Raw genomic sequence first — 139859 nt, 5'->3', positions numbered from 1 at the left:
ATTTAGAAAGAATCCCATCCCATCAATAAATGATGCGATCATCGTATCTAACCCAACCTTTCAAAAAATAATCCTTATTTTGTATGCTTATCATGTCGAAGGAGTACTTCTTCTATTCTAAAGTCCGTCGCGTAACAAAACAAGCCATTCTGTATATTTTCAATACCTACCTGATCTTGGAAAATTCATGGTTATCATGCCAATACGCGCGTCTAGAAACTCGGAAGAAATATCTGTGTAGTTTCTTGTTGTCATGTTGTATTCTTGTAGCCTCCTTTCTATCGTTCTTTTACTTACAGAAAACATTTTACTCATGTCCTGAACAGTAAAGTTGTTGTCTACGAAGTAAATGAAAATAACTGACTATGGAGAGAAGACTGAACGGAAAGTAAAATATTAGGTTTACAAAAACACCAAATTTTGTTCATTATTAATACTAAATTGTTATATGGGAATTGGATAATATATTGGCTAGAAAATTCTAAGAAATAATTCAAAGTACTGTACTGTAAGGTAATATTTTCGAGAGAAAAAAGACTCTACATGCTTATTATTGCAAGAGCCTCATAATAATTTTTAAAAAAATAATACAGTAGGCCTACCTATCATGCAACCTACCTACCTTTTGTCATGCAATATATTAATATTTAAATTACAAAATTTGTTTCACATAAAAGTAAAGGTCGTTAGGCCTACTTTAAATTTGTATTAAACACACTATGTTCGTGCTACTATCTTACAAAGATGATAAACAACCATGATCAGCCGAGCGTAAAAAACAAAAAATAATTGTTTTTAAGGCTCGGCTGGTTACGACTGTTTGCCACTCTCTTCAAGAAGAAGATGGCTTCCGTAACACGAATTTAATTTAATGAATGAATTACTTACTTCGATGGTAGCCACTTTACCAAAGACAAGAAATAATTAAAGTAGATAATGATACATAGGCCTAGGCCCAAAACCTAGGAGGCCTAAAAATAATACGCACCCACAAAGAACTGCAGCTGACTACGCCCGATCACAAATCTTGCCCGTCCTGGTCTGCCAGTGTGAATCATGGCAGAGTTCGTAGTGGGATGTTCGTCTCCTACCTGGCCTGGGCCAATGACTTCTTCTATCGCTCTTTTACTCGCTACAAGATTATCGATTACCTCTAACCGGATATTTTCATGCCCGATTATCGTTTCGATAATAACCTCCAGTCGCATTGGGAGTGGCATTAATAGATTTCTATCAATGTTACCATTCACATACTGTTCAAGTGTTTGACAGATTTCTTGCAAAGCAATAGCAATAGGAACATACGCCATGTTAAAGACTTTTGGGAATATGAGAGGGGACTATACATTTTATTCTAGCTGGAATATTTTTAATGAGTACAATTTCAGGGCATAACATGTCCATTGTTCCTAAAATGTTCTCATCTTACGGTTGTGGTTGTGGTTGATTTAATATTACACACTACGGAAAAAAAAACCTTTTTTGAGAGAGTGTAATTTCCGGACATGTAGAGGTACCATATTTAAAAATGTGTACTGTTCACATTCAGTACCGAACACCTCCCCCCCCCCCCCCACCCCAATATAAAATCGGCGCCAACAGTTACAATTAAACAATAAAACAAAAACTACCGTTTTAAAACTTGTCGAGTGGAATAAATACACTTTACATGCGTAAATGCGAATGATGTACAAAACTGATGTATGGAAAGTATGAAAATTAAAAAATAGTATATCAACTGATATATACGTAAGCGGAGCCAAAAGCTAACGTTTGAAAAGTTGTCGAATGAAATGTTATCACATTAAATCACGAACAAGCGAACGGTGTGTAATACTGGCCAATCGAAAGTAGGTGATTGAAATGCAACCACTTTAACTCAAGAAAATACGTTCGGTGCGAAAAATCGCCGTTTGGAAAGTCGATGCTTCAAATATCATGGTTTGAAATCACGAACAAGCGAACGGTGTGTAATACTGGCCAATCAAAAGTAAGTGATTGAAATGCAACCACTTTAACTCAAGAAAATACGTTCGGTGCGAAAAATCGCTGTTTGGAAAGTCGATGCTTCAAATATCATGGTTTGAACTCACGAACGGGCGTATCGTGTGCAAAACAGTTGTTTCAACTGTTGAACAGACGAACGGTGTATAAAACAGGCAATGTATTAGAATTAGAATTCGATGAACTATAATTAAGATGCTTTGTTTGAAATGTTCATGAACTACATGAAATGTTGATAAATGAGTTGACTAATATATACTTGTATTAACGTTAGATTAATTCAATTATTGCTGCCTGGGCTCAACATTCTTTAGATGGTTTGTGTTATGGGTAGTTTGTTCGGCGTATTGTCGTTTGGGCTAGTGATAGATGGTCACACATTATATTGGATGGTGTAGATACTAGGTGAATGGTTTAAGTTTTCATTGAACTGCATGAGATAATATTGGATGGTTTGAATTTTGTACGAATTAATTATTGGTGGATGGTATGTATTATGTATTTTTGGCGGGTTTGGCTTTCCATAGCATGACTATTATTATTAGCTAGCTCTAGCTCTCTATATTCTGCCTGTTCGTTCAAAAGAAGAACGGTTGCTGTTACACATCTTTTGCGCATACTATATGAACACATGAGATGGAAAGATTAGACCCACGAGAATAAAGAATGTATATCATTTGTGTAATATTAATTTTTAAATTCTATTCTATTAAGTACATTGATAAATAAGTATGTATGTACTCAAAGGAAACTTTACATAAGCATGTATATTAGAATAAAAAATGTACATACTGTATTTTTGCGTAATGTAATTTTTTAATTTTGCTGACTTACTCGGACTGTTTCATACCTAACACACACACACGTCACACGCACCCACACTGTACTAACTAGAAGAATAGACATGGGCTTTAGAGACTAATAATTTGGCCTAATAGTATTAATAGAAACTATAATTTTAACACGTAATTCTTTAGTAATAAATTCTATTAAACAACACCATAAACTAAAAAGGCTGATTATTTGAGCAGGGGTCGTCAAACACACGGCCAGTCTGTGGTTCTTTTTTGGCCAGCCTGTGGTCCCGAGGGCGCTAGACATTTCGGTCAGCCAGAGCCATAATATTGACGCGCGAGCAGGTACAGTAAATGTTTTTCTCCAAAACTATAGAGGGCGCTACCCAACGTTTATTACCAGAGCCATATATATAAAGAGTTACGACATTGGATTATAGTCACGTGATATGCAGATCAATTTGTGTCAAACTTGTCTCCGTTAATGCATGTAAAGTATAGGAGCAAGAAAATACTTTAAACTTTTTCTTATATTTAAAAAAATGTAATTGCACATTTTACGGTGAAATATCGATGTGCACAGCGTACAGAAGTACTTGCGGCAAAGAATATTGCGCGCGCGTGCGCTAGTACATGATAAAGTTCGATTGATTGATTTTGGAACGAAACATCCCATAACTACGTCCTATTAATAACAATTATGTAATATTTTCAATTCATAATGCATGCTTTGATGACTAAATAAAATAATAAAGTGTCGTGGATATATTTGTTAATATTTGAATAGGGTATGAACAATATTAAAATAATAAAGGCAAATTATTACAAATGAAATGATGAACGAGTCTCTGAAAGTTTGTGTCAAAAACACACAGAGAGCCATATACTGTATAAAAAGAGGGGTGAATTTGTGTGTTTTTTGTATTGGTTCATGCTTTGATGTATCCTGACTTGCATGTAGGCCCTAGCATTTATTCTTTTGTTATTATAGACACAATATATATATGTTACCAAATTAATACCATTAATAAAATTAATTACTAAAATAAAAACGGAATATAAGCGTTATTTCATAGACAAAAAAATCTAAAAATAATGCATGAACTATAGGAAAACGCTATACAAAAGAGACGCGCGCGCCCTCAGCGTGCGAATTCTTTGACACAAAAATGGCTTCTAATTTTCAATGTCGTAACTCTTTATATATATGGCTCTGTTTATTACTAGAGCCATTTAAATAATATATTATTATTATTGTTTATTACCACAGTTTTTCAATCATAATTAATTAATAGCTTTTATAGGTCTATAAGAATGATTTAATGTTCTATTAAAATCGACTCGGTTAAGAACCAGCAATCTAAAATCATGAATATATCCTCTTAACATTTATTATTTCAGTTTATTTTCATTGACATTTTGTTTTTTTGTATATTAATTATCATTAAAAATTCAATATTTGAATCGTCATCTTTGGTTATTAGTTTAGAGATTGTAAGCAGCCAGTGTGTAGTTTAACAACACATATAAACAAAATCAATTATTTTGAATTAAATCTAACATGGTATTATAATGGTAAAGCAGCCAAGAACACAAACACAATTTATTAATTCATTTTAAACTTTATTTAACTTTTTTTGTAGTTTAAGCTCAACATTGGTATGGTCAATCCATTAATATTAACGTTGAATTGACATACAATGCTCTACGTAAGCTTTCACTCTAGAAGAATGAACAATCAAAGGTAAAACAATTATTGAGAATATATGCACACCATTGTAATAAACGTTGAATTGACATACAATACTCTACGTAAGCCTTCACTCTAGAAGAATGAACAATCAAAGGTAAAACAATTATTGAGAATATATGCACACCATTGTAATAAACGTTGAATTGACATACAATGCTCTACGTAAGCTTTAAGCTTTCACTCTAGAAGAATGAACAATCAAAGGTAGTTTGCTTGATTGGCGCAACATGATGGGACTCAAATCAAGGCCTACTATAAATGATGTTTATAGTAGTTTTGGTATATAGGCCTAATACATACTATAGTAGTATATATACATATAAGGCTAGCGGAGCTACCTAGTACTACCCTACTCTACTAGGCCTAATTATTATAATAACTAGTAATCCTAGTAGTAGTAGTAGTAGTAGTAGTAGTAGTAGTAGTAGTAGTAGTAGTAGTAGTAGTAGTAGTAGTAGTAGTAGGCCTAGTAGTAGTAGTAGTAGTAGTAGTAGTAGTAGTAGTAGGCTAGTAACTAGGCCTAGTAAGTCTATTATTAATTAGACCTAGGCTAGGCCTAGGCCCATTATTAGTTAGGCCCAGGCTAGTAGAACTTCTAATCCTACTAGGGCTAGGCCTAGCTAGGACGGCTAGCTAGTCAGCTCTAGTAATAGGTAGTACAATATGGGAACGGGAGGCGGTGGTTTGGCCTAAACAGTAAAGCTAGATAGAGTGTTGGCACCCTGTCACTGTGAGCATGCAGTAGCCTACCTACCTAGTAGGCCTAGCCTAGTACTAGCCTACTAGCGTAGGCCTGTAGCCTGTACTGTAGGAGGAGGAGTCTGTCCTCCTCTCACTCTTGCTGGCCTAACGAAATTAAACTAATATTTAACTAGGCTAGCCCTATTAAAGGGCAGGCCTTCTTATTAAGTAGGCATTATAATTATGAATACCTAGGCCTAGTAAAGTTGTTAGTTTTATATTTATAATTATTTGGATATAGGAGGGCGAGGCCTACCTGTTAGATCGATCTTGACTGCTTTTAATTTTCCCGCTAAATAAAGTTATGTGAAAACAGCTGTAGAGGGCTCACTTTAGAAAAGCATGGAAAAGTTATGTCTAGCGCCCTCGGGACCACAGGCTGGCCGATATGTCTAGCGCCCTCGGACCACAGGCTGGCCAAAAAAAGAATCACAGACTGGCTGTGTGTCAGAGCCATATATATAAAGAGTTACGACATTGAAAATTAGAAGCCATTTTTGTGTCAAAGAATTCGCACGCTTAGGGCGCGCGCGTCTCTTTTGTATAGAGTTTTCCTATAGTTCATGCATTATTTTTAGATTTTTTTGTCTATGAAATAACGCTTATATTCCGTTTTTATTTTAGTAATTAATTTTATTAATGGTATTAATTTCGTAACAAATATATATTGTGTCTATAATAACAAAAGAATAAATGCTAGGGCCTACATGCAAGTCAGGATACATCAAAGCATGAACCAATACAAAAAACACACAAATTCACCCCTCTTTTTATACAGTATATGGCTCTCTGTGTGTTTTTGACACAAACTTAACTTTCAGAGACTCGTTCATCATTTCATTTGTAATAATTTGCCTTTATTATTTTAATATTGTTCATACCCTATTCAATATATTAACACATATATCCACGACACTTTATTATTTTATTTAGTCATCAAAGCATGCATTATGAATTGAAAATATTACATAATTGTTATTAATAGGACGTAGTTATGGGATGTTTCGTTCAAAAATCAATCAATCGAACTTTATAATGTACTAGCGCACGCGCGCGCAATATTCTTTGCCGCAAGTACTTCTGTGTACGCTGTGCACATCGATATTTCACCGTAAAATGTGCAATTACATTTTTTTAAATATAAGAAAAAGTTTAAAGTATTTTCTTGCTCCTATACTTTAAATGCATTAACGGAGACAAGTTTGACACAAATTGATCTGTATATCACGTGACTATAATCCAATGTCGTAACTCTTTATATATATGGCTCTGGGCTGGCCCTGTCTAGCGCCCTCGGACCACAGGCTGACCAAAAAAGAATCACGACCCCTTTTTTAGGATTATTTCGACAATCCACACACACGTGTTGCTATACTCTTGGGTGCACACGGAACAACAAATTTAACTGATGAATTATTCATGTTTATTTTATGACGTTTCATGAGGGGTCCCCAACTTGTGTACGAAAAAATCGTTCACCAGGGAGTAATGGTTCTACCCTGGAATATGTACATATACGGTAGTTTAGTTTATGAGTAGGCCTATATATTTGTTTTGTACAGTACGTACGCCAGACTATATTTACACAAAATGTTTACTACTGATTTTTAAACAAAAATAATTGATATAATAAATCATTATTTCTGAAGAAAGAACAATTAAAACTGTTACGTCAAAAAGATTTTGTAAGAAATATTTCTTGTTAAATACATTACAGTTGTATAATACTAGTTGGAGCACTGTAGCTGTATACCTGTCTGACCTAGAAACCACCAACATAAAACAATCTACTACAATCTAAGAATGAATAATCCGCGGTTTTTCCTGCAACAGTAGTAAAGTGTTTTCCATGCGGTAAGGCGCCACATACGTCGGGATGTATATAACTTTGTGTGATGGTCAGATTAACCTAAGCATGGACCACCGGTAGGGTTTTCATGATAAAAATGTTATTAAATGCTATTTGGATATTTGGTTATCCGCACTTGGCGGATAACCCCTTGTTATTGTCACATTCTTTTTTTGTTTCTTAATTCTTCTTTCTTTCCACGAATTTTGTTCGCAGCGTATCTCTAATTCTGGCCAACATAAGATTGTATACCTTTGTTATAAGATTGACCTGTAGCTGTAGATGTCCAGGAAACTTCGTTATATGACTTTAGAGCAGCGTAAGTTATGCGCGATTTTATGAATTTCGCATATTTAACATAGATCGAAAACCATATAACAATTTAAATTGAAATTTAGCAGAAGTATAATTGATATCATGCGCTAACTTTCTGTGGAAAAAAATGAAATGGTTCACAGAAAGTTTAAAATGCGAAATATCTAATCAACTTTCTACGCGTTTCATGTAATTTTAGGCATGTAAAAAATGTCAACGCGAGCGCAAATTTGTACGCGCACGGTGCGCACGTAGCACTAAAACATCTATTTTCGCCTGAATTGTTTTTCCAGCCTTTTATAGTAATTTTACCAACTTTTAAACAACTTCGATTTAAAATCACGTCATACGAGCAATTAATTCGAATTGGACAATTCGCGACCGTTTTTGTTGAAAAGTTCAAAAATTCGTCAAAATCATGACTTTTTTAGTTTTTGAAGTTTATTGTTGTTACATATTCTGGAAGTAGATGAGTTGTAGATATCGGATCATGCATCAATATGGCTAACCGGACATTGTGACGTCATCGTTTGGCCACTCGAATATAAAATATAGGATTTTTGTCTCTTTCGTCATAGCTCATCACATTTAATAGACCGGAGATTAGACCGCATCTCCACTTTTTATCCGTATTCCATTTTGCCCCATATTTTGATATTGTCTAGGTCAATCAATTTTCTTTCGCACGATGTTAATGACGTCATCATGATCAAAAGCGTGAAACGCTTGGGTCACTCATTTTCATCATTACAGTAACTTTTAATATGTTATAGCTCCTCAGAAAAAAAAGTGATACTCATGATTTAATCATTTTCCAGGCCCGTATCCAGGGGGGGGGGGGGGGGGGTGCGTTGGGTGCAGACGCACCCCCCCCCCAAGTCCCAAAAGGTCCACTATTTCCTCGGTTGGTATTTTTTCTTGTCTTGTTTAACTAAAGACAATCATTATATATATACAAAATTTACATTATCAATGGTATACAAACAAAAATATGTTAATATAAAATGAAAAAATACCGGTAATTAAATTACGGAATCTGAACTGACTACAAACTCGATGTGAAACATGCGCAGTCGATCATGTGACGACAAGCAATAGCTTAGCGCTTCATGTACGCGGTACGCGGTAAAGTGTTTTTGCATGCTGGAAATACAGACAACCGGCGGTAATTTGCTGGAAATACAGACAACCGGCGGTATATACAGACACTATCGAATACGGCGCCTAAACATGGGAAGGAAGCAGGAAGCTAGAAAGCGGAAAGCTGCTGGAAAATCGACGCTGTCTAAGTTGGCCTTTAAACATCATGAAAGCGTTAAGTTCTGGTGTCCATCGTTCAACTAGCCCAAGCCACAACAAAGAGTCTTAAATCAGTCTTTAGAACGTCAAATAGCGCAAATTTTGCCGGGGCCTTCGGCCCCCTGGCCCCCAGCCATTGATGCTCGCTTCGCCCGCACCCCCCCATTATAAATGCTGCATACGGGCCTGTTTTCTGAAAGCATTTGAATTGTAGATACAAATTCATGTACACATTTTGCGCATCGGATGTTGTGACGTCATCATATGGCCAGTTGAATTATAAAAGTCGTATTTTCAGATTTTGCGTCATAGTTCATGACATTTTTTAAAAGAGCGTGCATATTCTACGTATCCAAATTTCTTCAACGTTAATATGTTGACATGTTGCTCAGATAATTCCCTTCCAAAATTGCTATCTACGAATTTCATTAGAGAGTTTACGAAACACGACGGGAGCTCAGACAACGAGTGATTGACAGTGCCCACCGACGACACTGCGCCTGCGTCAGTAATTCACCAGTTGTCGTCTGGTCGAAGACAACAGCAAAATTGCTGTTTTGCTGTTCACAGTGTACGAATAAAAAACACAAACAATGACTTCTCAATTAGCTGCCCTAAGTATGTATATTTGGTTATGTTTATATTTAAAATGATTATCAATTAAATAATGGAATCCTAAATAATGTTTGCATCGATTTTTAATTTATGACCTGATTTAATAATAGATAAAATTATCACTTAAAATAAAGTTCCCTCTGCTGCCTAATAGTAAAAGTAGGCTAGAATAGGTCTACCTAGGCCTAGGCCGTAGGCGCACCTAGGCTAGTAGCTATCTATCTAGGCCTAGGCTACTTATAGGCCTAACTAAACTACGGCCTGTTCTATGCCTAGTCCTACATAGGCTTATACTAAGTCACTAACTAGGCCTAGCTAGGTAGGTAGCCTAGGGCCTACTAACTTTCTTAATTATTAGGCCTAGCCTAGTAGGCCTAGCTAGGTAGATAGTAGTAGTAGTAGGCCAGGCAATGCCCTCTGGCCTAGAGTAGTAGGCCTAGGCTAGTACTAATAATAGTAGCTACGGTAGGTCATACCAGTCATTTTTCATCCAGTCCTGTCTACATTGGTTATACCTAGGCCTAGACTTGGTTTGAGGCCTAGCCTAGGCCTATAATAATACTGAGCTATAACAACATCAATGACAAAATACTTTTAATCTGTAGTGTTATTGATTGATATTTTACATACATTTTTTATCCTATTTTAGCAAAAAAATATCTCCAACTAAGAAGTGGTCTCCAGAAAAGGATGACCAGCTAGTGAAGGAAATGATTACGCTGGATCCTTTCCAGTACAGAGAAAGAACGCAGCAACGCGGAAAAGTATGGAAAGACATTGCAGGCAATCTTTCACCATCTTTCGACTTCAACTTAGATGGAAGAAATGTTAGGGATAGATGGAATCTATTAAAGGACAAGTTGAAGGCAAAATTGAATAATGAGATAAGAGGGTCTGGTATCGCTCCACCAGCATTATCAGAAACAGAAGCTGCTGTAGAAGATTTGCTAAGTCAGGAGAAAGATGCATTAAATATAAGATCAGAGAGTGGTGATGCAGCCGCAGCACGAGCTGCAGGTGAAGAGGTTAGGAAGCGCTCATTAGAGAAATTTCAGACTAAATCAAGGTAAATTGATCTTGATGACATATTTATTCCATTTTTGACATGTTTTTACTAAAAGTAAAGCAATACAAAGACAAAAATGTAGACAGAGATGATGTAATTAAAACTTGATCTCATACTGCAATATGTATGGTAAGCAGTACGTAGACAAAACTATTTCTATCTGTCTATATAGTGTAAATGATATCATGTTGTCTATTTTTTCCCAAAAATAAGTATACCAATCTGAGCAGTCATAGTTTATTGTACATGAAAAAGAATTGCACAATATTATTATTTAGTCATATATTTTTATTTTTATATATTAACAGAGAGGTAAAAAAAAGCAGAGCAAGTAGTACAATGGAATTTTTAAAAGTGAAAATGGAGAGTGATGCTGCTGCTAAGAAAAAAGCTGAAGAGACGCAATCAAGTATGTTGTTGATGATGAAACAACAAATGGAATTAACTCGTCAACAGATACAAAATCAAAACGTTCAAATGAATAAACAAATGGAGCTCATGCTCCGTATAATTGAAAAAAAGTAATGCTCTACCTCTTAAGCCTGTTTTTCTGTCAGTTTTTACAATGATTTAGTCTGAAATGAACCTCTTTACCTGCAGCTTGTGCTCCATCCATCTTATATTAACTTAGCAAATCTTCTATGGTTGTTTCTGATGCTGGTGGACCAGACCCCTTTATCTCATTATTGAATTTTGCCCTCAACTTTTCCTTTAATATATTCCACCCATCCCTCACATTTGTTGATGTCAAAAGATGGTGAATTATTGTTTGCAATGTCTTTCCATACTTTTCCACGTTGCTGTGTTCTTTCTCTCTACTGGAAACGATCCAGTATAATCATCTCCTTCACTAGCTGGTCATCCTTTTCTGGAGACCACTTTGTACATTTAGTGCTTAGTAATATTTTTATTTAAATTACATCCAAAGACCATGAAGTATGGTCTTGTGATATTTCTCACGACTCAATAAATTAATTAGCCTTTTCTATATCAGACCCTCATAGGTCATGAAGTTTAATAATAAAAGTGTATATATAAAGTAATTATAATTGTGCAATATCAATAACTTTTAAAGTTTTCTGTAGTAAACATTAATGTGCAATATAAAATTTAAACAGTTGAGTTAATTTACAGTACTATAAATGCATTTTTTTTATTGTTACAGCATGAAATTTTGCTATACTTAACTTCAATATAATTTATTTTTCAATATATTTTTCAACAAATTGCATATACTGTAATACACATTGTAAATAAAAGTGTATAAATAAGTAATTAGTAAATATGAAAAATGCAATAACAACTTTTAAATTGAACAATATTATACGGTATACAAAACTTACTGAGTAATCTTAATGGATTACTGTATTAAAATTAATAATATTTAAACGTTTTAAAATCATTTTTGTTTTATTGAAACTTGTATTGCTTGTGTAACTTATCGAAAATATTCCTCAAGGGCAGGCGGATCGAGTTGAAAGCTTCTTGACGTAATATTTCCATAAAGACAAGTGTGGGCATTTGTCAACAGACAACAAACTACATAGATTTTCCCAATTGCACTCAGGCCTATTTTTTGTGTTTTCTTAAAGTCTACAAATTTCCAGTTTTCTACAATGTCTCTAAACAGCCATTCAACAGATACTCTAACCTGGCTCATAGATCTGTTGTAGTCAACTTGAGCCTGTGTTAAGTTTCCTTTAAAAGGAGCCTGTAAATGAACACGAAGAGGGTATGCAGGGTCTCCATAGATACAAAGGGGACATACAGCATTGCGTTCTAACTTGTGTAGTAGGTTTGATTCCCTCAACATGAAGGCATCATGACGACATCCTTCGATGGGTCCAAACAGATTTGCTATAAGTCCATTTGGCGTGACGACTGATTGAAATTTTAATGAGTGAACAGGCTTATGACCATTATAAACTATTCTTTGATTTTCTCCAGGCCTGCAAATCGGACGCACTGTCCCATCGAAGAAACCCCAACAATTGTCAAGTGCAGCACCGGAACTGTGTATTGCAGCAGCAAAACGTTCCATATTGCCTGGAGATAGCCAAGGCTGATCAAAGCAATTGCTAAAGAGATGCTCAAATCTGTTGTATATGTCATTCAGAGCCATATTGGTTATCATGCACAGTTGGGGGATGGGCCTGGCAAACATTGGCACCATATCAATGTACCTGCATGGATATGCAAGTCTCTTAAGCAAAATGCACAATGTTTCAATGCCAGTAATTTTAAGTCCATTTACAGGGCCGTAGCCAGGATTTGTCAAGGGGGGGTTCGGACACTAAGTATTTGGGTCCACTCCACTCCCCCGGGGTGGGGCATGAGGCGAAGCGAATTTTGTTGGGGGTGGGGCCTGAGACGAAGCAAATTTTGTTAAATGACACCCCTAGATGGCCGGAAAAGACACTCTCATGCAGCATGCTACCAATGTGCAAAACTATCGTATTTGGACTCGTGGACTATTTAAAGGACGATAACATTTGTTTCCATATGTTAGATGCGCGTCTCTGTGCGGAACCGCCGATTGTTTTATCATTTACTAGGTATTTTGTTTTGTTCAATAAGTTCAATGCGAACGTACGTCTAGGAGAAGCCCCGAAAAAAGCACACTGGGTGAAGGCAAATGCAATTCTTATTATAGCTCTATCTATAATATTTATTTACAGCAATTTGTTGAGGAAATTAAATATGCCAATGTAAATAGGTGATATTGATACATTTGAGTACGTATCGGCTGGTGGTCTAGAAAAAAATAATCGGATGCTATAATGTGAACTACAGTACATGATACTGTAATGATTTTGGGGTAGAAGAAAAAGATAGAGGGCAGCAGATGGAGGCAGAGTAGGCAGGAGGAGAAGCAGAGAACGGACGTGAGAAAAAGGGCAGAGAGGGATTGGAGAAGGAAGGCAATGGAGGGTTACCTCGAGCTGCGTTAAAAAGGAGGGAGAGATTGGAGCTGGAAAAGCGGAGAAGCAGGGAGAAGACGTGTTAAATAAGTAGGGACATTAGAGAAATTGGAAAACAAAGTGTAGAGAAGATTAGAGAAAAGAAAGAGAAAATTAGAGCTGAATAATAAAAGGAGAGTTAAGACACAGCAGGTAAGTTAGCCGGAGGGTACAGCCTACCGTTTGTGCTGCTGTTGGAGACATAGTGAGCCGGAGGTTGCGCCTACTGTACTGGTTGTATCACTATTTGAGATAGCTGCGCCGGAGGTTGCACCTACTGGTTGTTTTACTGTTTGAGATACAGTTAGCCCGTGGTACACCCTGTGGTTGTGATACTGCTTTGCTGGTGGGTACACCTTTTAGCCAGTGGTTAAGACTACTGGTGGTTACCCTGTTAGCCGGTACGTGGTTGCACCATTGTTGGTGGTTACATTGCTGTTGGAGGTTACGCCATTGTTGGTGGTTACATTGCTGTTGGAGGTTACACCATTGTGTTGGTGTACGTTGCTGTTGGAGGTTACACCATTGTTGGTGGTTACGTGCTGTTGGAGGTTACACCATTGTGTTGGTGTACGTTGGTGTACGTTGCTGTTGAAGGTTACACCATTGTTGAAGGTTACGTTGCTGTGGAGGTTACACCATTGTTGGTGGTTACGTTGCTGTGGAGGTTACACCATTGTTGGTGGTTACGTTGCTGTGGAGGTTACACCCTTGTTGGTGATTACGTGCTGTGGAGGTTACGCCATTGTTGGTGGTTACGTGCTGTGGAGGTTACACCATTGTTGGTGGTTACGTTGCTGTGGAGGTTACACCATTGTTGGTGGTTACGTTGCTGGTTGGAGGTTACGCCATTGTTGGTGGTTACGTTGCTGTTGGAGGTTACACCGTGGTTGGTGGTTACGCTACTATTGGAGGTTACGTCATTACTGGTGGTTACGCTGTTGTTTCAAGTCCGGCGTAATAGCAGAACTAATCTAATTAATTATTATAATCGGTTGTTACCAATAATTTGGAATCAAAGAAGAATAAAGGAGGTCACTCCAAAAATTGTAATTGATTTGTTTGTTTCATTCGAGTGTACCGTGGTACCGCAGACCCCTCCCCCCAAAAGGGAACGAACCCGAGAACGGATTTTCGTTACAATACCATAGATATTATAGTGTAAAATATTAATATTCACTATAATCCTCTATGATACATTATACTTCATAGCCACACATAAATACTGATGTATGTTGGAAGGCTATATACTTTATGCATGCTGCCTGACTGCCAGTGATGATCTAAACAATTGGTATACGCAGTTGTCTGGCGGTGTCCTTTGTACGAATCGTTCGTGCCCCAGCTCGCTGTGAGATGCATCAATATCATGTTACATGCAGGGACCAAACATTTATTTTTCAGGTTAAAATCGGCAATTCATTTGCAACTCTTAGAAATTTACAGACACGTATCCCTCGAAGTACGCTCATACAGGGAAGAAGGTACTGTATGAGTTATTCCGAACGAGTTTACGAATTTTTCAATTTACGAACAACTTTTTGTACTGTGTGGGGCACGTATTTGGAGGATTTCCGGAGATGAGGGTGAGGTATTGGGCATGTCGAGGATGGGGGTTCGCAGTCGGTTAATAGGGGTTCGCTGTAAAGGGGGGGTTCGCCCGAACCATAAAAACCCCCCCTGGCTACATCTAATTTCATCCGCTATCCGTAGAGCTCTCTGCAGTCTGTAGATATCTTCTTTTTGAAATCTTTAAATAAAAATTAAAGCTGTGACTAACTTGATATTAAGGAAAGGCCTAGGCTATTATATAAATATGTATGTGTTAGTGAATAAAATATCAACAATAGTATGACCAACAATCAACTTGGTAACATTAATTCAGACACTAATTTATCTCTAGGCCTAGACAAGGTTAAGTCTAGTTCGCTAGTATAAATAATAAATGCCTACTTTCTGGCCTAGGCCTACAAATAAATAATTAATTTAATTTTAAATGTTTTTAATTATCAAATTACACTACTTTTATTAGTAATGAACCTATTGATGTAAATTCAATTGAATTTAGACCTACTATCAGCTATTTGCTTTCAATTCATAAAATATAGGCTTTACTAGATTCTTACTTAGGCCCTATGATTGGTTGGTGGTGACTTACCTGAAAAACGCGTTGCATTCGTCGTCATTGTACGATTATTGTAAATTCTTTGTACTGTACATTTATATTATTGCTTTTATTAAAATCATACAAAAGTAAATACTCCTCGGGGTCAATTATATCATCGTAAAGTGCGATATTTAATGCATCTTGTACGGAAGCCATGGCTGTTTATTTATATCATATCAAAACTATCGTGACGCGACGTCGTCGCGAATCGCGTATCGTAATCGAACTTTTTAAAGTGGACGACAACCAGCATTTCACGCATCAGCGCGCACTGGTAATCCGTCGTCGTCCCTCTCCGTCGTGTTTCGTAAACTCTCTATTATGATGACGTCATCATGTTAAAATTTGGAATAAAAGGCGGGTTCCGTCATTTCCACCTATTCTGCACTGTATGTAGTATGTATAGTATAGTGTATAAGACACAAAATAGAGGGCACACTAAGATTTTATTTTCTTCAGGTCACCAATGGCATAATCGTTCTTCTGTGCGCAATATTCTAAGTATGAGAGGCATGTGGTGTTTGCGCGGCGGATAACCTAACTCGTCTATAGTGACGAGTTCAAATCTAGTTAATTGTTCGTTTTATGAAATCTATTTAGTAAAAAAAATGCCGAATAGACAGTTCATGTAAACAACCGGATGCGTTGTTGTGTTTTCACAAAGGATAGTTTTGATAATATTTCAATAATTTGTTTCTGGAAAAAAAACATAAATATTGATTAAATTTGACATTGTAGCTTATTAATAACACGTATTTTACAGTATTAATTAATGAAATTTATTTTTTAATTTCATTTATTTTACAGTTTAAAATGGTATTTTTATCACAAATATGTAAAATTGGCAGTTAATATCTAAAAATGTATATTTTTGTATTAGCGATTAGATTCATGGTTATGATCTTAAATGTGTAAATCACATCAAACTGTTTGATGTCGCCTTGCATAATGCATATTCATTATATCGTTGCTAAAGCATGTTGACGTTTGTACACTTTGATTATACTTAAGAAAACCAAGGCCCCTTCATACGTCCTTTAGTTGAACATGCATGCCCTGTGTGGCACCGTTCAATTACGAAAGACCAAACTAAGTAAATAGAAAGAGTTCAAAAAGGAGCTCTACGAATCATTTATGCCATGAACTATGTATCCTACGAGTCTGCTCTTATATTATATTGTCAGACCTTCCATCTCTATGGTAGCGCTGTCCTGATTGGCGACACATGTACACTGTTGTTGCTCTTATTGTAGTCTAAATCAGCGATTGTGGTTGAAGTTTTTGCTGTTTTTTGGTTACGGTGTTATACAGTAGATGAGTGGAAATAGATGAAAAATAGGCGTTGAGTCAAACAAATTGCAACAGTTTTTTTTTTTTGCTGAAACATACGCAACTATATGTAAATATTATCATATCCAAAATCTACCCTGATCTGCCCATTATTAATTACCTAATTTGCATAAATTAAAAATGGCTGCGATTTGAAACTTTTGACCCTAATTATCTCGTAAACCATCAAGTATTTTATATAAGAATGTATTAAACACAAATATAAACATGACCCTAAACATTCGGAATAGCACATTTGATTACCATTTGATGGGTCAAAGGTCATTTCATTATACCTTATAAAAAACCCTAATTATCTATTAGATAATAAAACCATCGAATATTTAGTATAAGAATGTATTAAATACCAATATAAAAATGACAGTAATTGCCAATTTGCCGACAAAATTAAGCGTGGTTCCCACTAGAACGCATCACAACATTCATTCATTCATTCATTCATTTATTCGGTCAAAATCAACATACAATACATGATTACATAACAATGTTACAATACAAAAAGTCAATAAGTCATATTGTCTTATATGGGATAACGATGCAAAATTAAAACCAAATTAAATATTATCTGTTAGTATGTTGTATTAATATTACAATAAAAAAAGAATTACAAAAATCTGACTTGTAGTTTTCGAAATATAGGGTCTAAAACATCGCCGAAAATGATCGTTTTTAGCCACGAAAGAAGTAAAACAATTTGCGGTCTTAGTCGACAATTCTATTAACTACGCCATTTTTGGTTAAAATAATATATAATTACGTTTTTTAGTAATTTATTTTATATATCACCATTGGAAATATCAATAATAATATCAACAACGTATCGACGCAAAGTGCTGTATTGCGTAATCACAAGTGGGAACCGACGACGCAACAGTGCTGCAAACATAGCATGTTTGATTTCACGCAGGCGGGGTCAAACACAATTATTAGAAGGGCATTTTCTTACGTTGGGTAGGTTGCGTTACGTTGCGTCGCTAGTGGGAACCAAGCTTTAGTGTCATTACCTGTACATACACCTGGTCAATATATGTTCTAGGATTGCATAGTCATATTGTCTTATATGGGATAACGATGCAAAATTAAAACCAAATAAATATTATCTGTTAGTATGTTGTATTAATATTACAATAAAAAAAGAATTACGAAAATCTGACTTGTAGTTTTCGAAATATAGTGTCTAAAACATCGCCGAAAATGATCGTTTTTAGCCACGAAAGAAGTAAAACAATTTGCGGCCTTAGTCGACAATTCTATTAACTACGCCATTTTTGGTTAAAATAATATATAATTACGTTTTTTAGTAATTTATTGTATATATCACCATTGGAAATATCAATAAAACATGTTATTAAATGCTTATAAAATATATAAAGTTGTTTACTTAACGGAATTCGGACAAATTCATTGCTCTAACTTTGTGTAGTAACGATCAGAGAGACGATAATGATCGACTTCATGGTACACGCGCGAGAGAAAAAATTCCGCTGCGGGTGATTCGCATCCACCAATCAAATCAGCCAGAATCCAAAATCATTCAACCGTGAGCAATGCCAATCACGAGAAAGCTCAGCTTCCAATTCCAAAAATTAAAAAATTTGAATAATAAAGGCCTCATATCGAGAAAAAACCGGGTTTTTGGCACTTATAATAAATATATCTCAGAGAAAAAAGCACATGGCATGTGGAACTATTATAATCTTAGCGTAGGAAGACATACAAACCCCAGGTCATGAGAGGCTCAACTGCAAAAACAAGGTTGAATAGGGTAAGGTCACCGGACCGTTCAAAGACTTTTGAGTAAACAATCTAGCGTGTACGGCCGTTCGTGCTAGATGATAAGATATTTTAATCACATTTTTTACGTGTTTGGTTAGATGTAATGAAAATAAAAAATAGTTGATCTGAAGGGAATGATATGATATGTAAAAAAACAAACACTCAAAAGAATTATGTTTACAGTTCAATTATTGTCAGAATAATAGTTTATTCTTATTTGCCTAACTTTTTTCCCCGGCACCTTTGTTTGCCGACGGACGCGATGGTGATGGTAACTCTTTTTTCTTTAAAACTTTCCCTTTCCCGATGCTGTATAGACGAGAGGTGGTATCACATCCACAAAGAGCGTGAAGAAATGGCAAAAATCTTCAAAACTGATCTTTAACACTAGTATTTTTCGTAAAATGTTTCATTAGAGAAAATAAATATATACATTTTGAATAAATCAGTGAAAAAATAAATTCTCTCGGACTAGTAGTTTTTGAGATATGGTAACCCTGTAATTTCACCCTAATTTGCATATTTAAGCTAATTTGCATATTTAAGCTAATTTGCATATCATCAGGATGAGTGACAGAGGTGTAATGCTCAAATTTTGATCTCCTCATCATATATGACCATTTAAAAAAGAAAAATCTCTGTTTGCAATTTGTTTCACTCAAAATGATAGATTGCCTAGCCTACAATGCAGTTCGCATACAGAGCGCATCGTGGTGTAGAGGATGCTACAGCAACACTCCTACATTTCATACATAAACATATAGATCTAAAAGGTACTTATTCAAGACTTTTATTTATTGACTCTTCCTCGGCCTGTAATACAATCCAATGTCATGTTCTTTTAACCAAGCTCCTGAAACTCAACATTAATCCATCATTGATAATGTGGGTTAGAAACTTTCTCCACAATAGGACCCAACAAGTCAAAGTAAACAAACACACCTCTAATATACTCTACAATAATACCGGTTCCCCACAAGGATGTGTCTTATCCCCCTGCTGTACATCCTCTACTCCAATGATTGCTGCCCTCTGTCCTGAATGGCAGTCAAGTATGCCGACGACACTGCTCTTGTGGGTCTAACCATGGAAAGGAAGCCTTACTCTATAAATGAATATTATAATGAGGTGTCAAGGTTTACTGTCTGGTGTAATGATAATTATTTAAAATTAAATACCAAAAAGACATGCAAAATGATAATTTACTTCCGGAAAAATAAATTGAATGAAAATCTGAAAATTGGAAACGATAACATTAGGATTGTGTCTGAAATTCAATATTTAAAATGGAATCAAAATACACTCAGACTTTATATGATGCCTCAACTAAGAAAATTTAATATTGACAACACAATTCTTAAACTTTACTATAATTCTTTGATTTCTAGTGTTATTTCATTCTGTTTTACAATCTGGTTTAACTGTTTAAGTCAAAAAGACTATGCATTATTAAATAAAATAAACAGAAGGGCGTGTATGATTACTGCAATGACCATAGATAATATGACATCTACCTATGAAAAAACTGTGATCTCTATGGTAAAGCGCCGTATCCTATCACAACCTTCTCATCCGCTCTATAAAGAATATAATTTTCTACCATCATTAATCCGACTTCACTCCCACTGTTTGCGAGTAACCCGTTATTCCAAATTATTTATCAAGTCAATTACAGTTTTCAACAACACCGTTACTAGATAATTTGATTCCGTTTAAGTAATTTATTGTGTATAACGTTTATGTGTAATTTTGTATAGTGTGTATAATGTTCTTTTACATTTATTCGTTCTTTAAATAGTGTACAAAAAACGAATTTCCGATATGTTTTATTGGACCAAATAAATGCTGTGAGAGCAGTGCATTATTATCATTATTATTATTAGCTAACAGAAGAGTCCAACTCTTACTGAAATTTGGTAAAGGATTAATAAAGTCTGATACATTTAGAAGCATTCTTCACCCCGTTTGTGACATTAGCAGAACCCTGAGGTCTGCGTGTAAGCATCGACTTGAAATCCCGCTTGGTCGTACAGAGAGATTTAGATCTTCACCAGTCCCTTTCTAAGTCCGACTCATTATTGATGATGTTTCAATGAATATTGAATAGGCTGGTACTATTTAACTTACCGGTGGACACATTTTAATGTGTTAATTTTTTTTTAAACTAGTTTTACTATTTATACATACTGTATGTATATATTCTTTTATCAAATATTGTAAAATACTACTTTTCAGCCTTTTGGTTGCCGTTGTATTATTGATTTCTTTTTTTATGAATAAATATACCTGAATATATAGTCTACTGCATGTAAAAAAACTAATGAATGTCACGAGTACAATTAGAATGTACAATTATTAACCATTTGTTAAACTACAAAAAAAGGTATCTATTTCGTCTAATTAAAACCATAAACATTGAGAATATTTTTACTAATTTTGTTTCATCATTTAATTTGTTTAAACGCCATGATATTCTAATATGTCTGAGGAAACTTAATTGTATATATTTAGTCTTTTCAGTCGCAACTTTTCCCACGTGTTCTGTTTTGCCCTGGTTATTGAGATTTTAATTTCCATTGATTTACTGTTTCATATTGATTTTTAGTACCGGGCCTAGTGATTTACGATTTGAGCTATTGTTACGCACAGGGCCTATGAAACGCAACATAAAACAGCCACAAATCGTAATTAAAACAACGTTTTGAAAAAATACCACCCCAAAAACAAGCATATTTCTTTAAAAAATAATTTTACGAATTGCATTTATTTTTTTTTGGTTTGATTTATACGATTTGTAGCTGTACACATTTAAAGCATATTTCGTACAAAACTAATATTTTACGAATTGCGTTGATTTTAAAGAATTTTTTGTTGTTGATTTTACGATTTGCTGGTCTACATATAACTTGAATAAATTTCATAGAAAGCCGATTGGTCTATGGTATAAACATTATTTTTATGTTCATTATGAAAAAAGTGCACTTTAGGCCTATCAAACACAATCTCAAAGGACATATAGGCATACCTACATTTTGTATTACAACATTGCACTGTATATAAATCTTAAATATTACGTAGTATTGGTGCTGCTGGGCACGACAATGAGCTGACGTGCATAAAAGGTTCGCTGAATAAACTCAATATTTGCATATAATCAGCTTAACCACTGGCAAAAAAAATAAACAATTAATCGTCCAAGACAACACGATGTCTACTACTACCAGATCGTCGGCAAATAAATCAAAACGTGGATCTACAAAAACAAGTGATTCTACTAAGCCTGTCACTAACATCAACAACGAAGGTGAGTTAGACCCACCCAGCATACCGCAGCCCGATGACTTGGGTCCAGGCCAACTTTCGGATATGATACGGCGGTACTTAGGGATACACAACACCTTCTATCCGATGACAAAGAACTTGTAAACATAGTTGCAGAAAGTATAAGTCAACATATCTTGTCATCGCCGGTCCTGCTCAACAGTATTGTTAAATCGATATGTGAAAATGAAACGATCATAAAATCGATATTGTGAAACCATAATAGAGCGGGTAAGTCAAAATGTTTACGTTACCCATGACAACCAACTTGTAGAGGGCGAGATTTATTAACTTAAAGAGACTAACACAAAACTGAAGCAAGATATAAACACAATAAATGAAAAGTTAGATGACTTAGAACAATATAGCAGACGGAACTGCCTAATATTACACGGGGTTCCAGAATCTACAAACGAAAACACAGATGCATCTGCATCAGACATCATAACATCTCGTATCACCAAAAACGTGGAAATAACGGACTTTGATCGTGTTCGGTAGGAAAAAGCTACTTCATGACAAGATCAAATCCAAACCTCGTCCAATCATAATGAAGTTTAAAGCATACTCTATTCGTGCGGACGTGTTTCGAAATAAGAAACTATTAAAACAATCTCCATACACAATAACTGAAAACCTAACGCAAAAACGGATTATGTGGCTATAACGTCATTCCTTTTTAAAATTTATTGTGATGAACATAATTAATCATCTTTAAAAAAATTGTTACGCCATTATCTATCAATTTATAAATGCAAATCACGAGAAATTAATGTCAACGTATTATTATTTACACTTGTAATTAATAATCGTCCTTTTTTCTTATTTTTTTTGTAACCAATCAATTTGTTTCTTTTTTTATCTATGTTATGTACTGTAATAAGTGTATTTTTTTTGTCACAACACTGCTCACACTAACTGTTTATCTTCTAGTCCTTACAACCCCTACTACTGTTATAAATGCTTTTCCAACATGAAATAAGCCAACTTAATCACGATCAATTAATTAATTTCTCAAAATTAAAACACCTAAATATTAACCCATTCAAACTTAACTACACTGACGATTATAATGACTATTTAGTCAACAACGATACCTTTTAACTTCGGTGAACAAGAACAATGGAGCTACAGCTAAGCTAAAGGCTAAAGATATTCTCGGAGTACAATACCTCAACGCTAGACCAAATCCTTACTGGATTATTAACATGGCTACCATCCAAGGAAAAGGATTCGTACTAGCATCCGACAGTGCTGTATTGGAAGGTAAGAACTACAAGATTTCAGATTTTTGTGATCTAAAAAGAACAACAAAAACGAAAATATCCGCTTAAGCATACACGGAATACCACAGAATGTACAAGATGAGGACATAGCCAGCTGGGTAAATTCCTTTGCGTCCTTAGAAAGCAACATTTTCCGGCATAGAGCTAGAAACACTAGTCCAGGCTTTGAACACCTGCACACGGGTCACAGATTCTGTTTTGTCTCTAAAATTAATGATCACAAACCTAGATATTCTGCTATAGATATTGCTAACCCGTTTCGACCTGCAGAACTAATCGAAATTGAAATTAAACTGTTTTATCAAGGACAACCAGAGACCTTTTGTAGGTATTGTAAACAAACCGATCATCTGATTGAAGATTGTGTTATGAAACCTAGATCCAAATGCTTCATCTGTGGAGACAAGGATCATCTAAAGACTGAATGCCCAAATAAAGACAAAGGTCCACGATGTTTTAACTGCAACCAGTATGGCCATATCAAACGTGATTGCCCAGACAATGCTATGTCTCCCGAACACAATGTAGACACATCACATACCAGCATGTGTCCGAAAAAGACACAAACATCTACCACACAAAAAAAAACAATCCCCGGTATGTTTTCCCACGAAAACTCAAAGCAACCAGGAGCAAAAGGGATAAAACCAAAACCAAAACCATCGCATAGCAGAACATATGACAATACACCAGATTCTGACCAACACGACTTCACAGAAAGTGATGAATCTGTTCACAGTGATACCGACCAAATAGAAACAACACCCCATATTGAAATCTGCAAAGACAGAAAACAGCAAAAACAGACTTCTGAACATACCAGCCGAAGAGGACTTCGAAATAAAAAAAAGTGAGAAGCTGTAACAAAACCACTAATAACTAATCTCTACTAAATCAATAATAATCAAATGATCTCTTTCACTACCTTAAATGTTAGAGGAATCCGTAACAAAAAACGCAAATGTATTTTTACATGGCTAAACAATAGGAACAGCGACATTATATTTATCCAAGAATCATACTGTAGTAAAACTGATACGAAAGCATGGGGAAAAGAATGGGAGGGAACGTTCTATGGGTCATACGGGACTAATCATAGTTGTGGGGTTATAATAGGCATTAAAAACCGGTTATCAGAGCTCAAGCATAAACTAATTTATGAAGATAATGTAGGTAGAATTGTAGGCGTTAGCATAATTATAAATAAATTAACGTATTACTTATGGAACGTTTACGCTCCTAACAATAACACTGAACGAAACAAATTCTTTGAAAACTTAGCGGATATAATTTTAAAATACTCTACCAATGGTAAAATTCTGTTAGGTGGTGATATGAACACTGTGCTTAATAACTCCCTTGACAAAATTGGTGGAAACAACACCCAACCTACGAGTGTAAACACTTTAAAGTCGTTACTAGAAATGTTCGACCTCTCTGATATATGGAGAGCCAAACATGCAAGTGAAAAAAGATTCACATGGAAACAAAACAACCCTTTAATATATTGTACTCTTGATTACTGGTTTTTATCGTCAGATATGGATACATTGGTTAAGTCAATTAAAATTGTAACCGCCCCCAAATCCGACCATAATAATAACTTTATTGAACATACGCCTTTAAATCGGCGGCACACGTTCTTCTGGATGGTGCGTTCTTACATACATTACATACATTAAGTTAGCCAGGAGGCTAAATAAAAGTATAAAGAGAAAATAAAAGAAAAAACATTTAAATGAAAGGAAACGAATTGTATAAAAAGAAACTAAAGAGCAAAAAGTACAATACTTAACTTTGATGGAGTGTTATTATTTATTATTAGTATTATTATCAATGTTATTAATATGTTAATTTTATTATTAAAAATGTCATTTAATTTAAATATTATATTGTTTATTATTATTTAATTATTTATGTTCTTGTTAATACTGTATATCATTTAATTATGTTATGAGTTATGATCTTTATTTGTTATTTAGTTAAAGTGGTATTATTTTTATTATTATTTCGATTTTCCTAATTTTAATATTTAATCTTATTTTTAGTGTTTTATTAACCATTTTACCTCCTGATTTAATTGTGTTTTTAAAGTTTTGTAAATATAAATTTAAAGTCTCCATGCAGCAGTTAAGTGTTGTTTACAATGATGATACAAAATACAGATATAAATAAAAGGCCTAAAATGAACAGAAATTACATTTGCAAAATTAACAAAATTAACAAATTACATTATAAAGTTAAACATAAGAAATAAATGAATGACAAGGCATTTTAAAATCAACTGATACAGTAAAAAAAAACAAAAAACAACAACAACAGAAATTTACACTATGCAAGTCTTACTCTGCAATACAGAACGGAAATCGGATACAATCTCTAGATCTATTAATTGATAATTGCGGAGCGCTTTTTCCATGCTCTTTTGGCATATATTTTGCAAAATTTATCAAGTATTAGATGGGTTTCTTTACTGAACACATGATAGTCACTTCCAAGTGTTAGGTGTATTTTAACATCAGTATTAGAATTTATGAATAAGTGCCAAATATGATTAAGGTTAGAAGATTGCAATTGTAGTTTTAAACTCATGGTTTCTTCTTTTCTAATGTCGTCGTAAGCAGGACATTCAAATAGGAAGTGTGTTACGTTTTCTATACGTTTCATATTGCATAGACTACATAAACCATCACTTTCAGGTAGCCAATTGCATTTTCTACCTTCTAATGGCAGAGTATTTGTGCGCAGCTTAAATTTGATGCTTACCCCTTCAAAATCTGTTTTGTCCAGAAGGTAAGTTTCAAGACAAGGGTTTTTTTTTAAAGATTTGTATTCGTTGAGTGATGATTTTGTATTTAACTCTTGGCTCCAATTAGTAATTGATAAATCAAAGAGAGATTGTTTAAGAGGGCACACCCAATGTGAATTAACAATTTCTTTGTTTTTACGAATATATTCAAATATATCATTTGCATTACCTTTAGTAAATAGGTTTTCTAAGTGATTTACAATCTTATAACTTAATAGATTAAAATTACAGTTTAAGTCAAGCAAAGAAGTAAGTAATAGTTTTGGCCATCGATTGTGATCCATCAATAAAATACGATTGAAAAAATTTATCCTATAATTATCCTGTATAACAGAAATAGGCGACCAGCCAAGTTCGCCGTACAACGCTGTCCGTGGTGTATTACGTGGTGCTTTTAAAATACACCGTGCCATTTGAAGCTGCAATTTTTCAAGTTTATCAACGTCAGAATAACTACCACACCACGTTGAGCAAGCATAATTAATTGACGGTAAAGCGATTACCTTCCATAAAATATCACCATAGTATATGCGGTTGAAGTTATTACAATTGTCAATAATTGACTTGATATAAGCAATTAGGCGATTTCCCTTTTTAATTAAATTTTCAAAATGAACATGATCATTTAGATTACGTGATATAAAAACACCTAAATACTTATAAGTATCGACTTCTGAAATGCCATAATCTCCTAACTTCCATATCTTATTTTTATCAGTTCGCTTGCCGATTATCATAATGTTTGATTTTTCATAATTGAATTTTAGTTTCCAAACTTTGGCAAATTGGGTTGCAATATCCAACATTTTTTTCATTTCATGTTCATTGTCTGCAATAAGAACAACATCATCAGCCCAAAAAATTCCTCCTAGCCAGATATCATTAATTCGTACTCCAATATTATGGGATTTCAGAAGTTTTGTAAACTCGTGTATAAAAATGCAAAAAAGTACAGGTGAGAGTACACACCCTTGCTTTACACCTTGTTCGATATTAAAATAATCTGTACATATATCCCCAAACTTTACATGACCTCGTACATTTGTGTAAAGTGCATCAATAATTTTCCAGACGCGGCCTCTAATGCCTGAAGTCCAGGCTGCTGTTAATAGGCCATCTATCCACACGGTATCAAACGCCTTTCGGAAGTCCAGGAAGGCTAAATGTGTTGTCTTTCCCTCTTTTCGACGACATGCGACAACACTTTTTAGAGTGAATATATGGTCTTCACATCTGTGTCCTGATCTAAAACCTCCCTGGACCTCCGAAAGTACATCGTTGTTTTCAAGATAGTGGGATATATTTTTTGCCACTATTCTATTAAAGACCTTTGAAACGCATGAGTTTAGAGAGATTCCTCTATAATTGTTTAGGTCTTTACGATCTCCTTTTTTAAAAATTGGACATATAATGCTAGTGTTCCATTCAGATGGTATTTTTTCAAGTATAATTATTCTCTTAAATAGTTTTAGCAATGAGTTGTTTAGTACGTCTCCCCCGTTTTTTATTAGTTCATTGGTAATGTAGTCGGGTCCTGGAGCTTTATTATTTTTTGCAAGTGAAATAGATTCGGCAACAATCTCATAATTAATTTCTATGTCATATAAGTAATTTTCTCTATTGCCTATGGATATGTCATCATTTTCATAATTGATTCTAATTTGTTCAACCGACTTCTTGGTTCTAAAAAAATTGTAATCACACATATCCTGATCCATTTTACCTAGGGTTTCCCAGTATTGTTTGATTGTTTGGCTTATTAACTTTTTATCCGAAACAGTATTATTGGTACCTGGTACCTTGATACAACCTATTACTTTGTTTTTATCGTGTTTACCACCTCTTAAAGATTTCCAAAAGCCATATGGCAGTACACTTAACTCTACAATTTGAAGATGAAAATCGCGGAAAAGGTTACTGGAAAATTAATAACGAGCTACTTAATGACGATAAATTCTGCATTGGAATTAGCGAATTAATTGATAATTGTATAGAAACCTACCAGAATCAACTTACAGATGCCGAATTTTGGGCTGTATGCAAAAACAAAATCCGGACATTTAGTATTACGTACTCACAATTACACAAAAAATCAGACAAATCTAAATTAAATAAGTTAGAGAAAAAGTTACAAAAAGCTCAAAACAATTTATTAAAAAATCCAGAAAGTAATGTGTTCAAACTTAAATATAACAGGTTAAAACTCCAATATGAGACGACTTTCGAGAACTATGTACGAGGTATCCAAATCAGATCACGTATACAATGGATTGAAAAAGGTGAAAATCCTCTAAATTCTTCCTCAATTTACAGAAAACTAACGGTTCAAGAAAAAATATTACATGCTTACGAGACAAAGATAATAATGATATCCTAGCAAAATTTGAAATCCTAAAAGCACAAGTAGAATACTTTTCAAACATTTATAAATCGGAAAAAACTAAAGACCCAACATCATTCCTTAAAAACGTAACCTTACCAACATTAACTGAAGTCCAAAAACTAGCATGCGAAGGCCCAATTACAAACATTGAATGCCAAGACATTTTGAAAACACTACAAAACAATAAAAGCCCTGGATACGATGGACTTTCGCCCGAGTTCTACAAAAAATTCTGGCCAATAATTGGAAATTTAGTCATAAAAGCTTTTAACGATTCATACAACCGCGGAGAACTAACAACCTTTCAAAACAGAGGAGTTATAACACTTATACATAAAGGCAAGGGGTTACCCCGATATAGCCTTGACAACTGGCGCCCCATAAGTCTCCTTAACGTCGATTACAAGCTAATTACCAAATGTTTAGCAGCTAGACTTAAATCGGTTCTCCCTTCTTTGATAAACAATGATCAAAACGGATTTGTTAAGGGTAGAACCATTCATAACAATTTAAGGCTAATTGAAGATATATTGAGATACACGCAAACGAATAAGCTTCCCGGAATAATGCTATGTGTTGACTTTAAAAAAGTATTTGACTCGATTGAAAAAGATTATCTTATTGATTTACTTCCCAAATTCAACTTTGGAGAATCCTTTATCAAATGGTGTTCAGCGATATTAAAAAACTGTGGTAATTGTATTATAAATAATGGACATCTATCGGAATTTTTTGAAGTACAACGAGGAGTACGCCAAGGGTGCCCTATTTCAGCATTCCTTTTTGTACTAGCAATTGAACCCCTCGCATGTAAGATTAGACAATCCAATGACATTACCGGAATCAAGCTTCCGATAAATGTGTGTAATAAAAACGAAGTAAAAATATCATCATTTGCTGATGATACAACAATATTTATCGACTCTATTCAATCACTTGACCATGCGCTTGATATCCTTGACAGTTTTGCTTGCATTTCAGGACTAAAAATCAATGCCCAAAAAAGCGACGCTCTTTGGATAGGCTCACTTGCGTTCTGCTCTGAAGAAACAGAACGAATAAAATGGAAATTACACCCTGATAATTATATTACAATTTTAGGACTAGTATTCAACCCGAACGTTCCTATCGAAAAAATCAAAATAAACTGGGAAAATAAAATGCAACATATAGAAAAGTCAATCAGAGCATGGAAAGGTAGACACCTATCGATGATTGGCAGGAATATTATAGTAAAAACGTTATTGGCTTCAAAATTAACATACCTTGCTTCTACAGTTATTATACCGAACGAAATCGTAAAACAATTAAACACAACATTTTTTAACTTCATATGGAATAGAGCCGAATGTGTTAAAAGAGGAGTAATTACGTCAACTTTTAACCGTGGCGGACTGAACATATTTCACCTTCCCTCCTTTTTAACATCTATTACCCTATCATGGATTAAGAAATTAGCCGACAACAAACAATCAATGTGGAAAAATTTTGCCCTATACTTCCTAGATAAAACAGGCCTAGGTTTAAATATTTTTAAATGCAAATGCTCAATAAAACAAATGAACAAAGAGTGTATAAAAATAATCAATTATCTTCCAGCTTTTTACTCACGACTGATCGTTGACTGGTTCAAACACAATAATTATTATATTAACCACAACGTCATAGAGCCAATAAATGAAATTATATGGAATAATGCTAATATAACACACTACGGCAAAACGCTTTACGATCATGAATTTATCAAAGCCGGAATCTTAACGCTTCGGGACATTTACAACGTTGATGATACCTTAATTTCCTCAAAACAAATGTTAGAAAAAATCAACCACCCGAAAACATTGATTACACTTTTTTCAATTCATAGTTGTATCCCAGCTGACTGGAAAAACGCCTTATCTTGGGACAAACTATTTGATCCTGTAATCCTTTTTAATAATGTCTGTATTGACAAATGTACTCCAAAAATTGTTAGAGAACATATTCTTTCAAAAATGTATTCATTACCAAAATGTCAAAATTATTGGGAACGGACGTTTGATAATTATAATTTTAATTGGGAAAAAATATGGCAACGAATAACAGAATCTTCCAATGAAGCTCAGTTAAATGTACTGTCATGGAAAATATTACACAACGTATACCCAACAAATAATTATCTGTTTAAAATAGGTAAATCAAACAGCAAAATGTGTAATAGCTGCAACAAAATCAGTGATATTAACCACATGTTTTACTTCTGCAAACGGGTATTTCCAATATGGAAAAAAATCGATCTAATCATCCGTTCATACCTGCAGATAGACATTACGATCTCAAACTTTCACGTAATTTTTGGTTTTGAATGTCTGAATAAAGTTCATATGAAAACTATTAATAATATTATAAATATTACTAAATTATGTATCTCTAAATTTGTATATGGTAATAATAACGATATCTCTCAGATTGTATACTTTGAACTAAGAATACGCAAATATCCAATCGAAATAATTAATAGAATCTTCAATAAAAGATTACCTGACATTTTTGTTCGATGATATTTGTGTATAGCCTATTTCTTCATAAAACCTTGGATTGGTATGCTTATGTATGGTATAGATATATATGTGTTCAGGTGTTTGGTACGTTTGTATGTATGATGTATTTGTATATATATACACACATATATCCGTATATGTATATCGACCTATATGTGTTTATCTATGTCTAATTTAAAAAGAAATTATGAATGTAAACAAAGAAAGAAACACCCAAAAAAATTGAAAATTAAGAAAAATATGTTAATTTTAGGTATATAAGATTATAAAAGAAAGAAAATGCATTAACGTTAACATGTATACAAATTAATTAAAGATAAATACGCATTTTAAGTAGTATTTATTTTCAAGCAAAAGTAAGAATTAAAAAGATAAAAATTGTTAAAAAGAATATAAGTATAATTTATATATATGATTATAAAAGAAATGAAATGCATTGATGATGACATGTATAAAAAATATCAATCAATATTATCAATTGCATAAACATAATTATATTACTGTTTTTTTTTAATATGATGTTTGTTTGAAATAAAAGTGGGATGATCCCACATAAAAGAAAAAAAAAATAATAGACCTCTACATGGTGAAATTTGAAATTAAACTTGCTTTAAAATCTTAAAAAAAAAAAAAAACAACGATACCTGTGAATACTACTTTAATGATAGATTTAATACCAGATTTACTAATGATAACAAATTCATTATAATACACATGAATTCACGTAGCCTAACCAAAAATATTGATTTTCAATAATAGGACTCAGTGAAACCTGGTTCAATAATAACAATGCTCCTCCTCCACTTACTAACATCCAAGGATATATACAATACGACCGCACAGGAAAGAAAGGCGGAAGAGTTGCTTTGTTTATAGATCGCCCAACAGCTCAATTCATACATTCAACAACAACCTATCTACCTCAATTGATACTTTGTCTAAAGAGAAACATTTGTTCATTTGTGGAGATTTTAATCTTGATCTTTTAAATTCTTCAACCCACGGACCCACCAATGACTTTCTGAATACAATGTACGCTGCCTCTCTCTATCCTCTTATTGACAAACCTACAAGAATCACGACCAAATAATCCACCCTCATCGACAACATTTTCACTAACGTAATAAAACACAACATCACTCCAGGAGTTCTTTTCAACGACATAACTGATCACTTTCCTGTATTTCTTCTATTGAACACATCAAACGAACCCACAACCAATGCTAAAGAAAACTTCTACTCAAGAAAAATGACAAATTATTTGCATCACTAGGAATTGATCTAATGACCACTGAATGGAATGAAATATACCAGCATAACTCAGCAAATGAGTCTTTTAATTTATTTAGTAACAAATTTTCCATCTTATATAACAAAAACATACCTAGAAAAAAGATTAAAATAAACAAACGAAAAATAGCAAAACCATGGATAACAAAAGGAATTATTAAATCCATAAACACTGGAAACAAGTTGTAAAAAAAATATTTAAAATTACCAATCTCAAAGAACAAAACAAAGTACATAGACTATAGAAACAAACTAACCAAACTTATAAAAATACCACGTAAACAACACTTCTCAAACAAATTTAACAGCTACAAAGACATCATTAAAAAAACGTGGCAAACAATCAACAACGCACTTGGCAAAAACACAACTAAAAATATACCTAATTTCTTTAATAACAATGACTCAAACATCACCGACCCCGTAGATATTGCTACCAATTTTATCCGATACTTTGCAGAAATAGGTCCTACGTATGCCTCAAACATTCAATCATCTTCCGGGAGCCATTCTGATTTTCTAAAAGACCCTATTAAAAACTCTATTTTTTTCGCTCCTACTTCTAAAAAAGAAATTATTGACATAACCTCAAAATTCAAAAACGGTAAAAGTCCGGGCCTTGACGCTATTTCTCCAAAAGTAGTTAAAGACATTGCACCTCTAATTTCGGAACCGTTAACATACATTTTCAATCTCTGCTTGTCTACCGGAAAATTCCCTACAGCCTTAAAAACTTCTAAAATTATCCCAATTTATAAAAAAGGAAACCCTCACTCTTTTGCAAACTATCGTCCCATCTCTCTACTATCGTGTTTTTCAAAAATAATTGAACTTCTTATATATAATAGACTTTTTAACTATTTTTTCTTATCACAATATTCTTCAAGACAACCAATATGACCAAACTACTCCACTGATCTTGCCGTTCTCGATATCTTTAACAAAATCTACTCTGCCCTCTCTGAACATCATCACACAATCGGCTTATTCCTTGACCTTTCTAAAGCCTTCGACACAATTGATCATTCCATCTTACTATCTAAACTTTATCACTATGGTATTCGTGGGACTCCCTACTCTCTAACTACCTCCAAAACCGAACCCAAATCACATCCTTTAATTCTCACTCCTCGTGCTGCCTTCCTATGACTTGTGGCGTCCCCCAAGGATCTATACTCGGACCTCTCCTTGTCCTCATTTACATCAATGATATCCAACAAGCCTCAAGTTCTTTTTCTTATGTTCTTTTTGCCGACGATTCCAATATTTTCCTCTCTCATCCCGACCTTAATAAATTAATTTCAACTTTTAATTCCGAAATTCACCACGTCTCAAACTGGTTCAAAACTAACAAACTCTTATTAAATATTGATAAAACTAACTTTATTCACTTCTCAAATAGTAAAAAATCTAAAGAAAACCCCATCGAAATCTTCATAGACGATGTTTTAATCAAACAAGTTGATCATACTCAATTCCTTGGAGTGAAAATTGGAAAGTAGGAAAAAAGCCACCCCTGTAAAAAGCCACCCAACAATGGGCTATACCATTTCAAAATGGGGGTGCCATGTAATCAACTTGTATTTAATTGTGTGTTATGAATAGGAATGTAGCATGAATTACAACATTTTATTAAATATAAATTTGGAATACTTAGGACTGACAAATGTAAACAAACGACACAAAAATAAGAATAAATTTTTAATAAACATGTATTCAATTTAATTTGAAATCTCCAAATAAAAAATATCACATAGTCCTTATTATACAACGAATAAGTATTGATATTTATAAACATTCTGTCTAATTAAAAACATTACATTAAATTGAATGAATAAATAAATGAAGTACACAAAATTATATCAGTTTAACAGTTTTGAGATATAATAATTGTTTTATATTTGCAAACACTGTACATTAAATATAAGACGTGGCATTGATCGCAAGTTACTTTAATCGTATGGCATAACCTAGTGCAGTCATAGTTTGATATAATGTTTTGGCCTGTCGGTTGTACTTAGAAATTATGTTATAGAGTTGCTCCTGGTGTTTAACTGTTGATTTGGTAATGCGTTTAGATGGCACTGGTTGTCCTCGCCTTACAAGTTCAATTAAAGTCGCTGAAGATGCTTCATCTCATTTGACTGCATTGATTGATGACCATGCCATAGATGGGTTTGTATGACCAGTGTTGTTAAGATGCTTTCTATTCCAGGATTCACAAATGTTGTTTGTCTTCGGTTCACAGTTTAATGTCAGGTGATAAACGTTCCATAGGTCTATGTCAAACATTGGTGGGATCCTTCTGAATATGTGTTGTTCGCCTGGTTGTGCCATGTGATGCGAATATGTTCTGTTGACATAAGTTGTATCAAAGTAGTCAAGAAAGTCCTCTAATACTGCAGGTGAATTTTCCCGTAGGTGCTGCATACCTTCTTTGACCTAGATAAAACAAAGATTATTTATGAGTAAAGTAGAATGATCAATGTTCCAGATAATTCTTAATTTGAAATCATGTAAGAGTCATTTTTATGTTTTAAAGTTATGGTGCTACAGTATGAATGAATGTTCAAATTAAATTGATAAAAGAAATCAAATAAAGGGACATGACAACACAGCTTGTAGAACAATTAGATAGAAAAAAGTTATTAAATCAATTATTAAAGCAGTAAAATTATAAAGAAACATTATAGGCTAAATGAACAAGTAAAAAATCACCATCTTGAAATGCATAATTCTATATGAACGGAAGGTGGAAATTAAACAGATAAATATAAATAAAATATATTGTAAAGATAACATACCTTATCTGGAGGCAGGAAAGCGAGACCATCTACCATTCCACAGAAGTGCTGGATTTGCTCGTCTTCCATGTACATTGAAGCAAGGCCGAGAGTCTGCAGCTTTCTCCATGAAGATTGTGTCAAGTGGTTTATTTATTAAGGTTGGGTTTGGTACATAACCTAGTAGTCTACATTGATCAACAATGGCAGTAAGAAATTGTTTGTAATGTTCTTGCAATTTTGATGCAAGTAGCGCATATACAGTTTTTTTTTTTGTCTTTCGTGGGAGTAACCCACCTTTATTGTCTCTTTTTTAATATATATATATTCATTTTATCATCATACAATATTAATATCGGTACAAAATGTTTGAACCAGTCCATATATAAATATACAGTATGCATATGGTACGGAGTACTTTCATAGTATATATTTTACAATCGGTATCATTTTTTAAATTTTTAAGCTTGTTTTAAAATTATTCTATGGCCTAAACAACAATATCAAGTGATATCCGTCATATAACTGATATTCTGAATATCAATATATTATTTATATTTAGGTGTTTTTTTAATTATTAATAAAAATGTTTTTCTAACTCCTGTGTATAACTTCATTACTTCACATGGTTCTCTAAATGTCTTATTTCTTCACAATGGTCATACGTTGCGTTACATTTTTATTGTTTTTTATTTATTATTTATTTACAAAAAAAAAAAAAAAAAAAAAAAAAAAAAAGGAGTACATACTAGTTAAATATGTTATTAACCAATCAAACAAACAATCAATCAATCGATTAAACAATCACTAAAACAATTTATCAACCAATGAGCCTGTACTATTTACCTTCATAAGCGTTTTTTTGTATTAATTTCAATTTTTAAATCTTATTAACTTATTTCAACTTATAAGAAAAAGTCACATAATTATTACCCAACTATATACATTATATATAGTATAACCTTCACATGTCTAACTACAAATAGACAACCATATGATCATTAGTTGAATAATATGAATTATAATAGTACAATGTGTTATTTTCCTTTATATTAACCTATTATTTTTTTATTTTATTTATCAGACGACTGCTAAACACACTATGTATAATGTATCACTTGTTTATTACACTGTATTTAAAAGAGTTCCATAGAGATATGGACTTATGCAACTCTGACAATATTTTGTCTTTATATATAGTAAATGCAGTTAAGGAATATATGTAATCTATTAATCTAATTCCTGTTCCAAGTACAATGTTTCTAAATGACACATTGTCATACCCCAAACATCTTAGAATATTACAAATTTTTATCCAGAATTCTTGAATATATGTACAACTAAATAACATATGGTTTTCATCTTGAATATCCCCACATTTTTTACAGGTACCGGTATCCTTTATTTTCCATATAAAAAGCCTTTTGTTTGTTGCCAAGATTCTATGTAATAGTTTATAATTAAATTCAGCTAATTTTTTGTCTTTCATTTTGCATATTTTATTTAGCCAACATGATTTCCAATCTATATAATTATCATTGAAATATTGTTCCCATTTTTTTTGTGCAAGGGGTAAAATAAATACCTCTTTTACAAAACTTAAATATACTGTTTTTGTTTGTATAACTTCAAACCGATTTTCAGCAGTATCATCTATAATATTGAAGATACAGTTATTTGATATTTTTATAGTGCGTTTCCATTCTTTAGGTATCGCCTTAATTATGCATAAGTATTCGTTTAGCCAATTGGATTTACATTTTAATTTAATTTTCAATTCTTCTGAAGTTAAAAATGTATTCTTCTTGACGATATCTTTAATTAAGATGATATCACTGTCTATCCAATGTTTATACAATAGTGATTTATGTTTTAATTGTATCAAGGAGTTACCCCACAACTGCTCATTCATTATTTCTTCATAGCTTTGCACAGGGTTTTTATTGCATTTGTTATATTCCGTACAAGCTTGTAACACATTGTAGTAAAATATTGGCATATCATACACAATGTTTGTAGATTGTAAGTTAGACATGTTAAATATTATATTTTCTTGGCATGTTTTCTGAATAAAAAACTTCGGAATAATTTTCCATTTTCCTTCGTCATTACTTAGCAGTCTTTTTATCCACAACGCATTTAATGCTTTCACATGTAGACCAAAGTCAGGCATTTTGATCCCACCTTCGCTATTATCACCCATTAATGTTTTTCTTTTTATTTTCTCGCGATTGTTTTTCCATATAAACGCATATGTTAAACTATTGACTTTATTAATTACATATTGTGGTACACAGATAATATTAGCGGCATAAGTTAGTTTTGTTAACGCCAATGACTTCAACACTGTTACTCTACCGTACAGTGTAAGGTTTCTTGAATTCCACAATTTCAACGTTCTTTCAAGATCTAATAATTTTGTATCCCAATTCTTACGTGTACATGACTCCGAGTCATAACCTACGTATATTCCTAAGATTTTTACCGGTTCTTTAACCCAACATAATTCTAGTGGTTCATCAAACCTGTCTTTCCATTTGCCTATCCATAAAGCTTTTGTTTTTTTCTTGTTTAAAGTCATCCCTGATATTAGACAAAATGATTCGATTATGTTGACCGCTGTATGAAGGCTATTTTCATCCCCAACATACAAAACAGTGTCATCTGCTAATTGACTAATTCTAGCCTCTATATTATGTACATGTTCATTTAAACTTGGTAACTTAATACCTTTATAAACGTCGTTATTCCTTACGTTACATGCCATAACTTCAACGACAAGAATGAATAAAAGCGCCGATAGAGGGCATCCTTGACGTATACCCCTGCCCATATTAAAATATTCAGACACCCATCCATTATTGACCGTAACACATTCAACGTTATTATATAGAATTTTGACCCATTCACAAAAAGAGTTACCAAATTTCATTGTTTTTAAAACTGCAAACATAAATTCTCTATTGATGGAGTCAAATGCTTTCCTAAAATCTAGTACTAACATAGCCCCTTCAATATCATTTTTTTCCGTATATGTAAGTAAATCTTCCATTAGACGAACATTTTCTCCGGCAAAACGCCCTTTTATATAACCTTTTTTTTATACAGTTGTTATCGAATTGTCTTCTAACTCAACGCGAATCACATAAATTGAGTTTTGGGCTGGTTTTAAATGTTCCATCCATAAACCAGGTTGTTGAATTGCATAGGTGACGCAAACCATCCGAAGTTGCAAAAACTGTGACACGGTCATTATTACCAATCATAGCATCATGGATTAGAAAGTCTCTGTCATCAATAGTGAAATAACACCTACACCCAAATTGCTATTCACAATAACACAATTGAATAAAAATTGATTGTCCAGCACTCCCACTTTACAATGGTAAAGTCCATTGTTGGGTGGCTTTTTACAGTGGTGGCTTTTTTCCGATTTCCGACAAGAAATTGAGGTAACGGGACGATTCGGCCCTGGGACGATTCGGCCCACTCAAATGTATTGACTTTGACAAGAATTTTAATATGTTTAAATAATGTATGTTTTTATTTCTTTAGGCCTATTATTTATAGAGGCGAATGAGTAGTGGGCCAAGACAAGTGGATGATGGATCTTCGTAGACGTTTTCATAAGACTCCTTCACAAGTTGAATAAATAAATGATAACAAATATAGCAATGGGCCTAGTATTATAATTGATTAGAAATGTGTTTTGTATCAACGTTTGATTAATATTAAATTAATAAAACATTTTATTATACGGGTTTTCTGTAATGTTTTCTACCGAGTTGATGATTTATTGAATACTATTAGGCCTATAGTTAATTTACTGAATTTGGAAAATGACATTTTTACATCAGTGGCACTCAGGAATTACACAGTACCGTAACAATTAAAAAATATAAATCTCTCAATTAATGAGAGATAAGCCTACTACTGTACTATAAATTGATAGTAGAAAATAACGATGATCAGGTTGATCGACATTGCAGTAACAATATTAAAGAGAAGACAATAATTGTTAAAACAATAATTAAAAACTCTCAATTAAAATGAGAAAGCTGGACAGTCAAAATACTGAAGACATTTTCCGATTATTATATGATATACTACTAATCTATAAATTGATGATAGAAAATAATGATGACCAGGTTTTATCGATGAACACGTTCACTTACAATTGTAGGCTATAATAACACTAAATAAAAATGGGAGACCTCTGAAAACTAATTAGTATAGTGTTTGGTATGATAAACCGTCGAAATAATTATTGCAAATTTATTTTAATACTGTACAGTATATTTTTTGGGTGGGGTGTTGTATTGGGTGGGCGCGGTTGAATGGTTTGACAATTAGTATTGTTTCGAAAAGTATTAAACAGCCAATAGCACGTTCTTGTACAACTTAACAATGAAGCACACACAAAACATTCAAGACAATACAAAAATGTAGTTGTTTTTCCGTGAGTTAAGCTGACCCACCCAAGGACAATCACCATTTTCGTATTGACTTCATTGCTGATCGAACTATAGTCACAGTTTCTCTCTAAATTGCGTGCTTTTTTATTTTAAATTCAGTGAATAAATTTTACAGTTCTTCTAGTTTTGCGACGTCAGTGGCGGATCCAGGGGGCACCCTTTTATGTGCGAGAGTACCATTTCCGGCCATCTGGGACGTCATTTAACAAAGTTCGCTTCGCCACAGGCCCTGTCGACGGCCCTGGACAAGCACCTTTTCCGCCATGTGCAAACGCTCACTCTTGCGCGAAGCACTCTGTTGCGACGCTTAGGCCAATGGGGAAAATGTGCTTCAGTTTTCATATTTAAAATATCAATTGTTAATACATTTATAATAACGTGAGAGTGCCATTTCCGACCATCTAGAGGTGTTATATTTTCAAAATCGCCTCAGCTCAGCCACAACCATGGTCGGGCTGAGTTGGTGTGGACTCTCTACAGTTGCGCCCCCCCCCCCTCCCTTTCACAAAATCCTGGATCCGCCCCTGGACGTGACTCTTTTGGATTCAGCGGAATTGAGTCTGGGTTTTTTTTCTCGACAATTCGTACTTTATATTTGTTTGGAGTGTATATTGGTGTCTGCATTTTGACAGTGAATTAAATTAGATTACCTTCTTGGATCAGCTAAAGTATCAAGTTATAACTTCATGCAGCCTAAGGTATGGGAATATTTTTATATTACTACTATATTACAAGTGGGTTCTATATGCATTATAATAAAATGAACACTAAAATTAAATATTGAAAACGTATTTTTATTTAAAAAAATTAATTAATTTCTGGATACACATACGCGAAACCCACATACGCTGGTGGCGCCCTTTCAGACGTGATTGAAAGTTTGGACCAATTAGAAGTCTTGAAATAGAGGAAAGCGCCACCAATGTTATTTTTGATCGAAAAACTTTGTTTAATAAATAATACGAATATTCTCTCTCACTAGCATGCAGTAGTCGCAGTTAAGAGCGGCATCCTCTATCTAGAAATGTAAATTAGTACAGGAAATAATATTAAACTAAATAATATAAATAAATTCATAGCTATATAGATGTTTAACAATGTTGATTGTACTTGTAATTAACCATCACATTTATTTTAATTTGTCAGGTTGAAGCAGACAACAGATGAAGTTATATAAATGTTATAACTATTATTTACCATGCAAAAATATTATACCTATCTGTATTACTATTATAATATTTTCCTGTTTTACAGAACACTCGCAGCCACCCTTGTGGTGTTTGCAGCACAACCTGTGGGTTGAACTCGGTAAAGTGTGGAGGGTGTAGGTTGTGGCACCATGCTAGGTGCGAGGTTTTGTCGCTAAAATAGCTTTCGGATTTGGGGGAAATCATGTTGGAATATTATTGTCAGAGATGTTGCGGTCGGCCATATAACTTTGGGAACTCATTGTCTCGTATAAGGAAATCATATGAAGTTGGAATGCTACAGTCTGCTGTGTGTTCTTGACACATTGTCAGTTTTACTTTTTTTTTTAGTAGCCCTTCCTAAATTTGAGTTATCTAAAACTATTTAGCCTACCTAGGTCTAGCCTAGGCCAGAAAGCCTATATAGGCCTAGCTAGCTAGTAGGTGCCTAGGCTAGTATATTTTAAAAAAATAAATAATAAGAAATAATTATTCGAAAATGAAACTTACAGTCAGATGGAATACTTTTTCAGTTTCTCTACTACTCTAGGTCGTTTTTCGTCCTCGACCTAGGCCTAGTCTAGCAAACAAAACACCAAATTCCCCGAAAAAACTTGGCTAAACTTACACAAAACAATACAACGGTATCAGAAGAATTATTTACATTTAAATACATAATTGTTTAGTTCAAACACCTTTGAAAACTTGATAATAATATTCCAACTTGATAAAAACCGATAAAAAACTGTATAACATAACAATCGTTGGGTTTGTCTAAATGTGGGACGATTCGTGGGACGTCCCACTAAAAGTGGGCCGAATAGTCCCGAGGCGAATCGTCTCAGGGCCGAATCGTCCCTGAATCGACAATTGACAACAAACTGAACTGGAAGCGTCACATTAATACAATTTCCAACACAATCTCTCGATCTATAGGTATAAATAAACAAACTCAAATTCACTTTCTTTCGAACTGAGTATTTTCGTGTAGCAAAAGGTTGAGAGGTTAAAATCTCTGGACATGTCAACATTAATATCTTTGTTACTTTTTGAAGGCTAGCCTAGCCACAAGCAGAGAGGACAACCCAGCCAGGTCTACTGAATACATCTGATACTCAAGATTTGTCTTTAAATGATCAATTATTTTCCTTCTTAGGAGGCTGAAACAATTTGGTATTAGATCAGAAGGGATATCCTTTTATGTATGGTACTAAATGTGCCTCAAAAATCATAGGCATACTCCAACGTTCTATTGGTACTTTGTACACTAAATGTTTACTCAAAAAGGCTACATTGATAAAAAATGATCCATACCATCCTGGCAACCATCATTTCCAAACAATGTAATGTCTCACAGTCACAAATATAGATCGATACTTGCAAAAACTAATAGGTCAGTTTCTTCTTTCTACCAAACAGCAATCCGTGTAATTAATGACACATTTTTACGTTAAGTATTTAATTCGCCGAAACCTTTTATTTGTTGTTAGCCAAACCAATTCATTTCAATGTAAATGTTTTTTTATATATTTACATATGACAATAAATTTATTTACTTACTTACTTACTTACTTAAACTTTATGTTCTGAAGAACATCATCCAACACATCTATTGTCATCTCTGTAATACATCAATATGTTGGTAATCCATTTGTTAGACCCACATAATCATTCAGTATTCCAATTTTCTGGAAATATATTAAATTCTTTTACACAAAAAATGTCAGTCTCTGTTTTCCATAACTTCCTGCAAGACTTCATCAATTTTATCTCCTTCGAGGTCATTAATCAATTCCTGAAATTCTTCTTCATTTACCACTGATTTAAGAAGCTTAATCACATGACTTCTGAGATTTGTCAGTTTTCTTTCAGAATCTCCAAAATTAACAGTTTGCACTGCTCTTGTGGTAGAAACTACCTGTACTTTGTCATCAGCTATGTATTCAGAAGGTTTGTTTGTGTGAGGTTTCTGTTCATGTAGCTCACTTTCTTGACTAGGTTTAACTTTTATTTTCTTCACTGGAGGTGGGTCAGTATTTTCACCACTATTGATAGAAATTATAAAAACAATTGTATGTACTGTAAGCAAGAAGACTAATGTTTAGTTAATTGCATATTTCATGTAACTAATTGTAGTACTGTTATAGTCTGAAATAAAGATATATAAATAGCGCCCCCTAAACAATTGTACTTTTAAGGAATACCCCTCGTAGCGATTGGTACCGTCAAAACTATGAGAAGACGATAACATGAGTGATGCAGCCATTGTGGTTCGACATCTAATACTGTACATCGTGTATTATTATTGTCTTGTAGGTATGTAAAGATAACTGGGTTATTCCATAAGTAAATTGTCAGGAAGTAGAACGGAGATGAGTCTACTTATTTAGAAATTATGTAGGAACGAACGATGAAGCATGAATCTATAAAAACAGTATTTTAGGGATAAATCAACCTGTATGTTGCCATAAATGATTATAAAATGTGAAACATAGGTTAGGTAACGATAAATTATGTCTGGAGAGGAATGTTCGGGTAAATTACCAGTAGGGTAACAAATACTGTGAGCGATTACTTTATGTGTTGTTATAATTATTGGCACTATACTAGGATAAGTTATAATGTATACGGTACTGAGATAAGCCTATAGTGTATTTACTGTACATTGATTCGACTCACATGTGTGAGATGAGTTCCGTTACTGTAATTTGTAGAGGGCGCACTTGTTGTTTACTTTGCTGTCAGGCCTAGATTATAATGCATAGTTAGGCATAGAGATGGGTATTACAGTACTATTGATGACGTATGGAATAATTATACGGGAAAGATATTTTTAATCAAGAATGTGTTTGTTAACATGTTAATCTACGCTCGCGCTAAGGTCAAATTTTCGTTCGCCACAATGGCGAAAGGTTTTGAAAAACATTAGCCAAATTGAAAATCCTTTAGCCAAATTTAAAAAACCATAAAAATTCGAAAAAATGTTTATTAAATAAATAATGCATGTATTTTTTTGTTATTTTACTTCTTTTACATTTATATTATTATTAGGTATCCCAATGAACCTGATTTTCGTTACCGCGATTTTAACACGTTCGTGAAATTTTAAAAAGTGACGTGTCTTTGAAGTTAAAAATATACTATTTCTTATGTACCCATGAGAATAAAAATTATATGCCTGGAAAGATCTTGTTTAAGGGATTATTTTTATATATTTATAATCTATGTTTATTAAATATTTTAATAGAAAACGCGAGTTAAAAATGAGGTACAAAAGCTGGCGAGCCGAAATCCGCGCGCTAAAATAACTTTGGAAAACACCTACCCATTTTCGCACCCGATCGCACGAGGTCCATAATAGGTGGTGAAGTAATTTTTGTTGCATGTTATCAGGCTTTAAATACTCTTTATTTTGATATGTAAATCGGTTATTATCATTATGTACATCCGCCTCAAATGTCAATTTTAACGATAAAAATTGAATTTTTGATTCTTTCTCATTATCAAAATCTGGCTAATTTAGTATTGAATTGAAGCTAATTTATATTTCTGTTTGATAAAACACATAGTTTTATTTGACTTTGCGTGGAACTCGTGCGAAGAGGCCAACAAGACCAACCACTGAAAAAAATAATCCCTACCATAAATATCAGTGTTTACCATTTTCGTTTGGGTATTAAGAAAAAGAAAGAGAACTAGAATTTAATTCGTCACTTTGACGAATTATAGGTGATTATTTTTATCATTTTATTGAAATTAATTTTTTTTTTACATGCACGTACGTTAACATACGACCAGAAAATGTTGATGTATGCCATCCTATTATACGCTTATAGCGTTGAGTTGAGCCTATTATATGCCATATACAATACAGTATATAATGTATATCTATATACAGTGTAGCATAGGTGAAATTACGGGACACACATCATGTTCTAATTTTTTGGTATGATGGAATTATCAAAATAAACTTGAAGATGACAATTTCGAAAGATAGTGAATTGAGCAAATAAATATAAGAATTGGAAGAGAATTTGGCAGTAGAAGCGCTGTGCGCGCTCTTTGAAATTTGTATAACTTTGACGAAAAAGATGAAAAAACTACTTTTAAACTTCAACTGGCCATATGTTAACGTCACAACATCCGATAGGCTTGATTTTTATATGAATTCATATCTACATTTCATCAGCTTCCATAATAAATTATAATCATCAAGGTAACCTTCAATTATGAAGAGCTGTAAGATATTCAAATTTGACGTCATAAAAATAAAAATAGTGGCAAATCATGAGAAAGTCAATTAATTGTGCAATCACATACTAAAATTTGAGCGAAAATCGGGCACAAAATAACAGAGATGCGTTCTATTGAATGTGATAAAATATGACGAAAGAGAAAAAAAACTTACTTTTAAATTCAAGTGGCCATTTGATGACGTCACAACATTTTGTACGTGAAATGTGTACATGAATTCATATCTACAACTCAATGGCTTCCAGAAAAAGTTAAAAAAATTGGGGGTCATCGTGCATTCTGAAGAATTATTTTCATTTTAAAAATGCCTTATTTTTCACCATTTTCAGCACTTTTATGCAATTAATGTGCGCATTTTGTCATTTTTAACCTCCTCGTATAATTGGTATAAATTTGGTAAATGTACTAAGGATGGTTAGTAGAATGCGATTTGTACAAAAAAATCGTATTTTTTACGCTTTTTAAGTACAGCACGCGCAAAAACGTGTTTTTGCGTAGTAATTTTTTAAAACGTGCAAATGGCCTAATTCATGCTCTAAATTGATCAAAACTTAATTTCAAGCTTTTTAAATTTTTAACGCGTGATTTCACGCGCATGACCTTGAAACGCGCAAGTTTTTATTAGCTAATATTTTTACCCTTGACCTGAAGTTTACGTGTAGTGAATTTCATTATTATGTGATGATTAATTATGGAGATATAATTGATAATGTGAATTCACAAAATGGCGTATAAATGACGTCACGGTTGAGTGATCACGCTGAAAAGCTTATTAGGATTAAGTTACAGTATTTGAAAGATATTGTGAAATTTTTGTGATCATTGACATTCAACTTTTTGAGATATTTGTTACACAAAATAGTGTACAGAAAGAAGAATAAAGATTTCATCCAATAACAATAGGTGATCATTTTATTCTAAATGATCACCTAAGGTGATCATTTTATTCTAAATGATCACCTAATAAAGATTTTATACAATAACAATAGGTGATCATTTTATTCTAAATGATCACCTAATAATGTAAATTCTGCTAGTAATCTATGGTATGAGGTTTCTACCATATTTACTGCAGTAGTAAGATAGCTGAATAAAAGCATTGTGGTTCGACATCTAATACTGTACATCGTGTATTATTATTGTCTTGTAGGGTGCTGGCATCGTGCTGCTGTGACCTTCGATTACTGAACGCCCTCTAGCTATTAGTGCATATTGGGTGTAACAGTACTACTAATTTGCAATTTGTGACAAAGATGTGATTTTGGGAAATACAAACCTGTATCCTAGTCATTTGAGGCAAAAACAAAGTCTCTCTACAGACATACATTACATATATGCAAATATTGAGAAATGGGGTCAAGGGTCAAATTTCGTACTTCCGTCAAATGTTTCATTATAGCAAATATAAATATGTACATTCTTAATAAGCCTTGATTTGATTTAGGACTATTTATATGTCTTCACAAAATTTAACTTTTATAATTTGTAATCATGAAAACTACAAAATGGATTGTAATTTATCATGAATAAATATAGTAATGACACTTACTTGTTTTCTGCATTTTCAGCCTGAAAACAACAAAGTAATATAATACATTATGTTTATATTCTTTACAGATTTCCTTTTTTAGTATAAAAAAGTAGTTATTATTCTCCACAGTTTATCACATTCTGGCTTTATGCTATATAAGTGTAAATTGGTGCAGTAGGGAAATGTGTGATGTAAAAAAAATGACCAGTTAACCCAAGATATAATAACCTTTTCAATATCCATCACACATGTATCGAGTTGTTCCTTCTGATTTAAAAGTTCCTTTTTAAGGTTTAACAGAACAGCATATTTTGAATGTTGTTCAATTTCATCTGGCTTATTCACCTCTTTTTGAGCATTCTTGTTCTCTGTCTTGGCCTGGATGAGAGAAAAAAACATCACAAATGTTTGTTAATGGGTAAGAAGAAACTTGCTAACAACCATGACCAACAGATCAGGAACTACACTATTATACAAATAATGAAGGTTTATGAGTGCAATGGCGCAAGTAAAGATAAGTCAGATCTACTACGTGTTGTTAAGTATGCATCACGTATCATTGGATTTGAGAAGAGCTCTATTGAATCTGTTTTTGAGAATCGATTAATGAAGAAAAGACATTCTATATTGCAAGATTCATGCATAATGTATTTGAGGTGGTCACATATGATGAGGAGATCAAAATTTGAGCATCACACCTCTGTCACTCATCCCGATGATATGCAAATTACCTTAAATATGCAAATTAGGGTGAAATTACAGGGTTATCATATCTCAAAAACTACTAGTCCGAGAGAGTTGATTTTATCACTGATTTATTCAAAATGTATATATTTATATTTACTCTAATGAAACATTTTACGAAAAAATGACCGGAAGTACAACATTTGACCCTCGACCCCATTTCTCAATGTTTGCATACACAATGTGACTAAAATGTCTGTAGAGACTTTATTTTAAGGTCAAATGACCCAGATGTAGGTTCCTAATAGCATTAGCGTTTTTCGAGATATGGAAATTGACTGTAATTTGCATATTTCATATAACTTGTACTACTAATTTGCATACTTTCGAGGTGCTATACTGGCTATATAAAACCTGTATCCAAGTCATTTGAGGCCAAAACAAAGTCTGTAATACATTTTAGTTGCATTATATGAAATAGAGTTGAGGGTCAAATGTCATACTTTCGATAATTTTTTCGTAAAATGTTTTATTAGAGCGAATATAAATATGTACATTCTGAATAAGGCTTTGAAAAAATCAACTCTCTAGCATTAATGGCTTTCGAGATATGGGAAGACTGTAATTTCACCCCCTTTTGCATATTTCATGTAATTTGTACTAATAATTAGCATAATTTCGAGGTGCGTGACAAAGGCGTGATTTTGGGAATTACAAAGCGGAAACTACAGTAGTATCCGAGTCATTTGAGTCCAAAACAAAGTCTCTACAGATATTTTAGTCAAATTATGTATGCAAACATTGATCAATGGGGTCGAGGGTCAATTGTTGTATTTCAGGTCATTTTTTCGTAAAAGGTTTCATTAGAGCAAATATAAAAATGTACATTCTGAACAAGTTTTTGAAAAAATCAACTCTCTAGCCTTAGTGGTTTTCGATATATAGGAACCTGTAATTTCACCTCCTAATTTGCATATTTCATGTAACTTGTTCTAATAATTTGCATACTTTGGAGGTGAGCGATACAGGTGTGATTTTGAGATTTACTTAACAATCCTATGTTGACTATTAGAAACTGTATCTGAGCCATTTGAGGGCAGAACAAAGTATCTACAGACATTTTAATTCTTTCTTTCACATTCATCCATTTCTTTTTAGCTTTCTTTATATTACAATACAAGTATGTTGATTTTCAATCAAATTTTTAAGTTCAACTCGGAACAAGTTCCAAACCACTGTTGATTTAATTTTTTAATGCTTTTCCACACAGATTGAATAAAATTTGATTTATATATACAAAAAGTGAATAATGATATTAATTCATTGACATTTTCACTTTTTCTTAAGGGATATAACATTAAAAAACCATAGTGTTAAACTTGTTCCATGCATACTGGATACTTTCACAAGCATACAGTTTCAATCTAAATTTGACAACGTTCGCATAACTCAGTTGAAGATATTTTCCATATCTTCATTCTTAATTGTTTACAAGCCAATATACGGTGTGCTTATTTTTTTGCAACATGTTTCATGCTATAATCTTTGTTAAACCATATTTGTTTCCAATCAAAATTTATTTTCTTAAACTCCGATTCCCATTTAAATTTACAAAAAGGAGAAGTAGAAATGTTATTGATGAGGTGTTTATAATAAAATGAATTGTTATAGTTGTTACAATATAGAATTGTTTACTTATACAATTTCAGTGGTTGTTATTTTTTCCTTCAAATTTGATTGAAGGAAAAGCATTTATAAGTATTATCCCACTTTGTTGTTTTGAAAAGGATGGGATCAATTCTTTGGTGGTCATTATTCTACAGTTTCTTGTGTTATCTTTTATCATTTTATAACCTGACTGTAGCCAACCTTTGAAATATAATGTTTTACCTTTACTTTTTTATAAAACAATTTTCCCACAAATTCTGCATTTCTATGTCTTTTATGTTTAAAAGTACACTGCTAGGGCTTAACAATCTCTTAATCCAAACAGTCGAGACGCAGATAGCTCAAATGACCATTAAATCACTAATTTTTGCCTGCGCATGCGTCAAATTCAGACCAGGAAGTGTAATATGTTGGCACCTAGCGACGACATGCAATGAATTTTTGCACGGAAGTGGCTTTAGAAATCCATTAAAATTTCACCAATCCGGGTCCTAATTTAGCTGCCAAATTTGGTAAAGACTATACCAAATATAGAAGTACCTCCCCGCCAAAAAATTCTGTATAAAAGGAGGATAATGTTAATCACTGGCCATTTTTTGAAATCACAGTTGTAAAGTACTCATGTGAAGTAAGTCTTGGTTTTGGTTTGTTGTGGTTTGTAACAAGCCAGCCGATTTTTTCTTCACCAGCCAAAATTAATGAACCTGCAGTATGTGTATAATACATATTTAATAAACATTTTGTCCAATTTTAGGCTCTGTTCATGCATAACAAGTATGTTTAAATCGTGTAAATTTAGCAGTCACTTGTTCGGGCCGTCGCTATCTTTGTTTATATTTTTTAACCATATCGTAATTAATTACGTCACTTCACTCTTCGGAAAATGGCTGGTTTTTTAGAATTCATTCGCCGTCCTCAAACGAATCCAGCCATTTTAAAAATAATATCCTTCGGTCAAAATGTGTGGCTTATATATTTACATCATATATATATAAGAATGGTGATTGTTCATGATGTTTTTGCTCAAAAAATTTTCTAGCACTACGCTAGCCGCCACTTACTAAGATCGATACAAACTTACACATGGCTAGCCTAACTTTGATAGGATTTTCAAAATGTATGCTGGTAAAATCTGAAATTGCTAATGTTTTAATAATCAATATTTTACCCAAAAAAGAGGGGTTTCTTTTTTGCCATAGTAATATTTGGTCCAATTTAGTAATTTTTAGTCGCGTGCAACTCGACTCTACAACTCACTATGTTGGTTGGTTGGTAAACACTAACTTGAGCATGTGACTTCAGCCATGTATATGGTATATGGTTTTATTCCAGTTCTTTTCCTCACAAACTTTTTCATTGTAGCCAACATAAATACCTAAAAATTTTACTGGATTTTTTGTCCATGTTATAAAAAGGTGTTGTTTCATTATTTTTAATGGAACAAATCCACATTCCTTTCCTTTTTCCTTTATTTAATTTTAAACAAGACATACTACAAAAAACATCTATTTCTTTAAAAAAATGTTTTAGACTAATTTTGTCTTTTGAAAATAAAACAGTGTCATCTGCTAACTGACAGATTTTTACTGTATTATCAATGGTATTTGACAATTCAATGCCTTTATTGTCTCTTAATATTGTTTACCAGTATTTCTATGGCTAAAATAAACAATAGCAGACAGTGGACATCCTTGTCTCACTCGACATTATCCATCGGGAAACTTTTAGATAGCCATCCATTATTTTCAATAACACATTGTGTGTCTGTATAGTAATTTAACCCAATTCGTAAATGACATTCCAAAGCCACAATTTTTGCGGCATTTGAAAATAAAGTCTATCTAGAGAGTCAAATGCTTTTGTAAAGTCAAGAAAAACTAATGCACCAGGAAAATTACGTTTATTGGTCTGGAACCAATCATATTTTCTCGCCACCAAACCGTCCGTTGAATCAATAATTGAGGGAATTACTTTTTGTATTCTACATGTTAGGGCATAGGCCATTATTTTGTAGTCTACATTTAACCATGTAATAAGTATCGAATTTGATAATAATTCTCTTTTTCCATTTTTAAACAATAACTTTATTATTCTTTTTTTTTTGGGTTTTTGATAAATCATTTTTATTATATCTATAATTTAAAGATGCAGATAACATTTTTGTGACATGATCCCAGAAAAATCTATAAAATTTTACGCTTAGTCCATCGGACCCTGGGCTTTTACTTAGGTGCATTTCATAAACTGCATTTGTTAGTTCATTTATGGTTCACAATGTAAAATTTCTTCTTACAATAATTGTTTGGATTTTGATTGATCAAGATAATTATTTACATTATCAGGAATTTCTTGTTTTGAGTATAATTTTTTTTTAAAAATCAACCTGTTCTCTTAATATTTCATTGGTTTCATGGTGTTAGCTTTTAAAAGAGTTCTATTCTCGAATGAATTTGGGCTCCTTGCGTCTCAATTGTATAAATATCATCAAGCTGCTTAATTTTGTCATTTAATCTACGACCAGTTTCTTGACTGTAACCTAATTCTAGATTTTTCCGTAAGTTGACTAACTTCTTTTATTAATTTTTCTTTGGTAGAATTTTAAAAATTTTTCTTTTTTGAACAATATTTGCATGTGAACCCTTTTCTTGGAATTTTTAGGTATTCCCATAAATTATCTGGTTTTAAGTCGTATTCATTTTGGTTTGCTTTTTCAATAACATTGATTACATTTTAATGTATATATTTCATCGTATGCGATGGAAAGCTTTTCATTTCCTTAACGACAACGACATCGTCTAAGGAAACCTTTCAAATTACAACTATTGTTCTGTGGCTTGCATATATTAACTATAGACAGTCTCTTCCTATGACCATTGAACTTTACTCACCTGAAGATTGAGGAGGTATTTTTATCTCTCTCATGAAACAGTCTGTAGTGTTAATAAATATGTTGAAATATCAACCTGAGTCTTGATTTTTCATTTATATTGCTCTGCCTCTGTATCAAGCACTCTTATTCAGGATCTGGATAAAGTCTACCACGCAGATTATTCGCTCCTATTTTTGTTGAGTACTGTTTTGATCAGCATGGATCGTATTGACCTCGGTTATTCAACTAAGAACATCCCTACGGCTCAGCCTAAATAATATTTGAAGTACATGATCGAGAAGGTTGAACTGTTCCTTAATCGTATGTGATCGAAAGCTTTCCATTTCCTTAACCCAGCGACGACATCGTTTAAGAAAACCTTTCAATTTAAGTCCTAAAAACCACCTACCGTTCCAGAACTTAAGAATTTGAAGACAAGATGCTGAACCTTGTTCAGAGTATCGAGTTTGATGATAATAACAGCTGCCAGTTCCAGAGAAAGATAACCAAAGATACTAAAAATACAAAGAAAGACAAAAAGCTATTGATAGCAGCAGATAAAACTAACAACTTTTACAGCATGAACACGAACAAATATCAAATTATTAAACAAGAACATAACAAAATCGTACAAGAAGGTACCAACGAATACTGTAAGTACAATAACTAATGATGAGATTAAAATAGCTAAAAAACTTTAACTAGATGAGAGAATAGAAGTAACTGCCAGACGAAACGCCTTTATTACATTGAAAGACCAAAAGACAATTTTGATAAATCAACCCCTCCAAGTCTGAGATAGAAAAAGTAAGCAAGCGCATCCTAGAAAATATTAACAAGAGTATCAAACAAGCGACGAAGTTAAACCAGTGGAGAAACACAAGCGAAATAATCAAATGGTATAAAGGTATACAAGACAAGACTCTTTTGTTTGTTTCGACATTTCTGAGTTCTATCCTTCAATATTCTAAAACCTATTATCTCAAGACTTTGTTGGACAATTTATAACGATTTCTGATGAAGAAAGAGACATCATATTTAAAGCTAAGAACACCCTATTATTTAACAATGAGTCAGTTTGGTGCAAAAGAAACACACAGACCATGTTTGATGTTACTATGGGTAGCTTCGGTGGAGCAGAAACATGCAAATTAATTGGTTTATTCATACTAGCCAAACTTGAGACAAAATATGGTAGATGGACTTGCTGCGTTTCGCAAAACACCGCGCCAGATTGAAGAAATTAAAAAGGATCTTTGTAATACATTCAAGGAATACAATTTGAAAATCACCATCGAGGCAAACAAGAAGATAATTAACTATCTAATTATGTTAGCTATCTATGTTACGCTTAATTTGAATGATGAGACTTACAGACCTTTCCTGAAAGAAATAACAAACCATGCTAAGCCCACTGTAAGAGTATCTACGGTCACGCTAAGGTCAAATTTTCTTTCGTTCTTGGTTAGTCTGTTCTTGTTTATCATTTGTTTGCTCGGCATGACCTTGTGGTGAACAAAGTAATTTTGCTTTGAACGTTGGTGTTACCATTAAGTCTTAGACCGGGCATTTCATCTTTCTCGATTGATTCTTGGTCCTCTTCACTTTCTTCTATGATCGATTCGTTGGTGATATAATCACTCATTTTTGTGAAGTTGTTTGAAACATCTTTTTCTTTCACTATTTTTAAACATTTCCTGAATGAATAGTTCACCTGTGGATAGCAAGAAAAGTAGGTCATCATGCCGAGGTTGAATCCGACATTGGTTTAGTATTACTGTACTTGCCGCTCTCATCAGTTGATCATTACTTTTGCTTGGTTGTCTGTCTTGTGTAAAGATCGATGGTAGACTTTATTTCTTGTAGGTTCACCGACACAGAAATTTTCCGCTTGGCCATCTTTTCGGCATGTAATTGGAATAATTTTTGGACATTGGTTGGCTTTATGACCTCATTACAATTGAAACATTTGTTATGTGGGTCGTTGATTTTGGTGAAGCGTTGTTGGCTCCTTCTGAATGGTGCAAATATGACTGCTCTATCACAATTCACAAATCTGAATAACTTTCCATTTAATCTAAATTTGACATATTGAATGTCTCCTATCAGTTTCTATCCAAGTTTATTTAAACAAACCTTAAATTCGTCATTGTGCACAGAGATCTTTTATTAGTAACCTGGGAGATATGGATTTATATCATAAACCGTTATGCCTGCCAGCTAACTAATAAGAACTCGGCTAACTATGTGATTTTAGTGATTCAACTAATATAATTATGTGAACTGTACAATTTATTTGATTTTAGATATTCACTAATAATAATTATATTGATCATTATTTAAGGCCTTTGCTTTACATGAACTACAATTTGTTTTAGTAATTTTTAATTCTAATGTAAGACGATAATAGTTTTACATTTTTTTTTTACATTGTTATCAGCCAGGCAGCGTACAGATAAGACGTGTCTCGATTACTCTCTCTCGTGAACTGGTTTTTCGCCAGTGTTTTTCAACTTAAATCGACACCGATCCAGAATAATTGAACAACATATGGAACAGTAAGATCTGGATCTACGCTCAGCCTGTATTTTAACTATTTTATCTGAAATTTTTAATCGTTTTTATCCAGTTTTAATCCTCGTAAGACCATACTACGACGAGGGCGAGTCGGACCCAGGCAACGATCAAAGGAGAGGTGCCCGGTCTGGGCGGTGATTTCATCCTAAGCCTAGCTCGACTTTTTGCTGTTTTTAAGCCTAAGTGCAATATTGATCACCTCGATCTAAGTATCAACGACATCATAAATACTTTTTAAAGAAGTTTTATATGGATATGTACAGTTTTTTGATGTATTTTGGTGTTTTTTTATTCCGTTTTTATCCTGTTTACATTTGATTTGCTTCGTTGCGCTTGGCGGGAAGTTTTAATCAGCTGACCAACACTTGTTTACCTGTTTGATTGACTTTGCTAAGCTCCTGGATGACATTCAACCACTGATAAGGTAATTAAATCACTCTTAATAATGGCAGCGATTACTACAAATGTTCTTATTATTTTATGCCTTCTAGTGAGAATTAACTTTACCTGCCGCCCAACGTTAAACTCGGACATTTTTTCTACGTTAAACTCCAGCATATATGATAGCTGGGCAATTCAACCGAAGATACATACGGATAACCTGAATATAATGTCTCCCTTATGGACATTGTACGGATCTTCTAAACCGTATCCAGTTTGCCGCTTAAACTTAAAAAACCCAAGTTTCCTGATGGTACTTATTATTATCGCTGGAGACGTTTCTCCGAACCCAGGACCAATCAGAAACCCATGTTCAATTTGTAAAAAACCGATTGCGAAAACGCACAGGGCAATGAAATGCACTGAATGTAAATGTAACTACCATATCAAGTGCGGAAGAATAAATAAAATTGTATATGATAAGCAACGGAACTCGAAAGATAATTGGTTATGTCAAGAATGCCTCTTCAATCAGCTTCCGAATGATGAATGCATCAGTGACATTAATATTCATGACGAATTTATTGCCGACACAAATAATGTGAATGAAACCCAACAAGATGGACATACATGTACAGAAGACATTTACGAGCATTTAAGCGAGGAATTCAACGTGTTTAACAAAGGCCTACATTTTATTCACCTTAATGCGCGGTCATTAGTTAATAAAATGTCTGAACTAAGGCACATCGCATCGAAGACCAAAGCTACTGTTATATCCATCAGCGAGTCGTGGCTGGACGAATCCATCATCGATAACGAGATCAAAATTGATGGATATACAGCGCTCAGGAAGGACAGAAACCGGTCTGGTGGTGGAGTTTGTATCTACGTAAAAAATGAACGCGCCTTCACACGTAGAAATGATCTGGATATCGACGATTTTGAAGCAATTTGGATAAATATATATCTGCCTCGTTCAAAGGAAATTGTGATTGGTACATGCTACCGCCCACCAAAACAGAATGTAACTTTATTTCAGAACAACTTTGAAGAAACTGTATCAAAAATCAAAGAGAGTAGTGAAATTTATATTCTTGGTGACTTTAACATATGTACTTTAAATATTAATCCAGTATCGCAAAGATATAATGATTGCCTTATAAGAAATGGTTTTAGTAATGTTATTAAGGATATAACTAGAATAGGAAAAGAAAAAAGCTCATGTTTGGACCACATTGTTACTAATGTACAAAATAATGTGAAGCAATCTGGAGTAATTAACATTGGCCTTAGTGACCATTTTCTTATTTATTGCACTAGAAAAATACCTAAGTCTCATGTTCATAAAAATGAACACAACTCCGCAAAATTACGATCTTTAAAAAACTATAATGTAAATAACTATCTTGAAACACTTAACGATATCGATTGGTCTGTTGTCACTAATAATGTCGATGTAAATATCGCGTGGTTAACTCTTAAAGATATCATCATTAAGGTGATCGACTCAATAGCGCCAATAAAAAAAGTTAGACTTAAACAAAACATAGCACCCTGGTTTACCTCCGAAATTGCCGATGAAATCAAAGTAAGAGACACACTTTTAAAACAATTCAAGAAAGATAAATCTAATCCAGATATATACAAATATTATTGTGCCTCTAGGAACAAAGCTCAGCGGCTGATCAAAAAAGCTAAATCTAATTATTTTCTCAATAAGATTGATGAAAATAAAGACAACCCTAAAAAATTATGGAAAACCCTCAAACAGCTCGGATACGAGAAGAAATGTAAAACAAACACTAAAATCGTTCTCGATGACAATGGTAAACAAACTTTCTGTCCAAAAGGCGTTGCCTCTCGTTTTAATGAGTTTTTCACGAATGTTGCGTCAACACTCGTCAAAAAACTCCCAAAATGCATAGGTTTTTTCACCATGTCCACTAACGATCTTCTTAAATACTACGTTAAATTAAAAGGAAAACTGTTTAAGCTAGAGCCTGTTACCATAGAATTTGTTAAAACTCAACTCGAAAGCCTAAATGTAACCAAAAGCGTCGGTCTAGATAATATTCCCTCAAGATTCTTACGTGACGGTGCGATAATCTTGGCTGAACCGATAGCTCATATCATTAACCTTTCGTTTAAAACTAATTGTTTTCCTCATGATCTTAAAACTGCTAAAGTTACCCCTCTATTTAAGAAAAATACTAGAACAAATGTTGAGAATTATCGGCCGATTAGTATTCTGCCTACGGTATCTAAGATTCTTGAAAAATCTGTAGCTATACAAGTTGAAAGGTATCTTTCCAAAAATAATATACTTTATGCCTATCAATCCGGTTTTCGGCAGGCCCATTCAACTGAAAGCAACCTCATAAATCTCATCGACGGTTTAAAAAACAATAAGTCCAAAGGCCTTCTTACTGGAATGGTTCTAATTGACTTACAAAAAGCTTTCGATACCGTCGATCATGTGATTTTAATTAACAAGCTAAAATGCATGGGTTTTAAGTGTACTGACTGGTTTCAATCTTATCTCGCTAACCGCACACAAGTTGTCAGTGTGAATGGTACCTGCTCTGAACCTCTTATAGTTACTCATGGTGTACCGCAAGGTAGCATCTTGGGCCCTATTCTTTTTCTATGTTATTTAAATGATTTTGCTTCTTGTATTGATTCTGATGTTCAATTATTGCTTTATGCTGATGATTCTACGATTCTGTATTCTCATCACGATGCCACCAAAATCGCTCATAAATTAAGTACTGTCCTAGCTAAGTGCCAGGACTGGTTAACTGAAAACAAATTATCTTTACATGTTGGCAAAACCGAAAGTATTATCTTTGGTAGCAGAGCGAAGCTTAACAAAGTAAAAGAGTTTTCTGTAGAATTAATGGGCCGTAGAATCAAAAGTACTAAGCAAGTTAAATATTTGGGTATTGATTTAGACCAATATGTATCATGTGATATCATTGCAACTAGTGTTATCAGTAAAGTTAAGTCAAGGTTGAAGTTTTTACATAGGCAAAGTTCGTGCTTGAATAAAAAATGTCGTAAACTATTAAGCACTGCTTTAATACAATGTACATTTGACTATTCTGCCTCGGCATGGTACGGCGGTGTCAATAAGAATCTTAAACATAAATTACAAACTGCCCAAAACAAGATGGCACGTTTCATTTTAAATGTTGGTCCGAGGTCTCACATAGGTGCCAAAGAGCTTTCCGATCTTGGGTTTCTTAATGTCAGCCTCAGAAATAAGTTTTTAAGATTAAATTATGTTCACAAAATTCGTTATAACTTTAATACGCCTTCTTTCCTTAAGGATAACTTTTTGTTAATTTCTGATCATCACAACCATTTCACCAGGGGTACAACATTTAATTTTGTCACTCCTAAGGCTACTGGCGTTAATGATACGACTTTTTATTTCTTAGGTATCCGTGACTGGAACAGGCTCCCCAATTCACTCAAATCAATACAAAATAATGCAACCTTCAAAATAAAACTTAAAGAATATTTTAATAATGAACAGCTTGGTATTTCAGTTTAATTAAGCTATTTTTAATATTGTTTTTTTGATGTTTTCTTGTCTTGTATGTATTTTCTTGTTTTTTCATTTTTACTGAGTCATACTTAACGATAATTGTACTAGGCCCAACCACTCACTTTTCAGTCATTACGGATTGGACCCCATTGGAAATAAGTTTACTTTTTTGTCGACTTAATGGGTTATCCAGGTATTCTTTTTATACATTGTATATTTTAACTTTTATGTATGAATATCAAATAAAATCAATCAATCAATCAATACATTTTTAACAGTATTTTTAACTTTTTATCTTGTATTTTTAATCTGTTATAATACTGCACGTTTTAAATTGTTGCAATATTGTTGTTTTAATCTACCAAGCAAAGTGAATTTCTATTTTTATGGACAAATAAAATTTCTTGAATCTTGAATCTTGAACTAATTATTTATGCTATTTATTATTACTTATGCACCTAGGGTGCGATTTGTCATTAAACATATAAAATCCAGCTGCGCCACGGAACTTGCTTGAAGAAATTAATCAACTAAACTATTTAAACTATGCATACATAGTGCCCTCATTTGTTATTAGTCCTCCCTAGATGTGATGAAAGACCGTTTTTGATTGGTTAATACTCACGGTAGTAGTTAGTTACATTGATAAAAAGATCACGTTAATTATTTCCTGCAGGTTCATATACTGTAGATCATCATGATTAAGAAACTCACGATAATTTCTGAATGTGAATCTAGCTAATGATAACTAATTGAACAGATTGTTTATTTAAGCAGATCGTGTGATACCTAAGTTACAAATACAATGAATAGGGTAGAGTTTTGTGGGAACTCTACATGAAATGCAAATGATTTTATATTTTTATTTTATATATTCCGAAAAGAAATACAATAGGTATAAATATTTATACAGTAAACTCTACCAAAAATAAATTTTCTTAAAGACCAGGTGAGTGAAATAATTTCTGCTCATAACAGTGTAAACTGTAATAATTATTTTTCTTAACTATTACATATATCTATACAAAATCTGTGTGCTGTACATACAGTAAGTGGAGCCATGATCTATAATAAAATTAAATGATAATGGTCTATTGCACACTAAAGACTAGCTGTTTCATGAACGAAATAATTAAATCTCTCTTCAATCATCAGATGTTAGCCACTGCAGAGTTTATTTAATTTTGCAAACTATATACAGTAACTATTTAAAATGAAAAAAAGAAATAAAAACATAAAATACATACCAATTTCTCTTTGAGGGACTTTATTATCTCTTCATTTTTCTGATTTTCATGATTTTTCTACAAAAAGTAAAAAAAAAAATGTTTAGTATTATTATGATTATGATCCAACAACTGTAAGTTATGTGTATTCATATTGTCATATTCCAAATCTTCTGTTAATGTAATAGTTTGTTTTTAAAATTGTTTGATGTATTATCATTTGAGCTAGTATATTGTAGATCAGATATTGTGTAAGAATTGGAAAAAGTATGTATTTTAAATTTATTGAACTGTGCGAAGTATGTAATTCAATGGTTTGAATTCTTATATTACATAGCCTATGTACTACGGGAAAGTGATTGGGCTGACAAGGCTAAGTGTAAGCGCTTCGAAAATAATGTAGTTCAAGTAGGTTTAAATCTGTTGATGAAGATGAATTATACAGAATTATTTACGAAATTAACTCTTTTCTACGGTGAATTTCACAAAATAGTAATGAAACTACATGATGCAATATTTAAAATACTGAAAAAATATCTTGATACCAGAGATATTAAAGTTTTGGTTTCTATAATCAGTTCTTTCAGAAAAAAATTATGGTAAAGTTAGACACTAGACCTACGTTTGTTTGACCTAATTTAAGGTCACACACTACATTTTATGTAAAAATAAATACTATATGGACCTATTGCGATAATTGTTTTCGCCTTTAAATGTTTAAAAGTGTGAAAAATAAGTTGATTCTGATAATTGAAGCGGCCCGCTAAAAATCCCAACATGCATCATGCGCGGATTGATATTGTCATATTGTGATGTGATTCACCCACTTCGATCGATAGCGTGAAAGTGTAAACAAATAACGAACCGTAACTTTTCAGTGAAAATACCAATTCTTCCCCAATTTCTCATTTTTGGGTAAAAATCGCAAACAAATGCTACCTCTTAAACTACTTGTAGATGGTTCTCGAATACACAGTAATTTCAGCGTAAAAAACTGGCGATTTCAAATGTATGTAAAAAATAGACACAGTGATTTATGTAGTCAACTAAACTTAGCACCCTGGGAATTAATTGAGTCAAATTTAACTAATGTAACATTAGGGTTGAAGGATGGTAAGAGAATGGGTGCAAAGAGAAACCATTTTAAAATATATTCTTTATCCACTCAGTAACAAAATATTTGTTTTCAATAATATACACAGTAAAACATTTGCCATTTAATAATTTGTAGAAACTGTCACTGACATAGTTGATTGAAATAGTAAATTACTTATGTAACGATACACCACTACGGCGTTTATATTTTTTGTTATTATTAATTAATGCTATTAACATTGAGAAGCAACTGTCAGTAATAAAGTTTAATTATGTGTTTAAACAGTACCCACACTCACAGTAAAACTGTGTGCTTCAAATGTTAAAGGTTTTAAATTTATCCCCCAAGGGCCCATAAATTTACCTACAGTACTTGTGGTATACCAAATAATTATACTGGGAGATTGAGAGATTGGAATGTTCCATTTATCACCAAGTCTATTTTAGACATATTTACTGTAGAGTGTCATGTATTCATATTTAGTTTTGAAGTTTTTCACGCTGCTGCTCTAGCCCGCTACGTCACAAGAGATAAATCATTCAGATATAAAGCATAGCGGCAGTTATAGTACTAGACACTGACATTTTTGCGAAAAATGATTCTCGACTATAATTTATAGGTACCACCTGTTGAATCCAAAAAACGTCTGGGAAAAGAGTCTAACAACAAATCCCAAAGCATTTCTGGTATTTATGAGTCCCATGATATTACTATAATTCGCTGTCAGATAATCATTGAATTATTATCAAAACAGTCCATTGAAGTTTTTGTTTGTAATAGGATACTTGAAGTTGAAGTATCTAGGCGTGATGAAGTGACCCCCAGACTTGACCTTAGCAATAACAATAAGCGAGCAGCGTTTTTTGTAAGAAATATTCTTGTTTAATATGCTTGGGCCTATACCAAAGTTATGTCTGCTGTCAGGTGTAAGCATAATTAGGAATTTAAATACCAGTGCATGTTCACTAAATAAATACTGGACAACTTACTAATTAAAATCAAAAGAAGCTTGAAACATATCAATTGGGAAAATTGTCACTAAATCACCTTGTATTTAGTATTGAATACGCTTATAGCGAAGTTACGCCCGTTGTCAGCTGTAATAATAATTAAAAATAACTAGAGGGTGAGCTCGCTCCCCCTCCAGGAAGTTTAGATGATGGTTCTCGGAATGATATTGACTCGGGTAAAAAGGTTTTAGAAGGACGTTCTCCTTGTACGTTTTCTGTCGGTTACCATTATTGAAAATGCTTGACATTCGTTAAACTAAACCTACTCTGTTTCACAGTGTCTTAGATGATTAATAACATTTTAAAGTATAGTGTTTATTGTTTGGTAGGGCCCTTATAGGGCGGAGGCGGAGGTGGGGAGGCGGAGTTCATTTGAGGGAGGTGCTTATTCGAGGGATATGTTTAATGTTTTTAGTTTTAATAATATGGTAACATTTATAATCAAATAAAATCCTCTAATAGATATAAAAAGTGGTAAAAAATGCTTGGTAAATTGTACGGTAGATAACAGTGCGATGAATTCTACTACAAATAGTATAATTGTGTTATTATAAATATAATACTATATATATTGTGTATAAATGTGGATTGGCGTTTATTAGATTATTATTCAAAGTGATGGTTTATTGGGGAGGCGTTTATTCAAATAAATACCATCCTAATAGTTAACACATAATTTATAACATCTTTTGAAACTTCCGCGACAGAGTGGGCCGTTCCGGCCCAAGAAGAAGGAAGACGTTTTAGACGGCTTGCAACATGGGCAGACGTATCCCGGACACAGATATACAGGTTTTCCTGCTTAGCTTACTCAATAAAACTCGGCCATCGAGATTTCACTCGATTTTAAACAAAATGTCTTATCATCAGATCTCCCTATGTAATTTTATAATATTCCCCACAATATATTCTGATGCTTTATGGTGTATATTTATTTTGCAGTATAATTTTTATTTTTTTAACTACTGTACCTTCACACGCGCGGTTCGATCCCAAAATAAACAAAAAACTAAAATGGCTAGCCACAAAAGCCAACTAAGTTGAAACCAGGTAGTTGCAAGGTGAACCCGTGAACTTATCGTGAACCCGGAAATTATTTTGACCATGTACAATTGAAATTGAGTTGAAAATCTACTGATGAAATCAGAAATTTTGTTTTAAAACTTTTTATAATATCTTCATATTCATATTCATTTATTATCCAGAAAAATAAAAACAATAATACAAAAAGCATAAATTAATTACATAAAACAAAAACAAGCATAGAAAAACGCAGAAGCACTATCCTGGCGGATTGTCAAAAAGCAAAAATATCGCTATAAAAGACTCTCCTGAATGGAACAAGATCGTAATAGTGAAAACTAATGTTATCAAATTAATTATTTAATTAATTTGTCTAAATAGGATGACTTTATGACAAAAACCTTCATTACAATGAATATAAACATTGTCAATGGCTTTCAATAAATGTATGATTTAGCATTCTACGACAAGTAGTTTACGAGACAGCATTTTTTGCGATTTTTAACCAATAACAAATGAAAATCAGTATTTTGTAAATTTATGATGGCTTATGACAAAAACTTCCATTACAATGAATATAAACATTATCATTGGCTTTCATTTAATGTATGATTTAGCATTCTACTACAAGTAGTTTATGAGATAGCATTTTTACCCAAAAATGAGTAAAATCATGCAGTATTTTACATGTACAAGCTCTGATTGTCTAGTAACACAAATTTAAAATTTCTTTTTGATATTCGCTCCCATATAGTTAGGGAATTTTTTAAGTACAAGCATATGTCAGAACAAAGAAATTAGTTATTAAAATAATAAAAAGAAATTTTACCCAAAAAAATGAAAAAAATGAGTTTATTTTCCATATATTTTGTAACATAATGACTCAAATGACTTTTGATGACAATCAATGTGCAATATGATTCATCGACTTTAAATTTAGCCTAATTCCAAAACAATTGATTCATTTTATCATATACTGTGCCATAAAATAAAGATAAAATTGCATGAAAAATACGTCATTGACCTATGACTCAAAAGTGCATCACCAGAATCATGTTAAAAATTGGGTTTTCAGATGTACCAAAGTATGTCTCACACAAAAATCATATTAATACCAATGATAAAATATGTGCACAAAAACGACTCATCTCTCAGATTATTTGAACGCACATTTAAGACAAGAAATGTTTTTAAAGCTATATGCATTATTTTTACAAAATGTCAAAAAAAGCAGGGCGTTTAAATATTGCTCTATTATTTAATTATGAATTTTTAAAATTAAAAACAACTTAATGAACTGAAAACACTTATTTAAGCATAAAACATGATAGGTTTTATGAAAATCATACACATTTTCTTAAAATCGAAAAAGACCATGGTAATGTAACTAAATACTGTTTCAACTAATTGTTTTCCTTAAAAAAACATTATTATGCCTTAAATGCCAGGTGCGGGCCAAAAATTTCTCGATCTATAGTTTCCCCTATGTTTCATAATTTTTAGGATTTTATTTGTGTTACACAAGCTTTTTGAAAATAAGCACTTTCTTATCAGTGGGGGATAGTTCAAATTACACAGCAAAATCTCTATTCTTTTGTACTCAAATGTTGTAAATAGAGAGGCATTTTTAAAAAACTATGAAAAATAAACAGTGTGGTAAAAAATCATATCAGATGACTCAATTTAGGTAATGTAATTTGAATTTTACGTTTCTGGTATTTTTATTATTTAAGTTTTATTTTCATGCTATAAAAAAAATTATCCACCGTATATCCACCATCTTTTTTTCATCTTCTAGGGAGTCACCAGACATGTTATTACATTAGGTTAAACTACCTAACTACTGAAAAAAAATCTTCCTGGTTTTTATAACAGTATTTAGCCAAATTTTGTATTTGACCATTTTAAGGGAAATTCATATCTTTTCGTCTTGATTTCTATTACAAATATTTGATTTATGTACATTTAACCAGATATTATGTTTAAAATTCATGCCTGTACCTTTAAGTTTAAGTAGGCAATATCTATATTATAATAACACTAAGGAAAAATGTGTTCCTCCAAAACCGCCAAGTCTAATACTACGGCCATTCGAGCTGGGGCACCTTTTAATTCCGCTTTATATATTAGTCATTATTAGAACGGAAAATTTGTACAAAAAATGTTTTTTAGACCAATTTCTTTGCAACTGCAATCCTCTGCTTTCCCCCGCTACCAACATCATTTGAGAATGCAATATACAATAGATAAATTAAAGAGCGCCACGGGCAGGTCATTGTCGATCGAGCATGTAATTGGCTACCATGCTGTACTGAATCCTGAACTGGATGGAGGATAGTAATCTCATGCGCCCATTATTTATACATAAGAAAATATAATACATCAATCAAAGTACAATATTTGTGTGAACAGGAAAACAAACTTTCTGTTTTCCCTAACTTAAGAATACAGTAAACCTATTCACTTTATGAGTTTCAGTTTCTTAGGGTAGGGTAGGAGGTGCTCGAGTCTGGGATGAACAAGAGGATCACAACATAAAGCTTTATAAATCCAGGATATTATAATATACTCTGCATATTTTTTAGACTCTCACAATGACGTGAGGCCTACACATCCATGTTTAGAACATATATGCACTTAATATATCATGGTGACAGGTACCTGCTAGTCTGTATAAATACTTCATATAATGCTACAATGTTTTAAACAGAAAAAAAATTTGAATTTAAAATTAAGGAATGTAATTACTTACTTCTTTTTGCTGCAAACTTTTGGTCCTTTTTTGGTCAAGTTTCTTTTTACTGAAAAAGAAAAGTTGATGGCTATAAGAAAGTTTCAATATTGAGTGCGGCGTTAGGCAAGGTTGCCCATTATCTGCCCTACTATTTATTTTAGTGACAGAAATAATGGCCATAAATATAAGAAATAATCCTGATTGCCAATAATGGTAATGATAACATTGTAAAGATTGCTCAACTTGCAGATGATACCGATATTTTTACACCAGATGAAAGTAGTCTAAAATATTTTTTCAATGAGATTGATCTATTCTGTAGTGTCAGGATTGAAATTAAATAAAAATAAGACAAATGGTATGTGGATTGGTTCAAACAAAATTGGTATGTTAAAAGCATTCAATATTGTATGGTCCAGTGAACCTGTACAATTTCTAGGAATTCATGTAGGTTATGATAAACAATTATGTGAATACAGAAATTGGGAGAAAAAAATTACAAACAAAATGTATGAAATCTATGGAAAAGACGGAATCTCAGTTTTTTTGGTAAAATTACTATTATAAAAACACTAGCAATATCAAAGTTTATATATACTGCTAGCATTATTGAGGTGCCTAAGGAAATAATTTTAAAAAATAGAAAAACTGTTATAAATAAAAAAGAAAAATAAAACGAACATTAATTAAAAATGTGAAAGGTTTCAATATGCCAGATCTCACTTCGGTGATAGAATCTCTTAAACTAACCTGGGTTAAGAGACTGTTAATCCCAGATCCAGGTAAATGGAATGTATTCCAAAGCTTTACCTTTGCCCTATTGAATATACATAATACAGCTAAATTTAGAAGAGCATTCTAACTTAGGCAATATGCCTTTATTCTATAGAAATATGATGAAATCTGTTGTAAAATTAAATAATATTATGCATGTAAACCCAACAACCACCATGAAAATAAAAAACAATAGGTGATATTTATATGAATGGTAGAGTACTTCCACCTTGTGAAATATTTCCTAAATTGTATACAAGACAAACGCCGGAACCTTCTGCTTGATATGCAGTGTCTTAATCATTAGACCACTGTGGCTTTCATGGTATTGTTCAAACTCAAACAAGCAAGCTAAAACGTAGAATGAATGGCAAAATCGATTAATAATTTTTCAGATTTTTGTATATTTGTAACCTGCATTTAATAAGCATTAACATTAATTTAGTTAAATTATTATTCAGCTGTCAAGAGCTATCAATTCAATAGTGAAATTTCCATTTATTGCCATTTGCATATAAAATATATTATGTTTCTGACATTCTGTGCCCGAATGGCAGCTGGATAAAAGCTATTACGAAACCTATTTTTACAAGAAATGATTAACCGGTAACATCTACCATTACGTAACACCTCAAATAATACATTATGCATGGGATGAGTTGAATCTTGCAATATAGAATGTGTTTTCTTAAACAGATTCAATAGAGCTCTTCTCAAATCCAATGATACGTGATGCATACTTAACAACACGTTCATAGATCTGACTTATCTTTACTTGAGACCTGGTGAACCACAAAACAATACTAAAGGTGAATACACTTTCAATAACTGAAAAGTGACATAATGAAAGGGTTAACTCCGAAAGATTTCAGTCTACGCAAAAAGTAAAGGCATTGTTGGGCCTTTTTGATACACTTGGATATGTGATCATGCCATTTTAGATCGCTGGTAATCACCACACCAAGAAACTTAAAATTATCGACAATCTCAACCTGAATATACAATGGAAATTTATTTACCCGACTACCAACAAGCTGGGTTCAGCACAAGAAGACTATTAGACAAGACCATTTTCTCCTCAATAATAGCAAATTAGGTGAAAAGATATCATTATGTGGAATGCAATTATAATATTTTATATTATTTTGAAACAAGAAATGTTAGCAACCTACAGTAATACCTAGTATTTTAAACCAATTTCCATTGGCTAGCTTATTTATACTTTTGAACAGATAGGTACCTAACAAGACGGTTTGTTTACAAGCGGTGCAGTAAAAAACTTCTACAACTTATTCTTCACAAAATTTACAGCATTTATTTCGAAAAGAAACCTCCTCTTTAGTTTGCAAAAGTTATCGGAAAGAATCCCAACCAAGAGTACTAAAAAAGAAGTACATGGGCTCTTTTCGAGGTTTTACGGTATTGGCGAATTGAATCTAAGCTACAAGACGATGTCTTAAATTACATTGAATGCAAACAACTCGATGGCGTAGCCATGGGTTCTCTATTCGGACCACTAATGGCCAACATATTATTATGCAACATTGAAAAGACCTTACAGACTTTTAACAAGATGCCATTTTTCTATCGATACATTAACAACACGATTGTGTTCATGCCCAGCAAGGATGATGCATACAAGTTTCTGGACACGCTAAATAATGCACACACTGCAATTGACATTACTATGGAAGTTGTTCATAATAACTCCATTAATTTCTTAGGAATTACCCAATACCATATCCAAAACATTTGACAATACATTAGAAACCAGAGTGTACAGAAAACCTACTGACAAAGGGCTTCTTCTATCTTGCACTATGATAGCCATGTTGATGTTAAACATAAGAAAAATCTTGTGTAAGGGCCGGGAAACATACTATCTAGTCATCATGCTCTTTGATTGGAACTTAACTTAACAACATCATATTATTTTTAAACATTCTCTATGTGACTTTAGAGTGTGCCTTAAAAGACTTTGCTTGCATTAATATATGACACCACCTTTTTTATCAAACAGTTCACTGAATTTGTATTAATCGGTTGCGGGGTTAATTCAAGAAAAGAAAACTAGACTAAAGTTGACATTTGTTAAAAAATGGATCAAATTTCTGCCATGAGCACTGGTTTGTTGGGCACTGATTAATTACACCTGAGAATTGGCACTTGGAAGAGAGATGAAATGTTCCATTCATCGCCGTCAAGTTATGTTTTACAAGTTTTGTAAATAGTTTACTATTACGATGTTGTACTCCGAGCTCTGTACCAACATTCAGCAATAAAAACAATTATGGTAAACAGAGATAGCCTGCAGCGAGGCATCCTCGTATTATTGTGTGCAGGTATGTTTCAGCATCAACAACCACTAGACAGTGTATACCACATTCGGAAAAAACCCCTTTTTTGGGGCAAATCATTTCAACCTAAATTCATTTCAATCGTCAACTAGAAAGCCACTGCGAGAGTGCATACCCCCGCCTACTGTAAAATTCTCCTACATAAGATTTCTCCGGGAAAATATATATACACGTATATATTTGTGTGTGTCTTAATGCTGTGATTTAGGCTTAATTTCACTACAAGCATGTGTATGCGAATTTGGTGTAATGGTTATGTAGCCGCCTTTCTTTAGATTCTGTTGACTAACAATAGAACAGAAACACCAAAAACAAACAGAATAGGAAAAGAATAGGTTTTTTAAAACTACTCGTATCAAAAAACCTGTAAATTAAATCAATTTATGTTTTAAAATTACAAATCACAAATTATAACTCTTGTCCCTTGTACAAAAATGAAGTTTTTTGGACAAGTAGTTCGAGAAAATGCAATTTCAGTTTTAACACTAGCAGGTCTGAAAATTATACTAAAAAGTGGTCCAGAATTGGGACGTGGTCCAGATTGCCTGCAAACTTTAATGGAGTGGTTCTTGACCACATATCTATCTGTATTTTCATTTTGGTAAAGATTTTGTAATTACTTTTTGAGTAATCCTGCTAACAAACAAATGAAAGCACTCAGAAACTTAGTGAAGTACTTGGCAAAATATATCCACTGATAGGGAGCATGTTGAATGATACTTTTTTTGCTTTTGGTATTAGCTTTACATGGTTCAAATCCTGCTGGGGTTTATAATTTGTTTAAATAATTTTTAATACAAACAAAATCCGTCATGGCAACAATGACCTTTCTAAAATCAAGATTGACCAGGAGTCGATGAGTGTCTTGAAGCTGTGCCGATTTGCGGCGGCCCTGCCTTAACCCATAGAGTAAGCTTAACCGCTCGAACCAGTTTACTAATATTTTGGTCCATATCAAAGAATATGTCCATGTTAAAAGAAGACAGAATGCGTGCTATTTAATATATTGTACGGAAGATAAGCTTTTGTGACATGACCAATATATCAATTTTCCTGAAAATCAATAGGCATTTCTGTATGTACAGGTATATACCTACCCATAACAAAAAGTCTTAGTAGTTATAGCTCTATAGCGGTTAGCCTTATAGTCTATCCGGCTTAGTAGATATAGAGCTGTCGCCTATTTATCACCTACTAGTAGATAGATATTTGATAGATTTTTTATAGTCGTTAGTAGATTTTTGCCTCATTAGCATATTTCGCGATGATATTAGTAGGCGACACCTACTAAATACAACTATTATTAGACTACCAATAATCTATCTAGAATGGATTCTTAATTGGCTATTATTTGGCTTTTAAAAATCTACATTAATTTGCTATTTATGGGCTATTAAAAATCTACTAATTAAATGACTATTATTGGGCTATTAAAAATCTGTATAAATTGGCTATTATTTGGCAATTAAAAATCTACATGAAATGGCTATAATTTGTCTACTTAAAATCGACATTATTTGGCTATTAATATACTATTACAAATCTACTAAATAATTGGCTATTATTCAGCTACTAAAAATCTACGTTATTTGCCTATTATTGGGCTATTAAAAATCTACATAAAAATGGCTATTATTTGTCTACTAAAAATCTACATTATTTTGCTATTATTGGGCTATTAAAAATCTACTTAAAAATGGCTATTATTTGTCTACTAAAAATCTACATTATTTGGCTATTATTGGGCTATTAAAAATCTACATAAAAATGGCTATTATTTGTCTACTAAAAATCTACATTATTTGGCTATTATTGGGCTATTAAAAATCTACATAAAAATGGCTATTATTTTTCTACTAAAAATCTACATTATTTGGCTATTATTGGGCTATTAAAAATCTACATAAAAATGGCTATTATTTGTCTACTAAAAATCTACATTATTTGGATATTATTGGTCTATTAAAAATCTACTTAAAAATGCCTATTATTTGTCTACTAAAAATCTACATTATTTGGCTATTATTGGGCTATTAAAAATCTACTTAAAAATGGCTATTATTTGTCTACTAAAAATCTACATTATTTGGCTATTATTGGGCTATTAAAAATCTACTTAAAAATGGCTATTATTTGTCTACTAAAAATCTACATTATTTGGCTATTATTGGGCTATTAAAAATCTACACTATTTGGCTATTATTGGGCTGTTAAAAATCTACTTAAAAATGGCTATGGCTATTAAAATCATATAACTATTATTGGGCTATTAACAATCTACATATAGATATTATTGGGCTATTAAAAATCTACATATAACTATTATTGGGCTATTAACAATCTACATATAGATATTATTGGGCTATTAAAAATCTACATATAAATTGGCTATTAAAAATCTACATAAATTAACTACTGTTAATTTAGATACTTAAAATCTACAGAAATTAAAAATCTAATCTTTTCTGGCTATAATACAGATACAGAACAATAACAGTTACTTTTGTAACAATTTAGACTTATTAAATGAAACAAGACATTAGTAACCAAATATACATTTTATAAATTTATTTAACAAAAAATTAAGATAGTACAGTATTTGTAAACCTTAATATCTTAACCATAACATTGCACATGTTTTAACTCAGTTGGACATGTGACATGAAGAATGCCGAGCAACAGAGCAACACTCATCACTTTTGTAACAATCTAGACTTATCAAATGAAACAAGACACAGTATCCAAATATACAGTATACATTTTATTTAAACTTCAAAATTCAAAATAATTCCTGAATGTGCACCAAATATTGTCAATATTGACATGAAAAATTAATTACGCAAAAGCACACTTCACCATAAATTAATCATCTTTGCACTTGACCATCAAATTTGTACTAGTATAGGTTAAAGATCGTCTCTCTGAAAAAATAATTGTTTAAACATTTTTTTGTTGAATATGCCATTTGAATTTTGCTATACAAGGGCTACCTACCAGTAACCTATTAACAGACTATAAACAAACTGATAATAGCCAGTAACTATTAATAAACTATTTATTTTATATACTTAGGCCTACTAAGAATTATTACAAATAGATACAGTAGATATAGCTAGATGACCTAGGCCTCTAGGCCTAGATACTGCATTAGATTAATATCACAGTTGTAATATCTATCAACTGCATACTTACAATAGCTATACTAGGGCTACCAATAATAACCTATTAATAGACTAGGCTTACAGTAGGCCTATTAACAAACTGATAATAGGCCTAGGCAGCCCAGTATAACTATTTAGTATTAATATTATAAACTAAAAAATCTATTTTATAATTGAACCCTGGGAAGTAGGCCTACAACTTATGGCTTATTACTATGTTTTCATTTATGTACACACCTATAATTATATTATACTGTATAATGCCATTGTTGAATAAATAAATGTTTTTTGAACAACAAACAGGCAATGTAGGGCCTAGGCTAACTACTAGTAGGCCTATAAGCCTAGGCCTAGTGCAATTTAAAAAAGACTAGGCCTAGGCTAGGGCCTACCTAGCTTAGTAGCCTAGTAGGCCTACTAACTAATACAGGCCTGGCTAGGTTATAGAGCCTACTAGAGGCCTACTAGCCTAGCTTCTAGCCTATCAAAAAGGAACACTTTAACTTTAACAAATAAAATGTAAAGATATGGATTGATTCACTTACCACTAAACTGACATTGTGGTTGGAATAAAAATAAACATTCATGGTCTGATCGAAAAGGCCTACAACAAGCGAATGCTCCTTTTTTTCTCTGATCATCTGCATCGTGCATGCTGCTGCTGCAAAAAAGAAGCGGGAATTTGGGTGTAACAATTGTTATACACACGCACTAATATATAGACAACGGCTATCTATAACCTATTAACAAACTACATTTTACATTTTACATTTAACTTATATTCCATACCTACTAAATATCTATTATATATAGATAGATGGAGACTACTACAAGTCTATTAGAAATCTATGAGTAATACAGTTTTGTATTATCTATCAACTGTCTACTTATAATAGATAGACAACAGCTATCTATAACCTATTAACAAACTACGTTTAACATATATTCCATACCTACTATATCTATTATATATAGATAGATGGAGACTACTACAAGTCTATTAGAAATCTATGAGTAACACAGTTTTGTATTATCTATCAACTGTCTATTTATAATAGATAGACAACAGCTATCTATAACCTATTAACAAACTACATTTAACTTTCCTTCTATACCTACTAAATATCTATTATATATAGATAGATGGAGACTACTACAAGTCTATTAGAAATCTATGAGTAATACAGTTTTGTATTATCTATCAACTGTCTACTTATAATAGATAGACAACAGCTATCTATAACCTATTAACAAACTACGTTTAACTTATATTCCATACCTACTAAATATCTATTATATATAGATAGATGGAGACTACTACAAGTCTATTAGAAATCTATGAGTAACACAGTTTTGTATTATCTATCAACTGTCTACTTATAATAGATAGACAACAGCTATCTATAACCTATTAACAAACTACGTTTAACTTATATTCCATACCTACTAAATATCTATTATATATAGATAGATGGAGACTACTACAAGTCTATTAGAAATCTATGAGTAATACAGTTTTGTATTATCTATCAACTGTCTACTTATAATAGATAGACAACAGCTATCTATAACCTATTAACAAACTACATTTAACTTATATTCCATACCTACTAAATATCTATTATATATAGATAGATGGAGACTACTACAAGTCTATTAGAAATCTATGAGTAATACAGTTTTGTATTATCTATCAACTGTCTACTTATAATAGATAGACAACAGCTATCTATAACCTATTAACAAACTACATTTAACTTATATTCCATACCTACTAAATATCTATTATATATAGATAGATGGAGACTACTACAAGTCTATTAGAAATCTATGAGTAATACAGTTTTGTATTATCTATCAACTGTCTACTTATAATAGATAGACAACAGCTATCTATAACCTATTAACAAACTACGTTTAACTTATATTCCATACCTACTAAATATCTATTATATATAGATAGATGGAGACTACTACAAGTCTATTAGAAATCTATAAGTAATACAGTTTTGTATTATCTATCAACTGTCTACTTATAATAGATAGACAACAGCTATCTATAACCTATTAACAAACTACATTTAACTTATATTCCATACCTACTAAATATCTATTATATATAGATAGATGGAGACTACTACAAGTCTATTAGAAATCTATGAGTAACACAGTTTTGTATTATCTATCAACTGTCTATTTATAATAGATAGATAACAGCTATCTATAACCTATTAACAAACTACGTTTAACTTATATTCCATACCTACTAAATATCTATTATATATAGATAGATGGAGACTACTACAAGTCTATTATAAATCTATGAGTAACACAGTTTTGTATTATCTATCAACTGTCTACTTATAATAGATAGGCAACAGCTATCTATAACCTATTAACAAACTACATTTAACTTATATTCCATACCTACTAAATATCTATTATATATAGATAGATGGAGACTACTACAAGTCTATTATAAATCTATGAGTAACACAGTTTTGTATTATCTATCAACTGTCTACTTATAATAGATAGACAACAGCTATCTATAACCTATTAACAAACTACATTTAACTTTTTTTTCATACCTACTAAATATCTATTATATATAGATAGATGGAGACTACTACAAGTCTATTATAAATCTATGAGTAACACAGTTTTGTATCATCTATCAACTGTCTACTTATAATAGATAGACAACAGCTATCTATGACCTATTAACAAACTACATTTAACTTTTTTTTCATACCTACTAAATATCTATTATATATAGATAGATGGAGACTATTCCCAGTCTACATAAAAACTCTTAAGGTGAAAAATATCTATTAAAAACTACTAACAATGGTGTAGCTTAAAGACCTACTTTAAATAGTGCTATATCAACTATGATACAACTACTTACTGTGTACTTTTAATAGGTAGTACCTATTATGTCACCTATCTATTTTATGTAGTCAGAAAGTAGTCAAAGAAATTATGATAAAATCCTTAGTAGCCAAGAGAAAAAAACTACTAACGGCCTATTAAGCCTACTAAGGATAGAGCTATTTCTATTAAAGACTATCTAAATATACTTAGTTATTTCGTTATGGGTATTTACAGAATGAAATAAGAAAGGACACATGCTAGTGGTACTAAAAAACTAATTATCAACTAACAATAGTTTAATTTGAATAACAATAGAACAGCAATGCGGTTTTTTAAAACTACTCGTATCAAAAAACCTGTACATTAAATCAAATTATGTTTTGTCAATTACAAATCACAATTTATAACTCTTGCCTCTTGTACAAAAATGATATTTTGTAGTTCTCGAGAAAATGCCATTTCAGTACACTTGTTACTTTAAGACTGCTCGTCGGCTTTTGAAAATTGTCTCCTATCTTTTAACACTAGCGGGTCTGAAAATAATATAATTTATGTTATTTCTGAAGTTATTAATAAACCAATTTTCTTGATTTTTAATAGGCAAGGTCTGAATGTATATACCTATCTACACCAAAAAATTCAGAATAACTTAAAAACTGCTAACAAACAAACAAACAGACAAACAAACACGATCGACTACATATACCTCCTTGGCGGAGGTCAATAATTAATTATCTAACTCAACTTAATTAGTATACTGGTTTTTATTAGGTGTTAAAAATCAGTATCAAAAGTATGTACCAACTATAAAGTAACATTTCTAAAAGCGAATTACCGAATTTTGATCTTACGTAAATTTATATATACTAGATGGTGAGCTCGCTTCGCTCGCTCCCCCTCTAGGACGTGTAGACGATGGTTCTCGGAATGATAATGACTCGGGTAAAAAGTTTTAGAAGGACATTCTGGCCTGTACGGTTACCATTATTTAAATGCTTTTGATATTCGTAAAACTAAACCTACTCACTAAACCTGTTTCAGTGTCTTAGATAATTAATTTACATAAAGTGTTTATTGTAGATATGAAAAGTCCGGCCTTGTCTTTTGAAAATTATAGGTGTGCTACAAATTGTACTCCTCAATATATACAGGGGTGCTGTAGGTGTGCTGTTTGTATTTTGGTGTGTAGAAGTTTGCCAAATTTAAGGGTGTTGTAAATCGCACTCCTCAAGGACAGTTTAGGAGTGCAGGTGAGTGATCACACTCACTCGCCTTAAAAGACAAGGCCTGAAAAGTGGTAAAAAAGAATAACAAATGCTTGGTAAATTGTAGATAACAGTCCGATGAAATCTACTAAAAATAGTATAATTGTGTTATAAATATAATACAATATTGTGTGTATAAATGTGGATGGGCGTTTATTAGATGGTATTTGGATTGGGGGGGGGGGGGTTTGGGAGGTTTGGGAGAGTGGCGATAATTATTTAAGTGATGTTTTATTGAGGAGGTCTTCCGGGCATTTATTCAAATAAATACCATCCTAATTGGTATAATTAATACATTATTCCGCGACACAGTGAGCCGTTTTGGCCTAAGAAGGAATATGTTTTAGACGGCTTGCAACATGGGCAGAAGTATCCCAGGGTCCTGACGGGACACAGACAGCGCACAGTATACATAAAGTCCTGTCAGCTTACTCAACAACTCAGCTATCTGGGTTTCATTCAATTTCAAACAAAAGACATCAATGACATCAATTCGCTCGATGTCATTTTATATAATTATTTCCCACAATTTACTCCTATGTTTTATGAATATATTTAATTTGATCTTTATGTATTAATTACTATACCTTCACACGCGCGGTCCGAAAACAAACAAAAAACCAAAATGGCTATCGCCACCAAACACCAACGGCCAACTTAGTTGAAACAGGGAGGGTTGAAACCAACCATGCAGGGAACTTGCAAGGGGATTACACACCTTACCTTGAACCTGGAAATTACTTCTACCGCGCGTAGAGTTAAATTTTATCGATTGAAATCAGAAAATTTCTTATAAAACCCTTTATAATATCTTCCTAAGATAGAAATATGGAACAATAGCGTCGATGTGAAAACTAATGTTATCAAATCTACGTTTCGCAGTACATCTGAGATAGATAAGGTAGGTATCCATGGCGGAGATTTGTACCGAATTTTTTGGATTGTGCTCGCCTATGTCAGAATTAACCATAATTTATATATAGATTATGTTCCCAAATTTGATTATTATGTACTGAAAAAAAAACCTGAATTAAATACATACTAGAATTCATCTTGAATATGGTTTAGCTACTTCTCCTATTTGGATAAGAGTTTGTAACTAGTTGTTTAAATATTTTTTGTCACCATTTGATGCTTTGTATTTTGTATATTTGTTAATATTACTCATTTGTTCTTGAGAATGGTTCCATGATGGTTCCGATACGTCGATCTTTTTGCCATTATTTTTTATTCTAAATTTATCTAGTGAATGTCTCTTACTGTATTTCTTTAAAAAAATACAATTTACTATTGGTTTTCAATGGAAACGACTTTTTTTATATTTTTTATGAACAAGAATTTTGATAAAGATAAGTGCGTGAGCGGTTAAGACAGTCCATGGAACTGCAAGCTTTGGTATGTCTTGACTCAAGCCCAGTAGAAAAATTGATGGTCGAGTGTATCGGCTTATCCCTTGGTGCTAGAGATGACATTTCTATTCACGTGTAATGGTGAAACACCAGATACTTCTTTTGTCTTGGATTTGACAAAATTCCCGAAGAATCTGGTATTCTCAGTCTTTAGGCTAGCACTAACAACATCTCTGATGTAGGATTTATGAGCTTTACGGATCTTTCGGTCAGTCTGGCGGCAGAGTTTTTTTAATTTTGCCCAGCAGTTTGCAGAGCAATACTTTTTGGCACTTTTATGCTTCTTTCTGTTGATGTCTCTACTTATTGAAGGAGTTGTGCGATTCCTCAACAGAGCTAGAATTCTCCATAACAGCATCCATGGTGTTGAAATACTCTTATATCACTATCAGCAAATTTGGCTTTTGCGTAGAGGAAAATCTCGGTGGTCAAATGATTTTCGATTTTAAGACTGTACATTATAAGTTGACGGAAATACCTCACCAGATGCAATGGTTTAACTGAGCCAAGACTCCGTCCCAATCACAATATTGGGGTCTTCCGTAGTAAAAATGGTTTCAAATATGTGACGTTTAGCACTAATACTTTGAAAGTTTATGTTGAGAATTTCAAGTTGGTAATATGATCTTTGCATTTTGGTTTTGAGTTCATTTTGGAGTTACACTGATCTTTCTTAGGCTTTGGGCTAGATGACCAAATGGGTTCCCCTGGAACAGAAGAATCATTAATACTTGAAACATCCGACATCCGAGTAGTAATCCATAGTCGATCCAATTCAACAGGTTCATCCATGTTAGGGATGTTAAAAATCCGGATGCATGTTAAAATCACAAATGGCAGAGTAGACCAATAATACCTCAGAAGATACATGGTAAAAATCCACAAAGTCACAATCATGAGTTAAAAATCCCGATTAAAATTCAAGATGGCATATCTGTGATAGTCAATACACATAAATACAAAGTTAGTAATGCCTACAAAAACAGTCAAAATGCGATAAAAAATATATCCAGAACGGTCCAATGATGTCTTGGTAGCAGCACAAGAAAATTGCAACCAGCTCCCATGAAGCGCCCTCTAGAGACCCTAGTCCACACACACACAGCCACTGTCACTCACCGGCGACTAAACCGGTACTCCCACCAACTCTTTAGAAGCATGGTTTGGAGGGTGGTTGGACACCCAGTTGGTACCAACACAAAAACCAACTACAAGGGCGTCAGTTCAGGAAAACCAATGACGGCTATCCAGCAAAACCCCGCCACCACTGGTAGATATGGCTTATGCCAACTTACTAATTCCTCTATGGAAGGACTTGGTGCACTGTATCTCATCTGTTACACCCCTACAATCCTCTAGGTCATGGGAAAACTAGAACTAGAAAGATTAGTAGACCTATGTATCGTTTGGTAGGTAGGGCCAAAATAAAAAATAGCTTGTTTCCGGTTGAGCGCCCGGGTGGATTTGTTTAAAAAAAAAAAAATTCTACCCGCAAAATTTTTTTTGGAGATTTCCCCTATTCATCAGATAGCGTAGTAGTAGTAGTAGTAGGAGAGGACTGTCATCTTTTTGTATTTTATATAAATATTATGTGTATTTACGATCCATATAAATAATAATTAAGGTACGATGTTTAGCGTTTACAGTTTACCGTTTACCGTCCTGTGTTGAAAAAAAATTATCTGGCCTCCCGACTGGAATTTTTTTCAGACGAAAATCAACAGGATTCAGGCAGTTTTTTCACATTGAATGTCAAGGCTTAGTATCTCAAAAGTTGGGGTTGCGAATCTGCGCAAACCACTTTTTAAAAATTCTTGTACTTACGCTTCTCTTTTCTTATAACTTTTGTCATATGTTGGTTTGGAAATTTCATCATCTGAATTTTCTGGCTCTTGAGGAACATTACAATCACTAATGAAAAAACATAAATAAAAGCAAAGTTTAACACAGGGGTTCTGAACAGGCAGCCTGCAGGCCAAATGCAGCTCCAAGTGCATTTCATACAGCCTGCAAATAGCTACTGCTAAAAAAAATAAAGAAAAGACATGTACATTTTTCAAGATAATTAGTTAAGGTGTTACGTTTTTATATTGCGTTTTAAATTGTATTGTATCTATGTTTCTAAGCTCAGGAAAACAAAATTTCATGTATGTAATATTATGTGACAATAAATTGAATCTTGAACCTTGTACCCATAATGCCCATGAAATTCCAGCCTTCGCACCATGGTTCCTGTAAGCAGGGCTTTCAATAGTAGCCAGCATTGAACGCGGGAACCTAGCAGCTCTAATTTTCTTAGCTCAGCCTGGTCCTTATACATTTTTGTCATATTTCAAATTTTAAGTGCCATTTCCAGGGACCTATCAGTTCTATTTTTCAAAATGTTCTTATCTAACCCCAACTATGGTGGGCATGAGGTCCTGGATACATATTTCGTAAAGATAGTAATCGGAAAAATTATTATTTTTGCACTCCTTGACACAAGGCCCTTGTTATACGACTGGTGCCCCACCTGTAACTTCACATTCTATTATGTGGCCCACGACATTAGTAAATTACAATCTGGCCCATGATAGAAAACTGTTGAGAATTACCCCTGGTTTAACATATTGATTTAGATTCTTCATCAATTTGTCTAAAAGCATCAAAAAAGTGTTTTGTTGTGCCCTGGCTCGGCTAATAATAGTGAACTCACAGATCAAGTTTGAGTGGTAGAATTGATGACTATAATACAATGTAAATTGTCAAAAATACCCAAAAAAAATCAAATTGAAGATTTTTATACTTTTTTTTACACAGTACATGAAAAATAACACTAAAAAGGGAAGTTTTATGTTATTCGATAACAGTTTGAACTGGACTTTATCTTAATAGAAGAGTTACCGTCGAGCAAGATCTTTATTCATTGAACAGGACCACAAATCTGGAAGACTGTCATTTGAAACCGAGTCTGGAAGTTTACGCCATTTGGAACAGTAATCGCACTGAACCCAAGTATGGTCAGGAAGGCTGTAACAAATCACAATTAAAATTAAATCTTAATAAAGTGTTTATATAATTGTGCATTAATAGTAAACTGTAGTTTTAATAATCTTGTATAGACAATTTTTTATTATGTGGACGATGTTGAAGCTGGGTGTCCCCACCTACCTTAGCATATTTGTCTGTATAATCATTGACCAGAATAATAAAAAAAAAGTAATAATTTCACTTTAGCAAGCAGCTTTAGAATACAAAAATACGACGACTATATGATAAACTATAAAAGTACATACTCATCTTTAGTAGATCCAAGGAACTGGTGAGTTGTTCGAGCTGCTTCAACATTCTCTCTTTTTTCATTCCAGTAGTCATTCAATTTATCTCCAACAGCTTTGATACACCTACTGTTATATGAAAATTAATTTCCATTATTATCTTTTTAAATTATCTTTTTGAATTTTTTTCCATACAAACAGGGAGTTATTGATAACAACAAATGTTAACATCCCAAAGAATTTAAAGGATTTCTGTACTATTTTAACATTAGTAAACTTTTGTTGACACAATGAACATTTAAATTTACATTCATGCTTTTCGTATTAGTGGACATTTTTGAATTCATTAAACACAAAATGACCACAAACACAAAAACACAGAACATTAAAAGCAATAACATTTATACAGCAATTAAAACCAACACTTGAATCATCCCAACAATTAGAATGTAACAATAGGTGAGCATCATGGTGCATTTTATTTGTAAAATTAATGTACATGAAATAAAGATTGTAAAAAAGGCTTTCCTAATTTCTGACACAAACAAAAAAGAATACTACCTGTGAGCTGTACTATCTTTAAAATCTTGTTTGTTGTGTGTTGGTGTAAGAAAGTTGCAATCAATAATCCCAACGATTCCAAAACCCCGATTATCTGCCTGAAAATAACATTACTTACAAACTAAAGAATTTAAAATAAAATACTTTGCAATATAAAGGCATACATCCTTACAACAATGTTTAGATCAAAGCTCCTTCTGGTCATGAGAGTAAATTTAGTAAAACACTTTTAAAGTTTGAAAGCATTGGAGGTGGGCGTTGTCCTGATGTAAATATTTAGTAATCAAACCTGGCTTTGAAATGGGGCTGTTACAATGGTTTGGGGATTGTGAAAATTTGTTACCTAGCATTTTTGGTATCCAGGCAACATAATAAAGCGAAATCAAGTGAAATCTCACTTTGGGCATTAAAATCCTACAGAACCCCTATTTTCATACATGAAGAACGTGTCTTTGTACTTACATTTTTTTGGTATCCTAGCCTCTGATAAGACTTGATTAATCGATTGTTGTGATAAAAACACACACCATAAGGATGCTCTTTTGGATTGAATCCAAACGTGATTCTAACCTTAAACAAATGAATAATTATTAATTTATATTTTACTTTTTATGTACTCTATTCTGTACGCTATACACTTAATATTCAAGAAAGAAAAAAAACTAATTTTGCAGCAATAATAAAGAATAGTTTTGTATCATCACATTTTCACAGTAGAGAAAGAAGACCAGTATGATATAATTTAAAGCCCCCTTCCCTACAATTTGTGACGTTTTGTAAAAATAATACATATATATTACTTTAAAAACATTAAACCATGTCATTCCTTGTCTTAAATGTACGTTTTATGGTAAATTATGATAAAAAGTGAGAAACAATGCACTACCTAAGTAGCTCGCGGCGATCGACCTCTCATGGACGGTCTTAGGCCTAGCCTAGCTAGGCTTAGTTTTGTAGGCCTAGCCGGTAAACATCGGTAACGTACGAACATCGTACGCTAGCTATATACCTAGCAATGAAGTTGTATAGTTGCTGCATTGTCTTTCTATTTTTGCCAGACTCCGTTGATACAAATTGGGGAAAACCCGGTATTTTCGCTGAAAAGTTAGGAGTCTTCCATTTCTTTTGGCCTCATGATCGATCGAAAAGTGGGCGAATTACAGGTGAAAAACAAAAATATCAATTCGCGCGCAATGCATTTTGGGATTTATAGCAGGCCGCTATAATTATTAGAATCGACTTATTTTTCACATTTTTAACCGTTTAAAGACGAAAAAAGTTATCGCAATAGGACCATATAGTATTATTTTTACATTAAATATAGTTTGTGATCTTAAATTAGATCTAAAAAACGTAGGGAAGGGGGCTTTAAGAAAGAAAGTCAATCATATTAAAATAAATGAATGTAAAGGAAGAAATGAATAGGTTGTATAAATAGTAGCATCTCTGTGGATCAAATGATGGTCTTATGATTATGATGTAGATGGTCTTGATGATGATTATGATGTAGATGGTCTTGATGATGATTATGATGTAGATGGTCTTGATGATGATGATGATGTAGATGGTATTGATGATGACGACGATGTAGATGGTCTTGATGATGATGACGATGTAGATGGTCTTGATGATGGTGGTCTTGATGACGGTCAATAATATAATAGCTCTATTATCTATTAGCCTAAGCTATCACATTAATAAATATAGCTATATTGTATATAATGCACCTACTAATATGTAGATTTCAGGCACATTTTAGATAATAGGTTTTTATCTCATTTTCATAATTCAAAACCCAAATAGATTTTTCACTATTTAAAACCTATGAGCAACACAGTTGTATACATCTATCTATTGTCTATTAACAAACTGATTAATAAATTAGTAACTATTAATAAACTTTCTATTTTATATACCTACTATTAAGAATATGTTACAAATAGCTAGCCAGATAACTATAGTATTAGAAATCAAAGAATATCACAGTTGTATTATCTACAGTATAAACTGTCTACTTATTGTAATGTAATGATATAGATTTATAATTGAAAAATCAACCTTAGTATCACAATTCAATTGAGTTCAACAATTTGCCCCAGAAAGGTCCAGATAAGGAATTGTCCAGATGTTTTAATGTCCACTAGGCATAATAATTAGTTCCCCAAATAAAACAGTTGATTTGACCTATGATCTTCCCCATCATAAAACTATTAGATATTGACAGTTTTAAGCAGAGATTCGACAGGGTCAATTTGATTAAAATCTGATATGGAACAATCCATTTGATGATCTAGAAAAGTTAGATATCTGAGTTTTCTAGATCTTGAAAAGTCAGATATCTGAGTTTTCTAGATCTTGAAAAGTCAGATATCTGAGTTTTCTAGATCTAGAAAAGTCAGATATATCTGAGATCTGAGTTTTCTAGACACCCAAAACATTCTTTATGACAAGACGATCTTCATCTGTTTCAGATTTACATCATTTACGTTCATTTCTACGCTTTTTACTTTTGAATTCACAGCATATATCATTATACCAATCAGATGATGTTCGTTCTGACACAGCTATGGTTTTCAATGGTGCAAGCTTATCTCTAAGCATAGTCAATTGCAGAGTTGATTTCCATTGAGTCGCTGAAATGCGATAGCTTCATGTAATCGGACGTTGAAGATAAATCATACTTCCTGTATGTTATGGTCTTCTTTGTAGATGGTAGTTTGTCGGTATCAAGACTCGCATGGAGAAAGTAATGATCCGACAACGGATACGCATGAACAGATGTACTTGTTACTATATCAGGGTTGTAATAAGATCAAGAGTATTGGTCAGGTCGCTTAGCATTTTCTTTGTGCATTTCGTGACAAAGCCACCAAACTTGGCAGAAACCTTCTTTAGGACCTAACAATTCTAGAAGTGGTGCCCAAAAATTTGAACAATTGAATGACGTCATTTTGACTACGCCCATTTTAAATATATTATGTAACTATGTAAAAATATAAAAAAACTATAAATTACATAAATATGTCAAGTATCTAATTATAGCTTATGACATGTACAAGACCACTATCCATGAGAAAAATATAATTTCACAATATAATGACATCATCAAAACCACACCCATTATATATAATATTACATCATTTCGTGCAATAATTTAAGAAATTAAATTAATATGGCAAGTTTGGTATTAAATTAAAGCTTATGACATGTACAACATCACGGAACTATGTAAATATAATTTGAACAATATAATGATGCCATTAATTAAGCCACAACCATAATTATACAGATATTGCCTGCTTAGAGGTTAAATATAAGATTTGAAATCCCTGAGGGAATATATTTCCCTCAGTGCTTCGCGCTTCATGAAATATATTCCCTCGAAGAAAATATCCTTCCCGAGGGGTTGTACAATCTAATATTTTACCGATATAAAAGGCGATATCTGTTATATTACATAGCCAACAATGCATAGCCAACAATTATGTAATAAGCCTGCCTAGTTAGGGGTTGCATTCACCTTACCTTGCGAAGAATAATATACAGATAATTACTAATTAATGATTCCTTGGCAATAAAATATTCACTTAGGCCTAGGTCGTTTAAATTAACAGAATAATTTCCATAAATAAGCCTACATTAATAATAATATTATTATTATAAGGTAGGCCGAATAAATAATAATTCGTCTTCTTCGAGGAGCAAAATCACCGGATGTTCAGCGCGCCGCACATACCAGGTTACTACCGTGAATATTGACCAATCACAAACGTTCTTTCATCACATCTAGGAGGACTAATAACAAATGAGGGCGTTATGTATGCATAGTTTTAAATAGTTTAGTTGATTAATTTCTTCAAACAAGTTGCGTGATGCAACGGGTAAAACGTTGTCTCGTGATGATTTATCATCGCGAGTTCAAGTCTCAGTAGATGACTTTTGTTTATTTATTGCCGAACTCGAGTGTTGCCACATGAAAATTACACAGTCAATATCATCGTACTCGAGAATTTGCTGGATTTTATATGTTTAATGACAGGGACACGATAATTATGCGAAAATTACTCAGTCGATATCATCGTACTCGAGGATATATACGATTTACGATCCTCGCAGTGGTAGTCATGTGATGCAGTTTCAACCAATCACGTTCACATATTTACATAGGCTATGCAATATATAAACTTTGTGAATAATGAAAAAAAAACCATTTCAAATTAAAGCTTATGACATGTATAACAACACAAGCATATGTGAAATATATTTGAACAATGTAATGACATCATTTAAGCCACAACAATATATACTCAGGTAATAAATAAGTTTGTAAACAACCTTAAAATAATACATATTCAAGTTTGGCATCAAATTAAAACTTACAATTATATAAATTGCGCAAGTGTATAGGAACACACACTGAAAGCAATATAATGATGTCATTGCAACCACACCCATTTTTATGTAACTATATGTAGCATTTTTTGTATTTTTTCTCGATCATAAAATTATGTTGATGTATATTTGGTGTAAAAATAAAGCGGAAGTACTGTACATGAGCATGGATCTACGTTTTTGTTATGCATCTAGAATCATGACATATTTGTAACGACACTTGGACCATACTACTTGTGTAGCTTAGATGTCATACAAGTACCGCAGCATGGATAGCAAAGACCTGTGCAAGAAAGTCCTGCTGATCGGAACTTGCAGTTGTTTACTGAGCAGAAGGGCAGCTTTGTACATTCATACTTTAGTATTTATGTACAGACTTTGAATGCGTCAGGTAGTATCCAGACTGGCCTCCACATAAGACTACTGTAAATTACAGTCCAACCAAAACCTTTGGGTGAAGGTACATATACTGCATTAATAATGAAATAATAATATCGAACATCATTGGTGTTAAACTAGTGGTCCAACGCTTGCTTGATATATTGATCTGTTCGAATGTTGCAGAAGGGCAGCCTATAATAAACAAATGAATTGATGAATAAATCCATTCATGCAATGAAATTAAAAAAAATTCTACACCATGTTTAAAACGACCGACAAACCAACATAACTAAGTCGATTAGAGAGATGTATTTTGAATGCATCTAAAAACTGTTCTTACCTTTATTGGGGAAATGTTGTCTATTATTGCTCCGGGATAAAGTTCCACAAGGTCGAAGAATATACCTACAAGAATAATAATGGCATCCGTGTCTACTGTTCATCATCTGTATGACAACCAGTACCATACCAGTGTCACTAGGCTGAGACAATATCTTTTTTCAATAAAGGCACCAACTATGGACAAACTTCCCCCCAATAAAGTTTTTAGATGCATTCAAAATATATATCTCTAATCCACTTAGTTATGTTGGTTTGTCGGTGGTTTTAAACATGGTATAAAATATTTTCACATTTGACTGCATGAATGGATTTGTTTTACTATCAATTCATTGTTTATTATAGGCTGCCCTTTTCCAACATTCAAACAGTTCAATACACCGGGCATATACCAAGCAAGCATTTGGACCACCAGTTTAACACCAATGTTAAATGTTCGATATTATTATTTATTTACCTCCGCGAAGGAGGTATATGTAGCCGATCACGTGTGCCGCGCCTGTTTATTTGTTTGTTAGCTACAGTAGCAGGATCACTCCAAAAGTTATTGCAAGATCTTTACCAAAATGAAAATACAGATGTGGTCAAGGACCAGTCCATTAAATTGTTAGTATTATTTTCAGACCTGCTAGTGTTAAAAGATAGGAGACAATTTTCAAAAGCCGGCGAGCAGTCTTAAAGTAACAAGTAAACTGAAATTGCATTTTCTTGAGAACTACTTGTCAAAAAAAATTCATTTTTGTACAAAAGGCAAGAGTTATAATTTGTGATTTCTAATTTTAAAACATAATTTGATTTAATGTACAAGTTTTTTGATACGAGTAGTTTTAAAAAACTTCAAATTCACCTGTTTGTTTTTGGCATTGCTGTTCTATTGTTAGTCAACTGAAACTATTGTTAGTTGAAGACTGGTTACATAACTATTACACCAAATTCGCATACACATGGTTGTAGTGACACAGCATTAAGAAACAAAAAAAATAATTTTTTTCCGGTGAAATCTTATGTAGGAGAATTTTACAGTAGGCGGAGGTATGCACTCTCGGAGTGCAGTTATAATTGCAGTATGTACCTTCAGCTGATGGTTTTGGTTGGACTGATTGACAGTATGTGGAAGCCAGTCTCGACTCTACTACCTGAAGCATCCAAAGTCTGTAGAGAATTACTAAAGTGTGAATGTTAAAAGTTTTGCTATCCATGTCGCAGTACTTGTATGACATCTCATTGGCCACTTCTTTGAGTTCAGATAATACGTAAGAAAAGACACGGAAGGCTTGTAATCATGCAACAATCTAGATAATTTATTGTATAACTTCTCAATATAGTAGTGTAACTTCTCAATACAGTAGAATAACATAACACAATCCAGTCTATACGCTTGGATCGTCTCAACTAGCCATACTAGCTAGTGAGATATCTTTTATACATCGCAAGGCATTTATGCAAATCAACCCAGGTGGTGAGCATACGTTCAACAACGATTATGTAATCATTAGCGCAGTTACGCATACTGCCGTTTCATTTTTCACAAAGTTATGTAATACATTTATATAATGGGTGTGGCTTAAGTAATGGCATCATTATATTGTTCAAATTATATTTTATATAGTTCCGTGGTTTTGTACATGTCATAAGCTTTAATTTAAAACCAAACTTGCCATATTTGATTTCTTAAATTTTCCCACAAAGTTATGTAATATAATGGGTGTGGCTTTGATGACGTCATTATATTGTGAAATTATATTTTTCTCATGTTAGTAGTATTGTACATGTTATAAGCTATCATTTGATACCAAACTTGACATATTTATTTATTTCACATAGCTACATAATAAAATGAGCGTCGTCAAACTGACGTCATTAAATTGTTCGAATTTTTGGGCATCCCTTTTAGATTTGTTAGTTAGGTCCTAAAGAAGGTTTCTGCCAAGTTTGGTGCTTTTGTCACAAAGTGAACAATATGGCCAAAAATAGGACCTAAGCGACCTAACTACATGCTGAAGTTTATGAGGAACATTGATAAGTAAGATTGAATGAACTAATAATCTCGGACAGCATTCACTGGATTATCAACATGGATGTTAAAGTAGCCAGTGATTATCATATTATTAGATAGTGAATATTGCTCAACAAGAGTGGAAAAAAAAAAGTGCATGTTTGGGCAAGGAGGCGGCCTGTAGATGCACGATAGTCTTCAATGGTGTTTAGATGATGCTTCACATGCTTCAAATGATCGAAACCCATCGATCTTATTACAGTTTATGGGTACCTGTGTATTGGGGTGTCTAGAAAACTCAGATCTCAGATATATTCAATTTTTCAAGATCTAGATCTATTCAATTCAAGGATCACTGTGTGGGCCGCAATTGCGATGTACCGCGAAGAGTAGGCCTAGCCCTTCTAGACTAGAGGGGTGCTGGTCAACTCATACCCAAACTAACTCGTATCCATGCCAACTCGTACCCAACTTGGCTAACTCGAAACTCAACCAACTCGTACATACCTAATTGTTTACTTTTTATGCCAACTCCATTAGATTCGACTAAGGCCTGGTATAACAAATGAGAACTATGTGAATTTTGACAGATTTGTAAAAAAATGCTAGACCTAGCCAACTAGCTATGGCTAAGCCTTACTACTCCATAGGACTAGTTAGTAGAAGTTTGCTTAGCTAGGCTATTCTAGACCTAAATTTCAACGGTAACGTATACTGTATATTCTTTATGATTTAAGCCATAGGCCGCTACTACAAGTTACAATATTAGTAAGAAAATGTATAATAAGTATTAATAATAATGTAGTATTTCAAATAACATACCCTCTGATAAATAATGGAACAATCCAAATAACCAACCAACCAATCATTTGATGATCTGAGTTTTCTTGATCTAGAAAACTCAGATATATATGAGATCTGAGTTTTCTAGACACCCTCCCTATTGTGGTGGTGTTATGTTAATATTACTGTGTGAATTGTTACTACCGTACTTGTATTGTAATGTAAGATAAAATAATAAGATTTATAAAGCGCACATATCCACAAAGTGCTCAAGGCACTTGTGAAAACCACGAAAAATACTAACCTTGAAAGTAAAAACAACAAAAAAACGGAATAAAAGCAGACCAATCGAAACCCACATCACTGCTTCCATTTACCGGCAATTTAAGGTGCACAGACCTGCCAGCACATTACTCTTAAACATTTTTTTACAGTTATTTGTCAACATTACAAATGGAGGCCTATTCTTGAAAAACCTGAGCTATTTGTACTAAATAAAAATATGTGTCTAGTTTTTTTAGTTATGAGTTGAGTCTGGCCTAGTAAATATTTAATCCTAACTAGACCATGGTCTAGGATATTATTTCAACTTTTTACAGCCTTGTCATGATGATGTTGATGGTCAAGATGATGGTGGTGGTGGTCATGATGTTGATGATAGTCATGATGATGGTGGTCATGATGATGATAATGGTCATGGTAATAATGGTAGTCATGATGATGATTACATACCCTTTGATTTTCTTCCCAAGGCCTATAGACATCTTTTTCTGTTTCTTTTAGACTTTTTGCAATCAACACCGTTCTAACCTTTTTTGTTTTTAAATAAATTTTAATCTTTGGGTTCAGGTATAATACTGAACAATAAGCCTAGAAAATATAAAAAAATCAGTTAGGGATATGCACTGAAATGCAGCTTCCTAAAACCAAGATAGGAAAACTGATTACCGTAAAACCTAAAAAAAAAAACCTTTTAGAAAAGTTTTTAGAACTCTTGGGTGGGCTTCTTTTCAAGATGGGTTTCTTTTTGAGATGAGTTTTTTTTTTTATTACTTTTGCAAACTAAAGAGGGGGCTTCTTTCCAACAAAATATATTATACACTGTAAAGCTTATGCTAAAAGTGATAAAATATGTAAAAGTGATAAAAGTCATTCCAACTGAGATTCAAAGTTTGTATGTATCAGCGGTTTTAAAAGTGTTACTATTTTTTAAGAAATAACAATTTATGACCATATTCTCAATTTTTATAGTATGAATTACAATAAATAATACTAATACCCGTAATGAGAAATCACATCGAGGAGCATCATCTGATGTTTGCTGTCCTCTAGAGCGTTTTGGTACACATTTGCTCTCCGCAATAAGAATATCATATGGATCTGTTGTGGTATCTAACTCGTATCTCAACACTCTGTAAGCAAAATATAATATTTTCTATTACATACTGTAGTATTGTCATTTTGTTTTGGCTGCCAAAAGAGTGAAGTTTAAAGACTACAGATTTGTCCTGTGCATTAGGCATGTAATGCTGTTAATATGCATTTATTTGTTTTCTTTGTAAATGATGTGTTAGACTTTAATACAAAATTTTCAGATTTGAACTTCAATGACTTTGAAACTTCAAGTTAATTAGGCGTGTTAATCCAATGCTTTAATCCATTTTTTAAAAAACAGGTAAAAAATTGCAGGGATATAGTTAATTATGCATCACGTGTCATTTGGAATTAGCCCTAACTAACAGAAAAGTGATATCTAATGGTGATAAATAACACGCTCTAATGCAGGTTCAGCTTTCTGTAAACGATTTGACTGATTGCGTTCGGAAATCAACTGTGCGCTCCATCTATAACTGTCTATCATCTATAACTCTGCGTCTAAAGTTGGAACAGGACCTTTTTTAATGCTTTATTTTACACTCGGCTCCACCTCGTTAAAAACAGAACAGTCAATAGTGATAAGTAAGGCTCTCATGAAATATTCTCACCTTCCGACTCATAAACATTAATTATTTTTATTATAAATTATAGTTCAGTCAACAAGCAATAAAATAGGTGATTTCTGAACCCACTTTTTGGAATTTTATCATGCACCATCATTTCTCAGAAAGATAAAGCTTGGTTTTAAGCTGGGCTACACTTAAACAGACAGGTTTTGTTGAGCATATAATGTATAAGTGCAACATATATAAAAAAAATAATACTAACCCTTTATTATTCATGTCTACAACTTTTTCTTGCGATAAATTATAAATTATTATTCTGGTTCCCCCTGTTGAAGTAATTTTTTTTAATTGATTTTGTATGGCCTCATCACTTTTAAAAATTGAATACTCCTTAATATGAGTCAATGACAACTTGTGATCTGATTTCTGTAAATTTACTAAGGACAAGACTTTTATGAATTGACATGTTGCAACAATGGTTCAGAACAAACAAACACAAGAGCCCTCCTCTACAACATTTATAAAATTCAATTTTCTTCTTGAGAATTTTTGTGACCCTAAATTAAATTGTTACAATGACAAGTGGATCGATGCTTTCCATTTTTCTTTTGGTAACTGAATATCAGCTGAAATGTTTAGAGCAAGAATGTATTTCTGGGCAACTAGATATTAATATTCTCAAAATGGTATGGCTCTCACACCACCAACTGATCTCCTCTGAGCTCCTATCAATTCATTCAACATTAAAGAGATTAGAGATTTTGCTTAGCTATATTAATTCTCTTGACTCGAAGACAGAGAAAAACAATTATTAAGTCGCATGGAAGCAAAGGTGACTCATAGGGAACATTGAAAAAGACTACTATACAATGTAGGACCCTGGTTTGTGTACATCACTTGTAATGTATGCTTTTTTAGATATATACAATTATACCATTAATTAACCCTTTCACTGCGGAGCATTATTCCCACCTCTGTGCGTACTATATATTTAAGAAAAACATATGTTTTAATAAATTGCAAAAAAATACTAATTGAGATAATTGTGTAATTATTTTTGTGGTGTGTGATGGGCAAAGGGTTAGTCTACAGTTAGGTATAAAAAAAAAGTAATTTGCATATTGATGATGTCATTACAGGTATTTTGGATTTCGTTTTTTTTTATCTAATCAATGATAAAAACTATATTTTCTATAAGAAATTCTTATGGAATACGTTTTTCCAACTGGATATTGATGAAGATACGTATAACAAATAAAATTTTTTTTATTGTTTTATAAAAATTATGCACAAATCAAAGTTTTGGGGCAAAATCGTGAAAATAATGACAGTTTCCAAAAATTCACTATAGTACAAAAACTAAGTATTGTTTCAGAATTTTTTTTTTTTGCGTGTTGTGATAAACACGATGTTGCCCTATTGGGGCTGGTAAATTTGTGTTACTTTCAAAAAGACGCTACTCAAAACAACTTTCCAAGATAGAAATACTATTCTATATACTATACTATAATTAATTAATTAATTAATTAATTAACTATAGAGGGCGCATTATTTTCAAGACGATAATACAACTATAGAGGGCCATTTTTTTTGCTGGAAAATTTTTTGAATGAATATTATAGGCCCAAATACGATTAAATAATTGTTTTGCCCATACCCGGTATTACTGTGTATACGTATTTCAACGACGTTTGTTTATACCCGGTAGTACCGGGTATACGCAGTGAAGGGTTAAACAAAGAAATACTTTTTATTTTATTTAATGCAACTTAAAAAGGATACTCCATCATAAAATTCAACAATTGGAACTTGGATATCCTCTGCATTAATTTTCTTTAAATAAGTTTGAGATAGAAACCCTACAACATTTTTGTTTTCCTTTTTACTGAAAACTATAGCATCTTTGCCAAGCCTCATTGATCCTGATTTGAATCCATTTCCATATGTACCAATAGGGCGCTTTCCATTGATTTCCTCTTTGTCTGAAAAACCAAAGCTAAAAAAAGGTACCGATTGTTATTGACATTTAGAGCATAACTATGTAATTGGTAACAAACTTTACTGATAATTCTCCTTGATGATGGCCGAGGTTATATGTATTTTAATGCAGTAAAGTCAGCCACTATGTGCTACAGAAAGAATTCCTATCGCCAAAATTGGGGGCCATCTTCCACGCCACTATTATCTAGGCTTACGCTAAAATGGAAAAAAAACCATTTAATGCATTGTATTGTGTCCATTTAAAGCTAGCTTGGCCTGGTGTAAAGTACATATTCCATGTAGTAACACAATAAAGAACTTTGTGTGTGACGTTTGTGGAGAGACGGAGAGTCCATTTTTTTTTAAGTGCCTCTATCACTGTTTTAGTCAAAATGGTTATTTACAGTTACAACCCTAAATTGACAATCATGTATTCTGTAATCTTTTAACTCGGGTATGACTAGTCAAAAATGACATATTTTGGCATTTTTGATGCAAGCAAATAATTGATTAAATATGAATCCATCACTTCTATTTTCTGGAAAATTGCAAGATAATTCAATAGGGATCATACTTGGTAGCCTAGAATCCATGTTCTGGAGAAACTAAATTAATAATCATGCCCTTTAGGTGTGGGTACAACCCCTACTTCATCTGGTACAAACTCAGGAGGCAATCACAAAATTGCCATCCAACTTTTCTAGACCAGCATTTTCCGTAGAATACGAATCTGGAAGGTAAACGAACAAGCACAATTTGGTCTTTTATTACATTACTATGCAATATTGTATCTATTCAATCACCTTATGAAAAAAAATCCTTAAAATGTCAATATTGACCAATATATAAAATCAAATAAAAACTATAAATTTAACATAAACATTGATGTTTTCTCATCCTGTTATCAATCATGTTCAATGAAAAGAGCACATTCAGAATTCCAATTCCAATACCTAGTTATGTACTAGCCAGTCTGTGCACCTTAACTGGTAGGTAGTACAAAATACAATACTGTATATGTGGTTTTTGTCTTGATTTGGTAGAATTTTAAAGTTTACGGATTAGCTTATGTTGGTTTTCCACTTTGGTGGATAAATTTTACTATTATTGTCATCCCCATCGCAATCAGAACATAGTTCAACTAGTACTGTATATCCATAATATGTACATGTACCAACCCAGTGAATAGATCAATCTGGAACCCATCCATGATTTTCTGGACTATCCAAACACTAGCCTGTGCACCAAAAGGGCATATTCTTGCATTGCTATCATTAAAATGATTATAAAAGAGATGATTAACTCTAGACTTTTGTTGTTTCATAACTTCCAAACATTATTCTGTAAAGATTTTGGTAGTTGCCCAGTTCTGAAAAAAAGTTTTGATTATCTCTATACGTGACCACCAGGATTTATTCCCGATTCCTCTTTCGAAAAAAGGAATAGACATAATCATTTACAGTGAACACAATCATTTCAAGCATTGCTTTTATCTGTATAGTTGACAATGACTTGGTTATATTTAGTCTCCAACCAAAGAATGATTTTTGATGTCCCATTCATTTTATCCTTTATTTTTGTTTTCTAATACTATGTAATGTTTTAATATGAATAACCTTGAATTGAAATGAAAATATTTAGGTGTTTACGTTCGTTAGATAGACGCATAAAGAAGATGAGTTTATTCTCATGACATCATACTGCTAACAGTATATGAACAGTATATATTCAACCTTGGGAATGATGGTTTTCTTTCTCTTCAGAAAACAACATTTGTACTACAGTATGCACAGGAAAATGTTTTTATGAAGATAATAAGTTTCAAGTTTTACAGGAAAACTATCTGTGGCTAGCAATCATATTGAGGCTCATACTATTACTAATGATGCCCTTAATAAAAAGTGTGGTCTGTCTGTGTAGTGAGTTCCAGTTTTTATTAGCCAATCCTCTATTCCTCTCTTGAAACATTTTCCGTCATTTCGACATTATGCTTTTTCTATATTTTTAAAATTTTATTTTATTTGGTTTATCCAGTTTCTTTTGGTCTTCCTGGTGGTCTTTTTCCTTTTTTTTAGTTTCCTTCATTGCCAATGAAAGTAAAACTCTAAAGATCTGAGTCAATGTGTCATAAATTAGGGAAACAGAGAAAGAAATCCTGGTGGTCCCTTATGAAAGGTAATAAAAACATTCGAAACTGGCTAGAATGGCTACAGTCCTAGAAATTGTGATTTGAAATGAAATGGTGAAGTTAACCTAATTTTTGCATTGTCGAAATTAAAGGTGGTGGTGGTGGGGATGGGCTTGGCCACTTTGATCTGCCTATCCTGTGGACAAACTGCTACTATTCTCGGTTTCTGATAAATAGTAGTTTTTTGCCCAAAACCGAATATTGTAGCATTAATAAATGCAACTGTGTTGTGACAAATCATTGAAAGTCAGCATAATCATTTTAACAGTCATCTATATATAAATTATGGTTAATTCTGACATAGGCGAGCACAATGGAAAAACTTCGGTACTAATCTCCAACTTAGTTGAAACAGGGAGTTGTAAAACAACTCCCTGTTTCAACTAAGTTGGCCGTTGGTGCTTGGTGGCGATAGCCATTTTGGTTTTTGTTTATTTTCAGACCGCGCGTGTGAAGGTATAGTAGTACATAAATTAAATATGTTCATAAAACGTAGGAGTAAATTGTGGGAAATAATTATATAAAATGACATCGAGAGAATTGATGTCATTGATGTCTTTAGTTTGAAATCGAATGAAACCCCGATAGCTGAGTTGTTGATTAAAGCTGCCAGGACTTTATGTATACTGTGCACTATCTGTGTCCCGTCAGGACCCTGGGATACTTCTGCCCATGTTGCAAGCCATCTAAAACGTCTTCCTTCTTAGGCCAAAACAGCTCACTGTGTCGTGGAATAATGTATTAATTATACCAATTAGGATGGTATTTATTTGAATAAACGCCCGGAACACCTCCCCAATAAAACATCAATTAAAATAATTATCGCCACTCCCCCCCACCCCTCCATCCAAATACCATCTAATAAACGCCCATCCACATTTATACACATAATATTGTATTATATTTATAACACAATTATACTATTTTCATCGGACTGTTATCTACAATTTACCAAGCATTTGTTATTCTTTTTTACCACTTTTCATATCTACAATAAACACTATACGCAAATTAATTATCTAAGACACTGTGAAACAGGTTAGTGAGTAGGTTTAGTTTTACAAATATCAAAAGCATTTAAATAATGGTAACCGACCGAAATCGTCCAGGCCAGAATGTCCTTCTAAAACTTTTTACTCGAGGCATTATCATTCTGAGAACCATCGTCTACACTTCCTAGAGGGGGAGCGAGCGAAGCGAGCCCACCCTCTAGTATTATTAATTTTATTATTTATTTTACAGTATTATAATACATTTAAAATGTAGAAAAAAATATAAGAAATACCATAACTTTACTGATCAAGTAATGTGACTGCATTTATCTCTTAGTTTGGAAAACTTTGCATTAACTAATATCACTTGTTAACATGTTGACATTTGTACTGTATATGTCAACTGGTGTAATGATGATTGTGCTCCTTTGATTGCATATGATTGATTGATGTCTTTACAGAATGATAAAACATCACATTTTGTTTGAAATGTTAGTTTTTATTTGGTTTTATAGGCAAATTTTGTGATTGGTCAATATTGACATTTGACCTTTAATTGCAAAGAATTTTTTTTTACAAGGTGACTGAATAAATACCTATAACCATACAAATGTATTAAAAAGACCAATAAATTGGTTATAATACATTATATAATACATTGTTATAATTGGTCAATTTTTAACTCTGACTCCTTATATCTAAAAAACGCTTTCTCGATTAAATCCAGATTCGCAATCTACTGAAAATTCTGGTCTAGAAAAGTTGGATGGCAATTTGTCCCCTTTCGAGTGGTGATTCCCCACTCCTGCCACCAGACTAATATTAATACTCGTAATGTTACCACAAAGTTATTACAAAGTATAAATACTGTACCTTAACATTTTGTGCATTTGTTTTAAGTTTAATCCATAACCATCATCAGTGAATGTTAGACAAGGCATTCCATCTATTTTCTCAGTATTAATGAATATTGATGTAGCATTTACATCAGGATCATATGCATTGTCTATAACAATAAATAGAAAACTAAATTAATACCTGCAATGTAAACTGCATGTTATGAAAGCATAAATGTAGGTCTGAAAAACCTAAATCTACTTGAACATAATTCTTCAATTAATAATAAGTACAAGTTAACATTTAACTTAAAAACGAATAATTCTACTAATTGGTAATAATATTTTTTACATAAAGATCTTTGGTACATAAGCGGGATCATAGTGTATATTTGTAAATACAGTACACTATTGAGACCACGAATACTTGCCAATTAATTCTGCAAATGCTCCAAAGGGCCATGCATGGCTAGTTGAATTTGAATGTAAATAACTTGGTGCTGTCTGAAATTAATTTTTCAAATAAGGTTATCTTTCATAGTAATTTGTAATATATTATACAGTAAGAAACAAAATCTGACGATGCTGATGATGGGGGAGACAGGAATTAAACAGTTTAGCTCCTAGAAAGAAGTTGACCACCTCAAGGATTGACCACCTCAGGTAGTATAGGTTAAATTCAAAGTTTTGTTTATCACAATCGGAACTGGCAATGCAAGCATGGTGTTGTGGACATGATAGGAATGTTGCATGTCAGAACAACACAAACAAAACTACAGGATTTCCACAAAAAAAAACACACAATTATGTAAAAATAAATAATACTCACTCGGCTTAAAGGAATTTCTGGTGGTCTTTTATGAGACTGGACTTGATTAGCAGACATAGCCATGTCTTACTACTGTAGAGCAAAGTAGTCTAGTAGGCATATGATGAAAATAATTGAATGAACAGTACACTAATGGTGAAAACATTTCTTCTTGTTTCGATAGTATATTGATATGTCGTTCCTTTATAGTAAACCAATAATATAAATTTACGTTTGCAAGACGGTTTCGTCTAGCTGTCAGCTCAAGATTTCTTCAGTTGCTATGCGTTATGACGCCGATTGGCCTCCTTTCCAGCCACTGAATGTTTTTGGTGTGTAGCCTAGGGGACCAGTCGTCGGGAGTTGATCATAAATATGTGATAGTTGCTGCACGCCTTCGTCGCTTTTTTATCTTGTTTCCTTATGCTAATAGATTCTTTAATTCTATGTTTGAGCCAAACAAGTTTGGCTTAATTAAACGTAAAATTAAAGAATCCATTAGCATAAGGAAACAAGATAAAAAGATGAATAGAGATGAAGGCACGCACCAACTATCACATATTTATGATCAACTCCTGACGACTAGTCCCCTAGGCTACACACCAAAAACATCCAGTGGCTGGAAAGGAGGCCAATCGTCGTCATAACGCATAGCAACTGAAGAAGTCAAGCTGACAGCTAGGAAACTGTCTTGCACACATAAGTTTATTTACTGGTTTACTATCAAGGAACTACATATCAATCAGTACACTAATGATTGTCAATACCATATTTGGGTTGAAATTATAGAAATTATCTGGGACGATTTGGCCCGGGACTATTTGGCCTGGGACGATTCGGCCCCGAGACGATTCGGCACACTTAAATTTATCGGCTTTGATATGCATTTTATAAACATAGACTAAGCTTTTTTTCCCCAAACTTTATTTTTAGAGAGACTAATGGGTTAGTACTACTAGGGATAAAGATGCAATAAAGCAAACAATTTGAAAACATTGTCGACAGTGATTAGACAAGTTACACCTTCTGTTGGCGTTGTTGAAGAAAAACCCAAAGTTTTCGAAGTAATAAATTGAACGCTGTGGCTAAAGATACAGTATCGTATCCTAACTTCCGTTTGCTAAAGGTACGGTAAAATTGAATTACATCATAATCAGCCAATGGGGTGCTGGTACAGTACGTGTGTCACGTCATCGTATAAGGACATTAGATTTGTTTTATCGCGAAAACAGTGATCAACTGCTTAACAAACATTTTCTTTATGCTTCATTTATCGCTGTCGTGTGTGACAAAAACTAAATGTAGCCATGTCTGTTATTATTGAAAAGCCAAAACATGTTGATTTTAATTCTAGAATACAGAAAACCATTTCAAGAGAGGCCTACTACGTACTATAACCTAGCCTCATTATATGAGTTTGTTTGTGTAGGGAAAGCGGTGCCAGGCTGTGGCCAACTGCATGTGTGCGCTGATTTTTGTGACTCAGCCCTGGGGCTTCTGTCTAAATCATACTATTTGAGGGCCCCTTTATTGTCCGCATTTGCTTGTTGTTTATGGTTACATCTGTAAACAAAGTTAAATAATAAAAAATATAGGTCTAAATAGGCCATTTGGAATAAAAACAAAACCCTCATATATAGTAACTATGGACGAATGAACTCGACGCAACACAATATCCAACATTGAATTATAATTCCTTTACTTCTAATTTGGCTACCAACATATCAGATTATAATACTAATAATATATTAATACCAACTTTATTCACATCATCATACATAAATAGTACAATACAATATGTATGTGTGTGTGAAAAGGAGCCAAAAATAGCTTTCGCTAATCAAGGTTTGACTCCTGTCACAAAAAATAAATTAGTCATAATGCATACATTTTCATCTATCAACAATAATTCAATAAGAAAGAAACAGCAACTATATAAAAGAAATAACGTAAACAAGGGCTAACATTAATATTTTTGTAAAAGTAAACATTTAACTTCATTTATGAATTTAAATCTAGAAGAGGTACATTTTATAACTAAGGGTAAATTATTCCAAAGTTGAGCTCCATTAAAAGAAATTCTAAATTTACCAGCATCTGTGCGAGCTTTCGGAATTGCAAAATTATATCTATTACTAAATCTGGTACTAGCATTATGTGTAATTAAATAAAAGTATTCCATTGTTTGATGTGGTGTTTTGCCGTTAATTTGGTCGTGAACAAACTTAAAGCCCCCTTCCCTACGTTTTTTAGATCTAATTTAAGATCACAAACTATATTTAATGTAAAAATAATACTATATGGTCCTATTGCGATAACTTTTTTCGTCTTTAAACGGTTAAAAATGTGAAAAATAAGTCGATTCTAATAATTATAGCGGCCCGCTATAAATCCCAAAATGCATTGCGCGCGGATTGATATTTTTGTTTTTCACCTGTAATTCGCCCACTTTTCGATCGATCGTGAGGCCAAAACAAATGGAAGACTCCTAACTTTTCAGCGAAAATACCGGGTTTTCCCCAATTTGTATCAACGGAGTCTGGCAAAAATAGAAAGACAATTAATGCAGCAACTATACAACGTCAGGCTAGGTATATAGCTAGCGTACGATGTTCGTACGTTACCGATGTTTACCAGCTAGGCCTACAAAACTAAGCCTAGCTAGGCTAGGCCTAAGACCGTCCACGAGAGGTCGATCGCCGCGAGCTACTTAGGTAGTGCATTGTTTCTCACTTTTTATCATAATTTACCATAAAACGTACATTTAAGACAAGGAATGACATGGTTTAATGTTTTTAAAGTGATATATATGTATTATTTTCCAAAAAACGTCCAAAATTGAAGGGAAGGGGTCTTTAACTATACTAAATTCAAACACCTTAAAAACGTCTAAAATACCCAGATCTTTAAATAATGGAGAAGATGGAGCCATAAAATCAGAGAAAGTTATACATCTAAGACACATTTTTTGGACAAGTAAAATAGGATATAGATGCGACTTATACGTGCTACCCCAGACTTCTAAACCATAAGTAATATTTGATTGAATAAATGATTTATAAAGCATAAGTAAAATATTACGGGGTACAATATGGCGTAAACTAAACAGAATTCCAGATTTCTTTTTTATCCTATTTTTAATAAAGTTTATATGGCTCTTCCATGTGATGTGTTTATCTAATTTAACACCTAAAAACTGAATTTCATTGACTTCTTTAATCATAACATGTTTGTAATAAATATTGTTTGATTTATTAATAGTTTTAAATCGGTTACAAAAAATAATATAATTAGTTTTAACTAAATTAACAGTTAATTTATTAGCGTCACACCAGTTTGATATTTTTTTTAAATGATGATTTACCATAGACAAATCAATATTACTGCCTGCAAAATTGTGATATAAGGTAGTGTCGTCAGCAAATAAACGATATTCAAAAAAACTGGAAGAATTTGGTAAATCATTAATATAGATTAGAAAAAGAGTGGGTCCAAGAACCGAGCCTTGCGGAACACCGCATTGAATTGATAATTGATCGGAGCTTTGACCGTTCGAAAAAACAAATTGGGATCTATTTTTTAAATAATCGGTAATCAAAAGTAACGGTTGCCCTCTAATACCATAATAATATAATTTGGATAACAAAATTTGGTGATTAATTGTATCGAAGGCTTTAGAAAAATCAATAAATATACCTAGTGAAGACTTATTATTATCAACTTGGTAAAGAAAATTATTAATTAGATTAATTAGGGATAATTAGGTGATCATTTAGAATAAAATGATCACCTATTGTTATTGTATCAAATCTTTATTTTTCTTTTTATTGTTTCTGTACACTATTTTGTGTAACAATTATCTCAAAAAGTTTAATGTCAATGATTACCAAAATTTCAGAATATCTTTCAAATGATATAACTTAATCCTAATAAGCTTTCCAGCGTGATCACTCATTCGTGACGTCATTTATACGCCATTTTGTGAAATCACATTATCAATCATATCTCCATAATTCATTATCACATATTAATGAAATTCACTACACGTAAACTTCAGGTCAAGGGTAAAAATATTAGCAAATAAAAAGTTGCGCGTTTCAAGGTCATGCACGTGAAATCGCGCGTTAAAAATTTAGAACGCTCAAAATTAAGTTTTGATCAATTTAGAGCATGAATTAGGCCATTTGCGCGTTTCAAAAAATTACTGCGCAAAAACACGTTTTTGCGCACGCGATTTTTAAAAAGCGTAAAAATAAAATTTGATGTATAAATCACAATCTACTCACAATTCTTAGTACATTCACCGATTTTGAGTCCATTCCGACTTAAGATAACGCTATACGAGCACGTTAAAAATGACAAAATGCGCAAATTAATTGCATCAAAGTGCTGAAAATGGTGAAAAATAAGGCATTTTCAAAATGAAAATAACTCTTCAGAATGCAAGATGACCCCCATTTTTTTTAACTTATTCGGGAAGCCATTGAGTTGTAGATATGAATTCATGTACACATTTGACGTACAAAATGTTGTGACGTCATCAAATGGCCACTTCAATTTTTTTTCTCTTTTGTCATATTTTATCACATTCAATAGAACGCATCTCTAATAATTTGTGCCTGATTTTTGCTCAAATTTTAGTATGTGATTGCTCAATTAATTGACTTTCTCATGACCTGCCACTATTTTTATTTTGATGACGTCATCACGCGTAAAAACTTGAATAACGTAGGTCGTGTAATTTCACCTTCGCCGTAAATTTGAATATCTTACAGCTCTTCAGAATTAAAGGTTACCTTGATAATTATAATTTATTATGAAAGCTGATGAAATTTAGATATGAATTCATATAAAAATTAAGCCTATCTATGGAACGCCGTTTACGCAACATTTCGATGATATGAATTGAATGGCGCGATATACGAATGAAATGTTTTGATATGAATTGAATGGCGCGATATATGAATAAAATGTTTTGAATTGAATGCTTTGAATTGAATGTTTTGAATGAAATGTTTTGAATTTAATGTTTTGAATAAAATGTTTTGAATGAAATGTTTTGAATGAAATGTTTTGAATGAAATGTTTGAATTGAATTGAAAAAGTCAAACTATTGGTGGCGTATGTCATTCTCGCTTACGATTTTTTCTCTCAACCTCTTAAGCCGGCCGGGTTAGCTTCTTCTCCTTTTGTTATATACGCCAAGTTGTTTGGAATGAATATTAATAATATTATTCCCTTAACTCTAATATAAAAGCAATACTAAAACGGTTTAATTAAAGATAAAACGCATTTTATTTTGTATTTATTTTCAAGCAAAGCAAGAATTAAAAAGATTGTTATTTGTTAAAAAGAGAAAACAATTTTTGTTAATTGATAATGTATGTATAAAAAAATACATAAGTATAATTAATGTATAAGATTATAAAAGAAAGGAAATGTATTAATGATGACATGTACACAAATTAATTAAAGATAAAAACGCATCGTATTTGTATTTTTTTAGCGGGAATGACATACGCCGCCAATAGTTTGACTTTTCAATTCAATTCAAACATTTCATTCAAAACATTTCATTCAAAACATTTCATTCAAAACATTCAATTCAAAACATTTTATTCAAAACATTCAATTCAAAACATTTTATTCAAAACATTTTATTCAAAACATTCAATTCAAAACATTTCATTCAAAACATTCAATTCAAAACATTCAATTCAAAACATTTTATTCATATATCGCGCCATTTAATTCATATCAAAACATTTCATTCGTATATCGCGCCATTCAATTCATATCATCGAAATGTTGCGTAAACGGCGTTCCATACCTATCGGATGTTGTGACGTTAACATATGGCCAGTTGAAGTTAAAAAGTAGTTTTTTCATCTTTTTCGTCAAAGTTATACAAATTTCAAAGAGCGCGCACAGCGCTTCTACGTGCCAAATTCTCTTCCAATTCTTGTATTTATTTGCTCAATTCATTATCTTTCGAAATTGTCATCTTCGAGTTTATTTTGATAATTCCATCATACCAAAAAATTAGAACATGATGTGTGTCCCGTAATTTCACCTATGCTACACTGTATATAGATACATTATATACTGTACATATTGTATATGGCATATAATAGGCACAACTCAGCACTAAAGCGTATAATAGGATGGCATACATCAATTTTCTGATCGTATGTTAACGTACATGCAAAAAAATTATTTCGGTAAAATGATAAAAATGATCACCTATAATTCGACAAAGTGACGAATTAAATTCTAGTTTTGTACTATATTTTTCACGAAAACCGTACTGGTGTTTAAAGAACAAATTATATTTTTCAAAGAAGATAATAAGTCTGTTATTGATAATTCTTTCAAAAATTTTACTAAATAAAGGCAAAATGGAAATTGGACGATAATTACCGGGGTTATCTGTATTACCTTTCTTAAATAGAGGTATTACTTTTGCTACTTTCAAAGCAGTGGGGAAACGACTATGTGTAAATGATAAATTAATAATGTAGGATAGCGGCATTGCAATGACGTTTGCAGCTATAACAATCAATTTAGCCGGTAAATCATCATATCCCGCTGATTTTCTAATATCAATACCTTTTAATAAATGAAGAACTTCGTCATAACATGTAGGGTTTAAAAAGAAAGATTTGTCTGAAACATTTGTCAAAAAATCAGAATACATTGATGTAGATGCAATTTTCTCTGCAAGGTTGGGACCGATGTTAGTGAAATACTGATTAAAGGTATTTACAATTTGTTCGGGAGTATCCTGAACTATTTCATTACTATTATCGTGTTTAATTATTAATTTTTCAGGTAGGTTATGATTAGATTTGTTTTTTCCAAGAAGATTATTGATAGTTTGCCATGTTTTCGAGGAATTATTCTGGTTGTGTAAAAGTAAAGTAGTATAGTAATTTCTTTTAGCTAGTCTAAGTACTTTTGTTAACGTATTTCTATACTTCTTATATATGGACACTTTACTAATTTCATGTCCTGATTTAATCACCTTTGAATACAACTTATATTTTTTATTAATTGATTTTTTAATTGATTTGGTAATCCATGGTTTGTTTTTTGTTTTTGTTTTTGAAGATCTTTCTACCATTGGAGCATGAATATTACAATAATCACTAAATAATGAAACAAATAACTTGTATGCTTCATCAACCTCATTACAAGAGTAAATTGCATCCCAAGAAATAAGAGATAGTTCATCAATAAATCTTTGTTCATCAAAATATTTGTAGTTTCTATACTTAATTTTACCCTTAACGTTTCCTGTATACTTTGTGTTAGCAAATATTGCAAATGTAGGTAAATGATCTGAAATATCACATGCGATTGTACCAGAATGTATTGAATTGCTAACAACATTAGTATAGATATGATCTATAATTGTCGATGACGTTTTCGTAATCCTAGTAGGAACGGTTATGATTTGATTTAAATTAATACAAGTTAAGGCTGTAGAAAATGCATCTATCGACTTATCATCGTCCGATTTGGACAGATCAATATTAAAGTCTCCTAGCAGAATACATTGATGTTTATCTATTTTAATAGAATTAAGAACATTTATATGTTGTATTATACAGATATTGCCTGCTTAGAGGTGAAATATAAGATTTGACATCCCCGAGGGAATGATATTATGTTCGAGGGAATATATATCCCGAAGCGGCAGCTGAGGGATATATAATTCCCCGAGAACATAATATCATCCCGAGGGGATGTTAAATCTTATATTTTACCGATATAAAAGGCGATATCTGTTATATTATATAGCCAAGATTAGAACAAGTCTGCTGGGTTGGGTGAAGCCAGGCTAGGCCTCCTATTCTATAGTAGGCCTAGAGTATTTGTATTGTATGTAAACAAGCCTCCTGCCTAGACACCTTACCTTGCGAAGAATAATATACAGATAATTACTAATTAATGATTCCTTGGCAATAAAATATTCACTTAGGCCTAGGTCGTTTAAATTAACAGAAGAATTTCCATCAATAAGCCTATTAATAATAATATTATAATCAGGTAGGCCGAATAAACAATTCATCGTCTTCTCTTCGAGGAGCAAGCCGAATCACCGGATGTTCAGCGCGTACTAGTTACTAGGTTACTACTGACCAATCACAAACGGTGTTTCATCACATTTAGGGAGGACTAATAACAAATGAGGGCGCTATGTATGCATAGTTTAAATAGTTTAGATGAATAATTTCTTCAAGCAAGCTGCGTGGCGCAGCGATGAAAGCGTTGTCTTGCGATGGAGCCACCCGAGTTCAAATCCAGTAGATGACTTTTGTTTATTTATCGGCGAACGCGAGTGTTGCCACACGAAAATTACACAGTCAATATCATCGAACTCGAGAATGTATATGTTTAATAACAGGGGACACGATAATTACGCGAAAATTAATCGGTCAATATCATCGTTCTCGAGGATATATACGATTTACGATCCTCGCAGCGGTAGTCACGTGACGCAGTTTCAACCAATCACGTTCACGTATTTACATAGGCTATGTAATATAATGAAATAATATTTGAGATTGAGTGCATGTTTTAAACGATTTATGCAACGTCCACCAACCATATGAACTTGCTCTATTACTACAGCATCGACGTTGTCGCCTGTTATTAAACTTCTGGATTCAACATTTAATTGCTAAATGTATTTATTTATTTATTTATCTATCTATTTAATTTACATTTAATTGCTAGGTCTAGCCCCGGGGCCGAGTCACAGAATCAGCGCACACATCCATGCAGCCTGGCGCCGCTGATACTATAGGCATTCTCTACAGACGCGATATGAAAAAAAATCCAAAGTCCTTATATAATGACGTACACACGTACACGTATTGGCTGATTATGACGTAATGCAATTTTACCGTACCTTTAGCAAATGGAAGTTAGGATACGGTACCGTATCTTTAGACACGCACGCCGTAAATCCGAATATAAAATTATGTTTTTTCAGTAATTTATTTTATATATTAGGCCTAAGGTAGATGTACCAATTAGCGATTTTTTCCAATTAGCGGTAATGTAATAATGTATTGTAATGTAATTTATTATTTATTCACAACTATTATTTTTTATGTTAATGTTTTATGTCATAATATGACAAAGTAACATTGAAAGAAGGCTTGATCCCGATGAAGGAGGACTTGTGTTGGGCAAGCCTGAAACATAATATAAAGTGACATAGTAACAAGTAACAATTTTATGAAAAAATAGATAGGGTAAAGATATGTCTTTAGCGCGAACTGAAGAAAGGGGGTACCCTCCACTTACATGTAGGTAAGTCACATGGTGACGTGATATACCTACAAACTGCATTTCACAATACCTTAATAAATAAAATATCTCATGGACTGGTCCATTGTACGATTGTCATACTATTATGGGATGTAATTATTATGTATATAATTGGACCAGCCATTTGGCCTGATCCAATTAGCGGTAGGTTGGTTTTTAATTAATATTTTTTCATTATTTTCACATTAAATATGTAAATTTAAACATGTGTACAGCCACATCAAAACCAGGCGCTTGTCGCTAGATAGGGATTTGTGTAAAATGCATTTGAATGTGTGAAACTCATATTTTGACCATTTTGTTTTTTTACCATTATCTGATAGGAAATTTACCGTAGATTTCAAAAATATATGCCTTATTAACTAATTCAAATGGAAAGGTGGTAAAAATTACATAAATCTGAACCTCTATCCTCGTGTTTCGATTGAAAGAACGAGGTAATTCGTTACAAAAAAGCAGTTATTTTCGTCATTCCTATGCCGTAGTTTTGTAGATAACCCCTGAAAGCTTGGTATCATTCGATAGGTATTTTTTTCATGAATCTAAAAATAAACGAATGATGTCACAGATTGTACGATATAGACCAATAAAAACCGATTTTATAGAACCCTTTAGTGTAAACAAAAACGGCCTTGTTGCTACGAACACGCTGAAAGAAGCGATTTGATTGGTTTAATTTTGTCACATGACCCATCCAGCATGGAAAATTCCAGGTCAACAAAATCTTATGCTAGTACACGCTCGTCGAGGAAAATATATTTTTAGTTCATCTAAGTACTGTACACAGTAATACTAAAGTGGCGTGTACTGACTCATACTTGCTAACAATAAGTTATAAACATACTAAAGTAAAGGGCCTAGCTAAGTTATTTATCGTAAGAGTTGACTAGGCCTATAGGCTAGACCTGACTCTACTAATAAGCCTAGGCCTACTACAGTACTACTACGTTGGGCTACTAGCCTAGATAGGCTGCATGGCATAGGCCTAGCTAGCTAGTAATAACAACAACAAGGCCTAGCCCAATTTAAATAAGATAGAATTTTCATCTCTATAGTATAATAAGCCTCCTGCAATGCTTTACTTACTAGGCTATTTTATTTATTTTAATTTGGTTAAATTTCATTATGCTTAAAATGCCAATGATGGGCCGGGTGTGTGGGGATTGTGTGTACCTGTCAATAAATGGATATTTTGCGAAACATAAACAGTAAAAACAAGTACAATACAAATCCCTCACAAATAAAATACTGGTACCTTGGCTAAATTTCACGTTATTCATCATGCTTAAAAACATTGTTCAAGCTAACGGGTGTGGCTACCTGTCATGATCAGGCCAGGTGCTGGTTCAACAATAGATGTATTACATAACATTAACAACAGTAAAAACAAGTACAATACAAATCCCTCACAAATAAAATACTGGTACCTTGGCTAAATTTTACGTTATTCATCATGCTTAAAAACATTGTTCAAGCTATCGGGTGTGGCTATCTGTCATGATCAGGCCAGGTGCTGGTTCAACAATAGATGTATTACATAACATTCACAGTAAAAACAAGTGCAATACAAATCACTCACAAATAAAATACTGGTAACTGAATTTTGCCGACCAGAAACGAGAGACATTGTGTGCCCTGCGCCATTTTGAATAAAAAGCAGATAAAATAAAGTAAAAAGAGAAATAAAATTGAATAAAGTACATTAATAAAATGTTTGCTGTTTTTTTTTAAATTTGTTCAGAACTAATAATAAGCTAAGGAAATCTTCTGAATACCTACTAGTAGGCCTACTGTATTATTCTTACACTACACTATTATAAATGAATTTGACAGATTTTACGTAAATTAGTGGTATTTTGTAATCGTCATAATTAACTATGATAACCACCTCGGATTTTGATGAAATTTTCAGGAATATCAGAAAACACTATATTGAACAGGTGTGCCAAATTTCAGAATGATTGTTTATCAAGAAGGTAGTGTTGCTAAGGTGTTAATTGTTCAATCTGTAACAGCATGGGGCAACTTCCTGTCTGATTTGTCATTAAACTTTGACTGTTAATTACTCAGTAATTAAAAGTAAATTGTTGTATAAATGCTATATACATTTATTGCTATAACTCTGGGAATATTTGCTTGATTTAAATGATCCAAACACCATTTTGAAGGATATATTGTGAGTAATATAATTATAGTAATAACTAAAAAAAAAATATTTCACCAAGTGCCTGGTTTTGATGTGGCTGTACACATATTTTCAATTAATATTAAACATAATAAACAAGAATTAATATTAAATATGAATTGTTTGTGTTTTATTTATGCTTTTAAACACTACGATCATGTTTACATTTAAAAGTTGAACATTCTCAGTCACGTGACCAAACTCAAGCGGCGTATCAATTAAAAGCATTACTGCAAATTGCATACAGCAAACTGGTGCACAGTTACCGCTGTTTGGTACATCAGCCATCCTTAGTATTTAACAAATTATTATTAATTAAGTATTTATTTTTCAAGTTTAGCCGCCGACAAGTTGAGCCGTTATATTCTATGAAACGCCAAATGCTAACTTTCGCCGGTGATCGTTTAATAGAAGTTCTATTTATATTAGGGATAACGATGTATATTCAAAAGTTTATATATCACGGTTTTTAGTATATATTATTAAATATTAGAATTAAAGAAATAATTATGAAAATCTAAGGCCTAAAACATCACCGAAAATGATCGTTTTTAGCTAAACATGGTACCCCCCTCAGGCGGCAGTTGTATGGGGGAACCGTTGTATGAACTAGGCCTACTCCATTTTTCGGTAAAATAAATAATTACATAAAATCACCGTTTTTTAGTAAAATATTTTGTGTATTAACATTATAAAATTCAATAAAATATGATATTAAAAAATAGTAAAAAAAATATTTAACCTCATTCGAAGAATATCAATACTCTATTTATTAGTCCTGATAGACAATGTGACTTTTCGTGGTAGGCCTACACACGAGAAAAATATTATGGAGTGCACTGCATTTTTAGCTTGAAAGACAATTAAATTATTAAATAGGCCTAGACTACTTTTCTTTACTGCGTTGTTATGGCAGTTCAAACCAACAAAAATCCAATTATAGTTTATGTAATTATATATTATTTATTTTCATGACACAATGAACCTAATAAAAACCATGAACTTATGTACTACTAGGACACCACTCTAAACATGACAATACGCGAAATGTCGTAAACGGACTGGGCGTTTCATAGAAATTACCGGCAGCTCAACTTGTCGGCGGCCCAATCGGTCATATAGGCTATGCCCCCTAGCTAGGCCTGGCTATATCAACGTCATTGTCAATATCAATTTCGGCCCTCAAATTGGGATGTTTCGGCCCAAAAGTGAGCCGGATCGTCGCACCAAAAGTGGGCCAAATCGTCCCGGGCCGAATCGTCTCAGGGCCGAATCGTCCCGGATTCGAATTGAAGATGTCTTCCGTTCGTAAAAAATATTCAAAATGCTTGCTGACTGTCTGAAAAAGAGATGTATTGAGAAAGACTGTCTGAATTTCACAGTTCTGTTCAGCCCACATTGTCGTCCTTTTCTAAATATAAAAAAAAAATAACCAAATAGTATCCCTATTTTAAGTCTAAAAAGGGCCAATCTGGGAAAAAATTAGAAACAAGTGTTTCTCAACTGATTTGAGTTATATAGGTTCTATATGTCCACCAAAAAAAAGTTCCAGCTCATCTGGCCTGGGGAAAGCCTCCATTTTGGATTTTTAAAATGGCCGCCATAAAATACATATTTTTGCTCATCTATCAGCTTCCACATCATGTATGGATATGATTTTGGTGGCAAAGTATATGTTTTGAGGGTCAATGAATCCAAATACAGCATTTTGAAGTTTACTGAATGTCCGCCATCTTGTTTTTCAAAATGGCCGCCATAAAATACAGATTTGTACTCATCTCAACTTCTACATCGTGTATGAACGTGATTTTAGTGACAAAGTGTAGTTGTGAGAGTCAAGAAATCAAAAAACAGCATTTTCGTAATTCACTCAATGGCCGCCATTTTGTTTTTCAAAATGGCCACCATAAAAATACAGATTTTTGCTCTTATCTCAACTTCCACATAATGTATGGAAGTGATTTTGGTGGCAATGTATATATTTTGAGGGTCAAGGATTTCAATTACAGCATTTTTTTTAAGTTAACTTAATGGCCACCATTTTTTTTTCAAAATGGCCACCATAAAATACAGGTTTTGCTAATTTCGTAGCTCATATACATAATGAAGACATGATTTTGATAACTAAGTCTATGTTTTGATTGTTACAGAATAAAAAATCAGCATTCTAAAATAAAGAGTCGGAAAGTGATCAGATCTTCTTATACTGCTCCACTGGCTTTAGATGTTGCTTTTTTTTTCATACAGTTTGTTAAATACAGTAATAGTTTTAAAATTCCCAATCAAACTGGCACAACATATAATAATAAAAACAAAATTTATGTACAACCCCCTTTGTGTAGTCTCCGAGATCTATCGCTATCACAATCATCATTATTACTATGTCAACGTCGTGAGTTAATCACAAGATCGAGTTCCATACTGATTATGACCAAAGAGGTACACAAGAAGATACCAGAGAGTGTACTGTAACTATCATTCGCGAGAAGAAACTAATAAACAAGATATTCTAAAGAAGTTACATAGACATGTAAAGATATTTTCCAAATATAAAGAGAAGCATGGCCAACTTGCAGTTAAAAGTACAACTTATGGATAAAGCAAGTAACATATCTTATGAATACATGGTAATACACTGGGAGATCAACACTAGTCACCCTAAATGGTCTGCATTTATGTTTAAATCTAGCTGCTTATCTGCCATCCTAATAACCTTCGATCAACCAATGTGACGTAAAAGTAATGCAAATAGTTAGAGAAAGAAAACTGCCATTTGTCGTCAAACTCGAAAGATTCTTAAGAGCTTTCTGGGAAAGTCAAAAAGATATCAAGAACATTTAAGCTGTGGCTGTATCATTAGATGGTATAACTTTTTAGGCATGTTTGTGCAATTGGGAGCTCCAGGTTCAGATATAGCAGCAGCAGCTAATAATGGCCAAAATGCCAAAAGTGGAAGGCTATATCTGGAAATGCTGAAAGACAAATTTCAAGATACATAAGGTTTTCTCTATTGTGCTCATGTCTGAAAACTGATTCTTCACCATTATAACACGTTGCATGATGTCCATTCTTTTGGAACATCTTGTATTGTATGTATATGGAAATTTGTCGTTCAGGCATATTGGCCATCATGGTCAATTGTCCTATACTGTGTCTATATCTGGAGACAAAATGGTACATCCTCATCTTGTGTCATCATTATATGATACATAGCTGCATCCACTAAGAGCTTTAGAATATACAGTTCTCTTTAAAGTAGGTTATGCACAACCTCAACCCACCAGTATGTCCAATATAACCAAGAAAGCTCCTGAAAAGATATTATTATGACTGGTAGATGAGCAGCTAGATATACGTTTTCAGAGTGGCTGTACCATTGTATAAACTGTTGACATGTTAATTGGATAAAAAAGAATGATCGGCATAAACTATCGTCGATTTGTCCAGTTATCGCATTATACCTACATGCATAAATCCAGACCAGTTATGGTGAAGTAGTGTTAGTCTCCAGTGTATTAGGTAACCATCCATTCAGTCACATAAGATATGTTGCTTTAAATTGCTTTACTTGCTTTATCTATAATGTATCTGATTGGAATATGCTTAACTAAAGTTGGCCATGCTTCTCTTTAGGATTTGGAAAATATCTTAAAATGTCGTCTAACAAACTTTTTTAGAATATTTTATTTTTAGGTTCTTCATGCGAATGATATAGTTATACAGTACATCGCTGATATCTTCTTGTGTACAGTATCTCCTGGGGTCATAATCATTGTGGTTCCCATATATTATCACCAACATATTGACTTATTCTCGTCATCACTTTCCAACTGTATTTCAAAAGCTGAATTTTGTTTTTATTCTGTAACCTTCAAAACATAGGCTTAGCAAAATCATAATCATAGTAGCTCATAAATTAGCAAAAACCTGTAGCTTATGGTGGCCATTTTGACAATCAAAATGGTGGCCATTGAGTGAACTTCAAAAAGCTGTATTTAGATTTCTTGACCCTCAAAACATAAACATTGCCACCAAAATCACTTCCATGCACGATGTAGAAGCTGAGGTACGAGGAAAAATCTGTAAATTTTATGGCAGCCATTTTGAAAAACAAAATGGCGGGCATTAGGTGAACTTTAAAATACTATATTTGAATTCCTTGACCTTCAAAACATATACTTTTCTACCAAAATTACGTTCATATGATGTAGAAGCTGAGATATGAGGACAAATCTGTAAATTTTATAGCAGCCATTTTGATTTTCAAAATGGCGGCCAATGGGTGAAATTCAAATTAATGCTGTATTTGGATTCCTTGGCCGTCAAAACCTACATTTTGCCACCAAAATCATGTCTATACATGATGTAGAAGCTGAGATAAGCACAAATCTGTATTTTAAGGCGGCCATTTTGAAAAACAAGATGGCGGTCATTGAGTGAACTTCAAAATGCTGTATTTAGATTCCTTGACCCTCAAAACATACACTTTGCCACCAAAATCATTTCCATGCATGATGAGAAGAGGAGATATGAGCAAAAACCTGTATTTTATGGCGGCCATTTTGAAAATCCAAAATGGCGGCTTTCCCCAGGCCAGATGAGCTGGAACTTTTTTTTGGTGGATATATAGACCCCATATGACACAAATCAGTTGAGAAACACTTGTTTCTAATTTTTTCCCAGAGAAAGTGTAAAATGGGGATACTAAAAGCATTACCCGTGGTTGAATGGGTGTAAAGCAAAGACATCCAAAGCATGCAAAAGACAGAAGATCGAAATCTGAGATACAGTGTTGCCAGCGATAAAATTTAAATTATGCCGTAGTACGGGGCGTCGTTTGGGACAATTTTGTCGAAATATTACAATTTTGTCAATACAAAATTCATTTTGTCAATACAAAATTCATTTTGTGTTGACAAAATTCATTTTGTGTTGACAAAATTCATTTTGTGTTGATAAAACTTATTCTGTGTGGACAAAAGTCATTTTGTCTCGACAAAATTAATTCTGTGTAAACAAAATTCATTCTGTGTAGACAAAATTAATTTAATTCTGTGTTGACAAAATTAATTCTGTGTAGACAAAATTCATTCTGAAAGGACAAAATTCATTTTGTGGCGACAAAATTCATTCTGTAACGACAAAATTCATTTTGTGGCGACAAAATTCATTTTGTTGCAACAAAATTCATTTTGTCGCGACAAAATGAATTTTGTTAGCCTAGTCTACTCAAGTTTGAGTAGGCTCGGTTTTAACATTTAAATTAGAAGGCGGAGTTTAAACGTGAAAAGGGCAAGACAAGGTGAAGCTATAAATGATGACAGCGCGCGAATCTTTGACATTTGTTATTGGTTCAGTTATTATGACTGAGCATAAGCCCCCGTCTCTATTGCTATCATAATAATCTATTTTATAATATCTGGGCCCCCTGAAAATATCAGATATGATCAGTATTCATACTTTGACAATTTAATATCTACGTCGTCAGTAATAATTATTATTATAATGTATTCTATATTAAAAAATCGGAAAATGGTTTTCATTAGAGCCATGCTTATTACATAAGTAAAATTGTAGTAATGGGGCTATTTAATATTTTGTCGTTTAAAATATTATTTATTAATCTTATAAAATGTATATACTTTATTTTAAAATTAAAGATGTATTGTCTCCCAAAATCATGAAAAATAAAGATTTTTAAAATTGGACTTTGAATAGGCCATTATTCAGTTTTAATGAAGTTGTTCACTTCCATAAGAAAAAAGAACGGGGAAAAAATTATTTCACCTATAAAAAGACAAAATAAACAGTTAAATTACCCAAAAACCCATTGGCTTCCAGACAATTTGACCATTTTTTGCTTTAAATTACAGTTTTTTCAGGTAAATAATTTTTTTTCAGACCCAATTTTTTGTGAAAGTGAATAACTAATATGTGACATTAAAATAACATATTCAACAAAAAGATTTAAAAAAAAACATTTTTTCAGGGGACAATATATCTTTAAGATAATAATAATCATTGCAGAAATAATGATGCTGAAAGCTGTCCGTTATTTGAAGAAAAAAAAACATTTAAAGAACTGACTACAAAAGATTGCTCACGTTAGTTTTATTTTAACAGTCATCCACCCTGCGAAACCTAATAACTTCTAACCTACAGTAGTAAGTAGGCCAGGTAGCCTACGTTGGCTAGGTTCAGGACTGATTTCCCATAAAACATTCGATGTATAAATATCAACACCCCAGACAGTGTAATAATGACCTTTCCAGACCGAAAACCATTCTGGTTTGACTGAGGGTCTGGGCTTCTCCAAGATTACGCAAGTTTACTTTACGATACTCTCTCGATACAACTCCATATTTTATTAGTGAAAAATGCATTTTTATTTAACATCAATCTTATCAAGCCAGCCAAAGACTGAATACGTACATCAAAAGTACAAAGAACAATATAAACCTATAAACAATTATTTGCAATTAGCAATGTATAATAAATAAAATCAACCATGAAGTTGTAAAATAAGCATAGAAACATAACATTTATATATAGTATTTTTAACATTATTATATTCAAACAACAGCATCGGACTCTGTTTTCAATTTAAATCGTTTGATTCGTGAGTCGAGGTAAAGAAAGTGCTTTACCATTTTTCTTTCAAAAGCATATAGCAAACAAGGCCAGCCACTGTAAGTCGCGTGCAGTTTAAAGAGTACAGAAAACGCGATAAAACGCAAAGTGATACCGTACCGACCGACCGACAGACCGACCGACATAGTGAACTATAGAGTCGCTTTCACGCGACTAAAAACAAAAGTAAATATAAAACCTAACTAGATAGAAAAACTAAAAACAGTTAATTTAAATATAGAATCATATAAACATATACAGATACAAAATGTACATATTTGTAACAAAACATATTTTAAATTTAATACAGACCACATAAATGAATCGAGATAGAATTTGTAGAAGGTAAGTTTGCGTTTGCTGGGTTTTACAAAATAATGCTAATACACGCGTCCACACAAATGGTGCACGTGTAATACGTATCAACAAACCTAACCCTGGGAAGGTTTTAAACAATATATTGTACTTCAAAAAGTCACCCGAGTGCAGGGAGTGTTAGGAAGTGTAGGGGTGGGTGAGTATTACGGAGATACTAGAGTTACGTGGGTAATGATCGGTATCAAAGTGATCAGAATTGTACTGGGAATGTTTTAAATAACATTTGAAACCCGTCCTTGGGCAGGTATACTTGCAAGTAATAATAAGGGGCTATCAAAGTTAGGTCTATAAATTGAAAGCAATCGTCATGGATACTCGATTTGGCGTGTATCTTGCAGTTATGAAAGCATGTAATTCGATACCACTCCAACAGCACCCCTGTACATAGTCATATAGCTTCACCCTGTCTTGCCCTTTTCACGTTTAAACTCCGCCTTCTAATTTAAATGTTAAAACCGAGCCTACTCAAGCGTGGGACAAAATGTTTTAAAAAACGTTTTGTCCCACGCTTGAGTAGGCTAGGCTAACAACATTCATTTTGTCGCGACAAAATGAATTTTGTCTACACAGAATGAATTTTGTCTACACAGAATGAATTTTGTCTACACAGAATGAATTTTGTCTACACAGAATAAATTTTGTCCACACAGAATACATTTTGTCGTTACAGAATGAATTTTGTCGTTACAGAATGAATTTTGTCTACACAGAATTAATTTTGTCTACACAGAATGAATTTTGTCGTTACAGAATGAATTTTGTCGTTACAGAATGAATTTTGTCTACACAGAATTAATTTTGTCAACACAGAATTAATTTTGTCTACACAGAATTAATTTTGTCGAGACAAAATGAATTTTGTCCACACAGAATAAATTTTGTCAACACAAAATGAATTTTGTCAATACAAAATTCATTTTGTATTGACAAAATTCATTTTGTGTTGACAAAATTAGCAATGTCCCAAACGGCGCCCCGTAGTAGCCTGTCTCAAATAATGCCAGATTGGGAAAAATAATGCCAAATCCCCAAAATGTGGCCGTAATTTAAAAACGTCTGTAAAACCCCAACTGACACAAAGTGGGCCAAACATTTTATCCCATGTCGTTACAAATTTATATTTTTAGTTTTGTGTGTAATAACTAATATAATTCCCAATATCTGAGGTGCGAAAATGGTAATTGCAAATGTCACCACCACCACCAGAAATATGTTTGGAAATATCATAAAAATATATTAATGTCCTCAGTCCCACCATGGTTGGAAAATTGGGGAAAATAGAGATACCCGATGGCCGGAAATGGCACTTAATTTCAAATGAAATAAATATATTTATTAGTGCCTCCAGGATCTTAGCCCACCATGTTCGGAAAATGGCACTTATAATTTAAAATAGGAAATAAAAATGTATGTGTCTCCAGGACTTCAGCCCCACCATGGTTGGGGCTAAGGTAAGAAAATTTGGAAAAATAGAGCTGCTCGATGGCCGGAAATAAGAGTCTCTAGGACCTCGGCCCACCATGGTCACTGGGGCTGAGGTAAGCACATTTGAAACAAGGCCATACATGGCTGCAGTCGCGTGCTAAATTTAGTGTTTACCGACCAACCGACCGACATAGTGAGCTGTAGAATCGCGTTGCACACGACTAAAAATAAGGCTGCTACGATGCAAATGGAACTGAATTTGAAATATGGAAAACAAATTCTCTAGGAGAAAATGTTGTGGTTATCCGCACTTATTTGCACGCAAAATTACGCGCGCACGCGTGTTTAAAATTTTAAAATGCGAACAATCAAATCAAAGTGACTAATCTAGTAGGATTCTCCCAACTTTACTAGCTGGGGTTCGAACCTCTACGGATTTAAAAAAAAAAATAAATATAAAATGTTTTTTTTTATTTTGAAAGAGAGATATTAAGAGAGGCAAGTTAATTTATGATAATATAATTTAAAAGATTAACAACATCAAAATTCAACAGTGTGGCGTGTTGACCGCCGCGAATGACTAACAATTTAATGTCAGAAAAAAAGGAATTATAACTCTCTTCGTTACGTGTTTAGAAAAGAATTTATATCTCCTCATTGGTATGTCGGCGTTGTTATGCAAATGAGTTTGTGCAGGTGTAGTGGAAAAGATGGTATTGTTAGTCATTCGCGGTCAACACGCCACACTGTTAAATTTAGATTTTTGTGCTAAACATAACATTTACATCAAAAATCGGGTGGCGAAAGCCACAGAAAAATAAAAAATTGTATGGTGTGCTCTCCCTGCCTCAGCACTAAGGCCAATTGAAGCCAAATGTGCTCCTTCAATTTTTGTACTCTGAGGTGGGCTTCTTTTCCAGATGGACTTCTTTTCGAGATTACTAAATGAGGGGATCTGCTAGGTTCCCGCCCTGAGAAATTGTTTTTTTTTACATGATTTGAATAGACTTCTAATGTAAAGATTAACAACATCACAATTCAACAGTGTGGCGTGTTGACCGCAATGACTAACAATACCATCTTCCCCACTACACCTGCACCAACTCATTTGCATAATAACGCACGGCATACCAACTGTTCAATATTTGTATTGGGGTAGCAATCAATGGGTTGGTTGGATGGCCAGGCTTGTTCAGGCTGCTATTGTTCATCATTTAATTCATTGTATCAGTTGTTTTGATTTCTCATTATCAATTATTCACTTAATTCAATATCATTCATTCATGCTCAAACACAGTAAAATGTAGTACATGGTTTAAAATCCTTTTCGCTTGTTCAAAGTTAAAAATTCACAACAAATTGTGAAAATTATTTATTACAATAATGCATATGTACTTCAATAAATAGAGAGAATACACTAGCCAAGCCAGGCCAGGCATCGGCATCTTTACACATTTCTATTTATTTGTTCCTAATTTGCTGACATAACTTAGGTGTTCTTAAAATTGAGGGCGGCAAACATAAAATTTAGGAGATCAGAAAGGGCAGGCCAAAAAAAAAAAAATGATGGTGTGCTCCCTTGCCTCTAGCACGGTAAGGCTCTCTCACAGCCTTGGGGGTACCACACATCAGATGCTTTGATGTTATTGCCTCATGATGTGTGGTGGAAAGGGGGACGTTTAAATCTGTGAACCCCAAACACAGAAGCTCGCATAGCTTTAACTCTTTTCCACCGACCGGCATGGGGTTTGAACCCACGATAATCGTGTTCCACGACGCTCTACCGACTGAGCTATCCGGCCCTCTGGCTTATAGCAAGGTTAAAACTAGATTCGTTTTCTCAACATTACGTCATGGATATGCAAATTCATGACGTAACGATTTGAATGACGTAATATGAATCGCGTATAAGACTATACTATTGTCATTTTTCATTACTCGTGTACATTGTTGCATAGCGGGTAGTGCTCTAGTAACTATCGTTTGGATTCTCTCAGCTCTACTAGCTGGGGTTCGAATCTCTACGGATTTTTTTTTTTAATAAATATAAAATGTTTTTTTTGTATTTTAAATTACAATTTAACTCTTCCATGAGTTAATTTAGGTTAGGCATGGGCTGGTCCTGGAGACTTATATTCTTTCCATATTTCGAGATCCAATTTCCGGGCAACTCTATTTTTCTAAATTATTAGCTCCACCCAACCATGGTGGGCTGGTCCTGTAGACTTATAATTTCGTTTCATATTGTTTTTATTTAACCATGTTTCATGGGGGTAGCCCATCGAGCAAAGCTGATCATTGGGGGCCCTCGAAAATACAATACATAATTGGTCAATCACGGTTAGCCTCGTCGGTTTCGTTGTGCTGCCTATCGCACACACGGTAGTTTGTGAGCAGCCTTCCTATCCGAAGAGTCGATCGAGTCAGAAACAAAAGGATGGATGCACTATTGTACGAAAAAACCTGACAGACCTGTTTTGTACGATATGATATTGTGTAAGGTGATATGTACGAAATTGTAAGATTAAACAAAATATTATTCTTGTTCTGTGGTATATTATTTTTTTAGTTGTTCAAAAAACACAAAATTATGCCAGATTATACTAAAAACGGATAAATAATGCCGCGGCATTATGCCAGATGCAGTGGGCCTCTAAATAATGCCAAAAAGCATAATAATGCCAGAAATGGCAACTATGCTGAGATATGAAATCTGAAGACCTTTTTCTAGGTACCTGCAAGTTACGAGGCCACGCCCACTTTTAATGTCGGCGAAAAAATGTGACCCCATCTGCAGACCACTCCGCGACCGCCAGCTATAATTAATTCATGAAAATACGACGTGATTGGTTATAGCCTAAGAGTTTGACCTTAAAATGTCACGCGGAAGTTATCCTACAGCTGAGTAATTTTCGCTATTTTTATTGCCCATGTTTTTTCAGTATTCCAGATATTTAAACTTTAACGATAAAAAAACACGCATACTATTCATTTTGATAATAATGTCCATATTCAGCATTTAATAATCTATCATTATACTAAGTTTGAGAAACATTGGTGTACGCGAAACTGCAATTTGGGTATGGTACGGTAACCCCATTTTGTACTAGTTTTGCATTCGGCCTAGGCCTAGCCTGCAAAAATCCCTTCTTGTAGGTCAGTTGTCTGCTGCCACCATGCGCCACACTTTTTTTTAATTCATTGAAATCGGTCCTACTAAACACCACCAGATACCACCAGATAATAATAATAATAATAATAGTAATATTAATTTATTCGGCAAAAGTTCATAAAGTACATTTTAAAATTCATCTTGCCAGGAGCAATTAATAGGCATGAGCCCAAACAGAAAACTGCTCTTACTCCATCATATAAAATACAAAAATAACAAAACTAAGTAGCACAAATTAAGTCAAAATAAAACAAAACAAAACAAAGTTATAATGAGATACACCAATTAAAAATAAGCTGCATTGAATAAACAATATAAACAATTACAACTTAATATTTTGAGATCAAATGTTTGGTGAGTTGAGCTTTAAAGTCTGAAATTGTAACACATTGTTTAATTTCATTGGGAAGTTGCTCCCATAATCAAGGGAAAATAACAAACGATGAATTTAAAAATGTATTGGTCTTTGCCTTCCAATGTATTAACCGCCCTTCACACCTATCACTAGATCTCACAAACTCATTAAAGGATGATGGACAGAGGCCATGCATTATTTTAAAACCTAATGTGAGTATACATTTTAAATATATCTTCAATACTTAAAATATTTAGGAATACCACCAGATACCTACTAGAGCAATAAATCTGGCGCTAGTTCCGTTTCGCACCTGTCATTTATTTCGACTCAAAATTTGTTCAGCAACTTTATCGTGAGTACCACACCTTAGAATTAGGCCTCAAAAATACTTTTTCGAAGGAGATCACACAAAAAGTAAAAAATAAATCCTTTAAATTGATGAATTTACAGACGTGTTTCTCGCACATCGGTTCGTGAATTTCGCATACTCCATGTTCAATGTTGTTGTTTCTATGGAGCGCCAAAAGAGCAATCATAATAGAGGGCTAAAAACTCAGTATAATGCGTATATTTAATGCATTTATTGGTGAAAATTACGTTCAATTTTAACATATTTTGTCAATGCAATGTTACTGTTGATACTGTACATGGTTTTCGTTAACTTTTAAGAATAAAAATCTACAAATTCATCATCATAGTACATGTACTGTAGGTTTATACCTCAATGATCTAAATAATATTCCTCTTAGTCTTAGGCCAGGCTAGGTAGTGATGCCGATTTAGGGTCTGTTGATATTTGAAAACAGCACATTATTAGCAGTAACATGTTACAGCATTTTTATTGACAAAATATATTGAAATTAAACGTGTATTTCAATAATAGATGCATTAAAAAAAGACGCATTCCACTGAGTTTTTAACCATCTATTATATTTGCTCTTTTGGCGCTCCATAGAAACGAAAATATTGAACTTCCAGTATGCTAAATTCGAGTAAAGCGCAGGATTGGTTATTTTGGAGTTTTCAGAGCTTATACTTGTGTTGTAGCATACAGGTTTTTTTTGCTATTTGTTGCTTTAACCATGCTATTTATGCTAATATTGCTATTTCTGCTTATAGCTGGAAAAGCAGTTGTGGTTGCTACTGATATGTTATTGAGCTATTGAATTCTAAGGGCTAAGTGTTTCACTGCTATAGCAGCTATTTCTGCTATAGCTGGTAAAGCAGTTGTGGTTGCTACTGATATGCTATTGTGCTATTGAAGTCTGAGAGTTAAGTGTTACTGCTATAGCAGCTATTTCTGCTATAGCAGGAAAAGCAGTTGTGGTTGCTACTGATATGCTGTTATGCTATTGAAGTCTAAGGGTTAAGTGTAACTGCTATAGCAGCTATTTTTGCTATAGCTGGAAAAGCAGTTATGGTTGCTATTGATTTGCTATTATGCTATTGAAGTCCAAGGGTTAAGTGTTACTGCTATAGCAGCTATTTTTGCTATAGCCGAAAAAGCAGTTGTGGTTGCTACTGATATGCTATTGTGCTATTGATGTTTAAGGGTTAAATCTGACTGCTATAGCAGCTATTTTTGCTATAGCCGAAAAAGCAGTTGTGGTTGCTACTGATATGCTATTATGCTATTTAAGTCTAAGGGTTAAGTGTTACTGCTATAGCAGCTATTTTTGCTATAGCTGGGAAAGCAGTTGTGGTTGCTACTGATATGCTATTATGCTATTGAAGTGTAAGGGTTAAGTGTTTCACCGCTATAGCAGCTATTTCTGCTATAGCAGGAAAAGCAGTTGTGGTTGCTACTGATATGCTATTGTGCTATTGAAGTCTGAGAGTTAAGTGTTACTGCTATAGCAGCTATTTTTGCTATAGCTCGTAAAGCAGTTGTGGCTGCTACTGATATGCTATTATGCTATTGAAGTGTAAGGGCTAAGTGTTTCACTGCTATAGCAGCTACTTCTGCTATAGCTGGAAAAGCAGTTGTGGTTGCTACTGATAAGCTAGTTTGCTATTGAATTTGAAGGGTTAAGTGTTTCACTGCTATAGCAGCTATTTCTGCTATAGCTCGAAAAGCAGATGTGGTTGCTACTGATATGCTATTGTGCTATTGAAGTCTAAGGGTTAAGTCTGACTGCTATAGCAGCTATTTTTGCTATAGCTGGAAAAGCAGTTATGGTTGCTATTGATTTGCTATTATGCTATTGAAGTCCAAGGGTTAAGTGTTACTGCTATAGCAGCTATTTTTGCTATAGCTGGAAAAGCAGTTATGGTTGCTATTGATTTGCTATTATGCTATTGAAGTCTAAGGGTTAAGTGTTACTGCTATAGCAGCTATTTTTGCTATAGCTGGAAAAGCAGTTGTGGTTGCTACTGATACGCTATTATGCTATTGAAGTGTAAGGGTTAAGTGTTTCACCGCTATAGCAGCTATTTCTGCTATAGCAGGAAAAGCAGTTGTGGTTGCTACTGATATGCTATTGTGCTATTGAAGTCTGAGAGTTAAGTGTTACTGCTATAGCAGCTATTTTTGCTATAGCTGGAAAAGCAGTTATGGTTGCTATTGATTTGCTATTATGCTATTGAAGTCTAAGGGTTAAGTGTTACTGCTATAGCAGCTATTTTTGCTATAGCTGAAAAAGCAGTTGTGGTTGCTACTGATATGCTATTATGCTATTGAAGTGTAAGGGTTAAGTGTTTCACTGCTATAGCAGCTATTTCTGCTATAGCTCAAAAAGCAGATGTGGTTGCTACTGATATGCTATTATGCTATTGAAGTCTAAGGGTTAAGTGTTTCACTGCTATAGCAGCTATTTCTGCTATAGCTCGAATAGCAGATGTGGTTGCTACTGATATGCTATTGTGCTATTGATGTCTAAGGGTTAAGTCTGACTGCTATAGCAGCTATTTTTGCTATAGCCGAAAAAGCAGTTGTGGTTGCTACTGATATGCTATTATGCTATTGAAGTCTAAGGGTTAAGTGTTACTGCTATAGCAGCTATTTCTGCTATAGCTGGAAAAGCAGTTGGGGTTGCTACTGATATGCTATTGTGCTATTGAAGTATAAGAATTAATTCTTACTGCTATAGCAGCTATTTTTGCTATAGCTCGAAAAGCAGTTGTGGTTGCTACTGATATGCTATTATGCTGTTGAAGTCTAAGGGCTAAGTGTTTCACCGCTATAGCAGCTCGAAAAGCAGATGTGGTTGCTACTGATATGCTATTGTGCTATTGAAGTCTAAGGGTTAAGTCTTACTGCTATAGCAGCTATTTTTGCTATAGCTGGAAAAGCAGTTGTGGTTGCTGTTGATATGTATGTTAGTACTAATTATTGATGAGTTGCTAAGTTGATAATTAAAAAATAGGCTTAATTTATAATATTAAAATAACAAATAAAACCTCGTAATTTTCAATAATCATGGCATTTTTGAATGAAATATACATTATGACTAATTTTGCGCACCATATATTTGTAAGACTGGACCATATTTGGCTGCCAAAAACAGTCCTACTGCCCGGACCGATTTTATCCAGGCTGGACCAGTTTTGGCCCTGGTACAGATGGGTGCAATAATCACCTTTTCCTAACCTTGGAGACATTGATTTGTATAAGGATGGTGGCATGAAGCTATATAGACCCATTGTCTATGTTGTAACTTCATTTATTCATTAAACATATGAAAGCATTTAACACATTTAACACAAACAATACTGAACAATTTTACATCTCAAAATTGCAGTGCATATAATGAGAAGAAACAAATAAGCATAAGGTTGCTTATAAATGATGAAGAAATATTAAAATTTTTAGGCATGATGACGTCATAAAAATTAAAATATTTTTATCTCATGCTAAAGAAAGTTGATTGACCTACACAATATATAAATGTAGGAGAAAAAGGAATACAGATAAGCGTGATGGGCTCCATTGAATGTGATGACCAATAACGAAAGAGACAAAAATTCTATATTTTACATTCGTGTGGCCATACGATGACGTCACAATGTTTTTTTAGCCTTATCGATGCATGATCCGATATCTACAACTCATCAACTTCTAGATTTTGTAATAAAAATAAACGGTTCACGGTTTACTTTAGAAACTATGACTGTTTTAAAAAAGACATAATTTTGACGATTTTTTAAGCTTTTTCATAAAAAACGCGCACGAATTGTCTAATTCAACGTGTTCGTATGGCGTCATTTAAACTAGAAAATGTCTAAATTGTTTTCAAAATTACTAGGAAATGCTTGAAAAATATAATTCAAGAGAAAAAAATATGTTTTTAATGCTACGTGCGCACCGCGCGCGTAAAAAATTGCGCGCCCGTGGGAATTTTTGACATGCTCAAAATGACAAGAAACGCATAAAAAGTTGATTAGAAATTAATTTTGCGCATTTTGAGATTTTAAATGCGCGTGCGCGCGTAACTTCTTGTGAAACATGCCATTTTTAATCCGTAGAAAGTTTGCCCCTGATATGACTTAAATTTTGTCAATACTAAATGACTTTTGGTTTTTAATCTATGATCAATCATTGAAATTCATAAAATTGCGTGTAAGTCACGTTGCGCAACTATGACGTCATTCAAAAATAGGAGGTGCACAACTTCACGTAAATGCCCATATGTTGTCAAAGTTATGAAATGTTATGTTTACACATTTTAGAGAAACGCGACTCACAAAAAGGAAGGAAGGAAAGAAGAACTAGACATGAAACTCGTCACTTTGACGAGTTAGTTATCCGCACGACAAACGCCACGTGCACGTCATACGTTGGAATATTGCACACAGAAAAAGATTATGTCATTATGACCTGAACTGAAGAATATCATATCTTGTTAGTGCTGAATTCTGTCTATTTTGTGTCATATAGTATATACAGTATAATCTGTATACATATTACATACAGTGTAGAATAGGTGAAATTACGGGACCCACCGTTTATTCCAATTTTTAACATGGCGACGGTATTAAAATTAAACACTAAGATAGCAATTTCGGAAGGACATTATCTCACCAACAACATATTAACGTGTAGAAGAAATTTGAATACGTAGAATATGGATGCGTGCTCGTTTAAATGTGATGAACTATGATGCAAAATATGAAAATACGACTTTTTTTATTCAACTGGCCATATGATGACTTCACAACATCCGATTGGCAAAATGTTCACATTAATTCGTATCTACAGTCCAATAGCTTCCAGAAAACGTTTTAATCATAATTATCACTTTTTATTCTTACGAGCTATAACAGATTAAAATTTACTGTAAAGATGAAATTAATAACCCTGTTAATTATAATTTTTAGGCATGATGACGTCATAAAAATTAAAATATTTTTAACTCATGCGTAAGATAGTTGATTGACCTAGACAATATTAAAATCTCGGAGAAAAAAGAATACAGATAGGCGTGATGCGCTCCATTGAATATGATGAGCAATAACGAAAGAGACAAAAATCCTATATTTGTCATTCGTGTGGCCATACGATGACGTCACAATGTCCGGTTAGCCATATTGATTCATGATCCGATATCTACAACTCATCAACTTCCAGAATATGTAATTTAAAAAAAGTTCACCTAGTTGTTTAGAATCTATGACTGTTTAAAAAAAGGCATAATTTTGACGAATTTTGACAAATTTTTTAACTTTTTAATCAAAACTGCACGTAAATTATCCAATTGAACGTGCCCGTATGACGTAATTTTAAGTCGAAATTGTTTAAAAGTTGGTAAAATTACTAGAAAAGGCTGAAAAAACATAAATCACGCAAAAAAAGTTTTCAACGCTATGTTCGCACCATGCGCGTAAAAAAATGCGCGCACGTGGGAATTTTTTACATGCTTAAAATTACATGAAATGCGTAGAAAGTTGATTAGAAATTGATTTTTTTGCATTTTGAAATTTTAAACGCGCGTAACTTTGTGTGAAACATGCCATTTTTTCCCCATAGTCAGTTAGCGCAAGATATAACTTAAACTTTTGTCAAGTTTCATATTAAATTGTTATATGGTTTTCAATCTATGTTAAATACGCGAAATTCGTAAAAACGCGCGTAAGTCATGTTGCGTCATTCAAAATAGGAGGTGCACAATTTCACGTAAATGCCCACATGTTGACACAGTTATGAAATGTTATGTTTACATGTTTTGAGTTACGCGAGACACAAAAATGACAGAAAGAAAGAAGAATACAGAAAAAAAAAAAAGATGATGAAACAGGACAGTTACAAGGAGTTATTCGCTCAATGCGGATAACTAATAATACAGAAAAACTAGATTTGAACTCGTCACTTTGACGAGTTCGAGTTATCCGCGCAAACGCAACATGCACATACGTTTATATTATATGAACGCCGACAATTATTATGCCATCATATGACATGAAATAAATATGTTTACAGTGCTGAATTGTACCTATGTTGTACCATACAGCATATTACAGTATTTACAGAATACACTGTATATGTTATATACAGTGTAGCATAGACGAAATTACGAGACCCATCTTTTAAATCAAATAATTAACACGATGACGTCATCAAATTGACATATAAACATAACTATTTTAGAAGCTAATTATCTAAATAATTACATTAATACAAATTTCTTTTTTTAAATGACTAGGAAAGACTGTAAAATCATAATTCAAGTGAAAAACACATGATTTTCATGCTCCGTGCGCACCTTACGCGTAATTTTTTTCGCGCGCGTGGGAATTTTTGACATGCTCAAAATGTCATGATCAGCGTAGAAAGTTGATTAGAAATTAATTTTGCGCATTTTGAAATTTTAAATGCGCGTGCGCGCGTAACTTCTTGTGAAACATGCCATTTTTAATCCATAGAAAGTTAGCCCGTAATATGACTTAAATTTTCACCAAGTGTCAATAAAAAATGACTTGGTTTATAATCTATGATCAATCATTGAAATTCGTAAAATCGCGCGTAACTTATGCTGCGCGACTCTAACGTCATATAACGAAGTTTCCTGCACATCTACAGCTACAGGTCAATCTTATGACAAAGTTATACAAAGTTATGTCTACAAAAATTTGAGATATAGCTGCAACAAAAATCCGGGAAAGAAAGAAGAATAAAGATGAAAAAAAAAAAAGATATTTACAATCACAAGGGTTATCCGCAACTTTATAAGTTGCGGATAACCAAAAATATTGATCCCATACAATAACAAGGAGTTATCCGCTCTACCAAGCGGATAACTAATTATTAAGAACAAATACACTTGTTCCTTGCTCTCAATAATAGAGAAAAAATCCAATAATTCTCATTACAAAAATATCTGAATATACATGTGGAGTAATTTTTTTTTTAGGATACATGCCAGGGGTTTTAAATGAGGGTGGTTAGGACAATACACATTGAATACACTGTGTATACTAATAAAGGGTTAGGTGTAGTTGACACAGTGGAGGTTATTTAAATGGTTAGGTTCAGTTGGTTAAAGGGTTTGGTTTATTAAGAGGGTGGGGTTCAGATGATAGTTGAGATTATTTAGAGGGTTCGGTTCATTTGATGCTTGAGATTATTTCGACGGTTAGGTTTAGTTGACAGTTTAAAATTTCTTGAAAGGGGGATTCAGTTGATACTTCAGATTCTTTAAGTTTCTGTCCAAAGAAATTTGATGCAACATGTTAATTGCAATTGTGGGTTGCATATATCCCAAAACACCGATTTACAAATATAAAAAATTAATTTCATTGCAATGTGTATAAGTATGTGGTTGGAAGATGTTTCTATAATGTTGATGGTAGTTGTTTTTATAACTCAAACAGCTTTAAGTACTGTATTACAGTATTGCCAATAACCTAGCATCCGTCTGTTGCAAGCTGTATATAGGAGTTATCAGTTTGATTGTTCAGTTAATAAGTATGGCTGTAATTGATATAATGTAATGACAAAGTAGTACATTGTGATTTAGGTTTTCTGAACCAAATTAAACACATCGTCATTGCTAACAAATACGAGACATTCGCAATAATTGAATTGCGTTCAGAGCTTGATAATTCAATCAGTGAGAATGAACCATCACGATAAGTTGTAGTTTGTTTTTGCTTGTACTTAATTGTATTTATTTATTTATTTTTATTTATTTATTTATTTATTTTTTTTTTTACTGTATCTATCAGTTGATTTTTAAATGCCTTGTCAGTCTTTTATTTCTTATGTTTAACTTTATAATGTCATTTGTTAATTTTGCAAATGTTAATTTCTGTTCATTGTAGGGTTTTTTTTTGTATCATCATTGTAAACGACACTTAACTGCTGTATGGAGACTAAATGAATAAATTTATATTTACTAAACTTTCAAAACACAATTAAATCCAAGATTTAACCACCCTCATGTGAAACGCCTCATGTGAAACGCCTGACGTGTATACCCTTAACAAAACATCACTCCATATGTAAACTGCCAAGATATAACCACCATCATGTGAAACGCCTGACGTGTATACCCTTAAAAAAACATCACTCCAGATGTAAACCGCCAAGATATCACCACCCTCATGTAAAATGCCTGACGTGTATACCCTTAAAAAAACCCATTAATCCTGACATAAACCGCCAAGATCTAACCACCCTCATGTAAAACGCCTGACGTGTATAACCTTAAAAAAAAAATCACTCCAGATGTAAACCGCCAAGATCTAACCACCCTCATGCAAAACGCCTGATGTGTATACCTTTAAAAAAAAATATTAATCCTGACATAAACCGCTAAGATCTAACCACCCTCATGTGAAACGCCTGACGTGTATACCCATAAAAAAACATCACTCCAGATGTAAACCGCCAAGATCTTAACACCCTCTTGTAAAACGCCTGACGTGTATAATCTAAAAAAAAAAACATCACTCCAGTGTAAACCGCCAAGATGTAAAACGCTCCTGACATAAACCGCCAAGATCTAACCACCCTCATGTGAAACGCCTGACGTGTATACCCATAAAAAAAACATCACTCCAGATGTAAACCGCCAAGATCTAACCACCCTCATGTAAAACGCCTGACGTGTATAGCCTTAAAAAAAAACATTACTCCAGATGTAAACCGCCAAGATCTAACCACCCTCATGCAAAACGCCTGATGTGTATACCCTTAAAAAAAACTATTAATCCTGACATAAACCGCTAAGATCTAACCACCCTCATGTGAAACGCCTGACGTGTATACCCATAAAAAAACATCACTCCATATGTAAACTGCCAAGATATAACCACCATCATGTGAAACGCCTGACGTGTATACCCTTAAAAAAACATCACTCCAGATGTAAACCGCCAAGATATCACCACCCTCATGTAAAATGCCTGACGTGTATACCCTTAAAAAAAACCATTAATCCTGACATAAACCGCCAAGATCTAACCACCCTCATGTAAAACGCCTGACGTGTATACCTTAAAAAAAACATCACTCTAGATGTAAACCGCCAAGATCTAACCACCCTCATGCAAAACGCCTGATGTGTATACCCTTAAAAAAAACTATTAATCCTGACATAAACCGCTAAGATCTAACCACCCTCATGTGAAACGCCTGACGTGTATACCCATAAAAAAACATCACTCCAGATGTAAACCGCCAAGATCTGAACACCCTCTTGTAAAACGCCTGACGTGTATAATCTAAAAAAAAAAACATCACTCCAGTGTAAACCGCCAAGATGTAAAACGCTCCTGACATAAACCGCCAAGATCTAACCACCCTCATGTGAAACGCCTGACGTGTATACCCATAAAAAAAACATCACTCCAGATGTAAACCGCCAAGATCTAACCACCCTCATGTAAAACGCCTGACGTGTATAACCTAAAAAAAAACATCACTCTAGATGCCAACCGCCAAGATCTAACCACCCTCATGTGAAACGCCTGACGTGTATACCCATAAAAAAAACATCACTCCAGATGTAAACCGTCAAGATCTGACCACGCTCATGTAAAACGCCTGACGTGTATAACCTATAAAAAAACATCACTCCAGATGTAAACCGCCAAGATCTAACCACCCTCATGTAAAACGCCTGACGTGTATAACCTAAAAAAAAACATCACTCCAGATGTAAACCGCCAAGATCTAACCACCCTCATGTAAAACGCCCGACGTGTATAACCTAAAAACATCACTCCAGATGTAAACCGACAAGATGTAAAACGCCTGACGTGTATAACCTTAAAAAAAAACATCACTCCAGATGTAAACCGCCAAGATTGAATCACCCTCATGTGAAACGCCTGACATGTATACCCATAAAAAAAAACATCACTCAAGATGTAAACCGCCAAGATCTGACCACGCTCATGTAAAACGCCTGACGTGTATAACCTAAAAAAAAACATCACTCCAGATGTAAACTTCCAAGATGTAAAATGCCTGACATGTATAACCTTAAAAAAAACATCACTCCAGATGTAAACCGCCAAGATTGAACCACCCTCATGTGAAACGCCTGACGTGTATACCCATAAAAAAAAACATCACTCAAGATGTAAACCGCCAAGATCTGACCACGCTCATGTAAAACGCCTGACGTGTATAACCTAAAAAAAAAAACATCACTCCAGATGTAAACTGCCAAGATGTAAAACGCCTGACGTGTATAACCTTAAAAAAAAACATCACTCCAGTGTAAACCGCCAAGATCTAACCACCCTCATGTAAAACGCCTGACATGTATAACCTTAAAAAAACCCCATCAATCCTGACATAAACCGCCAAGATCTAACCACCCTCATGTAAAACGCCTGACGTGTATAACCTTAAAAAAAACATCACTCCAGATGTAAACCGCCAAGATCTAACCACCCTCATGTGAAACGCCTGACGTGTATAACCTTAAAAAAAAACATCACTCCAGATGTAAACCTTTAAGATCTAACCACCTTCATGTGAAACGCCTGACGTGTATAACCTTAAAAAAAACATCACTCCAGATGTAAACTGCCAAGATCTATTAACCACCCTCATGTGAAACGCCTGACGTGTATACCCATAAAAAAAAAACATCACTCCAGTGTAAACCGCCAAGATTGAACCACCCTCATGTGAAACGCCTGACGTGTATACCCATAAAAAAAAAACATCACTCAAGATGTAAACCGCCAAGATCTGACCAAGAAAACCATTAATCGTGACATAAACCGCCAAGATCTAACCACCATCATGTGAAATGCCTGACGTGTATACCCATAAAAAAAACATCACTCCAGATGTAAACCGCCAAGATCTAACCACCATCATGTGAAATGCCTGACGTGTATACCCATAAAAAAAACATCACTCCAGATGTAAACCGCCAAGATCTGACCACCCTAACTGGTTATTTTCAACAAGCTCGTGTAACACAAAGAAAATCCCAAAAATTATGAAACATAGGGGAAACTATAGATCGATGATTATTGGAATGTATGATCAATAGAAATTTCTTGCCCGCACCTGGCCTTTAAGTATACACAGTTTAAGTGTAGCATTGTGTAATTTTTTTATTGTTTGGCTTTAACTATGACTACATTCTGACATGGTATGGTGTAGTTAAAATATAGCAACTATAGCAGCTATAGCTGAGGTTTCAGGCAAGTGACCAATGTGTCACAGTAGGATAGTGATATAACAGCTATCCCAAGGCTATTTGCAGCCTGTTTTGTAGAGTGGTTTTGTATAGGTGGTGTGAAGCAATTGCACAGGTATTTGTTTGCTGTTTATAATACAAAAGCTATCCCAAGGCTATTTTCAGCCTGGCTATATCAATTATAGCAACTGCAAGCTATTTCAACTTGCTATTATTTGCTATTATTGCTGTATCAGGTATAGCAATTATACAGCTATTTGTTTGCTATTATTTGCTATTATTGCTGTATCAGGTATAGCAATTACACAGCTATTTGTTTGCTATTATTTGCTATTATTGCTGTATCAGGTATAGCAATTACACAGCTATTTGTTTGCTATTATTTGCTATTATTGCTGTATCAGGTATAGCAATTCCACAGCTATTTGTTTGCTATTACTTGCTATTATTGCTGTATCAGGTATAGCAATTATACAGCTATTTGTTTGCTATTATTTGCTATTATTGCTGTATCAGGTATAGCAATTACACAGCTATTTGTTTGCTATTGTTTGCTATTATTGCTGTATCAGGTATAGCAATTATACAGCTATATTATTTGCTATTATTGCTGTTATCAGGTATAGCAATTACACAGCTATTTGTTTGCTATTATTTGCTATTATTGCTGTATCAGGTATAGCAATTACACAGCTATTTGTTTGCTATTATTTGCTATTATTGCTGTATTAGGTATAGCAATTACACAGCTATTTGTTTGCTATTATTTGCTATTATTGCTGTATCAGGTATAGCAATTATACAGCTATTTATTTGCTATTCTATTGCTATGTTTGCTGTATCAAGTATAGCATTTACACAGCTATTTGTTTGCTATTTATTGCTATGACCAATCCTGCGCCTTAGTGCTAAATTCGCGAACGGTATACGAGAAACATGTCTGTAAAATCCATTAGGCGCAGGAGCCCCGGATAGCGTTACGTTTGAAAACCCCAAAAAGTGAGGTTTTCAACCATTAGCGGCATGACTGATGTGAGTGATTAATGTGTTTTACGGACGGTTTCAAGGACTATCCTACCAGTGGGCTGTTCACTGGTCAAATGATTGACACTTTGTATCACCGTTTGTAACTGGAGCTGTGACGACCTTTGTAACTGGAGCTGTGACGACCTTGCAAGAATACTAGGCCAGAATTTTTAATTGAAAAGTGCCTTGGTATTAACATGGAGATGGAAACAAATTTTTCTATCTTTCTTTCTAAAATAAATGGTCACTATAGTTTCAAACTAGGCTTAGTCCACCACCGTAGTAATTACGAATCGAAACCTAAATTAAAATTGTTTGTATTCATTGGCCGTTGTTTGATTAATTACATCTTCATGCCATGTTTTTTTTCCTAATGATTTGGCGATACGCTCCTATATTAATTAGGCCTACTAGCAGAGGGTTCGATGAGTTTTGAAAAGTTATGGAAATGTGGTCTAACATATAGCAATTCAGTTTTCTAAGGCCCTTCTTCCATGTTCGAGCCTTTGGAAATATTAAAAAGTTATATTAATATAATATATTCTGTGTTTTCATGTTTTAAGAAATTGTATATCATTTCAGATGTTTCGCGCTGCGTTTTTATTTGTTTCGTGCTTCGTCTTGTTAGCAAGTAACCCTCGACTTCCGCTCGAGCTTTCTCCGTACATACCGATAATTAATATGATTATTCATTTCATTTTTTGTACATTATTAAAAAATGAAATACAGAACCCCATACGAAACATACCCTCCTCTGAGAAAACACTTGTGGGCGATTCCCCGAATACGGCATGATGGAATAGCTTTGGAGACTTCGACTTTGGAGTAAATCGAAACGCCGAGCAACTCAACAGTTCTTTTCAGAACTAATATACGTGCAGATGTACCGCAAACTTATATCAACAAATATGTAACTTGTTTAGCACGTTTAAAATGGATAGCAAAACATATTCAAAATAAAAAACCTGAATTATTTCAAACAGACAGCACATTAGTTCAAACGGATAGCACAATAGATAGCACAATCAAATGGATATAACTGTACTGTACATTATCGGGTAGCACATTCTTTTAAATGGATAGCACATTCTTTCAAATTGATAGCACATTGGGTAGCACAATCAAATGGATATACTGTAGTACTGTACATTATTCTATAAGGATTATCGGGTGCACATTCTTTCAAATGGATAGCACATTCTTTCAAATGGATAGCACATTGGGTAGCACAATCAAATGGATATAGTACTGTACATTATTCTATAAGGATTATCGGGTAGCACATTCTTTCAAATGGATAGCACATTATTTCAAATGGATAGCACATTGGGTAGCACAATCAAATGGATATAGCACTGTACATTATTCTATACGGATTATCGGGTAGCACATTCTTTCAAATGGATAGTACATTATTTCAAATGGATAGCATGGATTGGGTAGCACAATCAAATTGAGCACATTGGGTAACACATTGCATCAAATGGGAGCCTACTGTACAGTTATTCTATTCTATTATCGGGTGTAGCACATTAAAATTGAGAGGACATAAGATGGACACCATAATGTATTATTAAGGGGCGAAACAGCCAATCCTTACTGAGGGGACACTCCTATAAAGGGGACATTAAGGGGACGGGGACATTTAGGCTCGGTGCCAATGTTCACTCAATATTTTCCCATCACAAAATAACAAAAAAAGACGAAATAATTATATCCATTTATTGTTATTAAATAAAAATGGATATCGTAATAATTATGATACTTTGTCTGTCTTGAAAGTTTTCATTGGTGAAACGTTGCCTGCTACATTTTAAATTTCCGAGTCCAGATCAGTATTGGTTTTTATTTCTGCGAAACCTCTATGAAGAGGACAAGTTTTTTTAGGAAGTGTTCCAGGGGCAGTAGAACCCCTATTAAGGGGACACTTTCAGAAAAAAGGTTCTACTGTATTTTTAACGGAGGATAACACAAATCAAGTACGTGTTTCCAAGTACAGTACAGTGTTTAAAAAGAATTATTTCATTTCAATCTTTTTTAAAACAGAAATATGTCTGGTTTTTGTTTTTTATTTGTTCTTTTCCTGTGTGTTACTTGGCAATACAAAGATATAGGGCCTATTAGAAGGACAATTTTGGCGGGATGTTTGCATTGTCGCCCCTGAAACTTGTGACCTGAACTGAAGTATGTTGATAGTGCTGAATTCTGTAAATTTTGTGTCATATCAACTGAGAACTTGTATCATTTCTGTAGGCCCAACAGTAAACATCATCGTTTAGGGCCGCCAATATAATTGATTGGCTATTTTTTCAATCACATTGCCAGTAAATGAAATTCTTAATGAAATATTACGTGTAAAACCAAATATAAATATATGTGATGTGAATATAACAATGGAGAAACTTTCATGGAGAAATAACTTACTTATTTATAACTAACTTATTTTTCCGTGATATAACTAATGAAACAATGTTTAGAAAATGATATATCTGATAGATCTAAGTGATGTTTTACATATAGGCCTAACGTTTAACTTTTTTTTTTCATTCTCCATACATTCAATTCTTTTAATATAGTTCTTGTATAACACCATATCAAGTAGTAGTAGAAATTATTGTAGGGTTTTCTTATTATTCAGTCAATTCAGTGTTTCTATACAGAAAAGAGTAGTCAGTGGCCTTAACATCAATTAATTGTATAACTTGCACCCAAGGTCGAATAGCAAGAAACTCAGGTCCAGTTACATTGGTGTTCATTGGTCAATAGGAAATGAACAGCACACTTATGGGTAGTGACAAAGTTTAGTTATTGATAAATTGTCCTTGGGAAAAACACATTAGTTGGGCTGACCATGGGCTGACAGAGTTAACGACTTCGTAACGCTATCCGGGGCTCCTGCACCTAATGCATGAATTTAAAGGATTTATTTGCTACTTTTTATGTGATTCTTCTTCATAAAAGTACTTATGAGGCCAAATTCTAAGGTGTGGTATTCACAATAAGTTACTTAACAAGTTTGGAGTCAAAAGGAAGTCGAAATAAAAACAGGTGCGAAACGGAACTAGCGCCATAAATCTTACCATCAGAGAGCAGCCACCTGTTTGGAATTGATTATTAAGGGTATATTGCAAATTTCAAAGCTTAATTCTTTCAGAAACTGATAAAATTGAAGTTTAGAGTTGAATTTCTCGCCGTCGTATTCCAGGAGGTATATTCAGAGCGTCATTTCGACGATCGAGCATTCTCTACTTCTACGGAGCGCCATTTATGCCTTTATTTACTTCCGAAATAGAAATAGTACTACGGTAACTGGTTCAGTGGACCAAATTTAGCACCAGTGGAGCACAATGATATAAAATAGAAATAAGTCACTAATTTTAATATCTTTTCGTATGTTAATACACTGTGCTCTAGTGGACCCATATTGGAGCCAGTGGAGCACAGTGATATAAATAGAAACAAGTCATTGAATGTTAATATCTTTTCGTATGCTAATACACTGTGCTCAAGTGGACACAATTTGGAGCCAAAGTGGAGCATAGAGTAATAGATAATAAATAATAAAAAATAGAAATAAGTCACTAATTTTAATATCGTTTCGTATGTTATTAAATTGTGCTCAATTGAACCCTATTTGGAGTCAGGAGAGCACAGTGATATAAAATAGAAATAAGTCACTGAATTTTAATATCTTTTCGTATTTTAATACATTGTGCTCAAGTGGACCCAATTTGGTACCAGAGAAGCACATTGATATAAAATAGAAATAAGTCACTGAATGTAATATCTTTTTGTATTTTAATACACTGGGCTCAAGTAGACCCAATTTGGCGTCAGTGGAGCAGTGATATAAAATAGAAATAAGTCACTGAATTGTAATATCTTTTCGTATTTTAATACAATGTACACAAGTGTACCCAATTTGGCACCAGGCGAGCACAGTGATATAAAATAGAAATAATTCACGGAATTTTAATATCTTTTCGTATGTTAATACACTGTGCTCAAGTGGACCAAACTTGGAACCAGTGGAGCACAGTGATATAAAATAGAAATAAGTCACTGAATTTTAATATCTTTTCGTATTAAGCATATTTGAATACCTACCGGTATGGTACCATACATGTTCGACAATACAGTGTCACATATCTCTATTTAAAAAAAAAACAATATTAAAAAAAAATATTCGTCGAGGTTCGAACCCCAGCCGATAGCACTCAAAACTGAGCATTACCCGTTACGCCACCAAGAACATGACTGAAAAGCTGATAATAGTCTATTTATACGTGTATTACGTAATTGATCATTACATCATAAATATCCTATTAACCTTCCTAAAATCAAAATGATCAGTTAGCTCAGTCGCCTGAGCGTCGTGTTAACAACACGTATGTCGTGGGTTCGATTCCCATGCTGGTCGGTGGAATAGAGTTAAGGCTATGCGAGCCACTGTGTTTGGGGTTCACAGATCATACGTCCCCTTTCCACCACACATCATGAGGCGACAACATCAATGCATCTGGTGATGTGGTGGAAACGACCCCAAAAGGCTGTGGCAGGTCCTTAGTGCTGAAGCAGGGAGAGCACATTTACCATCTTTTTTTTTTTAGCTCTCGCAAACTGCTTTGGTGGTTTAAATTTTATGTTTAGCGCCCTCAATTTATTTTAATGTAAAAAAAAGGGAATTAATTCTCTTCGTTACGTGTTTAGAAGAGAATTAATTTTATCTCATCGTAGTTTGGTATGCCGTGCGTTTGTTATGCAAATGAGTGTGCACATGTGCTGTGGGAAAGATGGTATTGTTAGTTATTCGCGATCAACACACAACATGCACTGTTCAATTTTTATTTTGTTAATCTTTTACATTAGAATTGTAATTCTACCGTTACACATTATTTTTTTTTTGTCTTGTGTGGGTTCGTCCCACTTTTATTATCATACTCTGTTATAAAAATTATATTTTTTAAACATATTTTTTCCTCTCGTTTAAATCTTACAATGTTAAAAGTAATTGTAATAAAAACATTGCATTCATTATTTTACATTTAAAAAAAGTAATTTAAATATATAAAATAATTAACAAAATTCCTAATAAAAGACGATAAAAATTCTATAAAGCTCGTGTTCGTGTTCGGGTAGAGAGGCTATAAACTCATGGGAGGAATTACCTTTACACATTATAGTGTAGTGTACTTTTAAATATCCGTTTCATGCAAGATATTGTATTGTAGGCCTACTAATATGTTGTGAATAAAAGTTTATGGTAGAATAAATAAATAAATATGTTTAAGCAGATCTTCGAAATTGAAGCATAATTATGAAGTCGAGTTTTTCAAAACCCAACCTAAAATTCGCATCTGAATAGTTGAAATTTAACATTATAATTATCAAAGGTGATATGATAATTCTTTTTTTTTTGTCTTGTGTGAGTTCTTCTCACGTTTATTTAAATTCTCAGTGATGAATATATTATATACATATCAGTACATTTGTGACAATTAAAAGTAAGTGTTTAAAGTAGTTATAATACAGGTATATTTACAAAATAAGATGCTTGAATTCAGTATTAACCATATTTGTTTTCATTTAAAATTTTAGATACGATGTTAATTAAAATGTAAAAATGAAAAATGGTGGTAAAATACATGATTAAAATTTTCTTGTTAAACTATCTTATTTGTGTTCGAGTAGAGAGGCTATAAACTCAGGGGAGGAAAATGTAGTATCCTCCCTTTTCACCAAGACAAAAAGGATGATATGATAATTCTAATTGTTTTCTAAATTATAAAAATATTAAAATTAGTAAGTAGGCTTTTGTGTGCTAGCTCTGTTTGTATTTCATAATTTTGTTTTGTTGAATTACCGTCACGGCCGCGTGCATTGCATGTCTCACACTTGGGAAACAATCACCATTGTATGGCTGGTCCTGAAGACTTTTATATTTCGTTTCATAATTTCTGAGGACTAAGCTTCATTCTTAGCTCTGCCCCAATCATGGTGAGCTTAACTGGAGATTTAATATTTTAATTTCATATTTCAATAAATATTTTTTTCAAAATTGTCTTTGCTCAG

General features: G+C 33.3%; 3 protein-coding genes, 1 long non-coding RNA gene and 1 pseudogene across 7 annotated transcripts in view; 1 reads left to right on the top strand and 4 right to left on the bottom strand.

The window, feature by feature from the left end:
* Positions 1–1310, bottom strand: part of LOC144848945 (uncharacterized) — a 3198-nt gene extending 1888 nt beyond the window's left edge. Inside the window, exons 1-2 of the mRNA XM_078705896.1 lie at positions 989–1310; positions 171–338 (exon numbers count right to left, since the gene is read on the bottom strand). Coding sequence (XP_078562022.1) covers positions 171–338; positions 989–1310 — 490 coding nt within the window. The remainder of the gene's footprint in view (positions 1–170; positions 339–988) is intronic.
* Positions 1311–11874: 10564 nt separating this feature from the next.
* On the bottom strand, positions 11875–15719 carry LOC144847838 (uncharacterized; annotated as a pseudogene).
* Positions 13234–14537, top strand: LOC144847839 (uncharacterized). The gene is made up of 3 exons (XR_013613798.1): positions 13234–13822; positions 13913–13947; positions 14275–14537. It is a non-coding gene; the product is annotated as an uncharacterized LOC144847839 (long non-coding RNA).
* Positions 15720–34256: 18537 nt separating the features above from the next.
* On the bottom strand, positions 34257–38583 carry LOC144849226 (uncharacterized). Its single transcript, XM_078706290.1, has 3 exons — positions 38291–38583; positions 35123–35332; positions 34257–34760 (listed from the first exon to the last, which is right to left on the bottom strand). The coding sequence occupies exons 2-3, from the start codon at positions 35195–35197 to the stop codon at positions 34455–34457; spliced, it is 381 nt and encodes a 126-aa protein (XP_078562416.1). The 5' UTR covers positions 35198–35332; positions 38291–38583; the 3' UTR covers positions 34257–34454.
* A 2941-nt stretch (positions 38584–41524) lies between these two features.
* Positions 41525–113989, bottom strand: LOC144849190 (MORC family CW-type zinc finger protein 3-like). Of its 4 annotated transcripts, XM_078706227.1 has the most exons (18): positions 113913–113989; positions 97690–97778; positions 97292–97364; positions 96898–97030; positions 92647–92860; positions 91127–91290; positions 90201–90333; positions 89654–89791; positions 81493–81600; positions 81031–81128; positions 80488–80598; positions 80096–80221; positions 79037–79123; positions 65388–65436; positions 59528–59584; positions 46777–46926; positions 46567–46586; positions 41525–42808 (listed from the first exon to the last, which is right to left on the bottom strand). In XM_078706227.1, the coding sequence occupies exons 2-18, from the start codon at positions 97750–97752 to the stop codon at positions 42487–42489; spliced, it is 2046 nt and encodes a 681-aa protein (XP_078562353.1). In that variant the 5' UTR covers positions 97753–97778; positions 113913–113989; the 3' UTR covers positions 41525–42486. The 4 variants fall into 4 exon arrangements, with proteins under 4 accessions (XP_078562353.1, XP_078562354.1, XP_078562356.1 ...); XM_078706228.1 differs by lacking the exon at positions 113913–113989 and having other exon boundaries at positions 97690–97881; XM_078706229.1 differs by lacking the exon at positions 46567–46586 and having other exon boundaries at positions 42681–42808.
* Between the last annotated feature and the right edge of the window lie 25870 nt (positions 113990–139859).

This window comes from Antedon bifida, chromosome 7 (assembly GCF_963402885.1).
Source record: "Antedon bifida chromosome 7, ecAntBifi1.1, whole genome shotgun sequence".
Taxonomy (NCBI): Eukaryota; Metazoa; Echinodermata; class Crinoidea; order Comatulida; family Antedonidae; genus Antedon; species Antedon bifida.
This window is presented reverse-complemented; position numbering and strand designations above follow the sequence as displayed.

Coding starts and splice junctions, on each gene's coding strand:
- LOC144849226 (XM_078706290.1), bottom strand. CDS start 35,197: ATGTACATGGAAGACGAGCAAATCCAGCACTTCTGTGGAATGGTAGAT. Junction 34,761..35,122: donor CTTTCCTGCCTCCAGATAAG/GTATGTTATCTT, acceptor TGTTTTATCTAG/GTCAAAGAAGGTATGCAGCA.
- LOC144849190 (XM_078706227.1), bottom strand. CDS start 97,752: ATGGCTATGTCTGCTAATCAAGTCCAGTCTCATAAAAGACCACCAGAA. Junction 97,031..97,291: donor AGCATTTGCAGAATTAATTG/GCAAGTATTCGT, acceptor TTATTGTTATAG/ACAATGCATATGATCCTGAT. Junction 81,601..89,653: donor CTTGGGAAGAAAATCAAAGG/GTATGTAATCAT, acceptor CATTTGTTTAAG/GTTAGAATCACGTTTGGATT.